Consider the following 135,529-nt stretch of genomic DNA (forward strand, 5'->3'; position numbering starts at 1 on the left):
ACTTCCATAAATTAGCTCTCACCTTTTCATGAATCTCTCTCATTGCTTCTACTATATCTTCAGCATGAGAACTCCTCTTATCCATACTCTTCATATCCCTCAATTTAAAATATCCTCTATCTTTTTTGATATACTATCTTAAAAGGACTAATACCATTTCTCCTATTTGTCCATTCATTATAGGCATATTTTTCCTATGGTATTAATGCATACCATTCTTTCCCATGATCCTTTGTTGGACACCTTGACATGTTTTTGTTAAATAACTAAGGAGGGAGGGGGGCTCAATTTTCCTTGGTTATTGAATAGGGCCTTAAAAAACTCTCAACATCTTACAAACTTAAACTTTTCCTATATCAACTTGCTAACTATATTAAAACTTCATAATAATATCTAATTCATCCTTCACTAGTAAATTGTTAGCTTTCACCAAGTATCAGAGTAATAAAATTTTAACTATATACTTCATGTACTGAGTTACATCAACAAGAAGTATACAAAAAATAAGAATAAAATAACATGTAACACAATAATCCACACATTTAAACACAATATTTTTTAACATGAAAACCCTATTAAGAGAAAAATCACCTATGACTGATCACATCAAATTTGTAGTATCAGATCTTCACTTCCTTTCCTTTATTGATTATTTTCTCCTTGTTATATATTCATTCATTTCTATCCCTTGTCAAAAATGCATATGTATATTTTAGCTCTTCCTTAGGTCGTGTTTAGATGTTCTCTTATACCACGATCTTCCTTCCTTCCATACCTACATATTTCATGTTTAGATCTTCTCTCCCTTTGAAAAAAATGCCAAAAAAAAACTAAAAAAATTAATATGATGGTAGTTGTACCTTGTACCTTACATGTGCTAATACATTTTTGTTTTAATAAATCTTTGCTTTCTTTCTTTCATCTTCTTCACATATTTAGGACTACATAAAGAGTGAACTCCTTCTTCAACTCCAAATAGATATTCCCAGGGTATATTGGTTGTAGTGTTTCTTTATTAATTTTTGGCTTTAGTTTTAATAGTCCCAGTTATCTTTTTGTGTACTATTTTCTCTATTTGGTGTGTATGGTTAGCTCTGTGCCATGAATCTCCAACTGTGAAACCCTAGTTTGCCATAGAAAGCCTGCATTGCATCCCTAGTTCCACCAATAAAAAACACTGCAGCTTTGCAATAAACCTAATGAACAACTTCACAGTTTCTGAAGCCAGATGAAAATGCAGATAATAACTAATTTATGTGCTTTTTCATGACTATGTTTGACTCATATAATTGTGATCTCTCTAGCACTATGATGTCATTTAATGTGTCTTGCTAAAGCTTGTAAATTTTGTTCCTTTTGCCATGTCATGTAATATGTCTTGCCTTGTAGCTTATATGTTTTGAAATTGCTGTTAGGCCTTGTAGCTTGTATAATTTGATTGTTGGAGAGCTTCTACAGCTAAGCAAGAAGGCCATTGCATGAGTTATAGCCGCGCGCTCGGGTATGAAAATTGTATATTTTTTAATCTAATGTATATTTTAAGTAGACTTTTAGCTTATATGTTTTGAAATTGCTTTTAGTGGCTTAATGTTGTAAGGTCTCTTGAAATAAGACCTTCAGCCGGTTGGTCAAAGTTTTACAAATAATCTTATCCACAAATTTGCCTAGAGCAATTGACTGAATGTTATAAAAGGTGATTGGGATAAATGTCTTAGGAATAAAGTCAAAGAAAGTATTTTTAAAAGATTAAAGTATTTAGCTAGGTCTAAGAAGATTTGTGTACTTTTGACAGTTTTGCTTAGTTTTTGAAAGTTGTAGACCGAAGTTTTCATAGCCCAATTTTTGCTTCCTGCAAAGAACGATCATGTCAGATAATATAAGTGAAGAACAAAATAGGGAGACAATCGCTAGATTGTGGTCTAACTTGAAAAGAAAAGGTGATGGAAAATGTTATTGTCCTTGCAAAATTTGTAAGGGCTTAAACCGTAGAAGATTTCTAATCAAAACAGTTAAGAGACATTGTAGGGAGAATGGTCACATTGAAGGGGGGCATAACTATCATCCACTGGTAAGTTGTTCATTATATCATTTTAACAATTTATATACATATGAAATCAGTTGATGATGAGTTGATTATCATGGTTTATTTATGTTAATCAATTTTATATAGGTTGATCTCCCTAGGAAAGTACATGATATGAACCACGAGAATCTGAAGAATATGGTTTTCGAAGTGGAGGAACATGGAGGTGCGAATATCCAAGGTGAAGATAATGATCCCATGGAAGATGACGATCATGTGCCAACAAACGCAATTGAAGATGATGGTATAAATACATTGATCCATGACACATTTAGTCCAAGTGTATCTGATCATGATGATGATGATAGCCTCAATGTACCTCTACTTGAGAAGGCATACGAGCCCCTATACAAAGACTCCAAAACAACTCTTCTCTTTGCTATATTGTTGTTGTTGAACTTGAAGGTTATGAATGGTTTATCCAACATAACAATGTCACGTATGTTAAGGTATGTCATATATGTCTTTATAGTTAACAAAGGGTGAATAATGTACCACTAATATTGTTTATATTAACAACTTATATTTTTTGATGTAGATTGATAGGCAAGTTTTTGTTACCATCATCAAATATTCTACCTCGCTCATATCGAGAATTATCTGCTATTATGAAAGATATTAGAATGGAGTATGAAGCAATACATGCTTGTCCCAATGATCATATTATATATTATAAAGAACATGAATTTGCAACACAATGCCCTGTATGTCATATGAGTAGATATCAAACAGATCGACTAATAAAAAAGGTTCCTCAAAAGGTTCTTCGTTACATCCCCGTTATTCCACGGATGCGACAATTATTCAGGTGTAGTAGCTTGGCTCAATTGATGGATTATCATGCACACAATAGAAGTTGATATGACATTATTCGAATCCCTATGGATGGTTCGGCATTTATGCTCAATATTTTGATGTTGAGCAAGACTCTAACATTAGCACAGAGAAAAACTTGTCTGCTCTCTGTGTTTCTGTGCAGCAAACTGAGACATCAGGAATTACAGCTAGTGTGGTTCAGAATGGATGTAACATTGCTAAATTTTGTGATACTCTGATGCCCCTTGTAAATAGGCAGCTTTCTAGTGGAAATGGTACTAAGCTAAAGAAACAAAGAGAAGTTCCTAGCGAACTTGGTTTAAGTAAAGCTAGACAATATTCTAATGTTGAGCAAGACTCTAAAATTAGCACGGAGAAAAACTTGTCTGCTCCCCGTTAGTCAAATAATAGCTTTACAGATAGAGGAGAAACATGCCAACAAGATGGGGCTCTATCTATAAATAATAGCATAGCAGTCTATTCGTGTATAAAGTGTTTCTATGGACAATAATCAATTATCTATGTCTATGTTGTTGTGTTTCCATAATCTTGTGTGATTTATGCAGGGATGAAGAATATGACCGGGGTAGAAGGAAAAATGTTAAACAAGTAAAGGATGAAGATGGCATAGATGACTCTTATGGAAAATATTCCAATCGACAGAGCAATCCTTTTCAATCACTTTCAAATAGAAAAGCCAAGATTGCTGGTAAAGGGAATTCATTCATGAGAACAAATCAAGAGAAACTACAACACAATGCAAGATAGAGTTTTTTGTCAAGCTTCATGCCAAACCAATGTTGGGGAAAAACCTATAAAATAGAGGGAAAATCACATTGCTGGCAACCATTCAGAAAACATGGCAGACACTGCAGACAGTTGATAATGAAGCCAAAATATCATGAAAAGATGCATTACTTCAAACTTTTTTAATGATTCAACGTTAGATCCCTACAGCCAATATTTCCTTATACTTCCAAAATTCATCCAATAAATGTGATAAATGGAGATATATTTCTACTTCTCAGACTTGAAAATATGTTTGTGGCTGAAGCAGCAAGTTGAATATGCTTGCGGTGGGGTCGCTGCGGCGGTGACGACAGTTGGTGTTGCCGCCACAGCGGCCCCGTCGCAATGCTTATGGAGGATGTCATAATTGCGACGTCTGGCCCACCATTGCGACGACCATTGGCTTCACCGCCACAACGGCCCCGTCGCAATTCTTGTAGTGGATGTCGCAATTGCGACTCCCACAACAAGCATTGTGATGGTCATTAGCGTTGCTGCCACAGTGACCTCGTCGCAATGCTTGTCGTGGAGGTCGCAATTATGATGCCCATGGCAAGCATTACGATGACCATCGACGTTGCCGCCACAACAACCCCATCGATAGATGTCATCATGGCCCCATCGTAATGCTTGCGGTGGTCGTCATAATTACGACGTACTCCGTAACCATTACGACGGGGTTCGTGTCTTAATAAAGTGGTTTCATAGCGACAGATAGGCATCGTAATTGCGAAAAGGCATAGGATAGACATCGTAATTTTTGACTAAAAAATAACAACGTCTATTACTATTGCAGTGGCGACACATTGCGATCGTAATTACGACACCTAGCCATTGCAAATCGATGCCAAATGTATTAGTGTATGTCTTCATTAGGTAGAAAATCCTCTTTTGCAGGGTATTTTTCAAAATCACATCCTCCAGTGTCTTTTGAAGTTTGGCTACAACTAGCTCAAGGGGAAGTGATAACTATGCTTCTACACCATACACCAGCTCGAAAGGTGTCATCGTAATTGCTCTCTTAAAAGTAGTGTGGTCTACCCACAAAGATTGATACAATCTCTTGTGCCTCTTTCACATTTTCTCTTACCACCTTTCTCATGATAGAAAGGAGGTTTTTATTAGAAGATTTATCTTGATGATTTCCTTGTGGAAAATAATCAAAAGCTTGTGAAAGTCATATCTCATTATCATAACAGAAAAGACATAACTCACTTGAAGAAAAGTTTTGATCATTATCAATTACCACCTTTTTTGATGCTCCAAACCTAACTAAGATATTCTCCTTCACGTTCCACACAACTTTAGAAGTAGTTTTCTTGACTGGTGTTGCTTCCACCCATTTGGTGAAGTAATTGGTGGCAGTCAAAATATGGGTGTGTCTAGCATTGAAAGTAGGGTTGAGTGGTCTGATGAATTCAAGGCCCCATTGTTTGAAATGCTCTTCTATTACCATGGGTCTCAATGAGAGAGCTTCTAGACGAGGCTTTCCAAAAAGCATCTTACATTTGTCACACCTCCCCACCCACTTATATGCATCAAGAAACATGCCAGCTCAATAGTATCCATTTTAAAGTATTTTGAAGAAGTGACCATTGATGAGTAGTGCCTTCCACATGCTTCATTGTGAAATGTAAGAAGCAACCTCTCTTGTTGATCTTTATCAACACAACACAAAAACATGCTATCTAAGCCCTTTTTATACATAAAATCATCCATAATTACATACTTAGAAAATCTCAACTTCAAATTTCTTTTAGCCTTACCTATTAAGTGTTTAGATAATTCACCATAAGTTAGAGATAATAAGTGATATCAAAAAACCAATTATCCTTTAGACCTACCAGCAACATCGATGATTTTTCCTCAGTTACTTCTTGTTGATCTTCAACTATTAAATTGTACATGCCCTAACCTCTTACAAGCTTAGTAGGTTTAATTTTTTAATCAAATTCTTGGACTTTGGACATCCAAGTTGCCTTATTATTTATCGCTACCTCGTGTTGTGTGAGAATACTTTTAACCACCACATTTGGGACAAACACTATATAGTGAGAATGAGGAATATAATAATGACATTAATTAAATTCTTTCAACACTAAGAATGCCCTCTTTTTAGTGAGATATTATCATAATTCATGGTTCTTCAAAGGTATGCTCATGAAAGAAATGGGAGCCTCTTCACCTTCGTCATCACTTTGTAATAAGACTGCAAACATGGTGTGCTTACTGGCATAACAATAAATTATGAATCCTTTCTGTAATCTAGATGAGCTAAGATAAGGGCTCATGTGATAACTACTTTTACTTCTTTGAAGTTCTTCACAACTTCTTCACTCCATTTAAAGTCAATTTTTCATTGAGAAGGTTAGCAATAGGTTTGGTAGTATAAGAAAATTTAGGTATAAACCTCCTAAAAAAAATTATTTGGCTGCAAAAGGATCTCACCCCATTGTGATTGGAAGGCAAACACAACTGTTGAATAGCCCAAACTCTTTCTAGGTCAATCATAATTCCCTCTTTTGACACTAATTGCCCTAATTTTTTGCCTTCCATGATACAAAAAATGGACTTCTTTGGATTAAGAGAAACATCATGTTCTCTGCATCTTTGGAGGACTAATCTTAATTCTCATAAGTGTTTCTTCCTTCTTTTGGAGAAAATGGTCATATCATCTAAGTATATAACAATTATTTTATTCAATAAGTGCCTGAAGGATGAGTTCATTGATCTTTGAAAGGTTGTGCTAGCATTTATTAGCCCAAAAGGCATATGGCTATAGGAAAAAGACCCCTAGGGAGTGGTAAAGGTAGTCTTATGTTGATCTTCAAGTGCCACACTGATACAATTATATCCAAAAAATCCTTCTAACATAGACATCATTTTGGAGCCTACTACCATTTGTAGGATATGATCCATAATGAGAAAAGTAAAGTTATCTTTCAGGCTGGCTTGGTTCAAATTTTTGAAGTCTACACATATTCTAATTTCTCCACTCCTTTTATGGACTGGTACTATATTAGCCACCCAAGTAGATTGATGAATAGGGTAAATTATGCAGGCCTTGAGCATTTATCAACTTCCTTAAAATTACATCTGCTACCCCTAGGTTATAATTCCTTAATTTTTGTCAAAAAGGAGTAGCTCCAAGCTTCAATGGGATTTGGTGTTTGAACTTCCCTTGTTTGAATCTTTCAAGTCTTCATAAGACTAGGCAAATACATCTCCAAACTCTTTTAGTAGCTTAGTGAATCCTAACTTCTCAATTTTCATGCAACACTAATCCAAATTGAGCAATTTTGGGTTGTCTTTGATACTGACATTGATTTTGTCACACTCCCCAGGTTGTTCTATCTTCTTGTTAACACTTTCATTGCGATGACAATCTCTTCTATCAAACATGACTTCTAGGGCCACCAACGGTTTCATAATCCTAATTTATTTTAGTTGGATAACTTCATTATCTATCTCCCCATCAACATTTGGGTAGTATTCATGGCATTTTGAAGTGGATCTTTCAAAAAATAGGGAACTAAAATTTTCAACTCCACAAAAGAAAGTGTTGATATGAGTATCATCACTAAACACCTGCCAAGAACATGAATTGTCAATGACACTAGGTCGATGAACTAGCTCTATGGTGTAGAGACCCTCTGAGAAGTCAAGATGTGGTATCATCAGGGATGTTGATCCTACTAATGCATTTGCCCTAGTGTTAAGCTCTCTAGGTATGACCTCTATTGGAAAAGCTTAAAATCCTTCAAGTTCATCCCATACCCTATTCTTGTAATGCTTCAATCTTGGGTTCTTCACAACAAAGAAATCTCAAACTTGTTTGACCACCAACTCAACATCTCCTTTAGCCTTTAACATCTTGACTCCTCTCCTCTTAGCTTCTTCAATTTCTAGAAGTAGAGCTTCATACTTAGTGGTATTGTACATATTATCAAACTCAAGTTTGAAAGTAAACATAGTGATTTTACCAGAGGGCGATATAAGCACAACTCCTACTCCTGAGCTGACTAAGGTACAACTACCATCAAATTCTAGGACCCATACTCATTTTTCCAATAACTCTTTAGACCCCTCTAGGTAAGACAACATAGTTAGTGAAATCAGTTTCATGATATAAGATATGAGACCTAGAATCTTATGAGGGAAAGACTGTATATTTGGCCTTAGTTTCAGTCCTTTTTTAACCACCAATGAGTATTGTTTCCTATGACCAATCTAGTTTGATTTTTCCTCCTGAATATTTACAAAAGTTCAACTTAGAAAAATCCCATAACTAGTTGGGATGTCTACAAGTAGTACGATCAATTTAACACATTTTTCAAAAAATTCGGCTAGAGATACTTGTGCATCTTTGATTTGACCTACCAATGGGACTTGCTTGGAGTTTATCACATAATATTTTTTGAAGGTCTTGGTCATATGTAAGTCAAGGGATTTTAGCAATAGAGGATGGCACGATGTTATCAAAAGCTCCTGAATTTATAATACAATTATTTAGTTTATGACCATGGATGAACAAGGATATATAGAAGGGACCAGGCTTTTCAATAATAGGCAATTGTGTGAAGCTTTAACATGGTTAGATGTATCTTCTACTAAGAGTTCTTCTCTGGGTTCAATAGATGGTTTAGGATTTGACATTGTGTTGATTTGTTGGACTGAACTGGGAGAACTAGAACCTTTCACAAATTCAATCAACTTGTCTAATTCACTAGGATTAGATCACAAATAACTGGCCAGAGAAATATGAATTCTAGAATATTTAAAAAATTCAACAATATCAAAAGCATGTTCAAGATGATTTTTCTTTAAGATCTTTACCTTAGCTACAAGGTTCTTTGATGTGTTTGGATCTTTTTGGGCTAGTTAATTGGGTCCTTCCACTTTGCAAATGACATAGAAGTTGAAGGGTCAGTTGGGGATTTTCCTCCTCCCTGGCTCCTTGTGAGCACTAAACATGAGGGGTCATCAAGGGTGATCAAGATGTCACCCTCACATTCAGAATCAGACTCATATTCAAGGTAATAATTTATAAATTCACTAGGGCCTCTCGAGTCTTCATCATTTGGTACCTCCTCTACTATCTCCTTTCTTGCATTGAATTCCCTACAACAAATCATTTTTGGACAGGAAACACCATTGCAATCATTTATGGAATGAAAAATGCACATTCTTTCCTAGCTAATAGAAGGACCTTCAATTGATAGCTTTTGATTACTTGGTAACATATTAGTCTACCTTCTTGTCGCCCCTACATTTTGATATTTCCTGGAAATATCTTGATAAGATACATTAGCTTTAGGCATCTGCCTTTTGATTGTCATTACATCATTCATCAACCTTTGAACTAGAGACTTAGTTGAACCTAAACTAGCTTCTTATGAGCTAGAAACCTACATTTGTCTCCTCCATTTCCCTATGGTAAGGAGACCATCTTCTAATTCTATGGCTAGCCTTTGCACTATATCTACATTGGCTACTCTATCTCTTCTCAAGTGAAGGCTGATGTTGGGAAGCATTACATTTATAAAGAAGCCCTTCTCATTTTCAATGTTTGGTCTCTTGGCAATAGGTATCTTATGTAATATTTTATTAATTTTTTCTGTGAAATCACGCATAGGTTCATGTACCTCCTTTGTAAGTTATTTTAATTGCAGCAAGAGGGTATGATCATCATCAACTACTGTGAACCTTGCTTCAAATACATTCCACATAGAAGCCAGTCAGTGATTTCCCCATTGGGAAGGTGGTGAAACCAATTAGCAATGACTTCTATTAGGGTTTGTACAAACAATCTTATTACCACATTCTTTGTTGGGACCACAAGGACCCCGCATGTAGTATTGAAAGCATTCAAATGTTCATTTGTTGACTTCTTCCCATCACCATTGAACTTTGGTAGGATATTTTTTGTTCCCTTTGGGAGAGGATTAGGATTAGGTCCTAGGTTGAGGGGTCCAACTTGGGTACCCCAAGGATTCACAACCATGTGAGGTAATATAAAATTTAGGGGTTGAGTGTTAAAGTGTGTTGGGATTAGGATCCTAGGTAAGACTAGGGCTAGCAAAATTATAGCAATAGGTGTTGACTTCTCAGGGGAAGGTGGTATGATTCCACACTTGTTTAACTTTTTCATCTTTGAGTGAGATCAAGAGAAAAGTTTTCTCTTTTTAAAAATTCAAATAATTGATCTATAAAACCTTTCTTTTCTTCACTCTTAATATACTTACCTCCAACTACTTTTTTCCAACTAGAGAAATTAGGGTTAGCCTATTGTGTTGGGTTTCTAAGGTCAATTATAGGTTCTTGGGATAACCTTTCAACAACTGTTACTTCTTGAATGATGGGTAATCATCTAATCAATTTTACTTCTTCTTCTTCTTGTTCAAGCACCTGACTAACCTATAGGAATCATTCTAGGTTAGTTTTAAGATTCCAAGCCTGGGCATTAAGATCAGAAATAATATCCTCTTGTGTATTATCAAACCCTAGACCTAATTGGAGAATAAGGAATATATCCTAGTGGGGCAAGACCATTATAGAACATACTCTATAACCAAAAGTTTGATAACTAGGGATTACCTAGTGAAGTCACTAAAAACTGTTAGATAACAAATTTGCCCTTTTTTACATATGAGACATTTTGACAATGAGAAAAATCATCACACAACAAATGAGTTTTGAATGAATAAATCTCAATTATTTGATGCACAACTCCCTCCCAAAATAATAGACAATAATTCCTTTATTTTTAAAGAATAAAATGAAAAGTGATCTTTTAACCTGAAAGAACTAAAGGCATTTAGAATACTTTCCCATAAACATGTTAAAGAATACTCTAGTAAGATTGATTGATAAATAAGCCTTAAGACTTACAAAATAGAAATCGTATATACTGATAAAATCAGCTGAACATAATGATTTAGATTTTATTTGCAGGCTAAAATTAATCAGCTATTACAATCAAGATTCAATTCCACATGAAATTAACCCATATCACCAAAAACCATAAGATTTCAGGTAGATAATAACACAATACTAAGAACCAACTAACCCATCATCACTTCTATTAACCATATGCAAATACTCACATTCAAAAGAAGCAACAAAAATAATTATCTTGTGAACATGTTCAGAGAGTCGACCCCAAAAAAGTCAATCAAAGTAGCATATATAGCTATGCAGGGATGAAAATAGTTTTTAAAACTAACTCCTCATGGAGTAACTGGAAGTACTAACTAATAGAGTTTTAGAGCTAAATAAGTCCAATGAAATAATTATCACAATAAAACTATTGGTCAAGGTCCCCTATAGCTAATCTAATTGCCAACTGCTCTAGCTAGATCAACTTGATGCTCTTGGTTCGCAGCATTTTCACCAACTTCCTTCCATTCTTCGTGTGCTACCTAGAACTTAATAATTTCCTTTGTTGAAGAATTCCCAGTTGTTTAGTCCTTAGTTTTCAAATCATGATTACCCTATGAGCATGCTCCAAATTTTTGTCCTATACCATCAAGTGGTCATCATAGATGACCATCATGGCATCTGCTTGGGTTGTGATATCAAAATTAACAAATGATGCCTCCTTTGTTTCTTTCATAGCCTTTAATTTTCTTTGGCAAGCATCCCCTACATCTTTTAAGTATTTGTTAGGTAGGTCATTGTTGCCCATAATTTTGACATTGATGCAATTGATGTCATTATCAAGGATCTGTTTCAGGCATTCCAATTCTTTAACTAGTTTTGAACACTCTTCTAGGTAGCTCAATCACCATGTTTATCCATTCTAGATTGGTCTTGGATAAGTAAAAAAAAATTTCTCATGTTGGTGTTTGACTTCTCCGAAAAAAACTTGTCAACTTTGTATTATTGAACCTCGATGATATGGATTATGATTTCATCCCATTTTTCTTTTTCTTCTTCTTAGGTGCTCAATCTAGACTTCAGGTTAACCACCATTTGATTGGTTCTAACCTTTGTTTTAGAAGATGAGTTATGTAATTAGACTTGCAAGAAATATTAGACTCTATTCATTCATCAAATGCTTTCGAAACTAACCTATCTCTTTTTACTTGATCGAGGAAGTGCTAGTTTGTTGGGAAAGTAACATCGACCATAGGGAGTGCATTTGGCTAAGACCCAGTCTTGGTATTTTGAATTGCATGAATATATTCTACCATTAGTTGGATGGATTGCTTCAACTCATACTTCTCCTTTCAATCCTTCTAGATTCTACTAGTGACTCTCGTGTGACCTACATCCAAGATTTTCATATCTATGGCTCTACACACAGGTCTAACAATAATTTTCTCCATGGTATAATTCTGGGGCATGATGTCATCCAGGCTCTTATTTGCAATAGTTTTATACACATTGGCCACCCAATTGCCTATTTTCTCATCAACTTTGAGCAAAGTCTTTATTTTGGACTTCCTGCTCTTAGGGGTCTTGCCTAGACACTTCCCCACCATATCTTCAACCAAGACATTCACAGGAAATATACTCCTTTTCTTACTAATAGACATGTCAAACCAGTTTGATGTAGAAGAACTACTTTTAGATAGAGGCATTTGAAAATTAGGGGAGGTTGCAATAAACATTGAACCCAAAGTGTTAGCTCCATCTAAGAATTGTTGGTTGCTTTGATCCAGAGCTTCAGTTGAGTTTTCGACAACAAAATCAATCATGACTTCAATGTCTATGGGTTCTTCACCAACACTTGGTGTAGTGGCTTGTTGAGCTTTTCTCCTTTGAGTACACACACGGGTCCAGCTTGCCACATGCATCTCTTGAACTATACTTTGAACCACAAGTTAAGCTTCAAGTTTTGAGATGGGTGCACCACAAAGGATGCATTAAAATATCCTACTAGACAAGACAAGTTGCGGACCTTTGATTCACCAAGAATCCAAAATGCTTATCTCATACAATTATAACAAGATAACCAGAAAGGAAACTTTAAACAATTTAAAGGGGAAGGATAATTGCAAGCAAGTAGGGAAGGTACTGATTTGACACAAAACTTAATCATTATTGAGTGCTAATGGGCTTCACACATACTAAATTTAACCTCACCACCTTTCACACTAATTAGCATTCAATGCACGTCCTTTCTTCTTTTTTGGGAAAAGTTTAATGATCTTCATACTACTACGTGTCATCTGTTCAAGAAACTTTCAGACTCATGAAGCTTGAACTATTGAACTATGGATATTTATTCAAAGTTCAAGTTTGATAGTCTTAAAATATCAGGATATGGTGCTTATGTGCTGACTTCACATGAATGAAATATTTATACTTTAAAACTAAACTTTGAACTTGAACCTTAATGGTTCAATGTTCAAGTTCAAAAAAAGCACCAAAATCCACTTGGTACCATAAGCACTATTGAGATTTACCTATACTGACATGAACCAAACTCTTGAACTATGAACCTTGAACCAATAGGTTCAAGGTTCATAATTAGGGATGACATGTTACAAAATGAAATCTAAGGAAGACTTGCCACTATGCTTAGGTAACTTTGAACCTCTAAACCTTGAAGCTATTGGTTCAAGTTGAAGGTTTAGACTCAACCTTGATTTTCATGAAAGACCCAAAGATGTCTACAAGGGTAAGATTAAAATGTGGGTAAAAACTAGTTTGTAAAGGATATTTACAACAAGAAGGAATTGATTATGAGGAAACCTGGGCACCTATTACTAGATTAAAAGCAGTGAGATTTTTTTTGGCATATGCAGCTAACAAGAACTTTAAAGTTTATCAAATGGATGTTAAGTTAGTTTTTATGAATGGAGAACTTGAAGAAGAGGTGTATATTAAATAATGTGATGGTTTTCCTTTGATAGATGAAAATGATATGATTTGCAGATTGAAGAAGGCTTTGTATGGATTGAAACAAGAACCTAAAGTTTGGTATGCAATATTGAATAAGCACTTGACAAATTTGGGATTTGTGAAAGGTAATGTTGATAGTAAATTGTACCTAAGAAAGAATGATAATAGTTTATTGATAGTTGTAGCATTTGTGGATGACATTATTTTTGGAGGTAATGATGAAGCTAGCAAGACATTTTTAGAAGAAATGAAAAAATAATTTTAGATGAGTTTGATTGTACATAACAAATAATTTTTTAGATACTTGAAAGGAAATCCTAATGATGGTATACGTATGAAAAATCCCATGATTTTACATTGTGTGCATACATTGATGATGATTAGGAAGGAAGCATGGATGACAGAAAGAACACTAGTGATGGAGCATTCTTCTTAGGAGGAAGATTGGTTTCTTGATTGAGCAAAAAATGAGATTGAATTTCACAAATTATAGTAGAAGTTGAATATGTAGTAGCAAAAAAAATTGTAAGCAAATTATTTGGATGAAGCAATTTCTGAAGGGCATTGGAATTAAGTTTTGGATAATACAAGTCTAATGAGTATGTCAAAGAATCTAGTTTTACATTCAAAGACAAAGCACACTTAAATTAAGTATCTTTTTGAGAGAAAAGGTAGCAAAGAAAGAGATAAGATTGGACTATGTTAGCACAAAGGAGTAGATAGAAGATATATTTACAAAACCTTTGGCTAAGGACACATTTGAGTATTTGAGAGGTATTCTTGGGTCATACCCCAACCTACTTCAAAGTAGTCGATGTAGAGATTGAATCAGTCTAGAATGTAGCAGAGCACTATTTCCTTTGTTTAGTTTGGATTCTTGATGCTTCTCCTATGGGGGAGCATCTATGTTTGAGCTAAGTCATTGAGGACTCTTGGTACTGGTTTTTAACATTATTTTTGGATACCTTTTTGTGAGATTTAATAAATTGTTTTGGAAATGATTAAACTTAGAAGATTAACATAATGATACCCTTGTCATTGATGTCAATGGGATAGAAGTATACATGAGAAACATTATTTATGGAGGAGAGATACACATTGGTTGATATCAATGGGGGAGAAAGTATTGATGTTTATGTATGGAGCCTTCTTTGTGCATATTGGTTATTTGATCTATTTTATGGTTGTGATTATAACATGAAAAACTCTATACAACCTATCTGAGACTGAGATGTATGGTTACATTGGGAGAGTAATATGAAGATGAGGAAGATATATATTTGGTATTCATGGTACTTATAGATGTTTTTCATCTATATTTCCATCAATGTCAAAGGGGAAGATTGTTAGCATGAATCTTGATGGCATTCTTATGGGAGAGTATGTTAGTATTGCTAGAGATATGATTAAGTGGTCATGTGTTGCATTCATGATAGATTTTATCATTGATGTCAACATACACACTATTCTATAAAGATTTCCATAGTTGTAGAGGAAGAATTATTTGGTGGGATTAACAGTCAATGAATTATGTTTTGCACTCAGGGACATATATTAACATATGTGTATAGATGCTACAAGTAATTGCATAGAAGGAAATATGAAGACATGGCAGAGTTATGTGATGGTTTTTGGAGGTAGCTTTCAAACAAAGTTTTTGGAGAGTGGATATTGGTAAATTAATATATATTTTAATTGAGATGGAATTTGGTTTTAAGAGAGATTAAAGTAATATCAAAGACATGTTCAAGATGCTATGTTATAGATAGAGAAATTATATATGCAGTTTGAGTTGATTTATGAAGTCTGTTCAACATGTTGTTTCTTGTGAGCCAACCCATGTCAAAATTAGTAGAAGTATAAATTATAATGTAATGTGTATTGTAATATCTTAATGATGTCATATATTAGTTCATTAATTTGAGGAAGCCTCAAGGCTGAATTAATACTTATTTTAGGACTTGGTATAAAGGAAAGGTCATTTCCTTTTAGTAGAATATGGTGTTCACCAAAGAGACCATTTGTGTTGGTTATGCGAACTTCCATGCAAATTATATTGGATTAGAGTAAAGATTGATGTCAAGGTTGTATTATGAGCTTCAAAGCAACTATATTGGCAAAGAAGTTTTTGTTTAGCCAGTTTAGAACTTGGATAGATTATCCTGAAGATAGTTTAGTGAAGACAGTTTGAGGCAATTTGAATAGTGGGCTCAATTGTCCTCCTTTCAACTCCTAATAGGGTTAGAATCTTCTAACAAGGATTCAAATTCTCCTAAAAAGGAATCATATGCACTAAATATATTTAATTGGCTCCTAACATAGTCCATCCTTTCACAAGGAAGTTTTGTATTAGTACACCATCTTGTGGGCATCATTCCCACCAACGTTTTCCCTCTGATTAAGAGTTTCCCTAGTTAATACATTCGGTGTTATTATGTATAGTGTTTCTTCTATGGTTATTGCATCTATTGTTTACATGTTTCAAAACTATCAAAGATAAATATATAATTGATTCACCCCCCTTTCTTAGTTATCGAGGTGGACTTTAGTTTCTAACAATCTTTACCATTAGATTTTTTTTGAATTATTCCTACCATTGATCTTGCTAACAAACTTCATCCTTATCTTAGAATCTTATAGAATAGGCTTGATCTTTACATATTCATTAGTTACCCAATTAGGTTCTCATACTCAACATCAGTTATTCATTCTCATCTTCATGGTTTATCTTCAAATTCTTTATCTAACACCACATCCTTTAGATGATTTCAACTTACGTGAGTTAGTAAAATGGTTTGACACAATGACAATATAACAACTGATATGACTCTTTCATATATTCTTTATAGAATAGTTTTGACCTTTATCTTCATCAAACTTACTTCTATCCAACAATCTCACCTTTACTTTCATTAGCATCAGTTGTGTCTAGCAAACTCCCCCTTTGGCATTGATGACAACACATTATGAAATGAACCATCCAATAGTGAACATCATCTATATTCTTAGAACCACATTAGTTTTTTCCAACTTGATCTTATATCTTCATCTCTGCTCTTTATTAGGTTCTTATACACTCCCCCTTAGGGTATGTTTAGGTGTAAAAGTGAGATGCTTTAATAGGATGTATACCTCCAATGTTCACCATGAAAACATTCAAAAGGATAGGATATATGGAAATAGATAATCTCCAAATATGATTCCTCTTTATAACCCAAATTTGATTAGCAAGGACCTAACTTAAATGTATGTCACTAGTAAATTTGAATTGTAAAAGAGAATGCAATACACATAAATATACTCTTTGATCCGTATGTGATAATGTGTATGCAAAATTGAACTAATTGATTAAATAATGTAGATCTAGATGCTAAATGTACACAATCGGCCTAATTAAGGTATAGATCTAAGATAAAGATATTGAAAGAAATAAAATATGAAACAATCACCTTGAAATATATAGTAGAAGATGTATTTTAGTTTTGAAAATCATGGATCCAAGCCTATTTATGAATATTTAACTATAGATCCCTGAATAAAATGACAAAGTAGACAAAACCCATAAATCGTTCTTCTCAAAAAGAAAAAATATAAAGGTTAACCTAATCAGTTACATTCCCATAAAGTTGACATGTGCTAGGGAAGCTGTAACAAGTTCAAACCAACTTCTCTAGAAAGCTCTCGGGGAGTAATTTCCACATCTGCGTGCAAAATTTTGCTATCTTGCTCCTACACATAAAAAGTTAAGAGTTTTTGTTATTTGGTGGATGAAGGTCCTAGATTAAAAAATCAACCTTTAACTTGAAATCTTAATGTATGTAAGGGGAAAAATATAAATGTAAGTATTCACCTTGCTTTAAAAAACCCTTGTCAATAAGAATTTTTCCTTGTTGTATGTTGTAGATGTTGAATTTAGTATGAAGGATGTAGGACATCTCCACAACTACAATGGATCTACCATAACCATTTCATAGAGCCATAGATGTAAATGTGCATCAATGGAGAAGATGATAATAAGCTCAATGTAGATCTTAACAATAATTCTAGATCTTTAAGAAGAGATGCTAAAAAAGGATCCTTGAAGACTTGAAGAAATCTTGCTTCCTTGCATGAATACTTGAACTACTTGCCTTGCTTGATTGATGCCTTACAAATGACTTGTAAATGCTTGATGTTATTTTATGTGAAATTGAAGCCTCCAAGTTTCATTTTATACTAGTTCTCAAGTGGGAAAACAATACATGGCAACTAGAGAGTGGGAGATAACTAATTGAAAGCCCAAGGATTTTTGAGCTTTGGGCCCCACAATCCCTAGGAAAAGGTTGACCTAGTTGACCTTGACATGGTTAGGGTCAACCTTGTAATCACCCAAAAATAGTCATCTAGACTAGGAGCCCCATTTCTAGCATTTTTTTTTAATTGATCTATTTATTATTCTTTGATCAAATCATCACTTTGTTAAATATTTGATTATAAACTATGGTTTGATCACCTTATTCTATGTCTTTTATTTAATTGAAAGAACTTGTTCCCATTTAATTAAATAAAATTCTCAAAGTTCCACTTATCCTAAGTGTGCACATGAAAATGCATTTTCCTATTTTAAAAATAAAAGTAAATGTATTTTTGTCTCATGTGAATTGTACACTTCCGAAGGTGGGTGGAATCTTTATTCTCCTCCACACATCTTTTTCCTCTTAAACATATCCATTGATCATTCTTAGGTGAGATTCTTGTGCACATGGATCACTCAAGACTAATTCTCCACCCTTTATTTTTTCTCTTAAACTCTACCATCCATTTCTCTTTAAAAGGAGACTCTCTCCTCACTCTCTCATCTCTTACAATCTCATACTATTGTTATGATGCAAGTTTTCTTAGAACTTTTGGAACACTTGGAGCACTCACTTTACACTCATCTTGCACTTTCATTCTCTTAATTACATTTATCTTAGTTTCATTTTATGCATATCTTAGTTCACATAACTCAACTAGGTGGTTTTGTAACTCTTTGTTATCTTAGATCTTGGATGTCATTTAATTCTCAACTTGCATTTGCATTGCACCCTCTTGATTCTTAGATATTGGTACTCTTGCCTCTACTATTTTAATATTTTTTTATATGGTGCACCACACAAGGGTTGCTTTAGCTAGGTTCATTTGAGAGCCACCATCTCATAGCTCTTGCACATCATAGATAGGAAACTATAAGCCACTTCTTGCGACTCTCTCTTCCATGGGTTCTCTCAAGTGTAATGGTTTATAGAAGTGTACCCTATTTTTGGTCTACATTTTTGGCACCCACCATAGGACTCGACATCTTGGTTTAGCTTTATTTTTTTGGTTTTTGTTTCTTTTTGCACTTGTAGGTTGGACTATATTTTTGTTGCCAAAATTATTGTACGATACTTTCTTTGTGATCGTACGATAGCTTCTGCATTGGGATATAATATAGAGCCAATTTTACTATTGTATTGGTGTTTTGTACTTTATCATATTTCTTTTTGGAAAGTTTCATATTATTGTGATACAAAGCATTGTACTAGGTAGAAGTATCGCTTGGGTATAATGGGAAGTATTGTACGACATTGTGTTAGCCAAAAGTATCATTCTGTCTGTTTCACTTGCACATTTCAGCTTTCAAATTTTATTTTGCACTTACAATCTTTCACTTTCAACTTTATTGTCTTTCTAATAGGTCCTAAAAATGGTTCTGTAGTGTTGTTTTGGATTTCTTTACTCATTTTTATGTCCTAATCTTGTTTATTTTGTAGCGGCCTATTTACTTACCTGCCTCGCTAAGGAAAAATTGCCAAAAAAAGAGCTACTATTGTTTGTTATCGGGTTGCCCAATCAAAAACAAAAACAAAAAAATAATATTTTTATGTGTCTTCATTTCATTTCAAGTGTTTTCATCTACTAGTTTCTTTGATTTTCAGAGACACATTAAAACCCATTAGTGAGGTTCCATTATTGATAGGAAAGTATGTTCTTAACCTTCTTGGTTAATCAAAAATATTAACTCATCATTGGTTCAAGAAACTGAGTGGCATATTCTACTCTTTAGTGGTCTTAATTAATCTTCTTGGTGTGTTTAGGAGAAGTATTCCTGAATAGGAGAATATGTTCTTCACCTTCTTGGTGAATCAGATGTCACTAGTGAGGATTTACCTTTAGAGGACACAATATTGGTGGGAAGATACCAATAGGAATGACCCAAAGTAGGAACAAGAAAAGCTCAACTAATTTGATCCATTATAATCAAAACATATTTACAAAGGTGAAAGCCTTAGGGGGTATAACACTTGACTTCACTTAGTAAATTACTTGTGGGATTGTGACCATGAGGAAATCACTAGGTGCATATGCTTAAGGTACTCTTGTGGTTGTGAGGCCTTTGTCCCATATTGGATGCAAGAGGGGTGTTATGAATGGAACCCATATTAGACACCTTAGGATTTAGATGCCAACCTATTTTCCCGTTCAATATCTTGGTGCAAGGATCAATCCTAGTGGACTACCCGAATCACCCCAAGATTTGAATCACTATATGGATTCCTTTAGATGTGGGCAACCCATCTATGACAAAGTCCATATCTATCATGGGTAATCACTTTGTGTGAGGCAATGGAGTATCAAGTTGTGAACCAAGATGTTGAGTAATGAGCTATGTCCTTTAGGTATATATTGCTTCAATGTCTCTTTGGCTGTGCTAGACATGTGGAAATCATTTGAACATACAAAAATGGTAGTTGTATATGGTTTTTTGCTTTCACAAACTTCCCAAGTGTTTGTATTGGCAAGGTCGCTTTGTCCCTTGTCCAATTACTTGAAGATGTGTGTTTGTGTCACAAATTGCTTTCAAAATTGCTACCTTGTTGTCATAAACTAAAGTAAAATCTCTTATCACAATCAGTCAAACATAGGTCTTTTAGGCACAAAATTCACAAAAATTGACTTTGCTGGTCAATTATCATACTGTGACTATAAGAATTATTGTACGATACTTCTAGTCTTTGCATATTATCGTGCTACCTTTCATAGTCTATTGTACTAATATCTGCATTGTTGTCATACTAATATTTGCATTGCTATCGTACTTCCATTCATAAACTATCCTATTGTCTAAAAGTACCATACTACTTCTTGGAAACTATCATATGAAATTCCTAGCTTTCCTACTATCATTTTGCATCTTGAATTATGTTGCCTAGTATTTGTACTCATTTAGTTTGACCTTTAGTGCATTCTTGGATGATATAGGGAAGTCTATACTTGATCACCTTGCTTCTCTAGTCTGAAATATGCATGTTTGGCTATGTTTTAGGCTAAAAATGATCACCTTAGCTCCTTGGTTACATATTTGATTTGAAGCATTGTTCACTTGTCACTCTGCTTACTCTATCTACTTGGTGATTTGGCTTCTTTCCTAGCTATTGACTCGAGTTTCTCATGTCGTAAGTTTGTTGGAAACTTTTCTTGAAAAGTCACTCTCATCTCTACCTTTCTTAATTTGACAAGTGAACATCTTAATTTTCTAAGTTTGGACTCCAAGTGCTTTGTGTTATCATACTAGGCTGAAAACTATCTCTTACATGCCAGTTACAAATAGGTTTTAACTTGGTCAAGGAAGTCATCATTCTTTTAGCTTTGAATAACTACCCTCTCCAACTAGGCATCCACATAAGAAACATTTTGAGGCTGAACCTATTTTTGACAAAGTAGAGGAAGACAAATTTGTTGTTTAGTATGATCCTCTTAGTTACTTTTTTAGTTCCTGGGATGCTCCACTTGATACCCCTAGGGTTGAAAATGGTATGTCTTTACCATGAATCAAGAAGAGAGAAACTAATGCTTAGATATCTTCTTTGCATTTAGACAAGAAAAAATAGAAAGATAGAAGAAATCCTACCAATATGAACACACAAGACTTGAACAAGCAAGACAAGGGGCTACTAGGATGAATGCTCATGTATTTAGGGAATACAATGCTCACAATGCTAATGCTCATGGCTTTGGAAATCATCATACTAATACCTTTTAATATCAACATGCTAGCACTACATATATAAATCCCATTGCAACTTTTGGGAACAATGGCAACAACACCCCTCCTAGGACTCCAAGGTCTCATCTTGAGGGTTATATGTCTTTGCCTAAACATTCCCACCATGGACAACCTTCACATAGATCACAACATGGGAGTGAGGTACACAATGAGATCACTAACAACGACCTCATAAAATTCCAACAAGATGATTACCTTCAAATAATTATTCTTAAATCTTTAGAGAAAAATGGGGATCAATATTTTACATACTTTACTTCTAGAGGATGGAAAATATCCCATAGCTTTGATGTTTAAGGGATCATTCAAAAGAGATAACCTACTGAAACTAAAATCTTGAGGAAGCAAGTTCAAGACTTAGAAAGCAATTTTGCATGCATGGAAAAGGAAAAGGAAAATCCTAAGTATGCATTCATGGCATTCCATGAGATGATATCTCTTTCAAGAATTGTGTTAAAAACATCTACATGACTTACCTACACTTAAACATTTTGCATGCATGTTTGTTGAGGTAGCCGATGGATGTTTGTAACATGTTCTCAAGCTCCCACTTTGGCATAGGCACAGAGGATGCTAACATTTTTTTCGCAAATTAAGCTTCTAAATTCATCTAAAAAGTTATTTGACCAATGAAGAAATTCACATGCTTTGATGCCTCCACATCTTCTATACATGTCTACTACAAATTTTTTCATAATCTATTGATATATAGAAAATGTATTGTTTTTAAAAATGATTTATGCTAATTGAGAGTGCAAGAATCCTTATGAATATGTTGTAAGACTTGGTTGTCCATACACATCATAACTCATAATTCTATAAACTTCGAGATCTCAAGATTAATTATGATACTGATATTATAATTTAGTGACTTGTTTTATAAACAAACAAAAAAGTCACACCAAAAATTCATTCTTAGAATTATAGAAATCACTCCTTGTCTCAAAGAGCCCAATGCCTTGGAATAATGGTAGAATTTAGTTTTCTTATGTAGACAAACATGGATTTGATATTGGTATGTTCTAAGCATTATGTTTTCTAAATGTTTATTGGTGCATGTGCTAGGAAAATAGTTCCATACGTGTTCATGAAAAGAGTATATGAATTGGTTGTTCCAACAAAAAATATCATCATTAACATCTATGCTAAATCAAGCTACATAATAAATTCATACAAATTTTTTGAGAAGAATCCATTATGAAATGTTGTCCCATGGAATTTAATGATTTCAGGTTATGGATAAACTATTTGAAGAAATGCTACAGGCCCATGTCACTTTTGCTAGCATTCTCATTGTATGTAGCCATGTAGGTCTAGTAGAACAAGGTTATCACTACTTCAATTCAATGTTTGGAGATCATGACTTCAAAGACTAAAATATAAGTTGTTAGGTACCTATTGAATGATTATAGTTTTTATTTAGGATAGAAAATGCTAAGCAGTGGTTCCATAATATAGAGTAATATTTTATGCCCTTAACATGGTTCTCAAATTGTCATATTGACATGTGGGGGATTTGGTCCCACAAAATAAAAAAATTAGTTCGACTAATGACACATAAGTAGGAATTGGGGGTTCCCTCGAAACACTATAGCATCTAAACTAATAAATAATCTTATTTTAATATAGAATCATACAAAACTCAAATAAATAAGAAATTCTATTCCTTGATCCAAAAAAAACAATGCAATAAGCAAAGAAAACATAAGCAAACATGACATCAATTTGTACAATTGTAAATATAATGAAAACATGACACAATATTATTATTCCCATAATTTTGGGGTAGCTAGACATAAGTAACTCAATTACATAAATAAATGACAAGGCTAAAAAAGTAGTCACTAATTTATTTTAAAAGAATTTATAGTATAATATTAAAATTTAGTTAAAAAAATAAAATGCATTTCAAAATTGATCCTTATAATTTTAAAATGGAAACATAACAGTACGAAATAGAGGTGCAAAATTATTACTTAAAGATAAAGTCAAAAAAATGATTAATATATTACTAGTTATAGTTTAGTGATTCAATAAAACAATCTATTATAAGTTGCACATCATTTAAAAAATAAAATCAAATGTTGACAACTAAATTTGTTTTCCACTCTAAAAACCCCTTCAACTTAACTAAAACAAAATCCATTTTAAATCATAGTGTATTCTAAAAATGTCCTCCTAAACATGTAAAATGATATTACTAAGTATTAAAATATGTAGCCATTTAGTTTTTGAAATGTTCAGAAAACAAGAAGACCATTTTTCAAAGACTCAATGTGACCAAGTTGTTAACAATAATATACCTCATCACTCCTTAACTTCCAACACACCATGAATTTTCATTTGAATTGCTACCTAACTATGCACTAGTTGCTCCTCTTGTAATAATACAAATACAATAAAGCTTAAAATCCATTATAAGTTGTTCTTCAAACATTAGAACTGTAAGTTCCTATTTTATTGGACCAAGGTTTATAAGACAAAAATCTATGCATTTTAGTTAAAGGGATGCTAAAAATTGAATAATATTTTATTATTCACTTTAGTATAATAATAGTTTGAAAGTTGACATTTATCAATTATTGGAGACTAATAGAATTAATGAGAGTGCTAAATTTTAGGTAAAGTCAATCATTTATTTATGAAAATTTGAAGACAAATTTAAGAATATTTTTGTAGTTTGAGACTATAATTAATGCCATTTCCTTTATTAAAAGCAAATCAAACATTCATTTCTTAAAGAATAAAAAAGTATAATTATATAAGTGTAAATTCCCTAGGGTCTAAATTACATGTGGTGATAATAGACATTTCTTCATTTTGACATGTAAGAAGTCATTTTAATATAAGATTGCTGCAAAAACTATCTGCATGTAGAGTTTTGCTTTGAACTAAGAAATTTATGGCAATTATCGCCTGGTAGTTAAAATGAATACTTCATGAGATAAGGCCTCATGAGTTATAATAGGACTTCCATAGAAAAAATTCTAACACCCACAAATTATTCCACAATCTTAAATTTATGAAATATACATTTAGACTATTGAAATAACTATCTTATAATTAATATAAACAATTCTTTTAATCCACTAATTATAATTATAAATTATTATAATCATAAGTACTAATAATTCTCTAAATTATAAAATATTTTAAATCTAAATCCTAACCAATCTCTATAAGCATTAAAAAAAACATAATTTAAAAAAAAATTAGATTGAATTGAATTGTAAATGAATTCCACAAACTTTTAAACAATCCTCAACAATATAGGAACAATTTATAATTAAACATGAAGATGATGAACCATGCCTATTGATGCTCAATTCCAAGTAATGTGGTTGATTTCCTTCAACCCATATAATTAAGTTGGACTTACAAAATTAGCAAGTCATTGTTAAAAATGTCTACATTTACAAATATCTATAGTTCATTAGATTAAATAATGCCACTTTGAAATACAATAATGTTAATCTTCTCGTAAATTTTATGAAGAAAGAATTTATAACAAATGAATAAATACAATAGCCTTACCCTTTGTAAATCATCATGATTGATTTAAGCATGAAGAAAAGGAGGTGCAAGTATGAATGTGTAAGTCGTATGGATGGACAAGTTCCTATCAATTTGTCTAAAATTTCCAAATGAGTCTACCAACCACATGTCTTCATTCCTCACAGTTACTTGAAACAAAAGTATTATCTGTTAGCATGAATGTTGATGGTATTCCTATGGGGGAATATCTTAGCATTGTTAGAGACATGATTAAGTGATTGTGTGTTGCATTCATGACAACATTTGTCATTGATGTCAACATACTTGTTATTCTATGAAGACTGGAAGAACAACAGATAGAGATTAGCTTTGCACAGTCCAAGGATTGAAGATTAGCTTATGCACACTTCCATAGATGTTCGACAATATGTCTAGGTGCTACAACTAAAATCATGCAAGGAAATATGAAGACTGGACATAATTATGAAGAATTTGGCGAAGGCAACTTTCAATCATTGTTTCTGGAAAGTGGATATTATTGTTTGGATTTTATCTCCTAGTAGAGATAGAGTCTTGTTGAGCAAGATGAGATAGAGGTTGAAGATATGATGAAGATGGCATGCTTAAACACACATAATTAGATGGCCAACAAGTGTAAAGTTATGAATATTGTGAGCCAATAAATTGATTGCAGTATTGGTTAAGATTAATGTTGCAATGCAACATGTATTGCAATATCTTAAGTTGGTCCTATATTATTATTGTAAATTGGGAAAGCCTCAAGGATGACTCAATAATTTGTTTTAGGACTTGGTATAAAGGAAAAAATATTTCCTTGAAGTAAAGAGTGATATGAGGTCATATCTATGTGATGTATTGTGCGAGCTCGAATGCGAATATCTTTTGGATCAAAGCAGTGATTGGTGGAGTTAAGGCATGACAAGTTTCAAGGAACTGTATTTGGAAAGATAAGTTTTTGTTGGACAATTGTTGATGTACACGTGTATTATTTAGTAACGATAGTATTGAAGTTGTTTGGATAGTGGTCCATCTGTCTTCCTTTCAACTCATAATAAGGTTGGCACAACTCCTGACAAGGTTGGAATCTCCTAACAGGGATTCAACGTATCATATGTATTAATTGTATTTCATTGACTCTTGATAGGGTCCATCCTTTCATAATGAAATTTTATATTAGTACATCATCTTGTGGGCATCATTCTTATTGGGGTTTTCCCTCTGATCAATGGTTTCCCTAGTTAACAAATCAAGTGTTATTGTGTATGGTTATCTTTCTATGGTTGTTGCATCTATTGTTTACATGTTTCAGAATTAAAGAAGATATTGAGAGTTGTTTTAATTGCAGAACTGATTCCACCCTCACTCCCCCCCTCCCCCCTTAGTCATCTTGGTGGAATTTAATTTCTAACAATTGGTATTCGAGCATCAGGGCCTTGAAGGAAAAGCTTAACAACTTAGAGATATACAAAAAAAATAGCTCAAAGTTAAATAGAGTTAACTACGACAGTTGGAAATAAAAGATGAAGATACACTTACTATGCATGGGTCCGATATACTTGCTGATTACTAAAAATAGCAAGGTTGTGGTTGAAGAAAAAGACCTTGATGATTGTGAAGAAAAAGAGAAAGATACGTTCATGTACAACATTCTTGCCAGAGAAGCACTATTATCAACTTTTCTTGAAATTGAATTTGGTCAGGTAAAATCTTTAGGACTTGCTCATAAAATTTGGAATGCTTTACAAAGTACATTTGAAGGTGATAAACATGCTCAAAAGGTTAGATTATAGAGTTGGATATATTTATTTCAAGATGCTAAGATGATGGAAGATGAAGAAGTTATTTTGGTAGAATGTCAGAGACTATTACAAGAATTGAGACTTGTAGAGGAGAGAAATCAAAAGATGAAGTTGTATGAAAAATATTGAAGACTTTGATGCCTACATAAAAAAAGACAACACAAATGATTGAACAAGTTATTCCTTGTACATCTGACTTTGTAAGAGAGACTCTCCTAGGGAGACTACAGTCAGCTGAAATGTGGATGACACAAGTTGGAGAATTACCTAGAGTAGAAACTGCTTTTAGCGTACTAAGAGACATACCTATGTTGACAAGAAGTGCAAGTACAAGTGGGGATTATGCCAATAGAAGTCGAACAAGAGAAGATGAAGACAAAAATATTGAAGAAGGAATTTCCCTACTTATGAAGAGAGAACCTAAAGGTAACAAAATATTTAAATGTTGGACTTGTAAACTTGGACATTATTCTTCTAAATGTCCTAAGAGAGTAAAGAAGTTTAATCCTATAAATCCTTATAAATCAAGAATACCTAAGGATTTATTTTATGTTAATGAGGATGGTGAACTTTATTTCAAAATGGTAGACTTCTTGACTGAAAGTGATGATGAGAATGATGAAATAGGATTTGTTGATATTAAAGAAGAAAGCCTTGAAAAAGAATAAATTAGAGAAGAAAAAGCATTAGTATCACAAGTCAAAAAGAAGAAATCTGATTGGATTATAGATAGAGGTTGTTCCCATCACATGATTGGAGATATGAATAATTTTGTTGAGTTCAATAGCTATGATGGAGGAGTTGTTAGAATTGGAAATAATGGAGCCTGCCATATAATAGAGAAATGATCTATTATGCTTGATGGAAAGACTAACACTGATGAAATTTACTTTGTGGATGGTTTGAAACATTATCTTTTGAGTGTTGAACAACTAGTTGACAAGGGATACTAGTTGCAGTTTATAGAGAAAACTTGCATTATCAAAAACAAAGATGGTAAGTTGATTAGTACTGATACAAGAATAAGAGATAATGTATTTTAGTTGAATCCTATTGAAATGACATGTTTAATTCCAAGAGTGGATGATAGTTGGTTGTCGCATAAGATATTTTTTCATATCAACTTTGATAACATTGTGAAGGTTAGTAATACATTTGTAGTTATAGATTTGCGTAAGATTGTGAAACCTACTAACATGTTGTGTAAAGAATGTGTAATGGAAAAATAGAAGAAAAGTTCATTTCCAAGCAAGAAATTTACCACTTCAACAAAATTGGAGATTATGCATAGAGATTTGAGTGGTCCTACAAAGACTAGAGCATTCTATGGTGAAATGTAGTACAATTCTTGTTGATGATTCTACTAGAAAAACGTGGGTTGCATTTCTTAGAGAAAGATATTAAATTTTGAGAAATTCAAGATTTCTAAGAGTAGAGTTGAGAATGTATTTGGTTTTAAGATTAAATGCTTGAGATCTGATAGAGGAGGAGAGTTTATTTCAAATGAGTTTAACATTTTTTGTGAAGATAATGGTATAAAGAGACAACTTTCAGCCCCTAAGACACTTGAGTAGAATATGATAGCAGAAAGGAGAAATAAACCAGTAATAGAGGAAAAAAAGTAATAATGCTTGAAAACAATGTATCAAATTTTGCTTTTGGAGAGAAGTAGTAATTATAACAATATATACTATGAACAAAGTGCAGATTAGACAAGGCACAGCTTATGAACTTTGGTCTGGACATGCACCTTTTATGAAGTATTGTAGAATATTTGGAAGTAAATGCTACATTAAAAGAGATGATAATATTGGAAAGTTTGGTTCAAGTAGTGATGAAGGTATGTTTCTTAGATATTCATTGAAAATAAAAACATATAGATGTTTTAACCAGAGATCTAAGACTATTGTTAAAAGTGATAATGTGAGAGTTAATGAAAAGTTTAGAATTTAGAAAGGATACTTGATTATAATTCTGATGAAAAGACTAATCCAAGAACTAACAAGAAGAATGTTGAACTGGAATTTTTATATGAGACTAACATTGACTTGCAGATTGAAATACAAAAAGAAGAATAGAGAGAAGAACCTAGAGCAGATTTTAGAATTGAAGCAATGACACCTAACAAAAATGTGGCAAAAAATCACCCTACTGAACAAATCATTAGAAGTAAGGATAAAGGAGTCATGATAGGAAACAAGGTATAAGAAGAACTATGTTTAATTTCTCAAGTTGCACCTAATAATGTTGAAGAAGCTTGTAAAGATGATTATTGGATAAAAGCCATGAAAGAAGAACTAGAGCTGATTCAAATGAACAAAACTTGGGAATTAGTTCCTAGACCTAAGGATAAGAATGTTGTTGGAACTAAATTGGTATTCAGAAACAAAATTAATGAACAAGGTGAAGTTGTAAAAAACAAAGAAATATTGGTATGTAAAGGTTATTCACGTCAAGAAGGAATTCATTTTGAAGAAACATTTGCACTTATTGCAAGATTAGAAGTAGTAAAAATATTTTTGGCATATGTAACCAACAAGAATTTCACTATTTATCAAATGGATGCCAAATCATCTTTTCTGAATGGAGAACTTGAAGAAGAGGTATACATTGAGCAACATGGTAGTTTTCATTTGACATATAAAGAAGATATAGTTTGTAGATTGAAAAATGTATTGTATGTGTTGGGTCAATATTTTGCAACTGATAGTTTTGAGAAATTCCAATCATAAAATAGGTAGAAAAACCACAATGTATGAGACCAAGTCTCTCCTTCATTAAAGGGCAAGATGAAATCCACTTACCTGTAAAGTGAGTAATGGGAAAGATGAAATCTCTAACTAAACTTCTATTTAGTAGCTGGAAATGGTGATACCGATAAACCAACACCAACTCAAAGACTAGCTAAAAGCGTACCAGTTTGGCTCTAAGTCCGGTCTTAATCTATGCTATATGAATAATCTTTACTATTGGGGCACAAAGACTTCAGGAAGTAAATGATTCTAACTATTTTGTGAATCAAGAAAGAGATATAGGCTACAGTCAAAACTCCTAGTCTATGTATTATTACAACCACTCCCAATCAAAGCTTCGGCTCTGATTGCTTCTTAGCTCACTATACTCTATTATTGAACACACAATAATAACATGAATCAAAGATAATAGGCACATATTACAGTCAAAGATTCTAATTTTCTCTATCACAATTGCTTCCAGCCAAAGCTTTGAATCCAATTGCTTCTTTTATTCACTTTTCTCCCAAATTTGTACTACACAATCAAAGTTATGCTTGCACAAGTTTGGCATAGCTTTCTTACATACAACAAAGATGATTTTTACAATGAGGGGGCACTCCTTATATAGGCAAAGGACTTGAGAAAATGATGGAGAAAAAAGTGAGAGCAACTCAACCAACTTTGACCCAGTCTAACTAATAAGAGAAATTATTGGATTACGTGTCATTACACATGTAAATCATATTACATGTAATTACACATTTTCATGTAATACATCCTTTTCAATTAAAAACATGAAATAATAAGAAGAAAAAAGATGAAAGAGAAATGAAATAATCCTAGGGATTGCTCTGAAGGGCCTTCTACTTAGCGATGCTATCTTGGATGATCATAGGATTGAGAGTTTATGTATTTTGTACCACTGCATTCACCTTGATCACCATGGTATTGTGTCTTTTGATAGCCTCTGACTCTATCTGATGAATTGCCCATTATCATTTGAAAACTTGATATGATCAAGCCTTGTCTTGTTCGAGTTGTTGTGAATTCTCCTTTGTAGATTGGCACATTATGGAGTCTCTGACGCTTTGAAAACCTTCTTGATGGTGTCTGGACGTAAACTGATAACAAATTTACACCAGCACCTATTACATTTTTTCCTTTTTTCTTTTTGAAGCAAAGTGTTTGGCACATTCCATCACGAACTCATGTTCTTAGACAACCATTGGGAAAATGGAGACCAAATGAATTACCGCTTCTTTGATTTAAAGCATGCCTTCTATACTGAATGCCACATTTTATAGAAATTATGGCATATCTTGACTTGCTGCAACATGAAAGTTTCAATGGGATGAATCCATCATTGGAAGATATGGATTCTGACTCCATGAGAATATTGGCAAAATGGATCTCTGAGGAACAATATATTTGGAGTATTGATTGGATACTCATGGAACATATGCAATGAATTGGATGTGATATGGAAAGTATGTGTAGAGGGATAAAATAGGACTTAGGAAGATGGATGGCATGTAAATGCATATGGAAAAATGACGAGTTCTTTTAAAAATGCCTTGAGAAATGAAGGCTCGACACATGGGAATGTGTGCAAATGATAAATTTTGACTTTTAAAGTGTGACCTTTAGTAAAAAACGGGTTCCCTAGATGTCATTACACATAAAGTGAGTTATATGTAAAATGAACATGCATTTAGGTTTGAAAGATGGAAATCCATGCAAATGGGAATGAAGGATGAGATTGTGTGTAAATGCGGATGAAGGGTGAGATTACATGTAATTGTGGATAGAGGGTGAGATTACATGTAATCACATGCGGGGAATCAGATGCAATGTACTATGGCATATAATGATGGAGGTGGAAATGATTCACTTGCACGAAGAGGTGGAAGGTGGAGTGCAGTGAAGCGTGCTCAAGTTCTTGGGAAAGAACTTGCAATTTCTTCCAAAAGAAGCAAAATGAGAAAGCAAGTAGACAAACAACAAAAAGAAGCACAAAACAAACACATGCCTTTGGTTTTAGATTCAAACATGTCAAAAAGCAAGTTGCTTTCAAGTGCAATTTTGAATTTCAAATTTGGGAAAAATTTAAAAGTATGAAAATGAGAATCTTCATCATTTTAAAAGAGAAATTACACTTTTCATGGCATCTAGATCAACAAGTGTGCAACATCAAGTTAAACATGCATCAAAATAGTAAGATAAGCATGAAATCATTAGCATAATGGAAAATGTCCACTTACTTGGAGATTAATGAGCCAAAAATGAAGGAGATGGAAGCTCCAACTTTGAAGAATTCTCAAAACAAACTTTGACATCTTCAACCTTGCAATGATGAATTCAAAATGAGCAAGGAAAAGTTGTTTTGATGGATATACCCAAAACCGTGGTCTTTAATCACTAATGCATGGGTCATTTTTGGCAAAATGTTCAAGGAAAACCTGTTTTTGACAAAAACGTGATCTCTTGGAGCTTAAACATGAATCATTTTCACCCTTGAAATGCAAAAATGTGCTTCTCAATAGCAAGTATATGGATGCAAACCCCAATATGATCTCTCCTTAAGCAAAAATGTGAGTTTTAACTCTTCAAATCTAGACATTTTTTGCTAAAAATGTGCCCTCAAAACACCATGAAATGAGTCATTTTTGACAAGGAATTAGACGTCAATGCATGGGAATACATGAAGATATGAAAATGACCCTAGTTGGAGAGATTTCACACCATGGAAAGGGTAAATCTAGAGTTTTCAAGCAAAAACGTGTTCTTCAAGGGTATGTGCATGGAGTTTTCTCGTCAATCTTCAAAATCGGGTTCTATGAAGATGTATGAATGAATTTTAAGGAAAATCACACTTTTGGGAAGAGATTGCATGTTTTAAAAACATGTAATAGAGTCTCCTTATTCAAATCACATCTTTGGAGTGCATATGCATGTTTTAAAAACATGTAATAGAAGACTAAATACAAATTACACTTTTGGAAGTGCATTACATATGTTGAAATATGTTCCCAAATGACCTTTCATGCAAAATCACACTTTCTAGGGGTCACTGCATGTTTTGAAAACACTTAAATATGAATGTCTCACTCTTGGAGAGTCATTGCATATTTTAAAACACATGTATTTACATGTTTTATGTGTTTTAAAATTGTCTTTTTGTTCAAAATCGTGGTCTCTATAGGCAATTGCACATTTTCATGTAAATGGGTTTATAGACATGCTATGCACAACTTAAGTGATGAATTAAGCACATGTCAATTTAATTCTTGAAGAAATATTACTTAAATAGGTCATAAATAATATTTACACTATATATTAATACATAATGTACAAATATCATTCAAAAAATAATATTTACTAAGTTGTTTTGAATTAAAACACAAAAAATAAATCAAACTATATAGTTAACATATCTAGTTAAGTGAAAAATTTAAAAACAACTCAACGTAAAAATATAACATAAAGTGCTCTATAGTTACTTTAAGTGAAAAATTAAAATGATAAATTAACTTAAAAACATAAAATAAAGTAAATTTATGTTATATTTTTCAAAAAGTAAATGCCAACTTTAAAATATAACATGATATTTTAATTCGTGTAGTTGCACTTCGAGAGTCCACTTTCTGGACACTAAAATGATCATATCTTTTGATTGCCAACTCCGATTAAGCCCTAACATAAATCAAATCAAAGGGAAAACCAAAAGCAATGACTTGAGAAAAACCAGAAGACCAAAAACCATCAAACACATGTTCAAAAATGAGAAAAAAGATGTTGAAGGTTTCAAAAATCAAGCATAGGCTCAACAAATAGAAAAACAAAAAAGACTTGACAAAAACTTTCAATAAGAGGAATCATTATATCAATTGGGGTTGATTGATTGATCAATACTAACCAACTAAATAATGAACTAAACTCAGAGAAATGTGAAACTAAGTTGAAAATTTTGGTACTGTTACCAACAATTTGTGGTGACAAAATGTAGGACAACAGTATGGATAGAAACAAGCACCTAGAGCTTGGTATGCATGATTGGATAAGTATTTGACAAGTTTGGGATTTGTGAAAGGTAATACTGATAGTAATTTGTATTTAAGAAATAATGACAGTGGCTTACTAATTGTTGAAGTATTTGTGGATGACATTAGTTATGGGGAAATGATGAAACAAGGTATTTTCAGAAGAAATAACGAAGGATTTTGAAATGAGTATGATTGGTCAGAGGAAATACTTCTTAGGATTGCAAATTGTACAAAACAAAGATGGTATCTTCATATCACAAACTAAGTATCTTAAATATATATTGAAGAGGTTTAGATTGGAAAGTTGTAAGCCTATTGGGACAACTATGCTAACTGGATGTAAATTGTCTAGCAAAGATGAATCCCCTGTTGTTGAATAGAAAAAAGTATAGATCTATAATTAGTGGATTGCAATAATTGACACATGCTAGATCTGATATAGCTAGTGCAGTTGGAATTGTGGCAAGATTTATGCAAATCCTAAACAAACACATTATGCAACTGTAAAAATATTTTTCATATATTTGAAAGACACATTTGATTATGGATTATGGTATGAAAGATCAAATGATTTTACTCTATGTTTGTACATTGATGTGGATTGGGCAAGAAGTGTAGATTATAGAAAAAGCACCAGTTGATCCAAATTATATAGAAGATCTAACTTTTGAAAGTATTTTTCATATTTTTTTTGTATGCAAATCGGAAATTGTGTTTGTAATTTATTCACCAGATATTGTGTTTGTAAATAGTGCAAGCACTATATTTTGGGAAAGAAAACTATGATACATACATATCATAAACCTTTTGCAATTCTCGCAAACACAAGGGAAGTTGCAGAATGATAAGCATCAACGGTGGTCAGCATATTTGCAAAATTTTCACTTCAACATTCGTCATAAAAAGGGCAGCACTAATAAAGTAGCAGACAGTTTGAGTAGGCCTCCAATCATAGGTTTGGCAATGGTGTTGGATTCTTGTGGCCATCATACATAAATTTGGGCTCAACTATATGGTAAGGATCCTGATTTTTATAACATCTACAACATAGTCAATATAAGGGAAGAATGTTCCTGACTTTTATATACATGATGGGTTACTTTGTCATATTGGTCACATATGTGTCCCCAATGAAGAGAGAAAGAAACTGATATGGGAAGCACACTATAGCCGGGTGACAGGACATTTTGGTATTGGTAAGACTACTGCAATTCTCCAAAAGTATTTCTATTGGCCAAAAATGAAACATGATATCATTTGATATATAAAATCTTGTGTTGCATGTGCAATTGCAAAGCCTTCAAACCGTAAATTGGGCTCTATCTACCATTACCTATCCCTGATAAACCATGACATTCTATTCCACTGGATTTTATGTCTAGGCTCCCTAGTAGTAGAAGGGGAAATGATTGTATATATGTGGTAATAGATAGATTTTCTAAAATGGCTATCATGGTAGCCTGTAAAAAAATGATTTCAGTAGAGAAGACCACTAAGCTATGTTTTGAACATGTTTGGGTTCACTTTGGGTTGCCAAAAAATATTATTTCAGACATGGATAATAGGTTCCTCAACAATTTTTGGTCTTCATTATGGACTAGAATGTACACTAAGTTGACAAAGTCTACAACATTCCATCCTCAAACAGATGGCCAAACAGAGGTAGTCAATAGAATGATTATCCATATCTTTCAAATGTACCACTCCAAACACCCGCGTACATGGGATAAGAGTTTGCCTTATGTGCAACATAGCTACAATCGTGCACTCCACACTACTATAGGACATAGTCCATTTGAGGTTTGTCTTGGGTATCAACCATTGGCACCTACAGATGTAACACTACCCATCTTGCAATCTACTCAACTGCTTAATACTAAAAAGGAGGCAGATAAAGAAGAAAATTTTATCGAAAAGATCAAACAGTTACAACAACAAGTTCATGATATTTTAGAACAAAGCAACAAGAAGTATAAGGAAATACATGATCAACATTGAACTCCCCATCATTTCCAGATTGGTAACAAGGTATAGCTACATCTTCAGAAGGAGTGCCTCCAAGGACCTTATAGAAAGCTTCGTCCTATTCGGTATGGTCCATATACCATTAAGAAACAAGTTGGTGAGAATGCTTTTGAACTTGATCTACCACAGTTTTTGGGATTACATCCAATTTTTAATGTGGAATTGTTGTGACCATATTTTCCTCCATTATTGGACATCTCTCAAGCTGCTGAACATATTCATGCTACAAAATTGAATCCATCCACTACTACGCCATTACAGTGTGATCATGTCATTGAAGTCATGCTGAAATCTTTGAGAAATCATAAAATTCCGCTCTATAGGGTGGTTCGAGCTGGTCAATTCTCTCATCAGGGCAAATGGTTAACCAAGGAACAAATTGTAGCACAATTCCCTCATGTACTGCAGAAGATTGATGCAATGGGGCCCATTACCTCTTAAGTGGAGAGAAATGATCTAGATTATATAGAAGATCTAATTTTTGAAAGTATTTTTCATATTTTTAAATAAGTTTTTCTATATCTTTTTGTTTGGCCTTTTAGGAGGTCTTCTGCTCAAAATTTCACGCCAAAATTGTAATCGCTCTCTAAATTTAGGCGTCCATAGGTTCGTTGTTTTAGGGACTGAAACTAGATTTTTAGTTCTTCTTTCCAATGGCGTAAGCGGTTTCAAATTTTGAGCTCTAGGTCAAAACTTATGGCCTCAACAAGTTGGGGTAATTAGACACCTAGTTTTGAATAGTTTAGTTTAACTTTTTTATTTTTCATTTATTTTAGCCACATAAACATTTCAAATTCATAGCTATGGTGGTTTTTGATATTCCGTCATTGTATATATTCTTTCATTTTCAATGAATAAGTTAGCTTTTGGTTTGCATACAACTCTTTCGAGTTTTGCAAGATTTTCCAAAACTTGAACATTGGTATTGCAGGTAATTGATTCACCAAATATCATGTTTGCAACCCACTTCATCAATTCAGATCACTAGTGGTGGTACATTCTTCTTGGGAGGAAGATTAGTTTCTTGGCTAAGCAAGAAACATGATTGCATTCCACATAGTACAACAAAAGCAGAGTATGTAGCAGCATCAAACAATTGTAATTAGATTATTTAGATGAAGCAAATGTTGAAATTCATTGGGATAGAGTTTACAGAACTTGCTATCATACATTGTGATAACACAAGTATAGTGAGTATGTCAAAGAATCCAATTTTACATTCAAAGTTGCAGAGAAATAGATCAAATTAGAGTATGTTAGCACAAAGGAGAAGATAACATACATATTTACAAAACCTTTGGTGGAGGACACGTTTGAGTGCTTGAGAGGAATGCTTGGGGTTATGCCCTAGCCTATTTTTGAGTGATTGATGCATAACTTGCATCAGTTTAGGAGTAGTAGAGAGCTATTTTTTTACTTGGACTAGATGCTTGATGCTTCCTCTATGGGGGAGTATCTATGTTTGAGCTAAGTCACGAAGAGCTCTTGGTACTGGTATTTAATAGTGTCTCTAGACACTTAGGATTATTGTAGATGATTGAGCTTAGCCAATTGACATAATGATGCCTTTGTCGTTGATGTCAATGTGGGAGAGATATGTACATGAAAGACATCATTTTATGTGTATATTTGGGGAGAGAATAACACATGAAAAAATCCTATGAAATATTATCCTTTGGGGGAGAGATGATTACATTATACCAAATACATTCTGTGGGGGAAATTATTCTTGAATGAGAGATTCATATTGATTTATGAAGAGGACTTGAAATATGTTAATGTATGAGGGAGATTAACACCTTCCTTGTGCATGTTGGTTGTTGTATGGTTACATTCATGGAAAACATGAATGGGGGAGCATATGCATAAGATATATATTTGGTGTTCATCAAGCTTAGATGCTTTTCATCTATGTTGCCATAAATGCCAAAGAGGGAGATTGCTAGCATAAATGTTGATGGTATTCTTGTGGGGGAGTATCTTAATAGTGTCGGAAACATAATTCAATAGTTGTGTATTGCATTCATAAAAGAGTTTGTCATTGATGTCAACATACTTGTAATTCTGTGAAGACTGGCAGAACAACAGACAAAGATTGGCTTCACGTGGTTCAAGGATTGAAGACTAGCTTATGCAAACTTTTAAAGATGTTCTATAGTACGTCTAGATGCTACAGTTAAGAGTACGTACATAAATATGAAAATTGGACAAAGCTGTGAGGAATTTGGTGAAGACAACTTTCAAACAACATTTCTAGAAAGCAAGTACTGTTGTTTGGATTAAATTATCTCCTATTAGAGAGAGAATTTGGTTGAGTGAGCTAAGATAGAGGTTAGAGACATGATGAAGATGACTTGGTTAAACACACATAATCATATGATCAACGAGTGTAAAGTTATGAAGACTAAGAGCTGACATATTGATTGTTATCTTGGTTAAGGTGTAATGTTGTACTGTAACATATATTGTAATATCTTAAGTTGGTCCTATATTATTATTGTAAATTGGGAAAGCCTCAAGACCGACTCAATAATTTGTTTTAGGACTTGGTATAAAGGAAAGATTATTTCGTTGAGGTAGAGTGTGATATACGGTCATATCTATGTGATGTAATGTGCAAGCTTGAATGCGAATATCTTTTGGATCAGAGAAGAGATTAGTGCAGTTGAGGCACGACGACCTATGAGGAACACTATTTGGCAAGATAAGTTGTTGTTGGACATTTGTTGATGTACACTTGTATTATTGAATGAGGATAGTACTGGAGCTATTTAGACAATGGATCCATCTGTCTTCCCTTCAACTCCTAACAGGGTTGGAATCTCCTAACATGGATTCAAAGTCTCCTAACAAGAACTCATATGTACTAATTTTATTTCATTGACTCCTAATAGGGTCCATCCTTTCACAAGGAACTTTTATATTAGTACACCATCTTGTGGGCATCATTCCCATCGAGGTTTTCCCTCTCATCAAGGATTTCCCTAGTTAACAAATTTGGTGTTATTGTGTATGGTTGTCTTTCTATTGTCATTGCATCTACTGTTTACATGTTTTAGAACTAAAGAAGATATTGAGAGTTGTTCTAATTGCATAACTGATTCACACCCCCCCTCTCAGTTATCTTGGTGGCCTTTACTTTCTAACATTATACACTTTCCAATACTCTCTCTTGTTCCTTGTACCCCAAATTTCTTCATTACTCTCCCATATGTGATTATAATAAGCCTTTCATTTGCAGGCACAAATTCTTCACACATGTTCCAAACTGTGGTTGTGGGGTTGAGTTGAGAAATGGGTGTGGGTGCATAGATGTTGTACCCATTTTGTTGGGTATTAACAAATGGTTGTGGATCTAAGTTGGCAAATCCATTTGCATTGCCACTTGTATGTGTGAGTATGGTGTGGCCATCCCCAATAGTGACATTGAAAGTTAACTGTGGAGCTTAGAAATGCTCACTTGGCATTTTTCCATCCAATAGTACATGAGTTGGATGTGAATTGAAATAATTGGTAGTGTTGCTATTGCTCTTCCACTCCATGGTGCTTCTGTTGTTGGTAATGCCAATAAATTTTGTAGCAAAATTAGAATTTTATTTCTTACTTTATTTTTCGCAAATAAGTGGCCTAAGCCCTTTATATCATAGTCATATTCAGATTCATTTCTTACTTTAATATATACACACTAAACTATAAATTCAACTATTATGTTGACATCCAAAAGTTCAAAAGAAATCTATAATCTATTTTATCAGAAATCAGATTTCTAGTAATATTTCTCTTTGCAAAAAAAAATCACATGTTTATTGTATATGCTTAAAAAAGCTTAGGTTTTTTCAACAAATTTATTTTGTGAACACCCTGTAGTAATGGCAGTCCATGAGACCACATTTGTTTTATGCATTTTATCAAACACGTAGCACACATTATGTATTCTTCCACATTTTACATACATGATAGCCAAGGCATTCACACCTATGATATTTGACTAAAAAACTCTAGAAGGATGCTAGCAAAGGTTGTGGAGCCTGGATCTCCTCCTGCCAATATTATATGTTTCAAAGTTTCCAAAGCCTCCTAAAAAACTCAAGGATTTTATTCTTTCCTTATTATGCTATTAATTGGGGGATTTATCTACTTCATTCATCCAGGCATTTGGTCACATGACTGATATTCTTGCACCAGAACAACCATGATTTTATAGGCTCTTTGATTTTATATTCCTCATCATTTTTTTCTTTTTTCTGAAAATTTTGTCAAAAATTACAAAAAAACTTGCATAAATATTATAATAGAAGAGGACATTAATGATCTTTGCAATGGAGGAGTAGATGAATTAGTTGCAACTTCCGTAAGATAAAATTTGTGAGTTCTTATAGAATATGGCATCAATTTGACCTCAATAGGTAATTGTTCTTAATCAATACAATCCAGTGGACTATTATAGATAAATTTAGAGTTCTTGCAGTTGTAGAAGCATGTAGAGGCAACTTAGTCACGTGATAGCTCACAACTTTTGAAGCTATAGGTCTCATGACCAGAAAGGGTAACCTACGTGGTTATGGAATCAACCTAAAAAGAATTCTTAGTAGACATGCCCTTAAAAAATAAGGGATAGAGGTCTAAAATGATAGTTATATCTAAAGATTATGTTTATAACATAGAATGTTCAAAATAGTGAATTCAGAGGAAAATATAATGATAGTTCTAGAAAGAAATCATACAAGAGTGGAGGTTTAGAGAATTGTAAAAAGGGTGCAAGACACAGCTACCAAGAAAAATAAGGGAAGACATGCAATGTCTAGGGGATCAAAGATAAAAATCCCTCATACTATGTCAAAAGGGGTAAGTAATTCTAGAGAAGTTGAAGGGCAAGAACCTGTTGCAAATTCAGATGGAAGCATTATTGGTGAGCCTATGGAACATGTTGAGAGGATAACAAATGTAGAAAGTTGTGGTCCAAATATTTCAACCCAATCTACTAGTTCATCACAATCAAGAATTGAAGAAAACATAGTCAATGGAATAAATGGAAGCTCTGAACATATAAATGGCAATGAAGGTAAAAAAAATTAGAGTTTCACAACCTTACATGTGGTTTGAGCAAGCTTACGAGTCGATCCAACAACAAGATCCCACCATAGTTTCAGACAAGTTTTGTTGGAAACTCTAAGATCTACTTTGTAAATCTAAAGATAAACCTAAGGATAAGATTAAAAAACGTATCTCCCATTGAGTACTTGATGTTGTTTGATTTTATAAAAAATATAAGGATTTTGAAAGATTCATCATCCACATAGTGACACGGGGATGCATCCCTGCCATTTTTTCCCGACGCACTCGAGATGGGAATGCACCTGAGATGTGGGGACAACGTTCTTGTGTCCCCAATGATGCCACCATTGGGTCATCATCTCACCAAGGACAGGGGATGCCCCACGTGCCATAGGGGGATGGGAACAAGACCCTTGAGGAGACAGGAGGATAAGAACAAGTCCCCTGAGGAGACGGGGGGATGGGAAGAAGTCCCTTGATCCCTCTAGGAGATGACTGGGTGTGCCCTATCCAACCAAAAAAAAAAGTTTGGTAATTTTTTTTTAACATGTTTTAATATTCTATTAGGTAGATTGAATATCATATCATGTTTCTCAATGTAATCAACTCTATGATGAGATACTCGTACTTTTCTATTAAAGCATTTATAAGAAAGTATGAGTCATAGATATCAAAAGAAGTTAGAACACTTTCATTTCTCATTCGAGTATTTATAATTTTAATATTTATTGTTCAATGTTCATTGTTCCACTTCCACCTTCAATGTTCAATGTTCCATGTTCATTATCAGTGTTCCATGTTCATGTTCATTGCTCAATGCAATGTTCAAGACTCGAGCATTTAAATTTAAGTAAATTAGTATTTTGCATCTTTATGTCTTATATTGTTATAAATATTTCCATTACTATCATTTTAAGTACCACATGTATAGTATATACAACCCTCCCTCCCACCGGCGTCATCCCCAAATTGACACCCCTTTGTCTCTCCATCCCCCGTCTCTCTGTCCCCCAGGGCGGTGTAACTATAGTCATCGATCAATCCATTGTAATGCAAACCGCTTCCTGAAAGTTGGTTTAAGCGTTGGACATGTTTTAGATGAAAATCCCACTTATAATAGCCTATCAGCTAATTAGAATTCTTATTTGCAACACCTGCACAACAAAAAGAAGGAAATCCTCAATTCTATCCTCGAGCACTTAATATCGTAAATGAAACATCAAACGAAGAAAACATCAGAAATTCAATGAAGCATGCATGCAATATTAGTCTCTTTGATTTTCCTATGCCTAAAACTCCACTTTTCATACTAGCCCAGATGTGTCCAAGGATTATAAAAGGATTGGACTGAGTCAACTGTAGATGGAAGTTGATGATGAACCCCCTCTTAGGTAAATATGATAGAAATAGCATGCAAAGAAAAGTAAGATGAGTCTCGTGAAAATGAGAATGCCTTCAAGTCATCAAACTAATTAGTGCTAGTATTTTGGCGATAATGCTCCAACGAGTTGCAAGATGATGTCTAAGAACACCTAATTGTTTTGCATCCAACTCAACAAATGAATACCATAGCCCACCACGAGCACTCATTCCTTCACAAATACGTATGCTAGTTACACTAACCAGTGCCATTATTTTGGCAATAATGCTGCAATGAGTTGCAAGATTATGCCTAAGTACACCTATAGTTTTCACATCCAACTCCACAAATCAATACCATAGTCCACCGCCAAGCATTCATTCCTATGGAGTGAAATTGATGAACAACCCATGCTTCAAGTGATCATATTGCTATCACTTGCCGTCCACCCTTCCTTGCGAAGGGCATAGTCCCTTGAACTAATCCCCTCCCCAAAGATTGACTTGTGCAACAACACTAGGCTAGTTTGGTCTGTGACATTAGCAAGGTTGCAATGCATTTGAGAATGTCACAGTTTCTGCTCCGTAGACTAACGACTAAACAGAATGTCACGCAGGTGTACCCACACTAGAATGAAAAGCCTAAAGTGTTTATGTTCACTGTGAGTATCAATTTATATCATGTTTATTAATGAGCTTACATATAGATTTTATAAGGTTTAATAATTAATTAATTAGCTCAGAACTTTGATCAAGGGTTGTATTTAATGAAAAATGAATGTTTATTGATCTCAGGTGTAATTGTTGGCCTTTATAGATATAAATGTATCCCTTGAAATTGTAATTGTATGTGTACTTGTGAAATTTCAAATGGTTGTTTATGTTATTACACTAAACTACCCCCACCCACCAACATCAGCCTCCCACAAATGGCATCTACCCAACCCCACACCCGACTACTTATATAACCGCTCCTCGCCCTGCTTTGGGGTGGGAGCCCTATTATTGCATAATAAAAGAAAAATAGTGTGAGATTTTGCAGCCTTAATTCACGGGCATGTCTAATTCATGTGTTTATATCACTAGCAATAGGTTGCAACTATGGTCCCCAAATTGACCAATAAAAAAAAAACCTGAAGAAGCTCATAATCTATTTTTTTGGACTAAAATATAAAGCCTGCTTTGAAGGACCAGCTTCATACGACCTCGTTACAGCTTTGTTTGAAAACATTGCATGAAAATTTACAATGCACGTGATATGCTTTTATTCCTTCTGATATAAACACTAGAGATATCTTCAACAATGCTTAATATATTCCGACACTGCATTACTTCATAATTATGATATTATTCAAATAAACTAGATATTTTAATTCAGAGGATGACCTGAAAATATGTTTCCTAGCCCAGCCGCTGGATAAACATTAATTTTATTTGATTAATTAATTCAAGGATCCCACAGATAGCTCGGATATTTCAGTTCATGTCATCACGTACAAACACAATTTTTTATTGCAGACAAGCGAGAACCTATTCCTTCTACACGCTCAATCAAATTGAGCTAGCAACCATTCTTGCTTGCACACAACAGCAAGAAGAGTTGTGAGCAATTAGAGAATCTGTCATGGTTACATTTGCTGGTATTGTCAACTTTAATACAAATACAGAGTTCGAACTGCATTATCATCATGATGTTTGCATATGATAAACTTTTCTCTTTGCCACAATCAATGGCATGATTCAATGGACAAACTAGACATAAAAATGAGGTTGCAGATAGCCAAATAACCGAAAAAATGGAATATTTTGGAATTCCTTTTCTGGCATGAAAACATTTCTGTGCTTGAGTGCCTACTTTTCACTCTTACCAAATAATGAAGCCACGCTCCATTTTTTTGATTTTTCACTATCAGATTCTTCCTTTTTTTCACCTCTAACCTTCTCAAGAACTTTTTGTAAGCTCCAGTCTCCCCTGTCTTTTTTCTCTTCTGTGTCTGCATTAAGGGTAATTTTCGACTGTTGTTTATGGCTAATGCCACCTCCACTGCCACCTTGACCACTTGCATCATCCAATCCTCCTTCTCCCTTAGGTCCTGCATTAACAAGTGTCAAGTGCAATAATTTATTACATGCGACATTTATTTAACCTTCCTCGGAAGAATAAAGTTCGTCAAGCATTACATGAAATGATTTTGATTTCCCTAAAACAAGTTATTAGTATACAGTAGCAGTAATAATTTAAGAGCATAGCCCAAGTAAAAAGAAAAAGATTCACTAAGGTCAACAGATTAAATATAAAATGATGTGTTTGATAATGCCTCAGATACAGTAACAAAGCGATTGTGGTCTATTAAAAAAAGAGGTAACCAAAATTTTCTATACAGAGCAAGCTATTATAAATCTGAAGAAGGCAACACATAAGCAGTCAAGGTCAAATCAAACTGGCATTTCGCCCCCAAACCATATCCATAGCAACCGAATAGCTATTGCATTAATTTAAGTGCCATAGCAGAAGGCAGTGAAAATTTCTTTCTTTTAGAGTACTGCATACGTAGCATACAATCATCCAAAACCATGCATAATGTATTTCAATAATTTAAAAATAGATTCAACCAATGCATTCATCTATCCATACCAAAGCATGTTGAAATTGAAATCTGGGCGAGTCTTAGACAAGTGGCTCTGATTGTCTTTAAGTAATGGAACCTAAATCTCATTTTTACTCTCTTTTATTTGTAGAATCAAGATTTCTCTCGGAGATATTGAAGATTATGAAAGCCATCAAATTTGTTTTCTGAAATGTATTTTGAATTGAGTCTTTTATAGAAAACATTTTTATCGTGTTTCTCATTTAAATATTCCTCTGATGGATAACTTACTCGAGGAAGTTGTCCCTTACTAACAAAATTACTAGACAGAAAACGTTATTGTTGTTCTAAGTGATTGAAGGTTTTCTTTCAGGACAATTTAGTGTTATAAATTTAACTCTATGCGATAAGGACAATTATTTGTTATACCACAGAATCAGATATATAATACTTCTTGCACTTATCATCCACAGAGATTTCATCTCTGATTTACCTTAATAAGTTAAACAAGGCATGTATTTCCATATATTTCTTCCACATAAATTTTTGCTAAAGCTCTCATAAAGTTGAAATACATTTCACAAAAATTCCCAACTTCCAATTTTTCACCTTGTGAGGTCTGTCTTATGAGCAGCAAATTATCTCTCCATCTGCCATGTTGCAGGTTCTACATAAACATCCCAATCTACAAACCCAACCTGATCAGTATATGAAAGTCAGTCATTACCAATTATCCCACGGTGATTATTAACCAATAACCCTTCCACAAACTGTTGAAATTCAAAAAAATCGGTTGCTATTGTGATAAAAATGGAGGAAAAAAAAGTTCTATATGAAGACAATTTAATTGCTTAAAGACAGAGTGAAGGGATGCAAGATTTTACACCATGAATATTTGAATATATAGTTTTTTCATTAGTTTTCAGATCATTGATTGCATTGTACAAATTGTAGTATTTTATTCTGCCAGATCAGGATTAGTATCAATGCTGAAGAGCTCCAACAATTGTCCAATTGTGATGTCTATGAAGAAAAGCTTACAGTTCTTCAGCTGTTATTTTCTCTCAGTTGCAGTTTCTTGATAATGATGCTTTGACATCTAGCATCATTGCTTCTTAGGAAGCTGAGTTTCTCTTGCCATTTTCTTAAGGTTGCATTTTTTTCGTTTTCCACCTCATTCTGAAGGTGCATAAGGAACCTCTCATTGGGAGGCCCATCTGGTGCTATTGCAATTTTATGCTAAAGCCTGCCAGCAAATGGCTGCATCACAGTATCACACTACTCACCATTTAGCTTCGTCAAAGAAATCACCTCATGGATTTGTCAACCATGATCAGGGATGTTCATGATAGCAGATTTCCTCTATATTTTCTCCTCTTTTACCTGCAATGTTATTAGTCTCTACAATGACATTCATACTGCTATTGGATTGACTGTGCTCAGTTTTTTTTGTCAAGATGTGTAATATGCCCTTTCTAATTACTTTAGTTTCAATCCCTAGCACACAGAATATAAAAATTGCATAATTAATTATTAATAAGAATTCCTGATTTTTTACAATCTGGATAAAAATTAATTTATTAAATTGCTTGGCATATCTAAAATTCTGCCTAGACTTGTATCGGGTATTATTTCTACAGTAATGCTAATCTTCTTCAAGTCTACAACAGTTTATGGCATTCGGTAAATAATTCCTTATGCCTGAGTCGAGTTTTCATCCACAAACTCAGCTAGGAAAATAACAGTGTGAAGTTTCATCAGGTTAAGTGAACCCCAGTTCCATGCTCCAAAGGAGTAGAAAATAGAAGATATATTCTTCACAAAGTTCCCGTCTCCATTTTAGTGTCTCGTATATATCTTTTTTCCCTTCAATGGTCATGATTATTCACATGCTCCTTGATCTATGATAAAATTAAGACTCTAATTTTATATTTTACAATTATATTATATTATTTTATAATTTTAATTTATTAGTATTACAATCCCTTTTCAAAAGGGGTAACTACAAAATTTCTTCCCTCTTGTGAAATGTGGCCTCAATATTTGTCCAGTAGAACTGGTTTTTACACAACACCAGTTGCAATTTAACAGCAAATTCTTTCATCAATCTTATGGGACAGCCCTAGGCACCAATTTTTGTTGTTGTCTATGGTTGGTTTTTAATTGGTACTTTCTGAAGGATCAAACTGCTCAGTCTCTTTGCATAAATCGTCTCACATATTTCATACAGTTTATAGATGATGTTGGAGTATGGAATAGCATTCTGTTTAATTTGTGTTGGAAATAAGCCACACCCTGATCAACGATGGTCTGGCTGAGAGAGATAGTAGCTTGGTAGTGCACTCCAACAATTTGCAAATATTAATTTTGGTTTGGGCCTCATGCTTTGGAAGAATTAGCATTACTTGTAACTATAGGAGATGCAGTCAAGGGAGGAGAGGTCTCCAAAGGAGATGTCCACCCTTGCAGCTGTAAACACCACAATGAAATGACAAATCAAGCAACAATAACACCAGAAACATAAGGAAATTGAACTTCAATTATCATCAAGTTGGGCTGCAAATGCAGATTACAGATTTAGGACATGAGCCTTATTTTCGATCTTCCTATCAGATCTTTTGGCTAATCTTCCTACTACCAAGCTACTACCCTGAATGCTCTTTCTAAACAAGAACTACTACCCTAATTATATACAAGTCGCCAGCCACGAGTCAGCTTATCCAATCGACAATTTCCAAAACAAAGAAACGTATTACAATAATATAGGTCAGAGCCTAAATCCAAAAGAACACCCCCAACTAGATACATCGTAGTGCGCAAACACACAAGGGGGTTGGCCACATGTATAACAACATAGAGCAATGAACCAATTAGCATCAGATGTTGTAAATCTCCACCACAAGCTGAATCTCGTTACCCTAGTTGTTAGAACAAGAAAGCAAATATAGGACTGGACCGATCATAAGATATCTTCATCTGGAAACATCAGATTGAGTTGCGAAGCTAGACATAGGATCTCCATGATGTCTAGATCACACCATAAGGATTTGTAATAACCCTCCTCAAATCTGCCCTCAAAAAATGCTGATGAAAGCTCAAGGAATTTCATCAAACAATTCACATGCAAGGGACGTATGACTGATATAGTATTTCAGCCAGCTTCAAATGATTTTTTTTTCAATTTGCATCAATGAGAATCTTGTGCTAGAAGACTACAATGGACTACACAATAACCTAACATGAGTGTGCTACTAATTTTGACAATATTCAGTGCATATATATGATCTAAGCATGAGAAATGAACACCTACAGCCAACTAGCATTTTTACACACAGTTGGTATGCAAACCAACTAGCTGATAAATAATGATATTAAATTGCTTAAATGACACCAACAACTATTATCTTCTTAATTGCAATGAAAAATAGAATGCTCATGAAATATGGCCAAGACTTTGGCATTTACATGGATTACAAAATGATAATGCTGGTATAATGCACACTTACAGCTGAAAGCTTATAACACCCTAAAAAGCAATACTAACAAAAGAACCTAGTTGTAGATAGCTGTAATAATCTCCTTCAATGCTGCCCCTTCTGCTTTGCTTTTTTCGAACTGCTTTTTCGGCCTGCTTTTTCGGTTCTGCTTTTTCGGACTGCTTTTTTGTGCCCGCTTTTTCAGCCTGTTTTTTCGGTTCCGCTTTTTCATATCTGCTCTTTCGGATTGCTACTATGTTGAATCTCAAGACCATATCTTTCAATGGCGTCAAGATTTCCAGCTTGAAGGGATTTCGTCCTTCAAACTATTGAGACATAATCTCTAGAAAATTCCCCAATTTCTTTGATATTTCCAAGCATGAATAAATGAGAGCTATCCTCTTTCTTTTAATCCCTTCCTCACTTGCTCCACACTTCCGTCTTGCCAATATGGGATAATACATGAGTTTTAATATTACTTCTTTTTTTCTTTTTACAAAGTCCATGCATGTACTAACAAGGGGGACTCTTGATTTTTTATAAAGTGACTTTATGAAACATTAGACTATTTAATTTAAATAGTCACTTTACTGTTGTAACTTCAAACATTAAAATAATATACCAAATAAACTCGACATCCCACATATAATAGCTCATCAGAAAGAGCCCAACAAAACGCATCTCATCCTATCACTGAAAATTGAAGGCACTGCATCCCCCTATTGGCTTACTAAAAATAGTAAGTCTTTCTGAAAACCCAACAAACGAACTCCGTTTGGCCTGTAATTAAATTTGACTAGGCCAAATAACCTCAAGATCCCTTTTGAAGTCCTGGTTAGCCCTCGGGACCATACAAGAATGGGCTAACGACAACATACCTCCAAACTGGCTAAGTGGGGGATCACATAAGATAACAAGCTAGTCGGAATGTTTGCTACCTAGAACACAAGAAATTGCCCAACTGAAACAGAAAACATAAAACATAAGGAATATATTTTTGGGTGATGCAAGATTGCCAACTACCCAAGATGCTCCTGCATCAAACACCTCGGGCGAATAGAAGATGTTCCATAAGAGGAACTTATGAATATTGGACAGGATTCAACATATAAATCCCATACTCATTCTTTATCCATAAGTCTTCCTCATCAACAAGGTACATTCTTTGCAAATGGTTGTGCCAACTATGCAAATCCATAAGCCCATTAGAATACCTACCATCATTAGGTACGATTCTGCTATTGATTTCACAACTCTGTTCTGATTTTTCAACCTACACAAATTGCTTTTACCTTTGCTTCTCCCATAGCTAATAAACAATGTTTGCTTTTTCTTCTGTCGCCGCTTGATTCCACCACTGCACTGTTCATCAACTTCTTTTCTTTTGATATACTCACAAATAGTTGTGCCAACTATCTAAACCCACAAGCCCAATAGAATACCTTCCATCGTTAGGTACAATTCTACTATTGATTCTACAACCTCTACTCTGATTTTTTAACCTACACAAATTACTTCTACATTTGTCTCTCCCAAAACCAATAACCAATGTCTGCTTCCTCTATTGTTGCTTGATTCTGTTAGAGTAATAAAGTATTTTCTTATTAATTAAATCATATTGATTTAATTATTAAGTCACTTATTATCTCGAGTTTACTTAAGCTAAACTTTGGGCATATAATAATTAATTCTTTTATTAATTATTATCATGCAACCTAGGTTAGTTACCTATTAGGGTTTTGATCTCCTTTATAAGGATGATCTTTCTTTGTAATTTATTCATTCACTTTTGATTATAGCAATCTCTTTTTTTGCTCATCAAGAATGTCTCATCTATGGATCTAGTAATTCCAGCCTCCATAGCATTTTGCTCCTCTTCTGTGATGGGTGTTTGCATGTAGGTGATTCTTGGGAGCTGTGGGGTTGATCTTTCATCAACTTCAACATGGTATCAAAGCTCCAGATTTCATGCCCCTATTTTGTTTATGGAAGGTCAGGCTTGGCTTTCAAATCTGTGTTTTTTCTTTCAGAGGGTTTCATTTTTCAAAGTTATTTTGTATTGAATCTGAGGATCACTGATTTTTGGGTCACACTGAACTCAAACGGACATCACCGTTGAGCTCAGAGTGCCAAAAAACCCCTATTTTCATTTAAAATTTGTCCAATTTGGACACAATTAAAATCTAAGCCAAAATAATATTGCTTCCAGATGTGGTACGTTTCCCGAGGTGGCGATTTTCTAATTTTGGCACATAGATTGAGATTTTTCAACTCAAAAGTCGAGATTATTGGGCACACAAATTGAGATTTTTGGCACATGCTGAAATTTTTGGCACACAAATCGAGACAATTTTGGTACAAACTAGCACACTTCCCAAGGTAGTTTATGGTACTAGTTAACACATTTTTCAAGACATTTTGGCACGGATCTCAAGGCGGCAAATTTTTTTTGCCCTTCTAACACTTTTTTTGACTTGCATGTGGTTTTTTGGCCATAACTTGTTCATCCAAACTCCGTTTTTTGCAAATGAGATATCGCTAGAAAGCTGATTCTAAGCCTGTCGTGATGGTGTAGTTTATTTGGACTTTTGATGTTGTTTGGTTGGTGGTTTATGCAATAAAAGTCAGAGGTTCTATTTTGCATTTTGAGAGACATATCATGAGGCATTCTATTTTCCAGATTCTGCTCCAGGCACATCCTATTCAGTTTTTTTTGCTTTTTTGCATTCTGGTGGATATTTTGGTTGTTTCAAGTCTGAAGATCCATTTTGCTTTTTTAGATGATTTTTCATAAGTTGTACTATCTTTTGTATCAGCCTTATGTCTCTTTTGATCTTTGTTGACATCTTGTTGTAGTATTTTTGCAAATGCACTGAGATAAAGTGCCACTCTATTTTATTTTGAGATCTTACACATCTTTGTGTTTTGTTGTACTTGCACTACATTATAAAGTGCCTTGGAGGGTTTCATGTTGGCCATATTAGCCATCTTCCTTTGTCAAGTGAGTGTTCTTTCCATGACATTAGCCTCATGATGTGTCGATGACACGTGCCATTATAGGTGTTTGTACTTCTTTTGCACTCTCGATGTTCCTGGTTCTTTTTGCAGGAGATATTGCATTGAGTTTCAGCGTTTATGTCTTACCTCTCAGCATTATAGGGGGGTTATGTTGGTTCTATTGCTTTCTTGGTTCAATGGAGTGAGCTATGTATTCAGTATTTGATTCTATGTACTAGGTGATTGTAGTGGCTGGATACCTATGCATTTCGGTGAGATGGATCATTTACCATATAGACATCCTTTCATTCCTTTTTTTGGAGGCCATAAAGATACCTTCCATCTTCGATTGATCAACTCTTCAGACTTAGTCTTCTCTACCTAGCCATGTTCCATACAGTGGATGTTCTTTAGATCAGCAGTTTGGCAGTGGTTGTAGCTTCATGCTTCAGTGGTGTTCTTCATGATCATCTTTTGTTCCTATCTTCTAGGAGATTCCCTAGTTTGGAGGCTTCTTTAGTCCTTTACTAGTTCTTTCAACATTCTTTCCATCTCTTTTTGGAGTAGGGTTTTTCCCATGTGGTTTTCTCTATTTCTCCTCGTTTCAGAAATTTGGTTTTGCTTGGGTACCTCATTAGGCCTTGTTGCCGGGACCCAAATTTACTTTCAGTAGTAGTTTCTAGGTTTTTAGCTACTCCCTAAGTTTATCTTAAGGGGGGGTGTTAAAGTAATAAAGTATTTTCTTATTAATTAAGTCATATTGATTTAATTATTAAGTCACTTATTATCTCTAGTTTACTTAAGCTAAACTTTGAGCATTTAATAATTAATTCTTTTATGAATTATTATCATGCAACCTAGGTTAGTTACCAGTTAAGGTTTGATCTCCTTTATAAGGATAATCTCTCTTTGTAATTTATTCATTCACTTTTGATTATAATAATCTCTTTTTTTGCTCATCAAGAATGTCTCATCTATGGATCTGGCAATTCCTACCTCCATAGCTTTTTGCTTCTCTCTTTTGTGACAGGTGTTTGCATGCAGGTGATTCTTGGGAGCTGTGGGGTTGATCTTTCATCAACTTCAATAAATTCCACCATTGGCATTGCTCATCAACTTCTTTTCTTTTGATATACTCACAAGATCCTACTTCTTATCTGATCTCACTTTAGTAACTTATTATTGCAACATCCTCCAGTTGTCATCAGCCTTCAACTCCACCAGTTTAGATCCATCCATCAATTCCTTCAACAACTGTACAACCTCAGAAACCTTCTTAACAACCTGTTGCAAATCCATCACCTTCTCAACTAAAACAGTCTGATCCTCCAAGGTGTAAGTCCTCATCACACTTAGGTTCTTAGATTTCCTTCCTTTCTCCTCCAAAGGAATTAAAGTGAACTACCTGTCATCCTTCACAATAGAAAGAATATTCCTTCGACAATCATGAATAGCTCCAACATTATACTGTCAATGTCTTTCTAACAAAACATAGCAAGCACTCATGTTAACCATATCACACAATACATCATCCCTATATGTTCCAATATTAAACTTAACCCATCATTGCTCTTTAACCTGCACCATGTGACTATCCGAAAACTAACTTATCACATAAGGACAAGGATGTTTGAGTCTCACCAACCCAAGTTTCTGCCATCTCCTCTGAGACTAAATTATCAATACTACCACCATCCATAATCACCTTGCATTATTTTCCTTCTAATTTGTAAACAATTTGGAGTGAGTGCCTTCGCAAGCTCTAGTTCCTTCTTACTTAACATAACTCTCTTGAACATTAGAGATTTTCCCATCTTAGGTGTCTCTTTCAACAAGTTCATCTTCATCAACTTGTTCCTCATATGCCACTAGGTTATGTTTTCCCTTGCTAGAACCAACAGAACATCAGAAAGCTCTATGTCCAACATTTCCACATTTGAAACAAATACCTTTGAATCCTCTGTTGCCACTGCCTCGTCCATGAATCTTCTGATCAATTTCCTTTTCAATCACAAGTTTATCCTTGCTCTTATCACCAACTAACTTATCCCTTACATTAGGAATATCTTGTTTTCTCTTCACTTATCTTCTGCCTTCAGAGCATACTGATAAGCATCTTCAATTGTACTAATCCTCAGCGTACTTAACTCATCTTAAATGTTAAGTCTCAAACCATTAACATACTTAGCCACCTTCTCCTTAGATGATTCTTAGTGTCCAAATCTGATTGTCATCTTGTAGAAGTCTTTGGTATATTCCTTAATTGTCAAATCCTTTTGCTCTAGATTTTGCGATTTTGTTAACAATTCCAATTCACAATCCTTCCGTATGAACTTAGCCTTAAGTTTAGAAACAATAACTCTCCACCTAGTAACCTTAGATTCGCCATTATCTTCTCTATTCTTCTGTACTTCTTTCCACCATAAGGCAACATGACCCTCAACTTAGTTTGTGCTAACCCAACCTTCTGTAGATCCTTAACAACTTCAAGCTCAAAATAATCTTCTAGTTCATTAATCCAATCTATCAAATCTTTAGGATGTAAAGAACCAAAGAAACATGCAACATCCATTCTATGACTCTTACCCATTTGGATCATAGTTCTCAATAATCTTTCTTCTTTTGCACGGATCTCAACTTCAATTATCTCAAGATCTTCAGTAACTTCCTCAAATTCATTTTCAGTCTCATGGTTTCTCCTAACCCCAACCAAAGCATTTCGGATCTTGGTCCTTATCTCATTTTTGAATTACTCCATCACTTGCTCTAGCCTTCTAGTGTTCATTCTTTTGGCGACATCCTTGCAAACATTAGGAGTCTTCTTCTCAACTTCCTCAACTTCAGCAATCTGATCACAAGTGTTAATTGCCTCGACATAACCAGGCAATCATTCTTTGAAAATCACCAACTTGCCCTTCAATCAATCCACCAACTCTTCCTTTGTGCAACCCTTTGCAATTGTAGGTTAGATTCGTCTTCTACCACCCTGCAACTAGGATCTCTAGAGTTCACAATCTCTAGAACTTAACCTAATTGATTCCTATTTGCTGGACTTTGTTTGCCTATCATTTACAACCAACGGCAAATCCTATCCCAAACCCCTTGTGCTAACCTCTTGTTGATGTAGGTCAAATCCTTGATTCTGCCACCTAACAAACAACAAGTCTACAACTGCGCAAGATCAGGAACTTGGATCTTCAAATGTAAGATCGCAACCAACTCTGATACCATCTAATCCAGGCAAGGGAGAGATCTACAAAGGAGATGTCCAACCTTGCAGCTATACACACCACAACAGAAATGACAAATCAAGCAACAATAACACCAGCAATATAAGGAAATTGAACTTCAATTATCATCAAGTTGGCCTACAAATGCGGATTACAGATTTAGGACATAAGCTTGATTTCCGATCTTCCTATTAGATCTCTTGGCTAACCTTCCTACTACCATGTTACTACCCTAAATGCTCTTTCTAAACAAGAACTGATACCCTACTTATATACAAGACCCTCAGCCACAAGTCGAGTTATGTGATCAATAATCTCCATGATAAAGAAACACATTCCAAAAATATAGGTCAAAACCCAAATCCATAATAACACCCCCAATTAAATACACCATGCGTGCGAGCACACAAGAGGGTTAGCCTCATGTATAACATAGAACAATGCACCGATTAGCATTGACTATCGTGACTCTCCACCACAAGCCAAATCTCGCAGTGGTCGGTAAATGTATCATGTAGCCGACGGGTAGAGTAGTATCCGAATGGGTGCGTGACACTTGAGTCACCCCTTCAGAAAGGTATATGTACACGTTCGAGATGGACTTTGGAATCATCGTGGTAGTCATCATTGATCATTGTAGTCATTGTAATCGGATTGTAATCTACAAGTGCATACATGAATAAAGTACCTGTTCTAAATTGAATCATGTTATACATGTGTTGAACTTCTTACCCTATGCGGTAAACATTTGGTGCCGTTGCTAGACGTACCTGGAACGAAGGAATGAAGATTAATGCCGAATTTGCCAAACAAGGATCGAAACAAGGTAAAAGATAAAAATGAACTAAGTACAGCAAAAGAAATTTTAATTTTAACACAACAAGCAGAGCGTAGGCAGAGACTTCAGCAGATTGCCGAGGGGCACCGAAGGGGTGAAGAGGCACAGACGGAGGGAGTGCACTCACCTAGTAGGCTGAGGAGTGCCGAAGAATTGTTGGAAGAATCTCGACAACACTTGAATTTGGTGGAGGAAACAAGGGAAGAATTCCTTAACCTGTATACATCGAGGGGAGAGTGTCTGAACGGAAGGGAAACAACTCGCACGGCTCGGAGTGCCGAGGGAGTACGAGCGTGGAGTGATCTCTTCGTTCCTGATACACTGGACGAACGGATATAGGCGGAGAATAGAACGTCACTTGAAGACTTTTCACCAGACAACGCAGTTGTTGGGAACAAGACTGTTATCCAAAACAACGCGGGAGCACAGAACAACACGGGAGTCCAAAACAGCGCGGGAGCTCAGAATAGTGCGGGTACACAAGTACCTCAGAATCAAACGCAAGTAACGATGGCTGGCCCTAAAGAAAAGTTACCCAAGTTTCACGGTGATGGTTCAGCAAACCCTATCAGACATTGTAAAACGTGTGAAACCATATGGACAGCAAATGGTGTGACGGATGAGGATGATTGGGTAAGACAATTTCCAGCGACCCTACGGGATGTGGCAATAAATTAGTTTTCTGACATTAATCCTCAGAAACTTAATACATGGGAGAATGTTAAAAAAGAATTTATAACAAAATTCAGATTACTCCAAGATGATAATGAAATAGTGGCAGAAATCTACAACACCAAACAAGGAAAGAATGCGACAGTCCGAACCTATGCCAGGCGACTAAAAGAATTGATCAGAAAGATGGAGAGTCAATCCACTGATGGGCTGAAAAAACGGTGGTTCGTGGAGGGGCTACGGCCGGCTCTTAAAAAGAAAATGAAGATTGTACCACCGGCATCGTACACCGATGCGTATACTCGTGCCATGGATTTGGAAAGCGAACAAAAGATGAGTAAGAAGAAGCATAAATCCTCTGATTCGGATGATTCATCCTCGAAAAGCAGTAGTAACAACGAGGAATCAAACAAGAAGGTGAAAGCACTACAGAAAGACATGCTTCCGATGATGAAAGAATTCAAAAATTTGAAAAAGAATCCGGATACAGTAAAAGGAGAACTGTGGTGCACAGATTGCAAGGAGGACGGCCATACGAAGGGTTCATGCCCGAAGAAGCAATTTTGTGACATCTGCCAAGTGCCGAGGCATTCCCTAAAAGAGTGCTCGTTTAACTTGAAAGCAAAAGGACACCAGCAGGTGTTACTAATGCAGGAAGCATCGAACAATAGCAATAACACAAGCAATGATGCAACTTCAAGTGGCTATCGAAATAATAATAGACGCGAAAGGGGTGGAAATAATAACAATAACAATGGAGGCCTGAGTAGAATACAATATGATGCGAGTGGACGGCTGATGATACAATGTCGGGCATGTAATCTTTGGGGTCACTTTGCGAGGGACTGTACTATGAAAGAGACGCCGCAGCTACTGTGCAGATAGTGTGGCTCGGACGACCATGAAGATTCAAAATGTCCAAAACAAGGCGTAAATTTATTAAGTATTGAAACATGTGATGAGAATGTGTTGGCGATCACGCGGGAGCAGGCGAGGAAAGCAAAATATCTAAATGTGGAAGAAGAGAAAGAGAGGTCACAAAAAGCCCGAACAGAGATAAAGAAGCAGATGAAAGCGGAGAAGTCACAAGTAAAAGACACTGCTGAAACTCCGAAAAGAAACTTGGCAGAACAAAGCATGGTGAAACAAATAATGCAAACAGAAGTGTCAATTAAATTAAATGATCTTCTTCTCACCATGCCACAGCTGCGTACGGCTATTATAAATATGACACTATCCTCGAGAGTGACAGAGGGAGCAAAGGATAGTAAGGAAACAACCTCGGCAACAGCAGCAACAGACCCGATGTTACTAGCACTTATGACAGGTAGACACCTAGCAGTGGTGGAGATGGGCATTCTGGGTACGGTGCTAACGGATACAATAGTAGATGGAGGATCGAGAGTGAATGTGATGTCGGAAGATATCTAGAAAAAACTTGGACAACCAACACTATGGCCACCCATCTTTCAATTACTAACAGCAGATCAACATGGGATAAAACCCTTGGGCACTCTGATGGCATAGCCGGTAACAATTGGGACAACCATTTTTACTGGATTTCATGGTCATCTCACTAAAGAGAAGAGGGTACGACGCCATCCTAGGACGGGGGTGGTTGGTGCAAACTAAGGTAAAGCATGATTGGAAAAGGAACACCCTATCGATGGAGAAAGGAGGTAAGAGATTTATAATTGATTTGCATACACAAATGATAGGAGAAGAAGCAGCATTGTCGGACTTAGAAGGCGAAGGCGAGAATGACGACGAAGGGCAAAAAAGGATGGAACCAGATGATGAAGGGGCGCTGAGATTAGAAGGAGGATCAACCGATGACGACTTAGATTCCGTGAATGGACTGCTACACTGGCAAATGGAGGACTATGAGGTCTTTCCGAGCTGCAATATTTTGAGTATCGAGGAAGGAAGAGAAGGCCATGAGTTTCCGAAGGAGTACCGTGAACTGAAGGAGGGGGAAGCGCAGGTGGATGAAACACTTGCCCATATGTTCAATAAAGATAAACCAATAAAGTATGAAGAGCCGACAGTGAAAACAATGAACTTGGGTGATGAGGAAAATCCGAAAAACATTCTGGTAGGAGACGATTGAAACTCAGTATTAAAGGCGGCAGCATTCAGAATATTCATGGAGTACAAAGATGTTTTTGCTTGGACATATAAGGACTTAAAAGGAGTACCACCAGAACTATGTGTCCATCGGATACCATTAGTCGAAGGTGCAGTACCAGTACGGAAGAGACCGTACCAAATGAACAAAAACTATGCAGCGCGGGTCACGAAAGAGATTGATAGGATGCTAGAGGCTGGTATCATCTTTAAAGTGCAGACAAGTGAGTGGATATCACCGATCGTGATATCCTTGAAAAAGGATACGACACAGATAAGAATATGTGTGGATTTTCGATGCCTAAATGCCGTGACAATTAAAGACCCGTTCTCGATACCGTTTACAGATAGCATTTTGGAGGAAGTGTCGGGGCATGAAATTTACTCATTCATGGACGGATTCTCGAGGTATAATCAGATATCCATCGTTGAGGAGGATAAATTAAAAACAACATTCATTGTCGAGGATGGAGTATATGCATACAACAGGATGCCGTTCGGATTATGTAATGCTCCGGCGACCTTCCAAAGGATTATCCTGTATATATTTGATAAGATGTCTATTGGAAATTTTAAGGCATTTTTAGATGACTGGTTGATTTTTTGCACAGAAGACAAACACATAACAGCGTTAGGAGAGTGTATGGAGAGGTGTAGGAGAGCAAGATTAGCATTGAACTTGAAGAACTGCAGGTTCATGGTGCCACAGGGGAAGCTGCTCGGGCATATAGTTTGTAAAGAAGGATTGAAGACGGATCTAGACAAGGTTAGCGTAATCTTAGAGATGCCATCCTCGACGGATGTGTCGGAAGTGAAGTCATTTTTGAGGCACATCATTACTACCGAAGGTTTATTAAAAACTATGCAAAATTAGTTTATCCGTTGGACAAACTCACCTGCAAGGGTGAACCTTACAGATGGGAAACTGAGCAAAATGAAGCCTTTGAGGGATTGAAGACAAGGTTGGCTACGGCTCCAATTTTGGCTTATCAGAATTGGGATAAAGAATTTCATGTCCATGTAGATGCCTCAAATTATGCCATCGGAGTGACACTAGCGCAGACTGGCGACCACGGGTTGGACCAACCAGTATACTTTGCAAGTAGATTGTTGTTGAAGGCGAAGAGAAATTACAATACCACAGAGCGAGAGGCGTTGGGGATGGTATATGCAGTACAGAAGTTTAGACACTACTTGTTGGCTACTCCATTTGTGTTCTACGTAGATCATCAGGTGTTACTCTACTTGGTCAATAAGCCGATTATTCAAGGAAGAATAAGCTGATGGTTGTTATTATTACAGGAGTTCACATTTAAGATCGTGGTACGGCCAAGGAAGAGTCATGTGAGTGCAGATCACCTATCAAGAATAAAATCAAGGGAGCCACCTGAAGGAGTTAATGATGATTTTCTAGATGCGCAACTTTTTCAGGTTACAGTACTACCAACCTGGTACACATGCATTGGAGAATATCTATTGATGAGGCAGTTTCCAAGCAACATGCCACCAAACGAAAGACGGAAATTGGTGCTGAGAAGTCGGACATTTCAGTTAATCAATGGACTATTGTATAAAATGGGATCGGATCAAATTCTAAGACGGTGCGTCCTTGAAGAGGAAATTCCGAAAGTACTGAAGGAAGCACACGAAGGCCCGACGAGAGGGCACATGGGGCCGGATACTACTGCGCGCAAGATACTTTTGGCAGGGCTATGGTGGCCGACGGTATACAATGACGCCAGGGAGTGGGTCGTTGCGTGTGATACATGCCAACGGGTCGGGAAACCATTGAAGAGAGATTTTATGCCTCTAAATCCCTCGCACGCACAAGAACTTTTTGAGAGTTGGGGACTGGATTTTATTGGACCGCTGAAGGTGAGTAAAACAAGGTGCCAATACATTGTGGTAGCAACAGAGTACTTAACTAAATGGATGGAGGCACGTGCGTTACCAGACAATTCTGCAGTCAACATAGCAAAATTTTTATATGAACAAATTATTACAAGGTACAGGATCCCACTCAAGTTGACAAGTGATCGGGGAGGACATTTTGTTAATCACGTTATCAGAGTGCTCACTACTCATTTCAAAATTTACCATTCATTGTTGAGTCCATATTATCCAAGGGCTAACGGACAGGCCGAAGCAACGAACAAAATTTTGGTGGGAGTGATTTATAAATCCTGTGCGGTTGAGGGAGAAGACTAGGAAGAGAAGTTACTATCTGCTCTATGGGCGTACCGTACCTCATATAAAGTAACTACAGGACACACCCCGTTCCAGCTATTGTACGGATAGGAGGTAGTGGTGCCGACAGAATTCATGGTACCAAGTTTAAGGATAGCGATCGAGAATAAACTAGGCGACATGGAGAGCTTACGGGAGAGACTGTACAATCTGAACAAACTTGATGAGTGGCAGTTGCAGGCGCAGTGGGCCATCGAAGTTACACAAACAAGGAGGAAGGCATGGCACGACAAGTACTTAAAATTAAACAACTTTCAACCCCGTCAATTAGTACTGAAGTATAATGGATGGAACGAAATAAGGCTTGGAAAATTTAAAGTTAAATGGGTTGGACCGTAAAAAATACGGGTAGTTGGATATAACGGAGCAATTAAATTATGGACACTGGACAAAAAAGAAATACCAGATGCCGTGAATGGATCAAAGTTGAAAATATACAGGGAAAGGAGGGATCCTCCGCAGACAAATAATTGAACGAAGAAAAGATGTCTGTAAATAATGTATATATGTATAATATTAAAGTCGAATATAGTTTTAAAATGTCAAGTGCTAAGCTATAGTTGTAAAAGTATGAAGTGATAAAACAATGAAACATGAAGCATAAAACGTATTGAAATTTTGAATATTAAATGGGGGGAACAAAAGCCTATAGTACGACCTTAGAAGACATCATCAGAAGAAAAAGTATGAAGAAAAACGGAGCAAAATAACAAAATAATAATAAAGGGAGAAAACAATAATAAAGTGAGTTTACAAAGAATTGAAAAGGAGTCTTTGATGATCGTACGGCCTTCCTTTATGACCGTACAGACTCAAGGCTTATGTAATGCAAATTTAAAAAAAAAATACTGTACTACCTCAAAGTAGTAAAGTTGTAACTAATGAGTAAAAGAAAGGACCATATGACCTTTGGTGTCTAAAGAAGATTATAAAGAAAGACTGTATGGCTAATTGCCAGAAGCCAAGACTCCGTACGGACTTGGAAAATATTGAAGGTGAAACCGTATGGCTAGACTAAAGCAAGGAAGGGTGAACTGAAGTTCGTACGGCCAGAGGACGAATTAAAGACCATACCACTTTCTGTTCAAAGCCCGTACAGGATACCATACGACAAAGAGGAGCACATCAAAACCTCTGTACAGTGATACCGTACGACTGACAGTAGCAAGATCAAAGAAGACATTACCGTACGGTGATAGAGCAAGTGCATAAGAAATCTAGAATGCTTGGTTACACCAGAGAACTAGAAGAAAGACATTTAGTTCTAGCGAAATCAAGTTCTAAAGACTCAAAAAAAAAAAGGCAAATGGTCTTGATGCCATAGCTGGGAATAACCAGATAAATATTGCATAATCCGTACGATGACAAGCAGCAGGTAAATAGAATAAAGGGAAGTCCGTATTGAAGAGGAATAAAGTCTGTATGGTAGAATCAAAAAGGAATTCAAATAAGCCATGAGTTGGAGCTGTACGGATCAGGAAACAGGAAAATTAGAGCAGTACAGAAGGGGAGTTGAAGAGATCAAAAACTAAGAGTCAAACTGAGGCAGAACAAATATCATACTAAGGAAGCCGTACCATCACTTGGGAGGCTGAATCCAGTCAAGCCCTGCCATAGAAATTGTTCACAGGATTTGAAGAAGCCGTACAGTATGGAAGCCGGCAAAAATTGTGAAAAGTAATTGCCATAACGATGTGACATTTATTCACAAAACGACAAAAAGGTGACAGTTATGCAGTCAGCTAGAAAGAGGGCTTGGAAGAGAAAGCTAGACGAAGACACTGCCATGAACAAAAACGCGAAGACACTACCATTTGGAATTCGTGTAGCAAGAGGGACTTATGCAAGGGCCAGTAGTGCAGGTGCAAGTAAGAAAAAAAAAGCAAACCAAGCCGCTGGGAGAACTTCCTACAGTACAAAACATCACATTCGAAGGGTTAAATGGTGCAGAGTGCCAGAAATGGTGGCAGGAGACTTCGGACAACCACCAGGTGAAGGCTAGTATCCGAAGAGCACAGGTGGAGTGGGTAGTGCAAATGCCAGTATTTTGCATCAGAGACTACAAAGGGTTTTTGCGCATTATGATTGAAACATATGACAGGTTCTCCAGAAGCAATACCTTTGAATATCTTGGTTGCAAATTAACAGTATCATTCAGACCGGCGGATTGTACACGGGTATTTGGCATACCGGGTCATGCTCATGGTGGGAGAAAAATAGAAAGCAAGCCGAAAAAGTTAAGCCGGGAAGTGAAGATGAAGAAGATACAGCTTGTGTGCGGAGACCTGTCGCAGGTAGAACAGGAGGCTCTTTCAAACACGTCCAAAGGTAGAGGACTAAAGAAATCTAATATCCAGGAGGGGCATTGGCATTGTTTAATGGACATTGTTAAAAGCCGTCTCACAAGTTTGAGCCGCGCTTCAGATATCTCTTTTCCCCACGTAGCCATGATGAATGGAATTTTGCACGGCAAAGTTTATCATTTGGAAGCACTATTGGCCGAGCGGATGTCAGAGTTTATGACATTACAGCACAAAACTTTCTATATGCCACATTATGCTATTGGTTTGTTTTTGGATGCAATGACGCGGATGATCTCGAATGATGTTTTGGAGGCAAAACCAGGACCACTCGTGCCTGGCGAACCCCCTATAATGCAGTGGAAGCACTTGGATACTCTCAGCACCAAAACCGTAGGACACAAGCAACCGAGGCCAGATAGTGGTGACACAGATAGCGGCAGAGAGGAGACATCTTCAAAGGAGAATGGGTTTGAAGAGGAAGAGGAGGATGACGAAGAGGTAGAAGTGATCACAACTATGCCCTTGAGATTTCCACGGCCTGTGCTTTCCACTATGACACACTTGGTCCCTGTAGGTATACATGGTATCCCAAGGTTTGGACAGATCAGATAGCCGGTAGTGATGATGCCAGTCTCAGCTACGACATAGCCCACTGTAGAGACACGAGCTGTAGCGGAGTCACATTCAGCACCGACGGAGATAGCACCTCTGGAGGCACCGATGGAGACGGCTCGTGAGACTCTACTAGACACAGGAGGGACTGTGGAACCTAACATGGAGATGGAGATAGACATAGAGATAGGGCTATTGGAGGTACCCGCAGGCCAGGAGTTGGGGGCATCAAGTGTCCTACTGGATGTAGTAGGATTTGATGCGGTGGTCACAGTAGACACGGCACTATTGGCATCACCTAAGCAGGACAGCGAGAGAGAGGACTGAACCCAAAGGGTGAGTGCTTTTCTGAGTACAAAGTTCCACCAAACTCTGGCACCTCAAGTGACATACTTGTCGACACCCACACAGGAAGCAGTTTTGGAGAACCCACTACAAGAGGTTGCGCAAGCACAGAATGAGGGAGTATTGCGTAGCGCTGTTGAGCGTATGGCGGATGCAGTAGAGAAGGCTATGGGTACACAGCAAGAACACCCATTAGCGCACGAGACAACGATGATAGAGGCAGTTTTTCTTGATGATGTCGCAGCTATAGCATCTCGGGCTCACCAAGTTATAGATTCGGCAAAGACGCAGGTGTTGGAGTCAGTAGGGAAGGAGCTAGAGGGAGTCATATCCTTCATACGGATGGGATGCCTAGCTACCTTTACAGTTTGTTTTTAGTAGAGGGGATGGCCCGATGTGGAGACCACGGAGATGCGGCAGGATTGGTCCATGACGAAGGAACTTGAGATGGAGAGTCGGATTAAGAGACAGATTCAGGAGATAGCGAAGTTACACAGGGAGACGTACTACACTCTTTGAAGGAGTCAGGCGGATCAAGTAGCAGCTGAGAGAGGTCGGGAGGAGTCAGCTGTCAAGTTAGCCTCGGAGAGGGTAGCCTGGGAATCGGAGAGGGAAGCCCTGTTAATGGAAAAAGAAAAGATGGCAGCAAAAAAGGAGAAGGAATTGGGAGAAGTCGAAGAGATGATGCAGTCAACTCTAGAGCTCCAGTTGGAAGCAGAAGCAGAGCTGAAGATCAAAAAAGAACAGGTCTACAAGCTAAGGGCAAAGGTGAATGAGTTGCGGACGTGGACGGCCACTACGCTTGGGACGCATCCCTCTGTCTAGTACTTATGCATTGATGTAATTTGTGAATGAAATTTTGTAACGGATTTTTGTTGTATTGTCGTCCGGAGACGACCTTTCTTTTGGGGGGGATGATGTTGTCGGTAAATGTATCATGTAGCTGACAGGTAGAGTAGTATCCGAACGGGCGCGTGACGCTTGAGTCACCCCTTCGGAAAGGTATATGTACACGTCCGAGATGGACTTTGGAATCATCGTGGTAATCATCATTGATCATTGTAGTCATTGTAATCGGATTGTAATTTGCAAGTGCATACATGAATAAAGTACCTGTTCTGAATTGAATAGTGTTATACATGTGTTGAACTTCTTACCCTATGCGGTAAACACTCGCCACCCTGGCCATTAGAATGGGAAAGAAAATATAGGGCCTAACCAATCATAAGATATCTTCATCTAGAAACATTGGATCGAGCTGTGAAGCTAGACATAGGATCTTCGTGTTGTCTAGATCAAACCATAAGGAACGCATAAGATAACGAGCCAACTGGAATGATTGCTACCTAGAACATAGGAAACTGCCCAACTTGAATAAATAACAAAAAAAAAAAGGAAAATATTTTTGGGTGATGCAAGATTGCCAACTATCCAAGATGCTACTGCATCAAGAGCTAAAGATTAGCTTGTACCCAAAATCAACTACAAAACAAAAGATTACCTTCTACAATAGAATTTGGAAAGAAATGAGTGAGCTTGAAGATCTATGATACAAAACTGTACAAGAGGCCTTGCTTATAAAGGCAAGGTGAAGGATGGGATTATACAAGATCGTGACAAGTGTCTTAATCCTACAACATGAGACAACTTATTATAACTACCTAGGATGCAAGTAGTTATAGTGTTCCATGGCGATGTGTCCCCCCCCCCCAAAAATAAATTGTCCCCTATAGGGGGCATTATTGAGAAATGGGGACTCGGGGGATACATCCTTCCACAGAACCACCACCTCTGTCGAGGATGTCACTAAGTCACTTGCGTCACTTGCATATGGCACACACCATTACATACTAATTGCAATCTTTAACTTCAGAAAAATAGTTTGTCCTTCAGGGCACTTCCAAAGATATTATGTTGTTTCAGATTTTGCCTTATGTTGTTGCAGATTTTACCTAATTTTCTTGGATTTGATCCTTCCTCACCCTCAGACATGTTCTTATTTAAATGAAAATCTTATGCATGTATCAACATTATTTATCATGCTGATGAGCTCTAGGGAGCAAAACACATATATAATTTTGTGCATTCACTAATTGTTTCTTTTATTTGATTGTGTTTATGTTTAAAGTACTTTTGTGCTTTTTTCATTATTTTTAGCTAACAGTGAAGTCCTTTTGTCCATTCAGATGCGTTGAATTAATTCTGCAATGCCTAAAATATTGAGTTGATGTCACGTGCGTCACTTGCATATGGCACACACCATTACATACTAATTGCAATCTTTAACTTCAGAAAAATAGTTTGTCCTTCGGAGCACTTCCAAAGATATTATGTTGTTGTAGATTTTGCCTAATGTTGTTGCAGATTTTACCTAATTTTCTGGGATTTGATCCTTCCTCACCCTCAGACATGTTCTTATTTAAATGAAAATCTTATGCGTGTATCAACATTATTTATCATGCTGATTAGCTCTAGGGAGCAAAACACATATATAATTTTGTGTATTCACTAATTGTTTCTTTTATTTGATTGTGTTTATGTTTAAAGTACTTTTGTGCTTTTTTCATTATTTTTAGCTAACAGTGAAGTCCTTTTGTCCATTCAGATGCACTGAATTAATTCTGCAATGCCTAAAATATTGAGTTGATGTCACTTGCGTCACTTGCATATGGCACACACCATTACATACTAATTACAATCTTTAACTTCAGAAAAATAGTTTGTCCTTCCGGGCACTTCCAAAGATATTATGTTGTTGTAGATTTTGCCTTATGCTGTTGCAGATTTTACCTAATTTTCTGGGATTTGATCCTTCCTCACCCTCAGACATGTTCTTATTTAAATGAAAATCTTATGCGCGTATCAACATAATTTATCATGCTGATGAGCTCTAGGGAGCAAAACACATATATAATTTTGTGTATTCACTAATTGTTTCTTTTATTTGCTTGTATTTATGTTTAAAGTACTTTTGTGCTTTTTCCATTATTTTTAGCTAACAGTGAAGTCCTTTTGTCCATTCAGATGCATTGAATTAATTCTGCAATGCCTAAAATATTGAGTTGTTTCTTAAACAGCAAATGAAATGACATCAAGAGTTCTGATAGCCTGAAGATAACTTCCACATCATTTCAAATTTCAATGATGGAAGTGCAAAACACACTGGAAAATGTTTAGCCATCAAAATAGAGACCGGTAATTTCTTTTAAGAACTCCTAAATTATTGTTATATTGAACTTTGCATTCAATAATAATACTTTCACCTTAAAGAGAAGGGCAACAAGAAATGCAACATAATACAATTTGCAAAATCAGCGAAGCAAAATACAATGCAGCTAGTTAAAATTCAATACAAACTAACCTATAGGATTCAGCATAGCACCAATTTGACCATCCCGATATTCATAAACTGCAAGTGCTATCGGCTGGGTCAATAGAGGCCTTACCTGCACACATATATTTATACTCAGTGCTTTCTCTAATTATTTTATCTTAATCTTTAGTTCTGTTATGAATTGCCTATAGAAACTAAATTTCACTGCACAGTAAATCTTGCAAGGAATAACAAGACCACTGCATGGACGTAACATAACCTTAAGTACGTAATTTTGTTATTCTTTTTCTCATTCTAATTCTTGAAATTTAGTTTCAGATCCTACGAAGAGCACCATCAAAACGAAGATAACTTTCTGGAAAAGATACTTACATCATCCATAAATTTTGTATGTTCTGTCGATGACCTTAAATTTACAATGTGCTGGAAACTCCTATAACGCTCCATAAAATGGTAAGTGGTATTGTTATATAAATCAGGGAAGCATCCAAATTGCTGAATACCGGAAGCCTTGTCTTTCTGAAACACACAATAGACAATAACAAAGGGAACTAAAATCAGCTCCAATTTTCAAGTCCAATTTGGATACTGCTTTACTTCAGTTAAAAAATCTCACATAGCAGGTCAACAGAAAATTAAAAAAATAGTCCACTACAACACAAAAGTGCTGATGAAACCCTAATATTTAGAAACAACTACCTGCTATTCCATAAAATAAAAAACGATCATGCTAATAGATGACAGATCTTGTTAATGTAGTTTGCCTTGTTCAAATCTAACTGGAACAAAAGTGTGTTATAATATGTCAAATCAAAAATTTGATGAAGTGAAACCGAAAAATGTAGAATTTTATAAAAAATTAATAAGCAAAAGAAGCAGTATGCGGCATGTCTATGAATTTCTTAAAGTCTACAATGATTGTATCAGCTATCATAACCATATATGTCCCTCCTGGCAGTCCTGTTGTTACATAATAAAAATGAAGTATGAGGATTTATAAGAACACTGATATATTTTTGAGCAAGAATAGGGAGAACCTAAAGAACATATCCCGAAGCATGCAGCATTTATGTCATGGATATTATGAAACTTGATAGTTTAATATTAAAAAATGGAGATGATGTCTCTAAATTAAACAAATGATAACTGAATACAAAAATAGAAACTATATAATAAAACTAAATTTCCTAAAGATGATCATTAGAAACATTACATAATTATTTTAATCGTAGAGAGGGGTTAAGTGTTGACCATTCCTCTCCAGAAAAAGTGTATCATATCAATCCACCTGAAAAAAATCATATCCATCTGAATTTGCAAATGTTCCCTGAGCAGCAAGTAGCTATTTACCCTTAATGAGATTTTTGTTCTTTAGCAGAAATGCAAACTGATCCTACCATATTGGCGGGAAAGCTTTTGCTTCTCATTTCGCTACTTTAAAAAAATATATATTCCAACAACATTCACCCATTCATGATGAAAATTTCCTTCAACTCTATAAAACGCGTTGTTTGCTTTTTCTTTTCCCAATAAGTCCATGTCCTTTTTTTAATAATAAAATCAAAAAATCTATAAAAATGAAGAAATTGGAAATTATTTCTAAATATACGCAGTGCTTGTAAGATTAATAACTAAACTTACAAAACTCCATTCAAAGGACTGGTGGAGCTATCCAATAAGGCTAGAAGAATAATGTCCAAATGGATTCCTCCTCTTTGCAATGTTTTAAAGCTTAATTATGGTGGTAAGGCAATCCACCTCTCTCTGGGGCAGGATGTCTAATTAAAAATAATGTTTACAAAATGATTTAGATGCAGCCAAAGCTTAGGCTTTGTTGCTGGGCCTTGAAGTAGCCTCCAAAAATGGCATTAAAGTCTTACATATCAAAGGGGGTTCAATAATTATGTTTAAGGTGATCAGAAACAATGACTCTAATAATTGGAAGATAGAAAACATTTTATGGCAAGTATGGTCCTTGTTGGATTCATTTAGTTCTTTTTCTACAATTCATGGTCGAGGGGGATTGGTGGGTCTACTAATTTCTGGGCTGATTATGCCATCAACACATGCAAAGAAATCATAATTAGAAATGATGATAATTATTGGCAGAGGCTGGAATCTAAATATGACATCATATGTGAGTAATAATGAGAGGCAGTTGGTGAATCATTTCATTTGAAGTGACATGCGTTAGGTGTCCCTGCCAGAGGAAAGCATTAAGCTGGCCTGTTACAGAAAGCTGTGGGCTGGGTTACGACTCGTTATTTTATTCTTTTACCACACTTTGAGCTGTGGTAGAAAGTTGATTCTAAATTTTGCCGTTACTGAGGTAAATAAGAAGCGACATTTTATGGCCCTATCTCAGAACAATGTTTGGCGAAAGAGTTTCTGATTCAGAATAGGATTGTGGCAAGTGCTCTCAAGGTCGTGGTTGGTTTTGTTTTCCTGATGGGGAAATCCATAGAAGGGCACTGGGACTTCTCAACATCTGCCACAAATCTTTTTGATTTTTTCAAAGACAAAGGAATTGTTAAGGTGGTGACACCACACTTTGTCCAAAAGGATTACAAAGGGTTAGACACTGCATTGAACACAACTTTACCTTTCCCTGGTTGCACTTTTCCAGGTATTGTATCCCAGAATTTTAACCATGCCTTTTAAACTTTTGAGTTCACCTATAGTCATGCTAGTGCTTCAATATATTTATAAAGATTTATTGTCATCTGGGTTGGATCAAGTCAAAAATCACTCTTGATTACTGATCTTGGTCGAGTAGGATATAAATTTGGTCATCTTGAAGTGTGGGGAAATTGTTGGGGTCGAGTCATTAAAGTTGTGTTTCAATTTAGTTGCAGATGCCCTGCTATATAGGTACGCAAAGTGTAAGAGCATAGATAGGTTCAAAACCTGTTTGACAGAATGCCAAAAGGATGTAGTCTCCTCAAATACAAAAATTGCAAAGATGTCTCATGCAGATATTGTCTAGGTGAGCAATAACATGTCTTAATCATTTAATGATATGGAGGCATAGTTTGGTCTGGTAATGAAAGATGGGGACTCTGCCAAGTGCTTCAAGTAGCAGAACTATCTAATGCATGCTTACATTTCAGAAACAGAACAGTGATAGCTTATATTCACACTTGTCCCAAGTCATATCAGTGGAATCTCTACACCATTGGCCATTGCAAAGGCAAGAGGATATTTGCTTCGATATCCAAGTAGAAAATAGTTTCTGTTGTATTTATAATACAAAGCTAATTTATATAAGCAATAGTAACTGTACCAATTATGCTTCTTGATACAGCTGCATACTGCATCAATCCAAGGGGGAAGGGATTTGTTAATATGATGACATTGGCAACCACAGTGGTTTGGAAAGATACATCTCTCTGGCAAGTTATCTTCTAATATTTTGTATGACAGATTGTGGGAAAGAAAAGGAAATATCTAGAGGGACTGCCATTATATAAGACTTCCAGTGATGGATATTGAACTGGTTTAGGTGGTATTAAAGCCTTGATTTAATTTGGGGCTGTATTATTTGGGGGATGATTTTTTAAGACTTCTGAGGTTCCATATAGAGGCCCTTTCGCTGTCTACAAATGATGCATTCATGATCAAGGGTTTAACAACCCATCCAGTCATGCAGCCAACAAAACACCAAACAAGAAAAACTACACATCTCCATGAAATCAAGTTGTATTATTTTGGGGGTAGTTTTTAAACCCCTTGGAAATTCCATATAGATGTTTTTCACCATCTACAATTGATGCAGTCATTGTAATGTCCCCGTTTTGTCTGGCATTGTTTTGCGTGCCAGATCAGTCTATCACGGACTCTCATAGAGGGGTGGTTGTGATGAGAGAGTCATTTTGGCGTTTATTTGGTGATTGGATGGCTCATTATGCTCTTGGAGATATTATTTTATTTATATTTTATCATCATTTTTATACGGGGCCTACATGTTATAATTCTAAGTTGAGTTGCACTTTTTTATAAAGTTATTTATTATAAAAGTGCATTATAATGAGATTTTATAATGGATGTTTCTAGAAGTTCTTAGTAACTTCTTAGAAAAGGATGCTTCTAGAAGTCCTTAGTAACTTCTTAGAAAAGTAAATAAATAGAGGGCTTGGCCTCACATTTGGACAAACGGGAATTGATGATTCTACTACCATTCTCTTTGAGCATTTGTGGCACCATCCAGGTCTGCAAATATTCAACATAATCCTTGAGAACGATACCTCTCAAGAGATTGCATAATTGAGGAAGTGAAATACCTTCTGAAAGGTTGCACTTTGGAAGTGGTATTCAGCCATTTCAAGTTGAGCTTAATTTGTATACTCAGACTACCCGAGGGTTTGAGTTTTTGGAAGCAGATCCGAAAAAGTACTCCGAAAAAGCAGTCCGAAAAAGCAGATCGAAAAAGCAAAGCGAAAAAGCAGATCCGAAAAAAGCAAGTGAAAAAGTAGATCAAAAAATGCAAAGCAGAAAGGCAGCATTGGAGAAAATTATTACAGCCATTTACAATCAGGTTCCTTTGGATATTGCATGCATTGTTCTTATCATTTAGATGCATATTAGAAGGTAAGGCTGTAGGTGAAAGTTGTAACAGATTTAAGCATTATTCTTGCGGATGTAAGCCAAGAGTCTTGGTCATTTCATACTAGCATTGTAGTTAATATTTTATGTGCAATAAAAGAGACATAATTTGCTGGTCTGATATAGTGTAATTGAATATGTATTTATCATTCATGATCAGCTTATTAGTTTGCATGCCAATTGTTTGACAAAATGTCAATTGGCTATAAGTTCTCTCTTTTGGCATAAATAATGTTATAATTCTGCATACCAAGTGTTTGTATTAATGCCACTTGGCTATAAGTGCATTAACGCCATCGTAGGTTGCATCTAAAGTGTTTGTCAAAATTACTAGTTGCTGTAGCTGCATATTGCAAGTAGTTTCAGTTACATATATGCATTGAATATTGTCAAAATAAGTTGCACATTCATGTTAGGTCATTGTTTAGTCAATTTAGAATCTTCTTGCAAGCATTCTTATTGATGCTAAGTGAAGCAAAGAGCCATAAAAGCAATCTGAAATTTTATATCAGTCATATGACCCCTTGTATGCAAAGTGTTTTCTTGAACCTTTATCAGCATTTCGGGATCAGATTTGAGCAGGGTCATTACAGTGGTATCAGAGCAGTTTCCTACTAGCCTGACTGGGTTATTTTAGAATGAATTCAATTATCAATATGGTGTTCAGGAGACAGGGATTTGGAAGAAAGAATGCACATTGCAAAGAAGAAATTAGATTGCCCATTTCGGCGAACAGAGGACCTTCTAAAAACTTTGGAGGAGTTGGAAATTTATTTAGGCAAGATTGATCAGTCAAAACCCGATGCTATGCAAACAATTTTATCTCCAACATTTGGTTCGTTGGTTAAGCCCCGCTTATTGAGACATCATGATGAGGTGATAAGACTTGGCTCTCTCTTGCATTAGTGAAATCATGAGGATAATAGTTGGCCTTAATTCTTATGACGATCAGATTATGAGAGAGATACTTCATGCCATGGTAAAAAGTTTCGAAACGTTGGACAACATCCGGAACCCTTATTTCACAAAAAGGGCAAGATTACTTGAAGTATTTGCAAGGTGTAGATTTGAAAACATTATGTTGGCAATAGGTTGTATCGGTGACATTCACAGGATGTTTAACACATTTTGGAATATTCTGGATGAGTTTCATCCCAGCAACGTATTAGCATTGATGTACTCCATCATGTTCACAATCTTGTTTGAGGAGGATGAAATTTCTAAACTTTTGGCAAAAGATTTATGGTGGGTTTGGACAAAAAAGAGGAATGCGTCACCTATGGCATGTACGTGGTTAAAGAGCTTGATTGATAGGCCTAGGGATCGAAGTACTTCTCCTATGACAGGCAGAAACTTGTATGAGGAGTTTAATAGACATGCTGATTCGATACAGGGAGACATTAGCACATCTTCAGGTAATGGTTTATCTGCATCATCTTCACAGGCAGAAGTGGTTCCAGATGTTGTGCAAGTTGAGACAATTGCATCAGAAGGTGATATCACAGGCACACTGGACTGCGTGATTGACCCAGATAGTGATTCCAGTACAGTTGGGCTGGATGAAGTTACAGCAGTTGAGGAAACTATCATGTTTGAGGATAGTACGGTTGATCAGAAAAAAAGCATTCAGGACTTTGCAGAAAATGAGTATCAAGCACAGGATGCTTCCTCGCATGAGATAGAGGCTAGTAGTTCTTTACGTGTTTTGGCAAGCCAGTTGAAGACGAAGAAAAAGGATATTGTCGCGGCTTTATCTCATCATGACAGGATGCGTGGATTGATCGAGAATCACATTTGGATGATTCAACTGCAGAAGAGACAGAAAGGAGTCACAGCAAGTTCTTCTTGTGATGACTTACAACAAATCAAGGAAGGCATGGAAGCAATGAAGGTAAGTTACATACACCTACTTTCAGATCGCGATCATCTCCTTAATCTTGTGGGGATCTATTCAGATGCATTGAAGAAGAAGGAAGAGGAGGTTGACTGATTTTCTCACGAGCTGGAGGATACTCGGAATTCCTTGATGTATACTCAGTTGGCTCTCCAGGATTCTGAGAGACATGTGAACGAGCTTCATCTCAAGGTGAGTTCAGTTCAAGAGTTAGCGCATATGGCAGGGACTTAGTTTTCTTTTATAGTCGGGTCACATGTTGATGATGATATGAGTATTTCTAGCATTCACACTCCGGATTCAAAGATTGTAGTAGGTACAATACACAGGTGCGTGAAGTCAATTGGTATTGTTCACATTACTCTGGTGAAGAGTTTACTTGAGTTGCTAGTTGATTTCCGTTCATGGATTAGTTGTTGGGATCCTTATCTTAGTACTTGGGAATATTTTGATCGGAAATGTCTATCATTTTTTGGTAATAGTATCTGTTGCACCATCATGGACTTGATTAGTAGTTTACCAGGTGTAGTTCTCATCCATGCTAGCAGCTTGTCTGATGCTGGAATTAGTTTTTATACACCTGTGTTGGGCATTGTTCATGTATCCGGTTGACCATTCTTGTTGGAATGGGTTGATGATCTCTCAGATATGACAGAGTTTATAGAAGAGTCCTAGGATCTGATTATTACAAATGACACCCAAGGGGATGTTGTGGACAGTGTCAAGGACTTGGTCTCTTCAGCGGGTTCCTTTGATATGGAGGTTTATGTTGATGCTTTAGTCACTCCGTTTGATGATACCAGTTCAGTAGTTGGTTTGCAGAATTTGGATGGCAGTATTACAGATGATAGCTATTTTGAGGTTACTCCTTTGGACAGTGTACCAGGGGTAGAGTATAGGAGTTTGACCAGCCAGCACAATCATGTGTCTAGTCAGCTGAGAGTTAGTGAGTGAGACATTGCTATCACTTGCAAGCATTTTGATGCTGCTCGTCAGTTGTTAGCAGTTTACGGATGGGGTTCTCCTACTAGTGATGAGCAGGGAGGCAATTATCTTTCCTTGATAGAGATCCACTCTTTATGGGAGGCTATTTGGATTCTGAGACAGAATTATATGCAGTTGGTAGCCGACAAAGATTATCTTATGGAGTGGGGAAGTATAGCATATGACGTATTATTGGTCAAGGAAGATGAGGTGAGTGAGCTTACTCAACAGCTCGAGGTGACTTCTGAGTTCCTTGAGAGTACACAGTTGGCTTTCGAGGAGTCACATTTTCATTTGGCTAAGGTGACCATGGAGTTAGAGCGACTTCAGTCTTTACTAGATTCTGTACAATCACAGGTCGCGGTGTTTGGTGATCCGAGGATGTCCATGGTCAAGGTTGATAGAGGCAGTGGAGATGAGGATATATCTGTCCTCGATACTAGTATTGGCATGTTTGGTTCGTTTCCACTGGAGGCAGGTTTAGTTGAATTGGGTGCTGCAGCTGAGCATGGTGGTATGTTTGACTTGGTGATGGTCTCTACTATGGATGGCAAGGAGACTAGTGATGTTGTATCAGAGATCATGTGTGATGTTGGTGAGCCGGTAGTTGGCATGGTTCTTGCTAGTGACACTACTCCCTTGGCAATATCTTCGAAAGTAGTAGTTAGTTCCGGTTTGGTTAGTGATCAGTTGCAGTGGGTTGCATCACCTGTGCATGGCGAGTTGTCGACTAAGGCTGGTTCTTTTAATCAGCATTACATTGCAAGGTATGTTCATCAGTTTGCATTGGATCCAAGTGTTGAGGACTTGATGGCCGTTAGATTTGGTTTGGGTTCTAGTTCTTGCTATCTATCATGTGATGACTATTTGCCATTAGCGATGCATGGGAGTTATGGTCATGAGACAGTGACCGGTGATTTGCAGAGTTGTGCTGATTGTAGTAGGTGTACAGTGTGTGGATTCTCTGTATTTGGTGCAGTTTCATGCAGGAGTGGTCACCATTGTAGCAGAGTTGGAGTGTGCATTCCGCATAACACAGTGGGTTGTGTGGATGGTGTTGGCAGTTTGTGTTGCTCACTCTACTTGGGTTTTGATGTTTTGAGAGTTTGTGTCTCGTGGGTTTTTGACTGTGGCAGTAGTGGATTTGGAGTTCAGTTGCGCAGTGGTTCATAATTCATTCATGGATTCCTCTTGGTTATATTTCAGAGGTTGTCACTGGAGCCTACGTTGACTGACAGTAGTATGGTTCAGACTACATTTGGGATCCAGGTGGATTGACTGGTTTGTTGTTCGGCCATTGGTTGGGGACAATCAATTTCAGGAAGGGCGGACTATAATGTCCCCGTTTTGGCTGGCATCATTTTGCATTCCGGATCAATCTATCACGGACTCGCATAGATGGGTGGTTGTGATGAGAGAGTCATTTTGGCGTTTATTTGGTGATTGGATGGCTCATTATGCTCTTGGAGATATTATTTTATTTATATTTTATCATCATTTTTATACGAGGCCTACATGTTATAATTCTAAGTTGAGTTGCACTTTTTTATAAAGTTATTTATTATAAAAGTGCATTATAATGAGATTTTATAATGGATGTTTCTAGAAGTTCTTAGTAACTTCTTAGAAAAGGATGCTTCTAGAAGTCCTTAGTAACTTCTTAGAAAAGTAAATAAATAGAGGTGGGCTTGACCTCTCATTTGGATAGATGGGAATTGATGATTCTACTACCATTCTCTTTGAGCATTTGTGGCACCATCTAAGTCTGCAAATATTTAGCATAATCCTTGAGAACGATACCTCTCAAGAGATTGCATAACTGAGGAAGTGAAAAACCTTCTGAAGGGTTGCACTTTGGAAGTGGTATTCAGCCATTTCAAGTTGAGCTTAATTTGTATACTTAGACTACCTGAGGGTTTGAGTTTTTGGAAGCAGATCCGAAAAAACAGTCCAAAAAAGCCAACAGATTGAAAAAGCAAAGCGAAAAAATAGATCCGAAAAAAGCAAGTGAAAAAGTAGATCAAAAAAAGCAAAGCAGAAAGGTAGCATTGGAAAAAATTATTACAGCCATCTACAATCAGGTTCTTTTGGCTATTACATGCATTGTTCTTATCATTTAGATGCATATTAGAAGGTAAGGCTGTAGGTGAAAGTTGTAACAGATTTAAGCATTATTCTTGCGGATGTAAGCCAAGAGTCTTGGCCATTTCATACTAGCATTGTAGTTAACATTTTATGTGCAATAAAGGAGACATAATTTGCTGGTTTGATATAGTGTAATTGAATATGTATTTATCATTTATGATCAGCTTATTAGTTTGCATGCCAATTGTTTGACAAAATGTTAGTTGGCTGTAGGTTCTCTTTTTTGGCATAAATAATGTTATAATTTTGCATACCAAGTGTTTGTATTAGTGCCACTTGTCTGTAAGTGCATTAACGCCATCACAGGTTGCATCCCAAGTGTTTGTCAAAATTACTAGTTGCTGTAGCTGCATATTGCAAGTAGTTTCAGTCACATATATACATTGAATATTGTCAAAATAGGTTGCACATTCATGTTAGGTCATTGTTTAGTCAATTCAAAATCTTCTTGCAAGCATTCTTATTGATGCTAAGTGAAGGAAACAGCCATAAAAGCAAACTGAAATTTTATATCAGTCATATGACCCTTGTATGCAAAGTGTATTCTTGAACCTTTATCAGCATTTTGGGATCAGATTTGAGCAAGGTCATTACAGTCATGACCAAGGGATCTTATCCAACTGTCCAATCACGCAGCCAACACAACACCAAAAAAACAAAATGGCATACCCCTGCCTGAGATCAGGGCATTAAAAAACAAATCACAACATTTAATAATAAAGTGTGAGCAATTCAATAGATGAAAGAGAGGGGCAGACTCAAAAATAAAATTATTTAATATTGGCTGTGATTAATTAAAGGGGGGCGTCTTATGCATAAAATCCTGATTAAGGGGCCAGTGGATAGAGGGAATGTATAAATAACATCCAAATGTTATTGATTTCTTTAAGAGCACTGACTGAGGCTTGTTAAGATGCCACTTAGCTTTGAAAGGGTGTGACTCTTGCCAAGGGAAAGGGTTGTTATGAAGAGTTATGAATCTCTCCAAATGAGAGATATAAGAGGAAGAACAATTCATCCAAGAAGGGCATGAAATTTGCAAGAAAGAGATAAGAAAATCAGTAATCTGAAATGAGCAGGACCAAAACTAAGATATATCTTGTTAAAAGACATTTCGTTTGGTAAACTTATACTGTTAACTATATTGCATTTCTTATTTTTAGTTGGAATTGTGATTTTAGAGGAAAATATAATAATAACCCAAAGGGGACATTACACAAAACTACACCTCCCTAAATTGATTCAAATAATGAATGTACAATATCCGCCATCCCAAAAGGATTAAATGTTGTATTTATGAAACAATATATGCTTCAGAGAGTATCCTACATTACACACACTCACATGAAAATATTGTTGCAGCTGTTAGTGTTACAAAGACAATTCCTCATGGTTGTTCCTCTTGAACATCCTTTGTCCATCATGGACTTAGCCCCTTAAACTTGTGCCTTTGCTTTTACTAGGCATTTTGCCCTTTACACCCATCATATGACAAACTTTAAATAGTTCATAAACCCCACACAGTCCTTCAAACTCTTCATTGAAACTGAAAGTCTCTGATGATGATTTTTTTGCATGAAAACAGATATATTTTTAGGAAAAGTCCATCAGTAATCACTATCCTTCCCAAACCATGGAACCCCTTGATCCTATTCTCTTTCGGAAAATTTAGAGTTCAAAACTTATGTTTCAATAAACTCAACTGTACATGAACTTGTCTATTGCTGTTCATAATAACTTCCAAAGCACATTGACATTTTGACAAGTTTGTAACCATAGAACTTACTGCTGAAAAGCTATTTTTGAACCATTTCACCATTTCAATGAATCGTGGAACCCATGAACCAACTTTCATGTAATCTTTGTCAAAAAATTGGTGATTTAATGAACTTTTAAATTGCATATGAAAATCTTAAGAAACTCCTTTGAAAAGAGACTAACTTCTTATTTACCCTGCAACAAGGTGATCATTGAACTTGACTAAAATTGAACTTGGAAATGCCCCTTAGAGTAAAAGTAAACTAATAGAAACAAAAGTAAACCCAAACTAAAACAAAACCTGAATGTTTTGGTTTCTGTTGACCCCTTGTGCACTCAGATGCTCTTAATTCAACAGTTCTTGTACAAACCAGGGAATTACAGGTTCATCTCAACATGTCTTTACAGTACGTCTCTTGGATAAAGATAGCTTCAATGAAAAGCCATGCAAAGTCTATTAAGTAGATTTCTTACAACACGGTTCCTAGTGTCATGCCTTACTACCATAAGTAAGATGTGTGTAGAAATCATTTTCTGCAAGTATGGAATTCACTTGTAATGCCCCTTCTTGTAGATGCCCAAGTTTTTTTTCCCTAAGTCGCAATTTCCAAGTAGAACAAGAAGTAAAATAGAACTAGTAACATTATGTAAATGGTTGAGATCCTGCAATATATTTGGAAATCATTGAAACATAATCCACAAAATAGATCCTCCTTGTTACAGATATTAAAACACAGATTATTGCAACTAGGGTTAGAATATTATATTAATCACAAGATATATTCAGTTAATTGATGGAGTCCAACCATAGGAGAACTACCATTAGGGGTATACTAGAGAGCATTAACAAATCCTCTACCTTAGGCCCAAGGGACGATTATTATCCTTATTGGCCTCAAGTGGCTCTTGCCATCCAGACCATAATCCATTAACCCTCTACACTAGACCCAAGGGCCAATTATTTCTTGGCATAGCTAATGCAGATTGTGTTGAAGAGATGTTTGAGTGATGCTTGATGTCAACTTGAAGGTTGTATGTTGACTTTCTACCAGGAGCATTGGACTAGTGTGTGCAGAGTGGAAATCAACTTGAAAAGTAGTTGTGCAGTAGAAACAAAGGTGTGCGGTAGCTATGGCTGACTAAGGGATGTCTCATGATGCATTTCCTACCATCGTGCAAGCTAAAAACATGTTGGTCAAAAAGTTATGACCGATTTAAGTGTGACAGAGCAAACGGGTTGAACAGTTAGTGTTAGACAGTGAATGATTTGATTGGTCTATTTAATCTATGATGATCCAAATGTTGTAATTCAGGACTTACGATCTATACTCAGTTATGTGGTCATTGTTACAATAACTCATGATTTGGATTACAGGAAGACATGTTTTGGATCGATTGAAGTATGTTCAAGAGAAAGTGCAAGAATGCTTGGAACATTTTATGTTTGACCCTAGACCGATAATGATTGGGTTGACTCTGGTGGATCTTTCACAACATAAAGTTGGGTGATGATGTGGCAACAATGTGGCATAAATGGATTATGATGAATTGGTCATACATTGGTTGGGATCGAACTTCTTGAAGTTATGCATGTTCATTGGAAAAAGTGCAAAAAGCCAGATGTTCTTTGTTGAATCAATGTACAGTTCAAAGTAGTGATCATGCGGATATGGACAAGGTCAGATGAGGGCTTGGTAATACGTTTTGGCAAGCTTGAGGTGAGATTCGAGTGTAAAACATTTTGGTTAAACAATGGCCACCGTAAAGATTGAAGTTTGTACTTATATGACAAAATGTTTAAGTAATAAGTGTGTAGATTGTGAATGGTGTGTGTGGTCAAGCTAGTAGTTGAAATCCTACAATCTAAAGAAGATGTTGAGTTCAATTGGATCTATCCAAGCGATTGAGAAGTGCTATACCCAAATCACTTTCGTTGTTGAATCCTAATAGGTTCTCAAGTCTAAATTCATTAACCAGGTCACTCTTAACAAGGTGAGTAGGATCCTAATAGGTTTGAAGATTAATTCCCTTAACTAGGTAGCTCATTAGCTCGAGTTAGAAATCCTCCAACGAGGGTACTCCTAACAGATCTGTAATCCATTATCTAGTGAGAGACCCCTAATCCATTAACCCTTTACACTAGACCCAAGAGCTAATTATTATCCCTCTTGGCCTCATGTGGCTCTTGCCATCCAGATGGTAGGAGTGTATCTAGTGAGAGATCCATAATGTAGTAACCCTCTATACTAGACCCAAGAGCTAATTACTATCCCTCTCGGCCTCATGTGGCTCTTGCCATCCATATGAGGGGTGTAGCTAGTGAGGATATTACGAAGTAATTGGAAAACATTTTCTTGTTATTAACAATGATCAAGAGATCAATTTATACAAGAGACTGAACGATGCTTCCTTAAGAAACAATCGTAAAGAATAAAAACATTCTATTCCAGAATCAAAAAACTAAATATTAGAAACATTCTAATATTTACAGAAGATTACGATAGATAACTATTAGATATTAAATAGAGATAATAGAAACTATCTATTATCGTAATACCCTCCCTTAATGGTTAATCTATCCAAAGCACAAAGCTGTCAAAAAGCATAAAAGGCAGATTTTGTTTGTCCAACGTGCTCTGCACTATTCGTTGTGGGCTATGAACTAGATTACTTAGATAGGGCAGCTAAGCGCTTCCGACATTCAACCTTCATGTGCCCAAACTTGTGGCAATAGTTGCATTGACTGTTTTTCTTCCGCAAGCCTTCTGAATTTGGAGTAGAGGATTTCTGCTGAGAAGACTATTGAAACTGCCCTATATCCTTCTAAAAGGATTTAGCAACAAAGGCTTCCTCTGTGGAGGTGGAGCTGGAACTACTACGAAATTGTTGTTTCCACCGATCTTGCTAAAGCAGAAATGTGCTGAGATCGGCAAACTTTAGATCACCACTAGAAGATGTGATGTTGAGAGTCTCGATAAAATGCTCATAGGACTTTGTTAAACTCCAGGGAGTGATAACCATAATGTCCTCTTCCTCCATCTTGTGACCGACGGCAAGCAACTGATCACGGATTTCCTGAATCCTATTTAGATGAGCTTGGAGCGAGGTTCGCTCATCCATGATAACAGAAAACAATGTTCTTTAAGAAGAAAGCTCTGCTTTTGTCAGAAGTCTCATGAAGACCTTTGAGATGTGCCCATATCTCGACAGTTGCCTTGCCGGATGGAATCTGAGAGAGCTGATCATCACCCACGAATAATTTGAAAAGCATCACCGCCTCTTGATTATTCAAATCTTATGTATCCTGATCAATACTAGGGGCAGTCGGACATTGTGTAACACCCAGAACAATCTGATTGGTATTTCGATATTCAAAAATTGCTTCCAAGTGCAATAATTCCAACCATTGAATTTTGAATTGCTCTCAAGCAAAACATTTGTCAAAGATGCCATAGCACATTTTCCAATGAAAAAGCATGAGTCTGTGAAGGCACGTTCTTCGAGGCAAAAAATGGAAGACCCATAAAATTTGAAGGATGACACAGAAGAGAGCTCGAAAAACCTAGAAAGAATATGTTGGTTTCTAAATCTTGTTGGCTCAAAAATCGAGGCTCCCAGAAAAATCTGACGACAACCCAATTGAGCTCTCAAAAAACCCACCATTAGTGTAATTTTTTTGATCAAGTACAGAAACTTAGGGTTTTGAACAAAAATGGTCGTGCTACAAAAAACCACAAAAAATGGCAAAAACGTACAGAAACATAGATGGCAGTTGCAGCAAAATGGCCATAAGAAGCTGATATCATAGAAAAAAATTTCAAGGTCAAAAACTAGGGTTTCAAGCAAAAAAGCAGGTTGATGGCCATGGAGGTCGAATATGTAGAAAAAATGGCAAATTTGGACAGAAATGGATTGCAGGACCGAATCAGAGTCGGCGGATTCAGATCTCTCAGAACAAAAATCCTAGTCAGATTATAGAGAGAGTTGGAAGCAAATATGCATGTAAATAATTTTGAAAATAGAGGCAAATAATTTCAACCAAGAAACTATAATTACTTTCGAAAAAATTTAGAATATTGACTTTGATACCATATTACGAAGTAATTGGAAAATATTTGCTTGTTATAACAATGATCAAGAGATCAACTTATACAAGAGACTGAACAATGTTTCCTTAAGAAACAATCGTAAAAAATAGAAACATTCTATTCTAGAAACAGAAAACTAAATATTAGAAACATTCTAATATTTATAAACAATTACAATAGATAACCATTAGATACTAAATAGAGATAATAAAAACTATCTAGTATCGTAATAGAGGAGTCCTTGTCATGCCCAAAATACGGGGGCAAAAATACATGCAATTTTTTTTTTTTTTTAATTTGATTAAATCCACTAAGTTTAATATGTTTGTTTCGCAAGTGAAAGTATAAGTACATTGTATGACAGATGTGGTTTCTCCTAACAATGTCCTAACATTTCCATTAAAGTTTATAATCCATGAGTATGAATAGATCGTTAAATTTGAGCATTCGTTATTGAATTGATTTTGACATTTGCTTCGTTATTACTTTAATTGTAAAGTAATATATTATAAATAAAATAAATAAATCAAATTATCCTAAACATGTAATACTAAACAACTATCTAGTTATATATTCAACACTTAAAGTTTAATCTAATAGTTTAACTCAATTTTATAACCTGTACTAATCGAAAACATTTTAAAAATACAATAAAACTAACTTTCAATTAAAGAACAATATAACCACTAACATTAAAATAAACTAATTAACTAATCTCTCCTATTAACTTTAATTAATACTAAAATTCAAATTAACAAACACTAATTACTAACATACTGATTCTAAATTACTTCTTTAAACGAATTAAATAAATAAACTAACTTGTCTTATTATAATCTAACATTAAAAATAATAGTCACTACACTTAATTATAACACTAAATTAACTACCTACAATTTTAAAAAAAAACAATAATAATTATTAACATTTAAAAAAAAAAATACCAATTAATTAATATAAGAAAAAAAACATATAAATTAAATTACTAACAAATTAAAAACTAGCTAATATTGAAACACATATTACTTACTAACTTAAACTAAAATTTAAATTAAACTACAAAACATAAACTATCTAAATTTTAAAACTTAATATAAAATAAAAACTAACCTAAACTAACTTCCTTGCATCTAACTTAATTCTAACCCACACCACTAAATTCTACCCACCCAACATTCCCCCCCTGCACCCACGTGGGCACAAGGCTCCACAACTGTCCCCTCATGCTGCCCAAGTTAAAAAAACGCAGCCCAAAACAAATATTCATGGAGGATGTACGCCATGTATAGGAGGGAGGTAAAAGGTATAAAGCAAAAAGTTAAAAACTTTAAACACATCTGCACTTTAATTTTCCCAATCAATTCAATGGTAATGTCACGTGGGTCAAAGGAGGCATGGGGGAAAGAGGGATTAAAGTCCCTCGTCAAACAAATTTTTAAAAAATAAACTTTTCCCCCCCTTTCATATTTAACAGCAATTAATGCTTGGTAAGGATTTATGTCATAAAGTTTTGTAGTTGGAAATTTAGGATATTTGTTTTACATTTTCCTTTCTCTTTTTTTCATTTATTTAATTTTTATGATTTAATAGATTTAAACAAATGATTTTTTTATTTTATTTTATTTTTTAAATAAGGATCTTTAAAAGAATATTCTTTGTTGTCTCAAGGGAATTAAATTTTTTCCCTCATACAAAATCCAAAGAGTTTTTACTCGTAGGATGTAACTTTTTTTGCCAAGTTCATAATTTTTCAAGTGTAGATTTTTAAGACAAGTATATATTTTTTTTCCTTGTTTTTTTTCCTTAGTGTTAAATTTGAAAGCAAAATATATTATCATGGCAAGGGGACTATTTATATATATAAAGTCCTTTATTTATTTTTCAAACTATTGAATTATCTAATGTACTTAATTAGCCAAGGGGGATATATATTTTCTTTCTAACGTTGATTATATTCATTAAGTTCAAATATTGTGTTTTAAACAATGACATAGGATTACCTGCTTTCTAATAATTACAAAAATACAATGAAGTCCAAATTAAGCATCGAATTTTCTTTAACATACTTTGAATCTTAAATTGCATAATTGTATATCATTACATCTAATTTCAAGTAAACATACGCAAAACTGAAATACAAAAATCTCATGCAAAAATATTACTCAATTTTCTTTTTCTATTGAACCACGTGATTCAAAGGCTTCGCCGGGAAAGAACAAGGAAGAAAACCCGATATCATTGCCATTTCCACAATAAGTTTAAAATAACATTTTTACATAGGATTATTATCTCGAGGGAAAAACTCCCAACATATTTGAAATCCATCAACAATTTTGAATTTCTTTTTTGGCTCCTTAGCAAGGGATCCATTACGAATTCTGCAATACATCACAGTGATCATGGAGAGAACGAAAACTGATCGAGAGACAACCAAACTCAACATGAAGACAAATTCAACATTCACTCCCATCCCGAGTTTGCACAATAGGTTCGACATTGAACCAAACTAGGGAGAAGGTGGATTTTTCCAATAAGAGACGTTAGACACAACACCATAACAAGTGCCCTTTTGGGGCTATAAACTCAAGAACTTCCATTCTTCCATTTTTACATTTCAAAACTCAAAACATGGTTAGTGCTGACGAGTAGGAGCCCATAACACCCTACCCTCTCTCCCTCTTCTTGTCCTGAGAAGAGACTCTACACTATCAAATTCCAACTAAAAATCTCCTCCTGTACATAGCCACTTCTGCCCTATCCGAAGGTGAGTAATGCCAATACAACTCATACAATCCCTTTGAAAAACAAGTAAAAATACCAAGGAAAACCATTTAAGAAAACTTATTTCAATCCCTCCCCAAACATGTTCAACACACACACGAACATACATATGCAAACAGAATAACTTAAGCATGCAACAAAACATGAATAACATGAGTTGAGGGATTCCTACTTTCAAAATCGGGTTATGGCAATTGAACAATTTGAGAGGAGCATTCCCTTCCTTCTCCTTCAATCCTGAATTGCACTCTAAAATTAGAGGTTGGGTGAACACTCAAACCCTCTCAAAATTGCCTCTAAATAAGATCTTAAACTCAACCACTCCAAAAGGCAATAACTCCCCCACTTGCCTAAAGTTCTAGAGGCTTCTAACCCAATTAGACATAAGGCTAACCTCAAGGTGGAGTTAAAGTTATCCAACCCATGATGAAATCAATCAATCAATTTTCGCAATAAAGCAAAAATTGGGTTTTTTGGTGACCATAAAAGTCAAAAAAAGGGGCTAAGAGGGTAGAAAATGCCCCCAACCCATAACCATACCCCTTGGGTACTTAGATTTCATGATTTTAAGCCTTTAGGATTAATTAGGGACTTATCAAAAGTTACGAAATTTTACGACTTTCTAACAACCTTCAAAAATGCAGATTAATCACTAATCCCAATTAGGGTACTTAATCTTGATTACTAATTGATTAGCAAAAAGGCCACTAACCTAATCCAACTTAGATCTTAAGGTTACTCGGTTAACCCTAACTATCATGCTGGAATGCATATACAATTCACAAGTGTCAAGTGACATTGAAAAATTCACTATTACAAAACATTAACATTTACTGATTACAGAATGATACATTCATTCATCTCATGATACAAATAAAACACAAACAGTGGGGTTTGCATCTTTTGTTAGATTCAACCCTGGTTTCCACAATCGGTACATAGGGTTCAGTTTCGTTTCTCCGTTAGATTTCTTCGCTAAAATATCCTCCACACTCATTGCACACATCAGTAGCTCAAGAAAATCACACACACACACACACACACACACATATATATATATAACTTATCAGGGAAATCACATAACTCAGAAATAATCTTTCAATTAATTAACTATTTATCTCTCATCTGCTCATATACTTAACCACTAAAATTGCATAATAAACGTGTTAATTTTGCATTAACTTTCTACACTACTATATCAGTATACATGTTCGCAAAACATTAAATAACATAATCAAACATCTAAAAGTAAAACATCACACAACATAAGATAACATAATAATGTTCAGTGTATCTGGCAGTGTCTCAACATATTGAGTCATGAGTATCAAAATAATAATGTATCAACTATGCTACGATGGGTCTGGGCGAGGCCTCATAGTCCTTGAGAGAATAAAAGAGTTTACAATCTAGAAAGGTTATCAATTCACATAAGAAATGCTATGATAAAAATATTAGGAAGACGTATCATGCATATGACCATTGTAAAAAAAATGATATTGCCTACAATAGATAGAAATCCCTGAATTGATCTATTTATGTGCTTGATGTCTGATGATGAACTAATCTGCATTTTATGAGTCCCTATGCTAATAGTATCGGTTCTCTTCCTTCATGCGCTCTCCCATTGTGTCCATTGTTGTCTTCCTTAGCATATATCTTAAAAATACCATGAAGGAAGATGACCCTTCCTTTCTAAATCACTACTCCCTCAGCAAGGGTGGTGCCTCTTCATTTCTGGATAGTAGTAACTTACGATCATTGTTGTAATAATGATCGTTGTTTAGTATACGTTTGTCTTCATTGATTGCTTCCCTCATTGAATGATTGGTGTTGTTCCTTACATTCGTCCATCAAGTTGGAGGGCTATGTTTTTCCTACAACAAATAGAAATTCCTGAATCAATCTATGTGTCTGATTGTTGATAATGAACAGATCTGCATCTTAAAAGTCCTTGTGCTAATAGGATTGATTCTCTTCCTTCATGCTCTCTCCCATTGTGGCCATTGTTGTTTTCTCCAATATATATCTTAAAATTACCATGGAGAGGAATGACCCTTGGGGGAATCACTGCTCCCTCAGCAAAGGTGGTGCCTCTTCTGTAATGCTCCCCGATAATCATTAGTCGTGATAGATTAATTATATTATATTAGCAACTTTCTATAAACTAATATAATATAATTTAATACTTAATATACGTTATTAGTTACTAATATTAATAATAATCGTTTGGAAATAGTTTTGGATTAGTTCCGAAGTTACTTTGCATACCAATTGAAAGGTTCATTTAAATATGCCTTCGAATGGCAATAGCGAATAGGAAGGTGAATACAAACCTGTTGTGTTTAAAAAAAACAAAGAATAGAATTAGATCCTTTTGTCAGTTCCTTGATTGGCCTAGTGGACGAATAATCATCGGAGGCATCAAAATAAGAAAAATTGGATTTGTCTCTTCCATCTCAAAGGTATTATAATGGTTCTGGAAGCCGAGTCGTTTGTAGAAGAAATTATTATTCTCAACGAAGGTGCCAAATGGAGCCCATGATTGAACCGTCCTTGACTGGAGGCCTATTAAATGGTATTACTTCAGCGTAGACGAAGAACGTTGGAAGTGTGGTGAATGAGTTGGATTGAAGACAAGTCATCTAGAATAAGTCCGGTCAGCGTGGCATTTTTGAACCATCTATCTTATTGCACTTAGTGAGGAATGGAGATTACAATTTTCACCATTGCGAGAATTTGAAAGAGAAATGTCGGGAATCGCAAGAGCTATCAATTAATATAATATTCATGGGGGTCTGATAGAGACCATCTGCTCCATGAAGTCTGTACAATTGCTATTTGTTACAAACCAGGGCATTGAACTTGCAGTATAACTGCAAAACCAGAAGGTTGGTGAAGAATTTCCCATACGTGGAGGATGCAAGGATGAATCATTGATTAAATACAAAGGAGGTCAATATCCAGGTGTATTTTCAATTTTGTTGTGTATCTTTCAAGAGTTTTGATTTCTTAAGGAATAAAAAGATCAATTTCATTGGCTTTTGTTCAATATTATTATGTTACTTATTCCTTTCTCTGAATATATTGAAACAAGAATTTGGAAACGCTTGCTTGTTGAGACTAAATAGGCAAATTTTTTAGAAAAGTATTCCAGTATTTTACAGTGGTATCAGAACTTTGAATCCTACCAGCCTGTAGAATAAACTCATGATTCAGACTTATGCAAAAGGGGAATTATAATTTCTGTAATACTCAAGTGGAGCAAAACAAAGAATATAACACCTCCATAGAGTCTTCTAGTTTATCCTTACAGGTTGACATTGAAGATAGCCATATTGAGATAGATGAAGAAATAATCTTTGAACAAAATAATAACATGGGGGAAGCATATGAGGGAAGCATATGATACTAGGAATCAATCTTATTGTAGCCTTACTTAGGAGCCAACAAGATATCCAAAATAATGTTAATCGTATGACTAATTTGATGACTTGGTTTATGACCCACAATCTTAATCAAAGCTAGAATAATGCATGGAGAAATGGTGGAAGGGAGGATCATTCAGTAAATAACCAGCCTAAGGGTTCTAACACTTCAAGACCGTCCATGCCTATGTTCACCCCTAAGAATCCTCCACCTAAAAGAGAGCCTTCTATTATAGAATTACAAGAAGAAATATATCAGGATTGGTTACAGTTAGGAGAAGAATTTAGAGCATCATTGAGCTTCAGGGAATAATTGGATGTCAGGATGAAACATAGGCCTAAGGGACAGCGGAGTTATAATAATGAATTGCAGAGAAAAATTGGTAAGATGTTTATCCCTTATTTTGACGGGTCAAGAAAAACAACAGCTAGAGCCTGGGTGCAAAAGCTTGATACATATTTCCAATTGAATCCTTTGATGGAAGATGAAGCAATCAAATATGCAGCCTTACATTTAGAGGGAGTGGTACCATGGGCAAATAACATTGGGTCATGATCAGATCAGCACATATGCTACCTTCACTGAGAGACTCATAGATAGGTTTGATTCTAAGGATCTTCAACTTCATCTTCATGATTTAACCCAGCTTAAACAAATAGAGACAATGGAACAATATATTTCTGAATTTGAAAAATTAGCAGTCCTAATAACTCAAATTACAGAGACAAAAAACTATGATATTCATAGATGGGTTATCCAATGCTCTCAAAGGTTGGGTCAAATCCCTAAACCTTCCTTTATTGTCAGCCATTAAAAAAGCAAGGGAATTTGAACCCTCTTCAAAAGGGAACCTTCAAAGGACCACCCACAAAACTTGATAATGACAACAAACCCTTTTATAGAGATATGCCTCCTAGAGATAGGATAGATAAAGAAGAATGTGATGAACTCAGAAGGAAAAAGTTGTGTTTCAATTGTAAAGAGGCATGGGCACCAGGTCATAGATTTTTTGGGAAAAGAAAAAATTCACTACATTGAGGTAGTATCAGATAGTGAAGATGAGGAAAACATAGATCCAAATCAGGAACAAGGTCTTAAAACTTTAGAACAGATTCAAGAAAATTTATCAAGGAAAGCTGAGATAGCATCAATGACAGGAACTCCGCGCTACAATATTTTGAGAGTAAGAGGGGTTTTACAAGGACAATGAGTTTTTGTTATGATTGACAGTGGTGCTACCCATAATTTCATTGATACTACTCTTGTTAAAAAACATGGCTTACATACAAAGAAGCATGAAGGATTTGATGTTCGAGTGGTAGGTAGTACTACTTTAATAAGCACACATAAGGTTCCTCAATTAAGTATTGCTCTTGATAATTATACAGTAACAAATGATTTTTATGTGTTTGATTTGGCTAACTCTAATGTTATGTTGGAAAATTCAATGGTTGGAGACCTTGGATGAGTGCATGGAGTTCTCTTTCAAAATTGATGGGAAAAAGGTAATTCTCAAGGGAATGTCAAATGGTGGACCTTGTTTACCGTATAGGGTAAAAGGATGGAGGCCATTTTCCGTTATGGTGATGTTGCTTGGTCAACTCAATGCCTTATCTCCACTGATGTAACAGGTTTTGAATCTATACATTATCAAGATGATTTGTTGCAGATTTTAAATTCACATAGTGTGGTTTTCAGTGACATACCTCCAAAAGTACCTCTAGATAGAGGTTTTGAACATACTATTGAATTAGAAGAAGGGGGAAAGCCAGTCATCACTACTCCATACAAGCATCCTAAGGCATTTAGAGATGAAATAGAAAAAGCTATTAAGGAGTTACTGGATATGGGGCATATTAGGCCTAGTTCGGGTCCTTTTGCTTCATCGATAGTGCTGGTCAAAAAGATAGATGGGACTACGCATGTGTATAAATTATCATGCCCTTAATAAAAAGACCATAAAAACAGGTAGTTGATTCTCCGAATGGATAAGTTGTTAGATGAATTACATGGTGTTGTTTATTTTTTTAAAATTGATTTGAGGTCAGGGTATCATCAAATAAAGTTAAGGGAACAGGATATTCATAAAACTACTTTCCATTGTCATTATGGTCACTATGAATTTTTAGTCATGCCTTTTGGCCTAACAAATCCTCCAGCAACATTTCAGTCTTGTATGAATCATATTTTTAACAAACAACTGAGAAAATTTTTACTAGTTTTCTTTGATGATATACTGATTTACAGCAAGACTTGGGAGGAGCACTTAAGACACATTGATGAGATTTTGGGTATAATGGAATCACAATCTCTTTATTGCAAGGCATCTAAATGTGAATTTGGTATGACACAAAATTTATATCTGGGTCACATGATTAGTGCTAAAGGTGTGTAGGTACATTAGGAGAAGATTAGAGTCATTTTGGACTGGCCACCTCCACGAAATATTTTAGATTTAAGAGGTTTCTTTGGTTTATGCAATTATTACAGGAGATTTGTTAGAGGATTCTCACAGCTTGGAGCACCATTGACAAATCTCACCAAAAAAGGCACATTCAGGTCTAAAGAAGCACAATAGGTATTTGATAAACTCAAAGAGGTAATGAGTTATTGTCTAGTACTTGCACTTCCAAATTTCAATCAACCTTTTGTGTTAGAATGTGATGCTTCTGGTGAAGGAATAGGAGCAGTTTTAATGCGAAATAAACATCCTATAGCTTATGAAAGCAGGAAGTTCAATAGTGCTGAAAGATTGTATTCCATTTATGATAAGGAAATGTTGGCAATTATGCATCCATTGGCTAAATTTCGACAGTATTCAGTCAGTGGTAGATTTGTGATCAAAACTAATCATAACAATTTGAAATATTTCTTGAGCCAGAAAGATTTGAATGATAGGCAGCAAAAGTGGATCAACAAAATCCAAGCCTATAATTTAGAAATTGAATATGTTAAAAGTAAGAACAATGTAGTTGCTGATGCATTATCCAAGAAACCTGCAATAAATGCTATCTCAGCCGTAACAACTGATTGGAAATCTTTGTTATTAGAAGAATATTCTAAGGACACTTTTGCATGTGATTTATTGGATGGGAATGTGTAGGATGACAAATACAAGATTGTGAATGATATTATTTATTATAAGGATAGAATCTTTCTTGTACTTGGTTCTAAATTGAAATTAAGAATTATGCAGGCGGTTCATGATTTACCTTTGGCAGGACATCCAAGTTATTTCAAAACTTACTAACAAATTTGTGAACGATTTATATGGAAAGGGCTCAAGAATGACATGTTGTGTTATGTGAAGAAATGCATTACATGTCAACAAAATAAAGCTGAGCAGTAATATCTGGCAGGATTACTTCAGCCATTACCCATTCTAGAACAAAAGTGGGAGTATATCCATGGATTTCATTACTAGGTTACCTCGAGCACATGGTAAAGATTGTATTTTTGTAACGGTTGATAGATTAACAAAATTTGCACATTTCTTTGCAATCACTACAGAGTTTACAGCTCTCCAAATAGCTGAATTATTTTTCAACGAAGTTTTTTGCTTACATGGCTTACCGAAGAATATAATCAATGATCGAGACAGTAGATTTCTAAGCATCTTTTGGGAGGAATTGTTTAGATTAACAAGTAAAGTTGAATCACAGCACCAGCTAACACCCACAAACAGATGGTCAAACTGAAATTGTCAACAAATGGATTGAAGGATATCTTCATAATTATGTTGCCGGACACCAAAAAGCCTAGGTTCAATGGTTATATTTGGGTGAATATTGTTATAATACGACTTATCCTATGTCCATTGTAATGACTCCATTTAAAGCTTTGTATGGGTATGATGCTTTATCTTTTATTGATCTTGCCTTTGACCAAAGTAATGTGCCCAAATCACAGAATTGACTCTAGGAGGGCCAAGAAATTTTAAAACTCAAGGAAAACTTACAATCTGCACAAAATCAACAAAACTTTAAGCTGATAAGAAGCGTACAGAGCATAGTTTTAAAGAAGGTGAGTTAGTATACCTCAGGTTACAACCATATCATCAGTCTTCTCTCAAGCGTAGTGGAGCTGAAAAATTGAAACCCCGTTTCTATGGGCCTTACTGTATAGTTCATAAAGTGGGTATTGTGGCCTATGAATTAGATTTACCAACAAGCAACAAGATCCACAATGTTTTCCATGTTTGATGTCTTAAAAAGGCTTTGGGTCAACAAAAAAAATATCAAATAATTTACCTCCATTGAACGACGAGGGTAAGTTGAAACTGATTCTAGAAGTAGTTTTGGATACACGTGAGCGGAAGCTCAGAAACAGAACCATTCAGGAATACCTCATTAGATGGAAGCATTTGCCAGTAGATGATGCTACATGGGAAAATGAACAGATTCTGCAGCAGCCCCACTTTAAGTTGCTTGTGGGCAAGCAACACTGGGAGGGGAAAATTTGTAATGTTCCCCAATAATCATTAGTTGTGATAAATTAATTATATCATATTAGCAACTTTCTATAAACTAATATAATATAATAATACTTAATTTAAGTTATTAGTTACTAATATTAATAATAATCGTTTGCAAACAGTTTCGGATTAGTTCTGAAGTTACTCGGCATACCAACTGAATGGCTCATTTAAATGTCTTCGAATGGCAATAGCGGACAGGAAGGTGAATACAAATTTGTTGTGTTTAAAAAATAAAATTAAGAATAGAGTCAGATCCTTTCATTAGTTCCTTGACTGGCCTAGTGGACAAATAATCATTGGAGGCATCAAAATAAGACAAATTGGATTTCTCTGTTCCATCTCAAAGGGGTTATAATGTTTCTAGAAGCTGAGTCATTTGTAGAAGAAATGATTATTCTCAATGAAGGTGGCAAACGGATCCCATTATTCAATCATCCTTGACGGGAGACCTATTAAATGGTATTACTTTAGCATAGACAAAGAACGCTGGAAGTGCGGTGAACGAGTTGGAATGAAGACAAGTCGCCTGGAATAAGTCCGGTCAGCGTGGCATGTCTGAACCATCTATCTTATTGCACTTAGTGAGGAATAAAGATTACAATTTTCACCATTGCAGGAATTTGAAAGAGAAGTGTCGGGAATTGCAAGAGTTATCAATTAATATAATATTCACGGGGCTCTGGTAGCAACCATCTGCTCCACGGAGTCTGTACAATTGCTATCTGTTACAAACCAGGGCATTGAACTCGCAGTATAATTGCAAAACCGGAAGGTCGGTGAGGAATTGCCCATACGTGGAGGATGCAAGGATGAATCACTGATTAAATACAGAGGAGGTTGATATCCAGGTGTATTTTCAATTTTGATGTGTATCTTTCGAGAGCTTTGATTTCTTAAGGAATAAAAAGATCAATTTCATTGGCTTCTGTCCAATATTATTCTGTTACTTATTCCTTTCTCTGAACATATTGAAACAAGAATCTGGAAATGTTTGTTTGCTGAGACTGAATAGGCAAGTTTTTTGGAAAAATATTCCAGTATTTTACATCTTCATGCTTCCTTCATTTGTGGACAGTAGTAACTTACAATCACTTCTGTAATAATGATTGCTGTTTAATTTGTCTTCATTGATTGCTGCTCTCATTGAATGATTGGTGTTGTTCCTTATATTCTTCCACCAAGCTGGAGGGTTATGCTTTTCCTTAAGGTTATGACCCTTTGGAATGAGAAGTGTCATTTCTTAACCTAATCGCTGTATTTCCAAACTAATTGATGGTTCTGATACAGCATGTGTCCCTTTGGATGGATCACTGCTGCTGCTTCTTTGATCTATTCCGCTATTTATCTGATTAATCTTTTTTCCTATGTCTGCTATAAGGTCTATTCTGATCTTGCCCCTTATATTCAGATATTTATGAGAAATATTTTCTTACTGCATCTCTGCTCATCAATTTGTCATCATTGCTTATATCTGCTCTTAGCTGTCCTGCTAATTGGGTTGATCTTCACTTATATCTGCTGCTGTTTGATCGATCTATTTCTCATTTTTATCTGATTATTTCTATTCCTATATTCAACTGCTGATTGATTGTCTTCTCACCTTTATATATTCCAAAGTAAGGGAGAGTCACACCCCTTCATCATGTCCTCCCCTTTGCTATGGTCACAACCTTTCACAATTAACACCATTTGAAAGAATCACAATCCTTCATTGTTTCTGCCCTTCGAGAGAGTTACAACCTTTCAGCATTACCACCCTTTTGGAAGAGTCGTAACCCTTCATCACTTCTGCCCTCTGAGAGAGTCACAAACTTGCATAATTATAACACTTCAAAAGAGTTTCAACCTGTTGATGGGTGTTTGGTGAAATTCACCAACATGCAAAATAAAATACCGAGTATTCTATCCTCTTGAACAAGTAATTTCAATGCTAAACAATATAACTATGTGTGATCAAATGAAGCAATCCCAAGGTTTACACTGCAAACTAGCGACTTTGTGTTTGATATAACTCAGTTGAATTGATGTGATATAATTGCTAACCAAAAAGGGACTTATGCCATTCTTTCTGGACTTATCAATTCTCTTCCTTAATTCTTGAAACTCGAATATTAACTCAAACTTAAACTTCAAAAAGAAAGTATGAAAGGGCAAGGGTTTAGAGAATCTATGCTACTTCTACCACCTAAGGACAATGATTAGCGGACGATACTTGGATATCAGAATTCCTTAAACCAAGCTTTGCTTTGCCATGTAGAAATAACTACAGAAAACATGATACAATCTCCAATGTTAATGAAGGATTTTCATATTGTAGACATTCATCTAAATATCCAATAGTACTGCAATTAAATGAACATCCACAATCGAGTGCGAACTTAAGCTAACCATACACTACGATTGCAATCAACATACTGCAAATGGTATGAACCAAAGAATTCATCAAACATCTTCACATTTCTCCATCAAAATCAATGAACTTCAACTACACTTTAAGAAGCAGAAACCATGCAAAATGTTGAAACAACACACAAAGATCCACCATATCTTCAATGAAAATTGTACATTAATTTCAAATAAAACTTGGCAAAAATCTGTGATCTCCTCCTACTCTACTTCTACTTCTACAACTAATCACATATCTTATGATCTGCAAATGAGAAATTCAAGCCTTTTATAGACCTCTTGATTACACTGAAGGGCCCAAATTGATTTGATAACAATGGCCAAGATAAATTAGTGAAGCTCTAATTAGGGTTAGTTACAATTACTGCTTACATATATCAAAAGTCATCCAATGAGAAAATTACATTGCTTTGAATGCATATCCTCTCCAAGGATGAACTATTGAGAAAATTGCTTGCAATATTACATTAAATGTCTTCCTTATGTCCAATTGTGAATGAGTTTGACTTGATGAACTTGGACATGTCAACTCACTCGATTGGTTGAAAGAGCACCACCTTAGAATGTATGTCCTATAATCTGTCCCTTCTTCATCTTTTGTTTTAACTCCATTTCATCATCATAAAGAAATCTTTACATCTCTAGCAATATCTCTTCATACTCAACTTACTCAGCCTTCAATTGATTGTAATGGCTCGTAATCTCAAATTGCTTCATCTTCATTTTGGAAATCTTCTCTTTGAATTGTTCTTGAAATCACTCCTCTTGATATCTTGCCTTTCTTAAAGTGATTGAATCCATGTTGATCTTGAATTTCCAAAGGAAATCCAAGATTGAAGTGGCTTTCTCCATTTGTAGAGCAATCCATCCTTGAACAACTTGATCTTTGAATTCGCTTTTAAATGGGAGTCTTGCCTAATTTGTTTCCCTCATCATCATGATGAATGTCCTAATGTCAACTTCTTGATGTGTTGATCTCTTCATTTGTTGATGCAGCAGCACAAGAGACATGCAAAATGTGGAAGTGTGGACATTGCATGTGAACTGTTTAACAAAATTCCTCGAGTAATATTCAGTTACAGAAAAATATCACTAGTTATTCGAAGGAGCGCTTTAAAGAAATTCAGGCATAGAAGGCACAGGAATGTAAAAAATCTTTGTTACATGCATGAGAGCCCTGATACTGCAAGATAACACAAAATGGGTGTATTGAAAAGGGATTTAGAAACTTTCAAGCAAATGAAATTGGCACTAGTAATTGCACACAGCCATCTTCCAGGGGCCATGCAACTATAAAAAGCCAGAATAGAGACACAGTGTGGGCTTTTACAGTCATATGGAAGGTAGTGGACGGGTCATATATTATTGCAGGTTGAATGCTGGTTTAGAGTATTCAAAGAAGCTGCCCAGAAAGGGTTAATGCCAGCAATATCGTGGGGATATATTTGCAATGCCTGGCATTATTCTTTGCTTAACGATTTTTTTTTAATATTAAAAGGAGCTCCAGAAATTATTTATACTAGCCGAAATTGATTTAATGGAGAATCAAAAGCACCTAAACTTTATGATGAAACTAAAATATAAAAAGGAAATAGTGAAATTTGTAACGAAAATGCTGAACAGCTCCTATTATTTCCTTTCTGGCTCTAAATATAGTTGTGAATCTCACAAGAAAAGTGAAGCAAGATGAGGAAAATAATTTCGGCACTAAAGATAAAGGCCATAAAGAAGTAGAGTAATGGTCATGGAAAAATATATAGATAAATAAAGCAAAATATTTACACTTATTTAGGGCATTCAAGGGAGAATGTTTTCCATTTTGTTACAAATATGTATACAACTCGATAACAAGAATTTTGGCTTGGTTTTAGAGTGAATATAAAGTATGCTCACTGAACCTTGCACCTGGTAATTCTTCATAGATTGCACATTTTTGTTTTGGTATGTAATCTGTTATTAATTAATTAATAATTCATTGCCTTTTGTGGTTACAGTCAGTCAAATCTTTTTTCTTTTGTTAATATCATATGAAGGAAGTAAATCTGTTATCAATTTATTTATTCAATTTTGCATACACTTTCCCTTCTTTTTCTCATTTGTATTGAGCAACCCTAGAAGATTTTATGTATTTGCTCAATCTAGGATTTCTCCAATCTTCACCTTTTTATTACTTTACCCATTTCTGTCCCTTTTACCCTTTCTAGTTGAAAGTGTCTAAAAGCCTAAAACTACCCCCATAGTATGAGGGAGCTGCCTCTCTTAGCAGGAATGTTTCCAATTGTTGCATGCACACACTGCTGCCAATTGAGCAAGTTACATTCATTTGTTTCAAAAGCCACAGTGGAAACATTGCTTGCTAACAGGTTACTTAACGGATTACTAAAAATGAGTTCAATGATCTTGTTTGGATGGTGTCCTTCTATGAGATTGAGGCCCACTTCCTAGTTCTAGATAACTGTTCTTCATTGGTTTCATTGTTTTGTGGTTGCCTTCTGTCAAATGTCCTTTTTTTTGCTAGTGTCATATGTAGATATTAAACTTGTTATCTATTTAACTCTGCATAGCCTTTCCCTTCTTGTAATATTCCCAATTTGGGATTGCCCTAATTTTTGTCCTAGAATCACAAATTCCATTAAAACCAGATTTGTAAGATGGTTAGAAATATAACTTTACTGATTAAAATGCCTTTTAACAAGATAAATCCTTCTTTAGGTCCTGCTATCACCAAATAAGGAACAAGTGCATATGTGTGTGTGTGTGTGTGTGCGCGCGTACCAACTAATCATTAGTGTAATATAATCAGTCTTAAGCTTTACAAATCAATATATAAATAGAGATGTATGGGCCATAACCATAGTGAGGAGTGAATACGAGAACATGATGAGGTACCAATTATGAGGTTTTCACACCATTGCCCCATTGCAAATAGGGACCCACTCTTTTCTCTCATATAGGTTTTAGTGGTTGGGTTAGCAGTTCAAAGTTCAAACAGTTAAAGGAATGGCTGAGTAATCAAGTTGTTGGGTTGCAAGGGCAAGTTCGGATTCCCAGTGGGTTGTGATAAGTGCATAGGTATTTTGGCTACTCAAATAGTTCAGAATATATTTATAAGGCATATTTATGCATAAGGACCTTAAAAATCCAATAGAAATTGATTTTTGCTTAAAATGTGGAAATCCTAATAAAAATAAAATTTTCTTTATAAAAATGCATAAAATCCAGATGGCAATAAAACTTCCCCACTTAAAATGATGAAAAGTCTGAATGAAAGTAGAATTTCCCCACTTTAAAATGATGAAAGTCCGGATGGAAATGGAATTTCCTCAATTAAAATAAAGAAAATTTGAATGGAGGTAGAATTTCCCAACTTCAAGACAAATTTGTGATGGGGAAAAAAACAAAGTGTTGGAACAAAGTGAAGAGTCCAGACGCAGAGTGAATTTCCTCTTGGACTAAGAATATTTTAAGGCAGTTACTTTGTCCAAATGGTCATGGGTTTTCCCCTTTGCCCTGATGTAGATGACTTTACCCCTTTTTCAACACCTAGAGAATTTTTGAGCTCTGAAGTTAGGAAAGTCCCTATGGAATATGAATTTCCCTTGTCCAAATGAACATAGAAATCCCCCAAATCCGGAAGGAGATCAATTCTCCCCTCGAAGGCTATTGAAGAGAAGTGAAAAATTCAAAGTATGGAGATTATTATCCAGATGAGGATTGATTTTCCTCACTTACGTAATTGAAATGAAACAAATGGAAATGCTTGTGGGGATCAAATTTCCCCATTTGTGTACAAATCAAGATAAATTGACTAAGTGTTGAGATGGGAATTTATCCCTATGGGGATCGAATTTCCCCTCTTGGAGAAGTGAAAAGGAACAATGAGAAATCCCTATGAAGCTCGAACTTTCTCCAATGGGGGTGGTAAAAAGTATGCTTCAAAAATAAATGAAACCCTGATGGAGGTCAAATTCCCTTGATGGCATAAAATGGAAAGTAATTAAATAAAAGGCAGGTAAATTAAATGCTGGTTGCATGAGTTTCTATATGATTTGTTTTAGTCCCACATTGGTTATGTGGGTAAAACTACAACCTGTTACCCCATTAAAAAGGCTCCTAAAAAAGCAAGTATAATACAAGGAAGAAATGACTTGGGCTGGAAGTCAAAATCAGAATATGCGAAGAAGAGGAAGCGGCTAAGGCTGAAGTAAACAATGCTACAGCCACCTTAAGGATGGTTGGTAAAGACAAAGAAGGTCCGAGAATTCAAGAGCCATCTGTGGAAATCACCACCAGCAAGAGTGGAGATCCAAATGCAACCAAGAAAGTCTAAAAACTGATTCAACGGAGGGTTTGTAATAACCCTGTCTGGTTATAGCTACAAATAACACTAATTTCCTTAATATTTAGTGGTTAGACATTCTGTCAAACACTTGTCTAGCACCCTCATAACCACTGTTAATAGGATGATTTGAGTAACTTCATTTCCTTGTTTAAAATTCACAAGAAATATAAATATAAATCATGGATGAAGATGCCAGGAAGTTTTGCAAATAATGAATTCACCAGTTCTGATTTCTATATCTGTTTAATCCGTGCACCTATGAATTACAATCAGACCTCAAGTATTTTCAATGTAGCAATGCTGGTTTGACAAACTTCATTTAACAATTATTGTCTTAACATAGATTGCAATTACTAAACACCACACAACTATGTGTGAACCTGGAAATGATTGTCACCATTAGCCTCGAGCTTCTCCACCAATTTGCAGGTCTGAAATGTATTGCTACAGCAGTCCCAAAATGATGCCAAACAGTGAATGTGCTGCCTTCAACAGCAGTCATGTAAACACCCAGAATTCTGAAGAATCTAACATCCAATGGTAGAGGAACTATGCATTCATTGGGTACTGAATTTGCAGACCACTGATAATGCTGACCAGTATATTGGGTGCCAAAATCTTATGCTAGCAGCATCTACAAACTGGTTCAAATACCCAGAAATAATGTGGACAAATACCAACAGCAGTATCATAAACTCCTCCCATTCTCCTCCCAAAATGTCAATGCCAAGGCAAGGGTATGCTGTGACAGTAATTCCTTGCTGCCAAACTCTGTGACCATAGACTCCCAAATATACAGATACAAACAGGCTCCACACTAATATATAAACACCCAGTCATGCAAACAAAGCCAACTCTCAAAGACCAAAGATTCAAGTATTTAAAACTTAGAATGGAGACTCTTTAATTGAGAATTAAATTGCTATTAACTCGCAGCACCAATAATGTTCTCTTAGCAACAGCAAATACAAAAAGGGAGGCCAATCAAATTCTAAACTCAGCTTAGTCTACTATACCTCAGCAGTAGACTGTAGAATAATCAGCTCCAACAATTAATCTTCTCCTTAGCCACAGTAAAACAGTAGAAGAAATTAGCAAATAGTACCTCAGCAACTATTTGCAAAGCAATCCCAGAATTAAATCTCAGTTTTGAGTCTACAATACTTCAGCTGTAGATCCAATGAAACAACCCAGAATTCAGACCCTTATACTTCACCAGGGGTATGAAAATCAGAACTCAGAAAAAGCTACAAAGGCGACAAAAGTAAAAAATATCCAAGCGTGTTTTTCTCAAGAAATGAGCTTGTATTTATAACCTCCAAATTTCCTTTTGTTGCCAAAATGTAACTTCACTCAAATTGCTTCACCGCACAACATTAATTAGAAGCTTCCTTTAGATTCTCTCACTTGATTTGGCTTAACTAATTAATAAATGACACTTTCCAATGATAACTCAACTCTCAACTGAAGTGAAATTATAAAGTTAAATTATAACTTGATAATAAGTCATTTAATAATTAATAATAATTTGGCCACTAAAAATATAATAACTCCCAAAATACTCATCATTTAAATATGTCGTCTAAAATAGGAGTCATACCTATTATTTCTCCATGTGACCAAATGCACTTTCCAAAAATAGAAAGGGTCCATCTTGATCAACACCAACTTACCACAAATAGTAAGTACACAAAACTAAGCCCAAACGATGTCCAATCTGAGCCAAACGAAGACCAACCTGTAGCTTACTGAAATGTGGAAAAGATAAGACCCTCCCAAGTCAAGCCACTGCCACCGAAAACCCTCTATCCACAATAATTAGCCTAGGAGGATCACAATAATAGGCTAATCCCTGAAACTCCAATGCTGGGAAAAACGGGGACATTACAGGGTTTGAATGTTAATAATCTGAAAACACTAGGAGGCCGTGATTTTTTCAAGGAAGAAATCATTGACCCTAAATCTAATAAATGAGAGTGCTAGGACATTAAAGTCAATTGATGTGAGAACTAGGATGATATCCATGGGCTCTTAACAGCTGTAGCCTGTAAGTGTCCTCAAACCAAATCCAAAAACTACCTAAAACAAAGGCAGTTTTTGGTAAAATCACAATAAATTCCTAACTTGCCCAATTGTCCCAAGGACTATTGCTGAGTGTTAAGGGCCAATTCTTGTGCGAAAAGCATCAAACTTAAAGAGGAAAATCATCGGGAAAATTGAATCATGTCCGGATCTAAAGCAAGATGGTTGCAAGGAAGTGAACAAAAGGATGTGGAAGACAAGTTCAATCTCAAGGCCCAGGATAGCAATGGAGGAGGACTAGCCTAAAGAAATCAAGTTCAAAAGACAACAGTTCAAGATAATGTAGGGAAGCGGATAAGGAAAGGAGAAGGATTCAACAAGGCAAACAGAAACTTGATACATTCAAGGAGACTTAAAGGATTCAAGATGAAGCCTTCACCAAGAAGGGATGAGGATAAGTCTAGGAGGAGCCAATGGACATGTTCAAGTCTAGGAGGAGGCAATTTTCCACTTGACTAAATGCTTGAAGAAAAGGACTATCTTATAAAAAGATCAGTTTGTCCCTATTAACATCAATTTTCCATATAGATCAAAATATGATCCAATTCAAGGAGAAAAAGGGCCACTTTCTAGGGACTTCATTTTATCCTTGTCCCTATCAGTTCTCCACCAATTGGATAAACAAGAAATAAAGCAAGGATTTGAACAAGGAGGTGAAATCAGTCGATCACTGTGACAACTGAATTTCCAGCATAGTTAAGTACATGGAGGATGGCATAATAATTGTGAAAGAGCAAAGGGGGATTCCCTAACAAAATGAAGGAAAGGTTTGAGACATCAAGAAGGCTACTTAGGAAGATTCGAAGGACATAAGAGTGGGTTCAAGTTCAAAAAATCAGATTCGCATTGAGGGGAACTCGAAGGGACCCAGGCATTACAAGAAGATCAAAGCTAAGGAGGAATAAGTCTACAAATGAAGGATTATCATCATCAAGGGTTGAAGGACATGGATATTTACAAGTTCGTGATCAATAGAGGGAAGCTCATCACTTCAAGAAAATTGAGATATCAAGAACAAGTTCAATGAGAAAATTTCCTAAAGGAGAAGGATGACAAGAAAATTAAGATATCAAGACCAATTTCAAGGACAAGTTGAATGAGAGAATTTCTTAAAGCAGGATAAAGAATTGAAAAAATGATCAAAGGTAAGCAAGTTGAGGAGGCATCCGGTCGTCATTCAACCAATCAAAGAACTTCAAGTTGACATCTCCAAGATCCTCCAATTAGAATCATTCACAAATGGAAATGTGGAACATATTATTTTCTCATTGGCTCATCCTCAAGGCGATATGGATTGTTATGTTCTCATTGGCCCATAGGGTGGTGGTGGTGCCTCACTATCATAGGTTATGTATTTAATGTTTGTAGCAACCCTAATCAGAATTTGTCATGGATTAATTTGGACCGTTGGATTCAAATCGATCCTGGCCATTCATTGTATTTGGGCTCCTATATAAACCCCACTCCTATCATTTGTAAAGGGAGACTCATTAAATTGTTGCCATAATGTTGTCAAAGTAATTGTTAATTCATTGTTGGTCTTCATGGTGGGCTACTTGTGTTACTTTGCAGTATTGTATTTTTTTTGGTTTCTTTACTTAGAGTACATTTCATTTCATGTTGATTAGAAGTAGTGTTTAGTTGAATCAAAGATATTTTGGATGCATCTTTGGTGAATTTTCTTAAACCAAACCACTAGATGCTCATTGATTGTAACTTTGTCTTACATAGTCAACTGGCATAATCATAAACAAAATTCCGATTATTGCATGCACATTGATATGCATCGATGGATGTTGTCTATGGAATAGTAATAGTTTGAACATCTCACATTACCTTAGGAGATCACATAGCTTGGTTGATGTCAATTGCTAAATTGAGTATAGTAGAGTCATAGAGACACCCATAGTTTATTGCATTCTAGGATTAGATTAGACTCTCTCAACCCTTATTCTTTAGAGTTCGTTTGTTGGAAGAAGTTAAAGTCAAGTGCGAATATACATTGAATGAACAGTGTAAGTCCCTTTGTGACAACCAACAAATCATATCGTTATAACTGAGTGAAAGTCTACAATAAGAAATAAACTTGAGGTTGTCTCATTTGATCACAAATCCATATACATTATTTATCATACAAGCATCCTTATTCAAGAGAGGGTTGGATATTTGGTGTTTCACCCTAGAATATTAAGTATTCAATTTTGTGTGTTTAGTAGCATAAAACTCACACCAACAATACCTATATTGTCACTGTCCTAGGCCCAAGGGTAGATACTCTATCCCCCTTGACCCCCATACTTTATTGGGTTGGCGTACCTAGTGCAATCATTATGTTGTTCCCCATCATTCTATCTCATTCCCTTTACATGGATAAGGTTCTTTGTCTATCATACAAATTGTAAATATGGGTTGGCAAAAAGATTGCAATAGGATGTCCTAACTCAACCCTATGCCAAACAAAAAAATCTTTTGTCCCTCTTGGCCTCATGCTTCATGAGGTAGTGTACCTACTGAGGCCTATTTGTTCCCCCTTATTGCAATTACTTCCCATCCATATTGTTCACAAAAGGTTACTTGATATGATGTAGCCTATACCCATTCCACCGCAGGCCTTATCCCCTTGCCTTTGTATGATGTAACTCATGCCCAATCCACCACAGGACTTATCACTTGCCTTTGTCTAATGTAGCATAGCCCATTCAACCACATGACTTACCCCTTGCCTTTGTATGATATATATAGCATGGCCAATCCCACCATAGGACTTACCTATCTTGCAAGGTGTTCATATAATGCAAATATAAATGTAAATAAACCTAGTATTCTACCCAAGTCACATGTTCATGTCCATAAATCAAACTGTAGATATGAATTGGCAATTATCTAAATATAAACACTGTCATCCTATCTCAGAAGTATAATACTACATGGACGTTCATTGTGAGTAATATAAGTAGTTAAGTATTAAATATATGCACTTAGTGATGAGTAGAAATGATTACCATGTCATGGATATCAGATACTCGTACGAGATATCACAGATAATGTATTTTAATGATTGTTGTCCGTACTTTTCCTTCTTTCTTTCCATTCGATGATTGTTTCCTTGTCTCTGTGTAATGTTCTTTTCCAGCAATGGCCAAAGAAATCCTTCCTCCACTCCAAAATTGCACCTTAGGAATCGACTTCTACTGGACCTGGAGGTGAAACCAATGTGTGTAAGGTTGGGGGGGGGGGGAGGATAGTGGTCACAAAACAAGGGTCATACGATGGAAATAGGTAAGGTCGTATGGTAGGGAATGTAGGTCATATGGTGGCAACCAAGCACAACAAGCAAGTCGTACGGGTGGTGATGCATGTCGTAAGGTGATAGGACAAGGTGCCCGAAATGAGGGTTGTGGAAGGGTGATAGGGGAAAGCATACGAAATAATGTAGTTGTTAATCAATCACAGAGGAATTAATAAACGCAGAGCGAACACTGCCACCTACAAATAAAGATAAATATATTCCATAAACAATAATATTTGCATAAAAAAATAATGCTCTGATTTGCCAGATCTGAGCTAAGTAATACACAAACGAAATAGGGTGAGGGTTGAATCCCACTGAAACCATAATAGCCAAGTAGGGAAGGTCTTTCACTTCAAAAATGACAAACATAGGAACTCCAACAGAGATTCGCGATACAGAGAAAATAATCCAAATCGCATACCAACCACTACCTACATGTCGTGCTTAAATATCCTTTGGAGGAACTTCCCAAGGGTTTACAAAGATAGCCAATGGCCACACCTATGGAAACAAATAAATAAAAATGGGTCCGAGATATATTAAATCAATCAGCCCATAAACAAAGGTTTGATTAATTATTTATTTTATGACAGGAACATTACAATCCTCCCGTCCCAAAATTCACTTGTCTTCAAGCAAATGCAATGCCGGATGCTGCAAAATGTGTTCACCTTCCAAAGTCGCATTGTCCAACAGCAAGTGTTTCCAACATACCAAGTATTCCCTCAAGGTATGGTTTCGCAGAGTCTTCTCATGTACATCAATGATCATAGTTGGTTCTAACATGAGCTTCCATTCTTCATTGAGCAGTGAAAGATCTTTGGTTATGGTGATGTTATATCCCACAACTTTCTTCAGGCAAGAGACATGAAAGACGTTATTGATGCAGCTTCCTTCGGGAAGTTCCAGTTCATAGGCAACTTCACCAATGCAACGAGCTACACAATAAGGACCATAAAAATAGGGCTTCAACTTTTTTTCCCCTTTTGCTTTCAATGAGGACTACCTGTATGGCTGGAGTTTGAGATAGACCAAGTGTCCCACTTCGAAACTTCTCTCATTTCGGTGTCTATTGGCATAGATTTTTTGTTGATTATGCGTCCTCTGCAAGTTCTCCTTCAAGACTCTCAGGATGTCTTGCCCTTCCTGAAGCCAGTCCCTCGCCCTTGGTGCACGGTTGCCACCCAGTACCATGTCGATAAATAAAAGGGGTTTATACCCATATAGTGCTTTGAAGGGTGTCATTCCAGTGTACATGTGATAAGTGGTATCGTAGCAGTATTCCCCCAGATGCATCCATTTGACCCATGCCCATTGCTGTGCTGAAACATAGTTTCGAAGGTAGCCTTCTAGCCACTTGTTCACAATCTTTGTCTGTCCATCTATCTGAGGGTGGTAGCTAGTACTTGGGGAGAATTTTGTTCCTACCAACAGAAAAAATTATGTCCAAAAAATACTGATAAACCAATCATCCCTATCACCAACAATGTTTCGAGGTAACCCATGTAGATGAAACACTTCTCTGAAAAATAAGTCGGCTACCTGCACGGCCTAGAAATATGAGATGGCAAAGAAGCGTGCATACTTTGTCAATCTGTCAACCACCACAAAGATACAATTTGTCCCGTTTACCTTCAGAAGTCCGGTAATGAAGTCCATAGAGATACTTTCCCACTTTGTTCTAGTACAGGCAAGGGTTGCAGTAACCTAGCAGGTAAAGTCTGTTCGGATTTGTTTTGCTGAAAGACTGCACATTCACGTACGTACCGCAACACATCTCTTTTAAGTCCTTTTCACGAAAACCTCTCCTTGAGTTGTCTATAAGTTTTGCGAAAACCCAGGTGTCCGGCCAAGAGTGAGGCATGTATTTCCTTCAAGATTTTCTACTTTAGTTTGGATTCAGTCACCAAGTATATTCGATCCTTATAGTAAATGATGCCACCCACCACCTTGTATCAGCCATCCTGAGTGTCGTTGTCCATTAGCTTACATGCAAATGTGTTTTTGGAATATTCCACCATTAAGTGTGCTTTCCAATCAGATGGCATGTTTTCTTGACAGGGCATCTACCATCACATTGTTCTTTCCCTTCACATATTCAATGTCGAAATCAAAAGCCTAAATCTTACTTACCCATTTTTGTTGCCTCTCGTTCAGATCCCGTTGCTCCAAGAAATATTTTAAACTATTATGATCGGTACGAAATGACAAACTTGGCACCTACCAGATACTGGCAAAACTTTGTGAGTGCATGCACGATGACCAACATCTCTTTATCATAAATGGAATATAGACGCTCCGCTTGTGTAACCTTTCAGCTTTCATAGGCTATAGGGTGTCTATCTTGCATTAATATCACGCCAATGCCTTCTCCAAATGTGTCACACTCTAGAATGAATGGTTGTGTGAAATAGGATAAGCCAAGAACTGGGCAAGTGCTCATTGCTTCTTTTAACTTATCAAAAGTGCGTTGCGCTCTTTCATTCCACTAGAAGGAGCCTTTCTTAGTTAGATCTGTTAATGGTGCACTAAGCTAAGAGAAACTGTTTACAAACCTTTGATAATAACTGCACAATCCCAAAAACCCTCATAACTCATAAAACGATTTTGGTGGGGGAAAATCCAGGATAGCTTGAATCTTCTCTTGGTGGACCTGCATTCCATATTTACTGACAACGTGCCCTAGGTATAATATTTTTGTTGTTCTGAATTCACATTTGGATTGCTTGGTGAACAAGGACTAAGCCTTCATGATCCCTAGGACTTCATTCAAGTGTCTCAGGTGTTCTTTCCACATTTTCCTATAAATAAGAATATCATCAAAGAATACCAACAAGCACTTATGCAATTGTTTGTTGAAGATGCAGTGCATGCAAGACTGAAAAGTAGCTGGTGCATCCATTAGTCCGAACGACATGACCAGGAACTCATAATGTCCATAGTGACAATAGAAAGCTATCTTCTCTACATCTTCCCGCATGCAAACTTGATGGTATCCAGAACAGAGATCGATTTTAGAAAAATAAACTGCACCATGCAGCTCATCCAACAATTCATCGATCCTGGGAATAAGGTATGGGTTTTTAATTGTCTTCTTATTCAGCACACGGTAGTCCACACACATGTGCATCATCCCATCCTTCTTTTTTACCACTACCACTAATGACACAAAAGGGCTAGAGTTGGGATTGATCCATCCTTTCTTGAGTAGCTCCAGAACAGTCTTCTCAATCTCATCTATGAATTTTTTGGGATGACGGAATGGCATGGTGATAACTGGTTTGATGCCAGCTTCTAATTCGATAGTATGCTCAAACCCGCAATGGGGGGGTATGCCCAAAGGAATGTCTATAAAAACTTTATCATGGGTACTCAAGATATTTTGAAGATCATCATCTTGGTGGGGTGTCTATTGTCCTTTTATAGGTTCCACCGAAACGAAACAATGTGTAGCCCATGCAATGTCATCATGCTGAAAGATGGCCTCCATTCGTTGTGCCGAAACTTCCTTCAATCCCTCATTGGCCATCCCACGGAGAACAACCTTCTTCTCATCAACAGCAAAAGTGAAGTCCATCCGTTTGAAACTTTGAGTGTATCATCCCATCCTTCTTTTTTACCACTACCACTAATGACACAAAAGGGCTAGAGTTGGGACAGATCCATCCTTTCTTGAGTAGCTCCAGAACAGTCTTCTCAATCTCATCTATGAATTTTTTGGGATGACGGAATGGCATGGTGATAACTGGTTTGATGCCAGCTTCTAATTCGATAGTATGCTCAAACCCGCAATGGGGGGGTATGCCCAAAGGAATGTCTATAAAAACTTTATCATGGGTACTCAAGATATTTTGAAGATCATCATCTTGGTGGGGTGTCTATTGTCCTTTTATAGGTTCCACCGAAACGAAACAATGTGTAGCCCATGCAATGTCATCATGCTGAAAGATGGCCTCCATTCGTTGTGCCGAAACTTCCTTCAATCCCTCATTGGCCATCCCACGGAGAACAACCTTCTTCTCATCAACAGCAAAAGTGAAGTCCATCCGTTTGAAACTTTGAGTGTATTCATCAAGTGTCTCCATCAACTTATGCCCATAATAACCTCCATATCATCTAGGTCCACTATAAAGAAATCATCCCTCATAGTGTGGTTAGCCATGGTGATACTCAGTTGAGGAACAAGGTGCATACAAGGCAAAAGTGTCCCTTTGGCAACCTTGACCTAGAATCCTACGTGCGTCTCAGTAGGTAGAGCTCTTCTTTTCACTAGAGACGAGTTTATGAAGTTTAGAGTGACTCTGCTATCGAGCATCACAATGACCTCCCTGAAGGGTTCCCCGTACACAAAATACTATACATCTCGGGCTCCTGACTAAGGTGATGGTTCCTCCACGCCATACCAATGTGGCAATTCTTTCCTTACGGTTCAGATTAACCATTTTGGAGTCCTCGTAGAGGTGGTCGTCTTCTGTGGGTAGATCCTCTTGATCGTCATCATCATCGGATACGACTTCAATGTAGTGTATTTTCCCTTTACCGAGGCATATGTGCCCAAGTTCCCACGATCCCTTGCAATTGAAACATAATTTCCTTCGAAGCTCCTGTCTAGTGGCTTCGTCCAACGAGGGCTTCGTCGGAAAAGGTTTGTTATCTGTTCCTTGGAAATACTGACGGTTTGGAGTGTGAGTAACCTTGAGAGGATGATGTCAATGATGATGCCATGCTTCGCGCCTTTTTTATAGCCTTCGAAGGGTGGAGAGATTGAAACCTTTTAACCTACCCCTTAGTGGTTTCGTCAATCCGTCCATGAAGAGCACTACTCGTCTCCTTTCAAAAATGTCTATGAACAAAATGGAAAGTTTCTGAAATTCAGTGATGTATTGGTCAATCGATCCAATTTGTCTCAAGTGTGCCAACTCTTTGAAATTAAGTTTTGGATCTTTAACATCAAATCGATCTATCAATCTTTCAATAAATTCCGCATAAGTATTTACTTGGTCATGCCCCAATGTGATAGTGCCATGATGCCACCATTCATGCACCACTCCCTCCAAGTGGAGTGCTGCAAATTTGATTGCTTCTTCTTCTAGCATTGGATTAAGTTGGAAGTATCAACCTTCATCACCCATGCTTGGGCAAATATGGATCTGGATCCGTCAAATGGTGACAGATTTACCTTACTCAATTTTCTTCTAAAATCATCATTATAATATCCTTGGTTTCCGCCTCCGGAATATCTCATTCTCAATTCTCCGTAGTCTTTGTAGGATATATCCTCCTCCAAATTTGCATTCTTCCAGTCTTCTCTCACTTGTTCTTGAACTTCCTCAAAGGTTGTGTTCTTTCCTCCTTGTGATACCTCTACGCGTGGAGGGAAAAATAGCATGGAAGGTCAACAACATGCTGGATGAGGATTTGCCTTCCCCGACACCGAATCCACACTGTGACCATTTTGTTCACCGGATATTTTGTTGTCTGCCAATTTCCTGAGAGTTTCTTCCATAAGTCGTTGAGTATAATTGATCTAAACCTAATTCCTCGAAAAATCCCTTAGTAGTGCCATGAGTTCGGTGGTAGTGGGTTCTTGATCCGCCATTCTATCAACTGAATGGGATCTTCTTCTCTTTCGGCTCTAAACTTTCATTCACTGTCCACAAGCTAGTAGGATCGTTGGCTCTAATACCACTGTAATGTTCCTTTCCAACAATGGCCAAGGAAATCCTTCCTCCACTCCAAAATTGCACCTTAGGAATCGATTTCTACTGAACCTGAAGGTGAAACCAGTATCCGTATGGTGAGGGGGGGAGGATAGTGGTCGTACAGTGGCAACCAAGCACAACAAGCAGGTTGTACGGTTGGTGTAGGTCGTACAGTTGGTGGTGCAGGTCGTACGGTTGGATGGTGACAGGAAAAGGTGTCCGAAATGAGAGTTGTGGAAGGGTGATAGGGGAAAGCTTACGAAATAATGTAGTTAATCAATCACAGAGGAATTAATAAATACAGAGCGCACATTGCCACCTACGAATAAAGATAGATATATTCTGGAAACAATGATATTTGCATATACAAATGATGCTCCGATTTGCCAAATCCGAGCTAAATAATACACAGACGGAATAGGGTGAGGGTTGAGTCGCACCGAAACCATAATAGCCAAGTAAGGAAAGTCTTTCACTTTCGAAATGACGAACACATGAACTCCAATAGGAATTCACAATACAGAGAGAATAATCTAAATCGCATACCAACAACTACCTACATGCCATGCTTAAATATCCTTCGGAGAAACTTCCCGAGGGTTTACAAAAATAGCCGACGGCCACACCTACAGAAACAAATATATAGAAATGGGTCCGAGATATACTAAATCAATCAGCCCATTAACCAAGGTTTGATTAATTATTTATTTTATGATGGGAACATTACACTCTACTCTTGATTCTTTAGTAATCTCTTATTGGATATCTTTATTTGTTGTGTTTTTTGGATCTTCCCTACTTGGCTTCCTACCCTTCTTTAATGAAGTTCTCTTTTATATCTTCTTTAAGTACAAGGAGTCGCACCCTTTCATCTATAGAAGCTCTTATGAAAGAGTTCACACAATTTGGTTATGAAAAGATACATATGTTCAACAGCTACTGCCCCTTTTATTAAATCTATAACTTGTTCAGCATACTGATCTAATAACAGATTGATCAGATTTGATATAGCATGATAAGTAAAGGACCAAGTCTTTGCATTATTCCCCTTGCAAGATCGGCGTCTATCCTTAGGAGTTTGTATTATTATTAATCTAACAACATTGTTTGTGTTTGTAATTAATATTTAATTATCCTTAGAAAGTTGCTGACTTCTAGAGGTTAGGCAAATGATTTTGGAAGAGACATGTGCCTTCTAAGGACATGTCCCTTGACTCCTATACTTATAGAGGGTAAGAATGAAGTCTAAGAGCACACACGAACAAATACAAGTCTGCTTCTTAGTCATTACTACCCTCATACCAATTGCAGAAGTAAAAAACAGAATTCTTATTTACATTTCTAATCCAATTAAAGGCAATAATCTGAAGTTATTCACAGCAAGCTATAAGGAGATAAGGAAGATAGAATCCAGTCTATATTCAGTCCAAAGAATTTGTAGAAACTTTACATGGTATCAAAGCTCTGGTAGTCGGCCCTAAGCTCTACAAAATTCAGTAATCAGACTTTATATATATCTAGCAACTATCTCCTATCTTCAGTGGCATACACAATTAGACCCGAGGACAGGTTTGATGGGAAAGAATACTTTGATGCCTGAAAATTCAGAATCATGATGATTCTTGAAGAGAATGATGTAAAACAATTTGTTGATAGAGCATCCAAACAACTTTTAGTTGAACCTCATAAATCTAGCTAAAGTAGAGGAAATAGAAAAGCCATTCAAATCATATTAGATGGAGTAAAAAATGATATCATACCCATGCTTAAAAAACTACATTTGATATGATGAAAGCATTACGAAATGCATAGGAGGTCAAAAATGCAACTAGGGTTCTCACACTGAAAAGGCAACTAAATCACATTCAGATAAAGAAAGGAGAATCAATGAATTCTTACTTCCTAAGGGTTGTAGGCATTAGAGATGAACTGTCAAGTATAGGAATCATTATTAGTGACACAAAATTAACACTAATGGCTATAGATGGATTACCAGATTCATGGGAGACTTTTGCACAAGGAATAAGTGTCAAAGATAATCTTCCTAACTTCAACAGAATTAAGAACAATTGTCTTCAAGAAAAATCCAGAAAACTAAAGAAAGGAGGGAAACCGAAAACAGAAGATGAAGAACTTCATGTTCTTAATACAAACTCCTATAAGGGCATGAAGAAGCATTTCAAGAAAAAAAAGGGAAATCAAATGAATGGAAAACCCAAGAAAGATTTATCCAAAATAAAGTGTTTCAAATGTGAAAAGTTTGGACACTACAAATCTAATTGTCCTAAGAATTCTAAACAAGCAGCAAACTGTACAAATGTTACTAGGGAAGAAGATATCTATGATCCTGAGAATCGTGTATTGTACTCATCACTATCAAATGAAATTTCAAGTAAAGCATGGGTAATTGACAGTGGATCTTCTAGACATATAATAGGATACAAAGAAGCACAAGACTCTATTTCAGATCAAGTCAATGGAGAAGTTACCATTGGTGATAATTCAGCACAACCCGTCAAAGGAATTGGGAATTGTACTTTGAAACTAAAATCTGGAAATTCTCTTCTTCTCAAAGGTGTACTCTACGTACCAGAAATTAAAAGAAATCTAAACTCAATCACACTGGAAGTTGATGGGCATTATGTTGTATTTGTGGACGGCGAAGTAATAACTTGGGCAAAGAACTCCTCAATCAAGAAAGCTAAGTTGATAGGTCAGAGAAAAGGATATTTGTATGAATTTTGAATTCAGAATCTAGTCAACCTATTCAAGCCTTAACTCATGAAGCTGAAGACATAAATGAAATTTGACACAGAAGATTACGGCATCTAAATTTCAAAACCTTATCAACTATGGAGAAGATGGTTACTGGGCTACCTAAATTAAATAAAGACCACTCAAGCATATGCAAAAGGTGCACTCTGAGTAAAAACACCAAAAGTCCATTTCATGATAGCACTAAAAAAACAAATAATGTTTTGGAATTAATTCATTCAGATCTATGTGGACCTATGTCTATTCCTTCTCTTGGAGGATTCTAGTATTATATTTTGTTCATAGATGACTTCACTAAGAAAACATGGATTTACTTCTTAAAATGTAAAGAATCAGAAGAAATCCTAAAGAGATTTAAAGAATTCAAAATATTAACTGAGAACTTATCTGGACATAAAATTATAATTCTTAGAACTGATAACAGAGGAGAATATACCTTAGATTTGTTTAAATGGTTTTGCAAAGAATCAAGAATTAAGAGGGAGTACATCATTCCTCATAATCTAGAACAAAACGGGCTAGCAGAAAGAAATAATAGAACAATTATAGAAGCTGCTAGAGCTATGATATTTGATCAAAATCTACAATATTATCTTTGGGCAGAAGCCTCTTGTATTGCCGTCTATATTCAAAACAGAAGCCCGTATTCTTACCTTAGAGATAAAACTCCTGAAGAAGTATTTACTAAGGTCAAACCTACTATAAGTCATCTTAGAATTTTTGGTTGTCCATATATATCCATGTTCCAAAAGAAAAGAGAACTAAACTAGAACCCTCTGCGAAGAAAGGTATTTTTGTAGGATATAGTGAAACATCTAAGAAATATAGGATTTTCATACCTGGACAGAAAAGTATTGAACTTAGTCAGCATGTAATTTTTGAAGAAAATCTAACATTCAAAAGAGCCCTAAGTTCTGAAGAACCTTCTCCTTTACCTAGTTTTGAAAGAAATAGTGAATCTGGGTTGTAGAGGGAGAACTTAGAAGAAATTGAAGATGAAATTCAAAATCCAAATCTTAAAGAAACTCAAAATTCAAAGAAAAGACCACTTTGGGCCATTAAAACAGTCGAGGCAGCTCAAGACTTTGCTGCACCTTCTAGAACAGTCAGAGAAAGCAAAAGACCTAAAAGATTCTCTAGTTATACAACAAACATGAGTGATTTATCCAAAACAGAACCAACAAATCCTTTTGGCGCTATTAAACATACAGCTTGGAAAGAAGCTATGATAGAAGAATATCAATCTATTATGAAGAATGATGTTTGGGAAATTGTTCGAAGACTTATAGGAAAATCTATTGTTTCTTCCAAGTGGATATTATAAAATAAAGCATACTACTAATGGTAATATTGAAAAGTATAAAGCTAGATTTGTAGCTAGAGGATTTTCTCAGAAAGAAGGGATTGATTATGAAGAAACCTTTGCTCCTGTTGCTAGATATACCTCCATAAGAGCAGTCTTAGCAATTGCAGTATAGAAGGGATGGAAAGTACATCAAATGGATGTAAAAACAACATTCCTAAATGAAAAGATTATAGAAGAAGTATATCTGGAGCAACCTGAAGGATTTGAAACTCATGATTCTAATGTTTTTGTTTGCAGGCTCAAGAAAGCTCTCTATGGGCTTAAACAAGCTCCAAGGGCCTAGAATGAAAGAATTGATATGTATCTCACCGGCTTAGGATTCTCCAACAATGAAGCTGATCCAAATTTATATTATAAAAATGATAAAGATGATATAGTAATTCTGATACTGTATGTTGATGATTTATTAATAACAAGTAATGATCATCTTATAGTTCAATGCAAGAAAGATCTGACAAGAGAATTCGAGATGAAAGACTTGGGACTCCTTCATTACTTCCTAGGAGTGGAAGTACGGCAAAATTTTGACAATATCATACTTAATCAAGGGAAGCATACATCAGACATTTTGAAGAGATTTGGAATGTGGAATTGCAAGTCTATGTCTTCTCCAATGGAGATTAATCTACATAAACTTAAAGAAGCAGCTATAGAATCACCTTCCATAGATTCTACTATGTAAAGACAGATGATTGGGTCCCTTATGTACTTAGTAAATACAAGACCTGATATTTGCTATGTTGTTAATGCCTTAAGCCAGTTTATGTGTGAGCCAAAGGAGATTCACCTAGTTGCAGTTAAACACATTATGAGATACTTACAAGGCACTCTTAATTTTGGACTCAAACACGAGAAGGTTGGTTTAGATTTACATGGATTCATTGACTCAGATTGGGGTGGAAGTGTTAAAGACAAAAAAAGTACTTCAGGATGCTATTTCAATTTAGGATCAGCAATGATATCTTGGATATGCAAAAAGCAGTCTTCAGTAGCTCAAAGCTCCACAGAAGCTAAATACATTGTAGCAGTGATGGCCTCTCGAGAAGCAGTTTGGCTTAGGAAGTTACTTGTGGAATTATTTGGGCAAAATATGAATCCTACGATTGTTCATTTTGATAATCAGAGTTTCATTAAGCTCTCAGTGAATCCAGTGCTTCATGACAGGTCCAAGCATATTGAAATTCCTTACCATTATGTAAGAGATATGGTACACGAGAATTCTATAAAATTAGAATACATTTGCACTGCAGATCAAACAGTAGACATACTCACCAAACCTCTATCTAAAGTGAAGATAGACCACTTCAGGAGAAGACTTGGTATGGTTGAATTATAATCTATTTGTAATAAAATAATTTTATTTGTCAGGCTATTGACTGTTATGGGCTCCACCATTTGTATTCATTATTTAAGAGGTGACGATCTCTGACATAATGAACACTTGTATAAAAGACATTATGAGAGATGACGACCTCTTAGATAATGTGCTAAACAATAGAGTTCTACTGTAAGATCTAGATGAGTTCAAGATCATATTGTGATGTTGACATTGCTATGTCAATGAGTCACAATTTGGATAAAGGAAGAATTTTATTACTCTTTGGGTTTATCCTATACTCTAGCAGGTCTTAAACTCAGGATCATGTTGTGATATAGAGATACCAATATCTATGAGTCACAACTTGGATAAATGAAGAAATTAAATTATTCTTCAGATTTATCATGTACATTGTATTCTTTGCAATATTATTATCACTAGTAGCAGTGATTTGTCATACTACAGGCTTAGTAATATGACATTGTATCATGTGTTCTATGATACCACGTGCTAAGGAGATTCAGATAGATATAGAGTATCAATTCTTGCTTGTTCATCTTTATTGATGTTGCTAGATATGATCTCTCAGTATGATTATCAAGTTTATTAAATCTGTAACTTGTTAAGCATATTGATCTGATAATAGATCGATCAGATCTGATATAGCATGATAAGTAAAGGACCAAGTCTTTGCATTATTCCCTTGCAATATTGGCGTCTATCCTTAGGAGTTTGTATTATTATTAATCTAACAACATTGTTTGTGGTTGTAATTAATATTTAATTATCCTTAGAAAGTCACCGACTTCTAGAGGTTAGGTAAATGATTTTGGAGAGACATGTCTCTTCTAAGGACATGTCCCTTGGCTCCTATACTTCTAGAGGGTAAGAATGAAGTCTAAGAGCACACAAGAACAAATACAAGTCTGCTTCTTAGTCATTACTGCCCTCATATGAATTGCAGAAGTAAAAGACAGAATTCTTATTTACATTTCTAATCCAATTAAAGGCAATAATCTGAAGTTATTCACAGCAAGCTATAAGGAGATAAAGAAGATAGAATCCAGTCTATATTCAGTCCAAATAATTTGCAGAAACTTTGCACCTTTCACTTCCTATCTCTCACTTCTCAATCTGTCTTTACTACTTTTTAGATCCACACATATCCCATTTAAGATTTGCACATCTTCTTCTAAATCTTCATATCTTAGTTTATTATTTCCTTCTCCATTCTTATTTCAGATCCAACCTTATACTTCCTTTTTGAATCTGGTCTAGATCTCTTCCCCCTTCTATCTGACCCTTCTTTCCCTTTATACTTTCTCATGTGAGGGACAGGTCACACCCCTTCATCATGTCTGCCTTTTAGCAACAGTTACAACCCTTCATAATTGTCCCTCCTTCAAAGAGTTGCACCCTTCATAATTGCAACCCTTCTGAAGTATCTTGACCCTTCGTAATTACAAATCTTTGATAGAAGTTACAACCCTTCATCATTGTCCTCTTTTGAGTGAGTCATTTCATTATATTTTTCACAAACTTTCTTCTGTTAATCCTTCTTTAATTCCTTGTTCTCCTCTTCCTTCCTGCACATCCTATTTCAAATGGACTCTTCTCTCTTTTATCTTATTTTGAGGGATTCACAACTCTTCATTATATATCTTTTGACCTTTCATTAAATTTAGTTGATGTAATTTATATTATATTACTTCATTTATTTATATTTTAATTATAACTTGTTTTATTAATAATTTCCCATTTCAGTCAGAGGACATCGCACTTCTTTTGATTGTTTGTGTTAACCAATTCTAGATGATTTTCGGTCTTTGATTCATCTAGGATTCGTCTGTTCTTCACCTTTTCACTATTTTACCTTTCTGTCCTCTTTGTACTTCTGGTTGAAAGTGCCTAAAACCCTAAAAGTAACTCCATCATGAAAAGAGCTGCTCCTCTCATACAAAGAGGCCAATCACCCTTAGATTATAAGTGCATTCTGCTGCCCATCTGGTGAGTCACATTAATGCTTACAAAAATCTCAACAAGAAGTTTACGTGCTGGCAGCACCTAAGGTAAAGGTATGACCCCGACAGTAGCTAAAAAGGAATTTCACCAATCTAAGAAAATATGTCGATGATATTCCTTTAAACAATACGAGAATATCTTAAAGGTGGGCAAATCTACATTGAATCATTTTCCCACTAACTTCTCTTAGGTTTTCAAGGTTAAGATGGACTATAGCTTCCCATCTTGTTGTACACAGAGATATCCTCTCTATACATCCCCATGGTGATGGGCTACAATGAGGGACAAAAAAACATTAATATCATTATTGATAATGCAATTTTTCTTTCAAGGCAAGCACAACTATAATCTATCATCTCAATGTAAACAGTCATAGGTTGATCTATAGCATTATTTTTTATGTCTTCCCCGCATAGATTGAACAACTATCAAATACATATCATTTCTAAAGATTCTGCTTCGTCAGAGAACCCTACCATATAACCTCCGTATCTATTAACATATTACCCAGTGCAACATTATGTAAACATCCAATTCACCTCAGCAAAGCCAGGGGATCCGTGACCCAGTATCTCAACAGAGAATAATATTCAGGCAGTTCTGGGGAAGCTTGGAGAGTCGGAAAATTGAGCTGCTTTACAAGACCTGGGTAAATCTAAAATGTCAATGCCACCTACATTTTAAGCGCCTTATATGAATTTCTCTATACTTCCATAGAGCTACATTAAGATAAAGAAAAAGATTGAAGTAAAGTGAGAAACAAACACCTGCTTTTCTTTGGCCCATTCTGTAATAGAATGGCAGAGCTCGACTACCTTCTCTTTATCCTCTTCTTTGGCCATAAGCGTAGAGCTCATCAGGAAGCTTCTGCTCTTGTCTATTTTCTTAGCTGCTTGAATCTTAAGCACTCGGTAATTCACGTGACCGCGCCCTGTTGATCGATGTTTCGTCTGCAACACCTGTGAACGAAGAGATTCGAGGCTACTCTTACACACAGCATTTTGAGGTGGAGTTCTGACGATCGAGTTACAGAGGCAGCGTGCAACGGGCGTCTGGTGCTTCACAGAAGCGTGTTGAATTGAAGCTAACGATGAAGCTGCCATGGAGAAATTGAGAGGATAGATAACCGAGGATAAGGTCTCCTTTTAAATGCATTTTGAATGAAAATGCACACTCACATGATAGGCAGTTCAGATGCTGGATTATTTTTAAAAGCCATTTTCACTGATTATTTGTTTACTAGAATACTATTTTAAATATCTTTTTTTTATGAATAGTCCTTTTCAATTAATAAAATTTACTAATATTACAATTCACAAAAAAAGGTCGAGGGATACAGGATCACCTCGCGAATGAGTTCAATCGGCGGAAGCCGGAATAAACAACATGGCCGCAGCCAAAAACTATAAACTATTCATAAAAAAAAAACATTTTAAACAACTTCAAGCTACCAAGGCAGTATCAGTAGAGGGAGGAGGATCATCTTTGTCAGGAAATCCCCACGCATCAATGGGATTGTGAGGCGGACTAGGAACAGTCCAGCCGTCAGCAGCATCTGCAGGATCTGGGGTAGTTGCAGTCTCTGCATCCTTCTTGTCTGGCCGTGGAGGAGAAATTGCCAAGGCCAGCTGGGAAAACTTGCCAGAGTGCGCCCGTCCAAGGGGAGGAGCCGGAGACCGGCCAAAAGCCCACCCGGGGGGGGGGGGGAGCTGGGGACCAGCCAAAACCACAATGCAGTGGGGAAGCGGAGCGGCGCCTCCAACCGCCATGACCACCGCTGGGAGAGCGGTGGCGGGGACCCTGGGAGCGCGGCGTGTGAGAATGGCAGCCAAAGGACTGGCGTCTGGAACGGCGACCGCGAGATGAGGAGGCATCAGCCGAGACATCCAGAGGCACTCTGGCAATGGTACAAGGAGCATTGCCCCAGTGATTTAACAATTCCTGTAAGTGGGCAACCTCCAGGGAAACTTTATTAGCTTGCACCTGTATCTGCATAATGAAATTGTTACAAATGCATGCCTTAGTGTACATTGCAATGTTAACATCCAAAAAACTGTGAGTGAATAAAACTGCATTCCTATCTTTCCATAGAGAAAACAAAATTTCCATCCTGAAAGTATACCAAATCTGGAAAAACTTCCGAGGAAATATGGGGGAATCACTCAGCAGGATCATGTGCCATGAAAAAGGTTCGGGCTTGAAAGGCTTGAAAAAATCATGAATCCAGTGCCAATAATTCTGAGCACGCTTGCAAAACCAAAAAATATGCAAAAAGGACTCAGGTTGGCCACAGAAGGGGCATCTGGGATCAGGAACCCCAATGTGCTTGAGCCGAGGCCCCAGGGGAAGACCTTGGAAGGCAAGGCACCAAGCAAAGTGCGCAATCTTAGGTTCTGTAATGGCACTCCAAATGGTGTCAAACCGTTTTCTCCATTGAGAAAGTGAAGAATGCAAATGCCACCCTTGATTAAGCGTGTCCACCATCGGAAGGTGGAGCGAAAGCCATCTGTATCCCATATTGGGCTTATAATTGGTAAATGGAGTGGCAGGAAACCACTTACAATCATACCACCAAGGACGAACAGACTGAATCCCCACTTTATGAAGTAAGTGCACAGGGATGGAAGACAACAGAAGTTCATAAGTCTGGCGATCGGCACGAACAAGGCGGTATTGAACTTGCATATCCTCCCATGACCTAAAATTCATGGTGACTCTTGAAAAAATGTCCTTGGTAGTGCGGATGCCACATTTAAAGAAACACAGAGCACTGGCACCTTGAGTCTTGGCAAGAGGAATACCCTGGAAGGCAAACAGGGGAGACCACCAAATGTTCTGTTGATTTAAGGACAGCCCATTGCGAAACTCATCACCAGCCCAACGAAGCCAAGGTTTAACAGCTTCCCAGGCTTTCTAGATGCTCTTTATAACAAAAGAGCCCTGTATGACCACTAGTTCACGCATAGTGAGAAGGGTCTGAAAACCAATCCCCTTCCATGTCGGTCTGTTAGCAGGGAAGCCTGAAGAGATGCAATGTTTGACAAGAATTTTCTAGGCTTCATCTCCAGAAATAGCTCTGATAATCCATTTAGCACAGAGGGCAAGGCCTCACTTTCGAGTGGAGAGTAGGCCGAGACCCCCAGATTCTCTTGGGAGACAACAGAAATCCCAAGCAACTCTGTGAAAACCATGATGGTCAGAACTAGAGGCCCAAAGAAAATCTTTGAGCAAATGTTCTAATTTGAGATAGGAAGCTTTGGAGGGAGCCCAACAAGAAGAATAATACACATGGGTGGCAGCCAAAATCTTAGAACAAATCTGGAATTTACCAGCAAGAGAAAGCGGCTTAGTGATCCAATAATCAAGCTTTTTGCTAATCTTTGTAAGCACAGCATTCCAAAGTTCCACAGGGGAAGCTTGGAAAGCAAAGGGAATGCCAAGAAAGCAGAAAATTTGTCCATGAGTAACCCATTTCCATTGGAATTGGCTGAGCCAAGGTGGAGCTGGCAAAAAAGACTGTCGGTAGCAAAGCGTTTTATGCCATTGAATGGCAGAGCCAGAGGCTTGACAAAAAGTGTCAAGATAATTTAAAGCATTTTTTATGTTTTCTTTATCTTCAAGAAGAGTAAGAAAAGAATCATCAGCAAAATGACCATTGACTAACTGGGAGGAAGAATCAGGCAAGGAAATGCCACGGACCAGTCCTGAAGAGATAGAGTGAGCAAGTAAATAACCAAAACCTTCAACAACAAGGACATAAAGCGCTGGAGCTAACGAACAACCTTGTCTGATGGAACGAAAAAGTCCGAAAGCTTCAGATTGCGAATTATTGATGGTGATGCAAGCATTAGCGTCACCAAAGAGCATCTCCACGGACTGAAGGAAATTGGGACCAAAACCCAAAGCCTAAAGCATAGCCAAAATGAAAGGCCATTCAATGCGATCATAGGCTTTAGCAAAATCTATCTTTAAAAAGATAGCCTGCTGCTTGGACTTACGGGCCCATTCCATACCTTCCCAGACAGCAATGATATTGTCAAGAATATACCTAGATTTGCTGAAGCCAGTTTGTTTAGGTCGCACAATTAGAGGAAGCATATGGCAGATTTTGAGAGAGAGCGTCTTAGCAATGATCTTATAAGACACATTCAGGAGGGTGATGGGCCTCCAATTGCAGATGTCCTCAGGATCACTAGCTTTAGGTATGAATTTAATATTGTCTTTATTTATGATCGCTCCTAAGCTTTTAGAATGGTATGCTTCAAGATAGATTTTGTGCAGATCAGGACCAATTTGCTCCCAAAGATGTTTGTAAAATTCACAGGGAAATCCATCACACCCAGGGGATTTGTCATTCGCCATGGAGTAAACTGCCTCTTTAAGGTCTCGGAGGGAAAGAAGTTGCTCACAGAAAGCGCGTTGCTCAACCACGAGGCAGTTTGGAGTAACAGTAATACACTTTCTGAGAGCCTCCTCCTGAGCAATCGAATGGCCCTGCGAAGCAAAAATGTTCTCATAGTGAATAACAAAAGCTTGCAGGATGTCAAGCAGACTGAAAAGAACATCAGTTCCCTGTTTTATCTTTTTAATTCCAACATTGGTATGACGGGCTCAGAGAGCTTGGAAGAACTCCTTTGAGGCTTTGTCGCCAACCTCCAATCAGTGGAGATGGGCTTTGATTTGAGCTCCTCGGGCAGCATAGTTATCAGCAATTTGCTTTTCATGGTGAAGCTTGGCAAGCTGAAGTTGAAGATCCACATCAAAGGGGTTGAAGATGAGCGCTTCAGCGGCTTTTTTAAGGGCAAGGGTGTTGGCTTCATAAGACCGTTTTCTGAAAATAGCTAGCTGACGCCCGTAGATGCGCAAAAAATGAGCCATTTTGGTAATGGCGTCATTCCACCATTGAATCCAACCTTGATGGGAATGTGGACGTGGTTCCAAATTCTAGACACGTTGTATGTGGGAGATGGTGGAGGCATGCAATAGCACAGACGTGTTGAGGAAGAATTGAGACTTGGCCACTTTGGGGACACCTATTTGTCAAAAAATGCCAAAATAAATGGGATAGTCGTCTGACAACGTCACATCTGTTAGGGGAATGACAAGTAGATCACGATCTTCAGAAAAGGAAAAAAAAGATTGCGCCGAGATCATAGCACGATCAAGACATTTCAATATGCGGTCAGGACTGGCTCGAAAATTGGACCAAGTGTGTCAGGCCCCATTATCATGACAACGGCTAGTATTGGGATCAAAAAGGCCCAATTTATGACACATGTAAAATCAAGCTTCTCTTTCCCCAGCTGTCCAACGGAAAGGCAGAATGCCATCTTTGTCAGAGGCCACTTCAACCATATTGAAGTCCCCACACAGGACCCAAGTAGCTGGCGGCAGGTTGTCAGCAAGCCAAACCCACATTTGTGCCCTTTCCACAGCATCATTGGAGGCATAAACATTAATGACTCCAAAAGAATGATTGTTAATGGAAAGCAAAAGCCAAATAATACGGTGTGTGGGGTCAGAACCGTGCGAAATAATAGCAAAATGAAGGCGAGGTGATAGGAGAGTAACTACACCACCTCGGCCAGCTTCATGCTGAGAAGAAAACATGACGCTATCTAGCCAAATGACGCGGCATGCAGCAGAAAGCATGAAACCATAAATCTTAACTTCTTGCAGGCAAAGAAAATCTAAATTCCCAAGTCTATGACGAGTATCCCGGACATAGAATTTTTTGGGGAGGTCTGTAAGACCTCGAACATTCCAAGAGAGGAAGTTCATGAGAACTCTTCCATATCATCCTCGTCCTCTAGAGAGGAGTAACTATTCTGCAAAAAGGTAGAAATTGGGTGAAAGTTAGACGGGAAATCCTCTGGACTTACAGCCTGTCGTTTGACTCTTGATATCTCTGCACGTCCAAGAGGACTGCGAGAATGCCTTGTTGCTGGTGGTACTATGGAAGAGACTACAAGAGGAGAACGAGCCCTAGCCAAGGACGAGGCCCTGGCGGCCGCCTTAATCCCCTACGAACCAGCAGGGTTTGAAACTTGCGAAATCGGAACCAGTGCAACAGAAGCCGCTGGCGTCTCCACGCTAACAGGCGTTGACACTTCGGTGGAAGCAGGAGGAATCGTGGTAACTACTACATAGGATGGCTTGGGGGCCAAAGGATTCAAGGCAGGCTTGCCTTTGCGCCCAACAGTAACCCATTCTTCTTTTTTTCCTTCGACCTATTTGACAGGCGTCGCTTTAGGTTGGGGTTTGACCCTAGGCGTAGCCAAAGGGCAATCCCTGATCTTGTGTTCCGCAGACTGGCACCTATAACAGGTGTTAGGTAGGTTCAAGTAAAGCACCTTCTGTGCGAAGGTTTGAGCGCCAATTTGGATTTCCACAGAATCCTTGAGATCTTTAGAAAGATCAACTTCAATGCAAACACGCCGTTGAGGGCGAGCATTAAAAAATTTCTCTAGCTCCTTGGTAACAACTTTGCCAAGGGCTTGGGCAATAGACTCAATAAAAGGCCAGCATGGCAAGGGTAGACCTGGGAATTCAACCCAAACAGGAACCCTAAGCTTTTTATCATCCGAGACAGAGAAGTCTCGGGACCATTTATGAAAAACAAGCAGAGAGGAACGCATAGACCAAGGGCCATTGGTAAAAACCGCGTCTACTTGCGACGGGTTAGCAAAGCGAAATAAAAAAAACCTTTGGTAAGGTTTTGCACAGTGTTAAGGCAAACTCCATGAGGAGTCCAGCTTTTGTTGACCCATTCTCTGAGCATAGCTTCAGGGGGAGTCCTAACAACAAAATACCCTATCAAGGTATGTTGTTCTAACCAGTCACATGCAACATCAAATTCTTGCAAAGGAAGGACAATATCAGGATTACCTCGTGGAAAACCTTCGGGACAAACTTGCGTAGGCGTTTGTTCGGTGGCGGCGCCATGGCAGTCTGAAGCAGTGGCGTGAACACCAGAAACAATTCGTTCACCGCTGGCCGGAGCCATTATATCCTAACCTAAAGCTCCCGCAGTAAATGCGGTATGACAAGTGCCGACAGAAGGGGAGTGCAAGTGAAGGGCCATACGCAAAAAAAATTGAAAGTTTGCATGAAGCAAGAAAACCCTATTTCCAGTGTTTATCATATTTTTTCAGTGAATTATTTAAGAATCTTTCAACTTCATTCGTGGACCAAGTGCCCATTGATTTAAATTGTTTATTTATTTACTACGATACTAATTTTATCAACCATGTTCAATGTTGAAGGTATTTTCTATTTGTAGGTTATTTTTAGCCTCGCAGACGTTAAAATTTTATCTATCTATCTATCTTTCAATTGTACAACAATATGATTATGTGATTAATGGCTTACAATTATTTTTAAATGTTTAAGATAATTGAATTTCTCTTATTTGTTCATTTTAATTTAAAGCTAATTTAAATTATTAACAATTGTACTACACTATACATTGGGTACACTAAACAGGTGGGAAATGTCAATTAGAATTTTTTATTTTTTCTATTTTCTTATGTCTTTGTTGTAGTGCCAATGTCATTTTCAAAATGTATTTTGCACAAAGTAGGTTTCAATAAAGAAGTGATAGTGTCGAATCCATTTTGCATTCACTTGTAAGGATCTAGCCATAATTGTAATAAAACTCTAAATTAGGAAGACAATCAAGCTTTATTACTAACAAGGTCATGTTGTGTTTGCAATACGAAGAGATGCAAAGGTAGGAATGGAGAAGTATGGAGAGCTATAGAGGGGGTTATGGAGATGAAGATGGAGGATAGGGATATTGAGAGCAATGGGGGGGAATAGAGGAGATAGATAGAGAGGTAGATAGAGATGGGATGAAAGAACATCATTTTACAAATAACATTTAGTAGTATCCAAACTTGGGTCTTGAGAACTCTTGATGATCTTGACAAGTCAAATGCTTGCAGTCTTAAATTAGAGGATGAGTTGAGGGAATCTAAGAAATTCATTGATAATCTAAAAGGTCAGCTAAAGCAATCCAGAGATGAGAGGAAAGAGCTTGTTGATCAATTATCATACAAAAGAAATACTTCTAATGATGGCAAATTTAGGGACTATAAAGAAGTTCAGTTGGAAAGAGATAGCTTGAAGAATGAAATGCAAGCAATGGCAATCAAGGTGATTGAAGAAATTCAAGCTAAGAAACATTTGAACAATCCTTGTAATCTAAGACCAAAAAATGTAATAAGCTAAATAGTGAGATTGGACCATTGTAGGTTTACATTGAAGAATCCAAGCATAATGAACAAGAATTGGAAATAGTGAATAAGATAATAAGGAGAGATCTAACTAAGGCTAGAGAGATTTAATAAAAGTTCAGATCTAGCATTGCAATGCTTGATGAACAAATTGCTAATCAAATACCTCATTGTGAATAGCATGGTTTGGGATACAAACTGGGTGAATGTTCTAAATCCACAAAAGAAAGAGCATATTAGACTAATAAATATAAGGAAATACCTCTGAAGCAAGCAAGTGGACAAAGATTCAATGGGAGATGTTTTATACAGGGATAACTTTAAGAAACCCCTCCCGAGAAAAATATGTAAAATGCTGGCAAATTCAACATTAAATATGAAGGAAAGATTTCTAATTGAGGGCAATTTTTTCATCGAGGCAAGTAAGAAAATTATTTTCTATTGGCGCACATTTCCTTTCCGTATCAAAATTTAATAATAACTGTGGTGAATTTTTTATTAAAAAATTGGTACATAAATAAATATAGGCAATTTTTTTGTTGGTCATAAACATTTTCATAATGTAAGAGGTGAATTAATTATTTCATATAACACAAAATATAAATATAGTTGGATAATATGTTAGTTTTCAAAGATAGATTATTTAATTTTTTGTTGAATTTACAGTCACAAGTGGTCCATGGCCCACATGCCAAGTGTACATTGTACAATGTACTTGTAGTATGCCAATTCACTAAGATTCAATTAATAATGTGCCCTTTTTTATTGCCAACTTGATCATCATCACTTTTAACATTGTCATTTTATGATGAAAGGAATTAATTTGGACTGTTGATGTAATATAGATCAATGGCTTCAACTCTATTTTGGGCCTAATTTTAAACAACATGTCATAAAGTCTAAATCTTCCCAGAATTAGGACACATGTCCCAAAGACCAAAACATAAAATAGTTGGCTAAATGGGGATAGTTAGAGACATGCGTCAATAAAAATGGTAGGCAATGCTCAACCCGAGGGAAACTATTATTTTATTTGAAGGGCAAAATAACATTTTCCAATAAGAAAACATTAGGGAAACACTGGCAAAATTTTTAAAATAATTGTGCTCTAAATGTAGATTACATTGGTGATTGGACCGGGATTTGGAACCAATTATGTGTAAACTAATAAGTGATTAGCCTTGGATTTTGACCCAAATTATTTAATATCTCAAAGACATGGTTGACCCCATATGTAGGTTTTATTCACCAAATTGCGATTTCCCAAAGAGACGGAATAGCCAATTGGTGAAGATTCACCACTAAAAAAGTCATTGGTTTTATATGCAATAAACTTGGTCATAAATATAAGAAATGTTGAAGGAATGCAAACTCTACAACCTTTTATGGATATTGTTTCATGGTCATATGGACATAGATCTAAGGAATGCAAGTCTAGATCTAGACAGGAAATGAGACCTGATGTGAATACAAGAAATCACATATGCTTCAAATGTAACAACTTTGGACATATTGCAAGGAATTGCAGATTGAAGAGCAATCTAAATAACCAAAGGTATGTAAATCATAATGTTGTGTGTTATGATTGTAATAATTATGGACACATTGCTAGAAACTGCAAATAATGGTAATGTAATGAAAAGGAATGGTTTAGTTAAGAAGAACAATGCAAAGATTGAATAAAAGGAAAGAAAATTGACGTGAGTAATGTTAGAGATGAAATGAGAAAGGTTTGGATAAGAAAAGAACATATCGTTACTTCTAGATAAATTATACCACTTTCTAGTGTGGATTTTTCTTCATCAACAAATCTATTAACACCTTGAATTAAGTAGTATGAGTTGTGAAGGCAATATCCATTTTAATTTGACTTGAAGAAGCTATGTGCACAATTTCTAATACTTTCGCAAACATACCAACGATTGTAAGAAAATGTGTTCACTAGTTATAACAACTTTATTTGGCAAGATAGAGTACGACAATATTAAATGAACTTATCTAATCAAATTATGGAGTTAAAAGGGGATATTTTCACTTCATTTGACAGCTTTCCTTCTTGAGATCAAGTAAAGAGCATTAGAGAGATTTGATAACGATTTGTGTCTACCAATGAAATTTGTGAAGTAATCCGAGGTGAATAATAAATGTATTTATCTTTGTGAAATATTGTTTTTCCTTTTGACATAATCATGAATATACCTTAGATAGTCAATATATTGGAGAAGCCAAGGTATACATTTAAGTTGCACTCATTTAAGTCTTTAGAGAATCATTTGGAAGGTGTTGATGCAAGAGCATCCTGGGTGTAAGAGAAATCTTGCATCGCCCAAAAATATTTTATTTCAGTTGTTTGAATAAGGGTTGTCTTAATGTAGAGTTGTTGTCTGTGGAGGCTTGCTAATCAGTAAGTTAGTCATACAAGCTCGAAATGTCCTAATTTCAGAGGTGGATGTTCATCTTGGATATATCAGCCTACCACTTGAGACCCAGTGCCATATCATGAGTATTCATGGATTTATTGTGAATTTTTGGTGTGCAATTTTGGTATGAAACTTTAGGCTCACCGTTGAAGGCTTAAACGTGCCTAGATGAGGCTCAAAAACTTGATGGATCACACTAATCCGAGCTTGTAGATCAAAAGTCGAGGATTTCAAAAAGTGGTTATAATAGCCAATCCGAGCAGTGGTTCAAAAGTTATGGCCTTTCGAAGTTGGATCGACCAAAATTTCCAAAATAAATGTCAAAGGTGTATTTGGCAAACTTTATATGTATTGTTAGGGTCTATCAGCCCTGGGTATTAAGTTTGAGTGTCTAGAACCTTCCCAAGCGACATAGAATTACCTATTTAAGAAATACTCATACATTGTCTAAGACAGATTTCGGTGATAGTTCGCAACTTTGTCTTACAAATTACTATAATGAAGGCACCCATGTGGGTTAGCATATTATAATTCTAAATTTTGTAATTCTGCATTTGCGGTGATAATAATAAGCCCATATTTTGTTCTCGCAAATTGTTGTTCTTTCTTTGATTTTGTTATGTGTTTAATGTATTAAGGGGAGCACCCTTCATCAAGTGGTATCAGAGCAAGAGTTCCTGAGTGTGTAAACAAATCATCGATTGGGAGGCAGTTGCACCAGGACTATGGTTTGGGCTGAGTGTCTAGACAAATTGCTAATTGTGAGGCAGTTTGCACTAGCATTTCAATGGAAGAGTGAAAATGCCTTCATGAAGAGAGTGTGGTGGAAGAGTCGTAGGTGATATACTTGAGGGTTTCAGAGCCCTCTAGAGGAAAAGGAAAGCATTGCAAGAACGAATGTGTAGAGGAATGAATCTCGTCATAGGAGATGTTGAAAGTGAGGATGAAAGTAGATGAATTTCTTAACCCAAAGGAGGAAAAACTTTTTATGACCATTTCCAAGATTGGAAAAAGACCTAATTTTGATGTTCCCACATTTTTTGAAAACCTTAACCTAGAGGAATTGATCGATGAGATCAATGAATTGGAAGAGTACTTTGAATATGAAGACATTGAAGATCTGGATTGGGTCAAGTTTACAAAGGCTAAACTGAAGGGTCCCACGAAAATCTGGTGGCAGGAGATCCAATTGGAGTGAAATAGAAGAGGGAAGGACAAAATCACCATATGGGATTGAATGATAGTTAAAATAAAGTTATAGCTCATTCCCATGGATTTTGAGCTTGATCTACTAAAGGAAATGCAAGGGTTGAAGCAGGTGGGAAGATTAGTTCAAGAGTATACCAAGGAGTTCTACCCAGCTCTCATAAGAACCTGCCATGCAGAAGTTGATAAGGAGAAAGTTGTATGTTATCTTAATGGATTAAGGCCAAGCATCCAAGAGGAGTTGAGTATAGGTTAAATGACTAGTATTGAGGAGGCGTATGAGTTTTCCCTAAGAGTTGAGGAGAAGCTGAGCGAAAAGTCTAATAACAAAAATAGTAGTAGAGGTTGCGGTGGAAGATCTAGTGGATAGTCTTATGGATGTTGAAATGATGATAAGAAGAATAAGGATGGAGCTAGAAGTAGCAGTCAAAACTAGAGGGGAAACAATTCCAATCATTTCCATGATTAGAACAATAGAGATTAGAGAGGAAAAGGGAGAGGGTAAGGATATGGAAGAGGGCGTTTTCATAGCAAATCTTCTCACTGTGGAGAAGAAGGGCATAGAGCATTTGAATGTTTCCAGTGCCAAGGAAGGACATATTGAAGAATAGAAGGCCAGGCCAGAGTTGTACATGTTGATGAAGATGCCAAATCATCCCATTTTGAAGATGTTGAAAGAGGAGAAGTCCTAGTTAATAGGAGAGTCTTGCTAAGTGGATAGAATGAACCTAATCAAAGGAGGAGTTTGTTTTGCACTAGGTGCAAATGTGAAGATAAGTGTTGTGATGTGATCATTGATGGTGGAACTACTGACAATCTGGTGTTAGAAAATATAGTCACAAAGTAAAACCTCAAGAGGCAAAAACACATGCGTCCATACTGTACTACCTAGGTACAAGATGACCACAAGGGTATGGTCAATGAGTAGTGCCTAGTGAAGTTCAAGATTGGAAGCTACCAGGATGAGGTGCTTTATGATATCATACCTATGGACATATGTCATATGTTTTTCGCTAGGTTGTGGCAATTTGATAGGCATGTTGTACATGATGGATGAGAAAATACCTACACTCTAACAAAAGATGGAGTGAAACATAAGTTGAAGCCATTGAAGGAGAAAAAAGAAAAAGGTAAGTAGTGCTGCTAGAATATGTTTTGTTGGTGGAAAGGATTTCTCCAAGGTACGAAGCATGACCATATGTGTTTTGTTATAATCCCAAAAGATGGTAAAGAAGAAATAGGGGAGGTACCTGCAAAAGTTACAGATTTGTTGTGAGAGTTTCCTAATATTGTGTCAGATAATGTACTTGATGGATTACACCCAGTGAGGAAGATCAATCACCAAATAGATTTGATTCTAGGAGCCAGTTTGTCAAACAAGATAGTGCACATAATGACACCAAAAGAAAGTGAAGAGTTGAATAGACAAGTTCATGAGTTGTTGCAGAAGGGATTGGTTCAAGAGAGTCTAAGTCCATGTGTTGTACTAGTAGTATTAGCACCAAAGAAGAATGGAGAATGAAGGATGTGCACACATTCATGGGCTATCAACAAGATCACAATCAAGTATAGATTTCCATTCCCAAGGATGGATGATATTATGGACTATTTGACTAGAGCTGTATGTTTCACAAAGATAGATCTAAAGAGTGAGTACCATCAAATTCACATCAGAGAAGGAGACAAGTGGAAGACTACCTTCAAGATAAGGGAAGGATTGTATGAGTGGTTAGCCATGCCCTTTGGGCTAACCAATGCATTAAGCACTTTCATAAGGCTCATGAATGAGGTACTGAAGGAGTTTCTGGGTAAGTTTGTCATTGTTTACCTGGATAATATATTGATCTTTAGTAAGACATTAGAGGAGCATTTGATACATATTCGAGAGGTGTTTGATAAGTTGAGAGAAGAAAAGTTGCTGATAAACCTGAAGAAGTGCACTTTTGTGAAGGGGTTGGTGTACCTAGGATTTTTAGTTTTAGCAGAAGGTCTAAAAATGGACCCAGAGAAAGTGAAGGCTATCCTCGAATGACCTACTCCAAAGAGTGCTATAGAGGTAAGATCTTTTCATGGACTGGCTAGTTTTTACATAAAGCTCATAAGAGGTTTTAGCAGTATTTGTGGAAATAATGAGAGGGGATAGGAAATAATTTAAGTAGACTGTAAGAGCAGATAAGAGTTTTAATCTGTTGAAACATAAAGTTATAGAGGAGCCTGTTTTAGCACTTCTAGATTTTAACAAGGTGTTTCAAGTAGATTGTGATGCTAGTGGTAATGCAATAGGAGTTGTTTGGAGCAGAGAAGGTAGACCTGTTGCTTATTTCAGTGAGAAGTTGAATGATGCCAAAATACAATATTTTGTTTATGATCAGAAATTTTATGCTATAGTTCAAGCATTGAAGAAGTGGAGATACTATCTTATTTCTAAGGAGTTTATTTTGTATACTGATCATCAACTTTGCAATATTTGAATAGTCAAGGAAAATTAAACCAAAGACATTTGAAGTGGGTTGATTTTTTGCAGAATTATACATTTATTTTGAAACACAAGAGTGGGAAGTCTAATAGAGTTGCAAATGCTCTTAGTAGAAGATAACTTTTTCTTACAGAAATGCAGATTGAGGTGGTTGGGTTCAAGGAGTTCAGTAATTTGTATCTAGAGGATCTTGATTTTGGTGAAGCATGGAAGGCTTGTATAGAACCTATTACACTTAACAAGATGAAGTAGTTGCATTTCATAATCCAAGATGGTATGTTGTTAAAAGGAAGCCAATTGTGCATTCCAAGAAGTTCAATGAGAGATATTCTCATTAAGAAGAAGCATAGTAGAGGATTGGCTAGACACTTTGGTAGAGATAAAGTCATTACTTTGGTTGCTAAGAACTATTATTGGTCACAATTGTAGCAAGATGTCAATAATTTTGTACAGAGTTATAGAGTATGTTAGATGGTGAAATAAGTGAAGTAGAATATGGGGTTGTATCATCCATTAATTGTACCAGAGAAGCCATGGGAGGATGTTAGCATGCATTTCATTCTTGGATTACTAAGGACTCAGCGAGGGCATGATTCTATTTTTGTGGTGGTTGATAGGTTTTCAAAGATGACACATTTCATTCCCCACAAGAAGACTAGTGATGATGTTCATGTGGTAAAGTTTTTTTTTCAAAGAAGTGGTGAGACTACATGGCCTACCAAAGAGTATAGTTTTAGATCCAGATACCAAATTTTTTGGGTTTTTTGGCATACATTGTGGAAGAAATTGAAGATGGATTTGAAGTTTAGTTCATCACATCATCCACAAATTGATGGACAGACAGAAGTTGTGAATCACAATTTGAGAAATTTGTTGAGATGTTTGGTTGGAGATAAACCAAAAGGATGGGATCTAATTTTACCACATGCAAAATTTGCATATAATAATTATGTCAATGGGAATAGTAAATCACCATTCCATATTGTATATGGGAGCAATTCTAGAAATACTTCTAAATTGAGGCAATTGGATAAAGGAGAAATAAGTAGAGTTGAAGTAGAACAATTTTCTAAATATTTGAAGAATATCCACGAGGAGGTGAGGAAGCACATTATTAAGATGAATACACAGTATAAAGCTAAGGTAAATGTGAGAAGGAGGTATAAGGAAATCCAAATTGGAGACAAAGTCATGGTTCATTTGAGAAATGAGCATTTTCTAGTGGGTACAAATAATAAGCTAAAAATGAAGTAGTTTAGATAGTGCAAGATAGTGAAAAGGCATGATTCTGGAAATGCCTATCAAGTGGAGTTACCTATTGAACTAAATATTTCACCAGTATTTAAAATTTTAGATTTGATAAAGTATTTTAAGGAGGTGATGGAGATGAAGCTGTAGAAGCGTAGTAAAGTATTCTAGGAGCTACTTCAGCTACAAAGGAGATTGGGGAGATACTAGATAGTTGTGTTGACAAAAGTACAAGGAACAAAACTTATGAAGAATACTTGGTCAAATGGAAAGGGAGGCCAGTATAAGATTCATCATGGATAGCAAGGGAGGAGGTTAACCACCTTGATTTTCCTCTAAATACCTAAAACGTGACAGGTCACTTCTCAAATTACCCCGGATGTCTAATGCAAGAGCATCCTAGGTGTAAGAGAAATCTTGTATCACCCAAAATATTTCATTTCATTTGTTTGAATAATGGTTGTCTTAATATGAAGTTATTTTTTGTGGAGTCTTTCTACTCAATAAGACATTCATATGATCTCATAATGTCCTAATTTTAGAGGTGGATGTTCATCTTGGATATATCAACCTACTGGTTGAGGCTTAATGCCATATCATGAGTATTCATGGGTTTATTATAGATTTTTGGCGTGTAATTTTGGTATAAAAAATTTAGGATCACCATTGAAGGCCTAAGCATGTGTGGATGAGGCCCAAAAGCTCAAAGGATGGGTGCTTGGACCAATCTATGCATGTAGATCAGAAGTTGAGGATTCTAAAAAGTGGTTATAATAGCCAATTAGAGCAACAGTTCAAAAGTTATGGCCTTCCAAAGTTGGGTAGACCAAAAATTCCAAAATAAATGTCAAAGGTGTATTTGGTTGATTCTATATGTATTGTTAGGGTTTATCGGCCCTAGGTATTATGTTTGAGTTTCTAGATCCTTCCCGGGCGGCATTGAATTGCCTATTTAAGAAATGCCCATAAATTGTCCAGGACAACTGTGGGTGATAGTTTGTAGCTTTGTCTTGCAAATTATTGTAATGAAGGTGTCCATGTGAGTTAGCATATTGTAATTCTAAATTTTGTAATTCCGTATTTGTGGCGATAATAAAAAACCCATATTTTGTTCTCACAAATTGTTGGTATTTCTTTGTTTATATTATGTGTTTAAGGTATTAAGGGGAGCACCCTTCATTAGGTGCACTGCTCCCCATAGAGTCTTACATGTTGAAGATATATTTGCCTAAATATTCACTGCAAGTTATAAGAGATTGGAAGTCTAGATATACATAGGTTGTATGAATCTTTGTATGAAAACAAAATCCTTGAAGATGAGTACTGTAATTGAAAAAAGTTAACCTAGTTCAGTATAAAGATTTTGTCCAGTTTGGAGAATTGGAATGGATAAAAATAATCTTGAGAAGAACTCATGATCAATGTTTCTAGCTAGAGGATCAACTGATAAAAATCACAAGGAGATTTTGAGTGTGGTAACTAGATTCAGTGCTACCAAAGAAGAACAAGCCCTAAAATCTATTAAGAAGAAGTTTATTTTAGAGTTAACTAAATCCATATGGAATTGAAG

General features: G+C 36.2%; 1 protein-coding gene across 1 annotated transcript; it reads right to left on the reverse strand.

Annotated features, from left to right (window-relative positions):
• Positions 1-43,554: 43,554 nt before the first annotated feature.
• Positions 43,555-119,492, reverse strand: LOC149577063 (uncharacterized). The gene is made up of 4 exons (XM_089821880.1): positions 119,140-119,492; positions 67,282-67,428; positions 66,937-67,021; positions 43,555-44,233 (listed from the first exon to the last, which is right to left on the reverse strand). Exons 1-4 carry the CDS (start codon positions 119,473-119,475, stop codon positions 43,992-43,994), a joined length of 810 nt encoding a protein of 269 aa, XP_089678006.1. The 5' UTR covers positions 119,476-119,492; the 3' UTR covers positions 43,555-43,991.
• Between the last annotated feature and the right edge of the window lie 16,037 nt (positions 119,493-135,529).

The sequence above is a fragment of the Cupressus sempervirens genome, chromosome 1 (genome assembly GCF_028749045.1).
Source record: "Cupressus sempervirens isolate cs-2001-9-10 chromosome 1, ASM2874904v1, whole genome shotgun sequence".
Taxonomy (NCBI): Eukaryota; Viridiplantae; Streptophyta; class Pinopsida; order Cupressales; family Cupressaceae; genus Cupressus; species Cupressus sempervirens.

Excerpts from the sequence above, each read along its gene's own strand:
- LOC149577063 (XM_089821880.1), bottom strand. The coding sequence starts at position 119,475 with ATGGCAGCTTCATCGTTAGCTTCAATTCAACACGCTTCTGTGAAGCAC. Across the intron at positions 67,429-119,139 it reads AATGGGCCAAAGAAAAGCAG|AAAGACAAGGCTTCCGGTAT; the intron begins GTGTTTGTTTCT and ends TGTGTGTTTCAG. Across the intron at positions 44,234-66,936 it reads TGCTATGCTGAATCCTATAG|GACCTAAGGGAGAAGGAGGA; the intron begins GTTAGTTTGTAT and ends TTGTTAATGCAG.